Here is a 144179-nt window from a genome sequence, read left to right as displayed (position 1 = left end):
TTGATCAGAAATCAAGGGGGATCTGATATTGAAGGTAGAAGATTCTCACTAAATTGACTTAATGGATCCCTGCTAAAATTGTGCTACACAAAGATGAAAAAGGAAGTCCAAAGGTCAAGACCTGGTTGGGAAGAGAGTTCAGAAGAGCCTGACTAAAATTTAGTCAAAGAGAAATTCTGTGTCAACCCAATCCTATCCTTTGAAATACCTGGCACAGCCCTTGTCCATGGGGCTGTGAGACATTCCTTCTTTGTTGAGGACAAGAGCTTTGGCCCTGTGCTAATTGGAAAGCCTTCAGTGGAGCGTCAGAATAAAATAACAACAACAAAATTATCTGTAGGTGACAGAGACTTAAAATAGCTGTGTTTAATTGGCTGCTAATAACTTTTAAAAGTGAAAGATCTGACAAGAATTCATAACAAGAATGACACAAATGACAAATAAATTTGTTTATTTCTGTGGCATGAAAAACAAGATAATAAAGCCAATCCAAAAAGTTTTAGATAAAATGTCTGTAAGCATAAAATTAAAACTACTTTCAAAGAAAAGAAGGAACATCACATCTGATTTATAAAAATAGATAAACATATTTTTGCAGAGAAAAACATCTTCAGCCATAATATAACACTGGGGCATAGAACACAATACCCCACAATATGGCACCTTAGTATGCTGAGTACTTCGAACTGGCAGATTAGAAGTCCTCAGAAGTAAAGTCTCTCTCTGACCTCCTCCTGCCCTCCTGTCTCATCCTTCTTTCTCTCCCAAAGCAAGTCATAGAAACCAGAATTCCTCTTCCTCATGGCGAGTCATAGAAACTATGACTCCTCTTCTGCAAAGCAAGCTATAAAACTTGGAAAGATCACTCTCTAGTCTTCTCCCTTCTCCCCTGAAGACCCTCACTTCAGAAAGATCCTGCCCCATACCTAGGAGGAAGGAATGCTACACAGAGATGCCAAGGAGAATCTGAACAGACAGGACTTGTTGGGTTTCTCCCTCAGTTTATTACCATCGGATCACACCCTTTTGTCCAATCCCATTTCCATATACCTGCCCATTCTTCATCAAACCTAAGCACAAAAATAATCATTTGACCTGGGCCTTTGGGTCTTCATTTCTGAAGGCTCCCGTGTCACATAAAACTTTGATTAAATAAATTTGTTATGCTTTTCTCTTGCTAACCTTTCACTTGTTATAGGGGTGTTGGCCATGACTCTAATGCTGGGTAAGGAAAGGCACCACACCTTTCTATCCATAGAATAATATAATACAATATTAATATAATACAATGATAATATAATGTAATATAATAAAACACAAGATATCATTAATATACCAAGCATATATTAAGAATATACCAAGAATAACAAGTAAAGAGACTTCATGGAGTAGGTCCTAGACATCTGTATTTTTATTAAATTCCATAAGTAAATCAATTGAAAATCACTGGACTAGATTCAAAAGGGCTGTGGCAAAGTAAGCATTTTTAAATTACAATCTAAATTGCATCTGATAACACTATGCTGTTTTTGTTGTTACTGTTGCCTAATATCATCACACAAAGCAACATCAGGGCTCTGGTAAATAGAATCATATTCTAAAGAGCAAGGGCATTGACAAATTTCTAGGAACTTCCCAAGCAGCAACCAATTTCTGAAATATTTTTATTGAACACATTTTACCTATGAAAATTTAATCTAGGGAAAGCTAAGCATCTTTTCTGATTTGACAGCTCTTCCAATCCAACTCATCAGTCGTAACTTATCAAATAAACCTAATTATTTTGAACATATCTTTTTTGTAGGGTGAAAGAGCAAATCTTTGTAATTTTCCTAGAGCTCTCTAGGAAATCTCAAAGATCATTTTATGTGTAAAAAGACATTCTGAAAGTTTTATTTTATTTTATTAGATTTGGTTTAGAGAAGGCAAAAATCAAAAAAGTTTTTTTAGAGATTTGGACATGATTTGGATGGGATAACGGGTAACTGAGAAACCATACCTCATTACCCATTTAACCAAAGTGAGAACAAAACATTTTCTAAATATATAGATTTTAGCAAGGCTGTAAAAAATTTTGGCTCTTTAATACGTGAGGAAGATTTTGTTCATTTTCTTAAGTGCTCAAAAGCACAAAATGTCAACATCCAACATAGAAAACTGTCATTTAGGCAAATTACAGAGAAAAGGAGCAGTTCACACTATAGGCAAACAGTAAACTAAAGCCATAAGCCCATCATAACTGAGCAAACTTTGCTAAGATTTTAACAAATATCATAGCTTTTCAGACGCAAGTACTATAAATTAAACCAAGGTAATTAAAATTCACTTTCCAAGTTTTGTCCTTTGTTAGGATTGCTTATATTCTGGAATAAGCTGACACTTCAGGGAAGATCTCTTGCAAGGTTAGAACTAATTTAAAAACAATACTGGCCAGGCACAGTGGCTCACGCCTATAATCCCAGCACTTTGGGAGGCTGAGGCAGGCGGATCATGAGGTCAGGAGATCGAGACCATCCTGGCTAACACGGTGAAACCCCATCTCTACTAACAACACAGAAAATTAGCTGGGCGTGGTGGCGCGCGCCTGTAGTCCCAGCTACTCGCAGGCTGAGGCAGGAGAATTGCTTGAACCCGGGAGGCAGAGGTTGCAGTGAGCCGAGATGGCGCCACTGCACTCCAGCCTGGGTAACAGAGCAAGACTCCGTCTCAAAAAAAAAAAAAACTAAGATGTCGTTAATATGCAACATGTTCATCAATGTTGTCTTCAAATGAATCTGTAAGTATTTATACATTTAAACAATTTCAAACTTTCAATTTCCAACATGATAAGTATCAATAGTTATGACACTCAGGAAAACAACAGCAAACAACCTCTTTGGGGTCCTCAATAATCACATGAACCAATTCCTTATTTTATATATATATATATATATATATCTTTCTCTCTCTCTCCTTTCCCCTTTCCCTCTCCATCTGTCACTTTCTTTATATATCCTATTGGTTCTGTTTCTCTGGAGAACCCTGATTAATATAAGGTCTTAATCCATTGCAGTCAAAATACCTTACTTTTTCAAATTTTACAAAAATATAAAGCCATATGAGTACATTACTAGGACCTTAGAAAGTGTCCATGCATATGAGGGTCCCCGGAGCTTAAGATTCATTAGCTTCATAGTAAATCTACCTCTACTTCTACTCATCTTTCAAACTCTGACCTTCAAAGAAGCTTTTCTGACTCCCCGACGTCCCTTTCCTACTCCCAGATAAAAATGATTATTCACTCCTGTGTTACTTCTATACATGTACATTTGTAATATTGTGTTTGTTACCCTGGTTTACCTTAATAGTTTGTAAGCTTCTTAAGAGGAGGTGCAGTGTCTTGTCTATTTCTATATTCCCAGTGCCTTACAAAGTAGGGCCTCAAAAAACATGAATGAATGAAGAATGAATGATGAATGAATACCAAACATGGCTTATTTTGCTAGCCATTCAGAGCTCTCCAGCTGCAAAATCCCTCAGCGCACTACATCCCATCACACCTCCACTACCCGAACATAGTCCATTCATTTTCCTTCCTTTTCCCCTGCCCCAGTCACCACAAAAATACACTCATCTGTTGCAGTTATCTATTGCTGCATAACAAACTATCTCAAATTTAATGGTGCAGAACAGCAACAATCAAATTGGTCTCTCCCTGTCTGACGGTTAGCTTAGCTTAGTTTGGTGGTTTCTCATTTAGAGTCTTCAATGTAGTTGCACTCAGCAGCTGGAGGTGAGGCCATTCCCAAAGCCTCCTGACTAACAGATCTGTACCTGGACTGGAAAGACTCAAACAGTTGGAGCCCAGAACAGTTGGGGATCCTCAAATATCTCTGTCTCTAAGTGGCCAATCCAACATGGTGGCTTCAGGGTAGCTGAACTTCTTACATTATGGCTCAGAGATCCAAAGGTGTATGCCCTAAAGGAGAAAGAACCAAACAGGAACTGTATACAATTTTGTGACTTAGACTGAAAAGTAATACTGCAACCTATTCCTTAGAAGCAAGTCATTAACACCAGCCTAAATTCTAGGGGAAGGCAGTTAGACTTTACCTCTTGATGGGAGGAGGGTTAAAGAATTTGTAGACATATTTTCTAACTACCACACTATCCCGTTGCACAGTCTTATGCAGACCTCACTCCCTCATAGGTGGCAGCAAGCTAATCAAATCTGACTGCTGAGAACATCTTGGAATTTCTTTTCTTTGAAATGCTGAATATAGGACCCCAGTCTCTTTTGGTTTGTAGGGTTTCTCCTAACAGGTCTGCTGCTAGCCTGATGGACAACACTTTTTTGGATATGACCCGGAAAGCACAGGCAACAAAAGCAAAAATAGACAAATGGGATTGCCTCAAACTAAAAAACTTCTACACAGCTAATGAAACCATCAACAGAGTAAAGAGGCAACCTATGGTATGGGAGAATATATTTGCAAACCATACATCTGATAAGGTGTAATATCCAAAATTATAAGGAACTCAAAAATCTCAATAGCAAGAAACAAATAACCCATTAACAAATGGGTAAAAGACTTGAACAGATATTTCCCAAAAGATGACATAGGAATGGCCAATAAATGTACAAAAAAAAAAAAGCTCAACATCACTAGTCATCAGGGAAATACAAATTAAAATCACAATGAGATATCACTTCACACCTGTGTGAATGGCTATTATCAAAAAGATGAAACATAAATGTTTGTGAGGATGTGAAGAAAATGAAACCCTGGTACACTGTGGGTTGTAATATAGATTAGTACAGCCAATTGGAAAACACTATAGAGGTTTCTTAAAAGTCAAAAAAGACAATTACCATATGATCCAGCAATCCCACTTCTAGGTATATATCAAAAGGAAAAAAAATTAGTATCTCAAACAGATATCTGCACTCTCACGTTTATTGCAACATTATTCACAATAGCCATGATATGGAATCAATCTAGGTGTTGATCAATGGATCAATGAATAGAGAAAATGTGGCATACACAATGGAATACTATACAGCTTTTAAAAAGAAGGCGATTCTCTAATTTGCATCAACATGAATGAAACCAGAGCACATTATGCTAAGTTAAATAAGCCAGGCACAGAAACAAATTACTGTATGATCTCACTTATATGTGGACCGCAAAAAAGTTAAACTCATAGAAGCAGAGAGTAAAATGATGGTTACCAGGGTGGGAGTTAGGGGCTTGGGAAGATGATGGTCAAAAGCTACAAAATTCTAGGTTACACAGGAGGAATAAGCTCAAGAGATCTTTTGTACAACATGGGGAATATAATTGACAATATATTGCATTCTTAAAAATTGCTAAGAGAGTATACACACACCTAGACAATGAAAAATTATTCAGCTTTTCAACAAGAAGAAAATTCTTCCATTAACAACAACATGAATGAACTTAGAAGACATTATGCTAAGTGAAATAAACCAGGCATGGAATGTCAAATTACTGCATGATCTCATTTATATGTAGAATCTAAAAATGTCAGACTTGTGAAAGCAGAGAGTAAAATGGTGGTTGCCAAGGGCTGGAGAGTCAGGGAAAAGGGATGTTGGTCAAAGGGTATAATTTTTAGTTCTGCAGGATGAATAAGTTCTGGAGATCTAATGTAGCCTGGGGACTATAGTTCATAACACTGTATTGTATACCTGAAATTTGCTTAGACAGTAGATCTTAAATGTTCTCACCACACACAAAAAATGGTAACTACGTGAGGTGATGGATATGTTAATTAGCTTAAGAGTGGTAATCATTTCACAATGTCCACGTATGTCAAAACATTACATTAAAAAACAATCCTAAAATTTATATGGAGCAACAAGAGACCTAGTATACCCAAAGCTATCCGAAGAAAAAAGAACAACACTGAAGGAATCACATTACCTAACTTCAAATTATACTACACAGCTATTGTAACCAAAACAGCATGGTAGTTACATAAAAATATATACACAGACCAATAAAACAGAAGAGACAATCCAGAAGAAAGTCCACACACCTACAGAAAATCCATTTTCTACAAAGGTGCCAAGAACATACAATGGGGAAGAGACAGTCTCTGATAAATGCTGGGAAACCTGGATATCCAGATGCAGAGGAATGAAACTAGACCCCCATCTCTCACCATATACAAAAATCAAATCAAAATGGATTAAAGACTTAAATCTAAGACCCCACATTATAAAGCTACTACAAGAAAACTTTTGGGAAACTCTCCAGCACAGCACAGGCAACCAAAGCACAACTGGACACATGGGACCACATCAAGTTAAAAAGCTTCTGCACAGCAAGGGAAACAATCAACAAAGTGAAGAGCCAACCCACAGAATGGGAGAGAAAATGTTTGCAAACTACCCCTCTGACAAAAGGTTAATAACCAGAGTTATAAGGAGCTCAAACAACTCTATAGAAAAAAAAATCTAATAATCCAATCAAAAACTGGGCAAAAGATATGAATAGACATTTTTCAAAAGGAGACATACAAATGGCAAACAGGCATAAGAAAAGGTGCTCAACATCATTGATCATCAGAGAAATGCAGGTCAAAACTACAATGAGATGTCATCTCACCTCAGTTAGAATGCCTTATTGGCTTGTATCCAAAAGACAGGCAATTGCAAATACTGGTGAGGATGTGGCGAAAAGGGAACGTTTGTTCACTGTCAGTGGAAATATAAATTAGTACAACCACTATAGAAAACAATCTGGAGGTTCCTGAAAAAAACTAAAAGTAGAAGTAACGTATGGTCCAGCAATCCCACTGCTCAGTATACACCCAAAAGAAAGGAAATCAGTATATCGAAGAGGTATCTGCACTCACATGTTTGTTGCAGCACTGCTCACAACAGCCAAGATTTAGAAGCAACATAAGTGTCCATCAACAGATGTATGAATAAAGAAGATGTGGTACTTATACACAATGGAGTACTATTCAGCCACAAAAAAGAATGAGATCCTGTCATTTGCAACAACATAGATGGGACTGGAGGTCACTATGCTAAGTGAAATGAGCCAGGCACAGAAAGACAAACATCACATGTTCTCACTTATTTGTGGGAGCTATAAATCAATGCAATTCAACTCATGGAGACAGAGAGCAGAATGATGGTTCCCAGAGGCTAGAAAAAGCAGTGGGGTGGTGGGGAGAGGGGGTTATGGTTAATGGGTGTGAAATATAGAAAGATTGAAGAAGACCTAGTATTTGATAGCATAGCAGGGTTACTATCATCAATAATAATTTAATTGTAGATTTAAAAAAAACTAAAAAAGTATAATTGGATTGTTTGTAACACAAAAGATAAATGCATGAGGTAATGGATACTCCAATTACTCTCATGTGATGATTATACATTGTATGTCTGTATCAAAATATCTCATATACCCCATAAATATATATACACCTCCTATGTACCCACAAAAATAGAATTAAAACTTTTTTTTAAAAAAAGGGCATTACATTGGACATTTTAAATATATATATTTTTTATCCATCAATTATATCTCAATATAGCTGGAAAATAATCAAAATTTTGTTAAAGATGGCAGGATTCATTCAGAGAATTATCAAGGAAGGATTATAATTATTTTCTTGTACTTTATATCCTCCCATTCCTAATCCACAGAACCCCAAATTTAAGAAATATAAACTCCAAAAGTAACCATAATATTCCTCTCCATCACTGACCACCTTTTAAGCAAAACTTTTAAAAGAAAGGTCTCTCTCTGTAGCCAGCTGTCTTAGACCAGTTTATCCTAAAGCAGACACTGAGATGAGAATTTGTGTCCAAGTGACTTACCAAGGAAGTGCTCCCAGAAGAAGCCATTAAGGGAATAGAGGAAACAGGGTGAGAAAAGGGGGGAAATCAGTCAAGGGTATAATTTCATGTGATATTCCAGACTCAGCCTGAGGTCTGGTGGGTAAATTACATGTCAGAATTTGTTTTGCCTGGAGACAAGGAAGCTGGGTCTTGTATTCCCACCCCAGTCTGTCATCGGCTACTCAGCAAGGGGCAGGAGTGGGGATGTCAATTCCAGGCATTTCCAAACAATAGTGTGCTAGAGCCAGTTTGTACTGGCTTTCCAAAGGTAATTATTCCCAACTCTGAATTCAATAAAGTCTCATTGGTAGGTTTAAATCAGTCATAGTACGCATATTTATGCCATGAAAAATGATCAATACTACAAACCAGGATGTCAGGGGGTTTTTTAGAGAGAGAGAAATAGTTGTTAAACATTTACCAGCACACCACTGCTTCCAACTCTGTACAGCTGAGGTGATATTTGTGCCTAGGGACAATCCTTTGAAGGTCACAGGTGCCAGCCATTAGCTGCAAAGCCTGCAGAAGCTGGAGGATGGACACACAGCGTTAGTAAAAGGAATAGAGGGGGTCTGGGTGGGGTGCCAGTAGTGTCTACTACACCAGCACAAATCTACTCTGCTTAAATATGGACCCACCATAAAGAACTCAAAGATGAGTTCTTTCATCTTTGAGGAAAAAAAACAGCTGAACATGCAAGACTTGATGTGAACCTGGGGAGTTCCTCCATCACTTACTTGGAAGATAGGAGAACTGGATAAACTATACCTGCCACTCAGGTCTGTGCCCACAGATGCATTTACTCACAGGCTGGGTGGCAATGAGGAAGAAGAAGGTCCTTCTTCTGAAAGCCAGTGCATTCTTCCCTGCTTGGCCCCATTCATAACTCAGTGTCTGACCAGGGAGTCTTCACAATGACAGCACCTTGTTATTAACAAAGAGGACAAATAGGAATCAAGGTGTTTCTTCCATGGAGAAGAGAACAAAGAACAATATCCAACCATTACAGCCATTGACCTACTGGCTGGTGACTAGCTCCATTTCCATGGAAACAGAAAGCAGAACAGGAAAAAGAAAGGCCTTTCAGAATTATTTTTTGTGTTTTGAGTTGCTTTTTATAAAATAAAGCCAGCAAGGCGCCTCCGTTTTCTCAGCCCTGACCCCTACATTGCTCTCCAGAGCAACCAGTAGGCAGTAGAACAGAATGGCAAGAGGGTACCTGCCCACCCACTAAGCCTCCCCACCAGCCAAGGCAGCCTGACCTGGCGGGGCACCACACAATGGCAGCCACCCTGAAGAGCGGGAGACTTCGGAAGAAAACAAGAACAGTTACTTCCAAGGAGAACAAAGCCTTATGCAAAGAACTAGCTGCTTTTTACATGTCTTTTTGACTTAAAAAAAAAAAAAGTATGTATGGGCCTTAGAGAAAAAACTACATCCTTCAGTGAGGCAACATTTTGAAATTATGGTAAAGCTTCACAGGTTGAAGTGCTGCAAATGTACTAGCCCTCCATCACCCCCTATCCTGGGCACTTTGGGAGAGATGGTCAGAGCAAACTGACCCTTGGGGCACTGGGTTCTGTTTTACATCTTGGCTGCACTCTGGAAATCAAAAGCGTCTGTGGGCGCTCTGCCCCTTGGCATCTAGCCTGGGAACATGGAGCTCAGCCTCTTGACCAAGCCAAGGGGAAGCCGAGAAACAGTATCTCTGATAACATGCCTGATTTGCTTTGTGCAAGCTTCATGGAAAGCAACCATTTTAAGAGAAGCAAAGAACCCTAGAGCCCACACACAACTGCCATAGAGAGAAAAAGTAGAATTGAGGGGAAAAAAAGACACCAAAAGAAGCGACCAGTGCCAATCTCTCTTTTCAGAAAGTCAAGTTTGCCTTGGTAACCATAACTCATAGTTGCCATAGTGATGAGTACGGTTGCACAGGAAATCTGATTTTATAGACAGAGACTAAAAAAAAAAAAGTTCTGCGGGGCTCTTAAGTTTGGGGCCTTAAGTTCTACTGAGTAGTGGGTTTTTTCCAGGAGCAGCCTCTGGAATGAAGATTTGGGTACAAGTGATCTATGAAAGACGTGCTCCCAGAGAAAGTGATAAGGGAGTGGGGAAAAAACCAAGCAGGGGTGTGAGTTTAGGTGATATCCCAACATCAGCTGATCCTGCAGGGAGCTCTAAGGAAAAAAATTGCTCTTCAGAGTTTGGTAGGTCTGAAGGCAAGTGAACTCGAATTTTATAATTCTGTACCTGTTGGCTAAGGGTCACGCCAGGAATGTAAACCTTCAGCCACTTCTGGTACCAGTATCCCCAGGGGAAACCTCTGCAGAGGAACTACAGGTACAGGCCATTAGCAACAAAGCCCACAGGAGGTGGGAAGAGACATAATGCACTAATAAAGGAGGTCCAAGGGAATTCAAGGGGGCATCACAGTGTCCTTTTTAAATATGGCCAAGCTACTTGCTAAACAACATGAAAACTACCATTTGACCATCCACCCTCTCAAAGACATCAATTTCCTTAAGGTCTTTCTCAGGTAGCAGGGCCAGGACCAGAGTGAGGCAAGGAAGACGCTCACCTCTTGCACAAAATTTAAGGGAGCACCAAAAATCTCAGGAATTAAGACAAATAATATTGTAATTAATTACTTTTTAAAATAAAATTACAGAAAAAAATTCATGATGAAAAAATATCAATATTTTAAATAAAGAAAGGGCCCTCCTCTGCCCCATTCAGCTCACCCTAATCCTGGCCCAGCCTGGTCCTTTAGTGACAAAAACAGGAAGCTGGCCTGTGGGCTGCAGTTTGCCACTTTGATTTTTTTAATAGTGCTTTAAAATATTATGTGTCTTAATTGCTAAGAATTTTGGTGCTCCCATAAATTTTTCACTAGCGGCAAGTTCCTCACTCACTTCACCTTAGTCCCAGCCCTGCTCAGGGGAGTAACAACTTCCTGAGAAGTGGGCAGCATGCAAGGATTTCTTTCCTGTGACAACTACCCCCTCAACATACACACAGATACATCCTTAAATCCCTTTCCTTTCCCAATCTCCAACCCCAATTGTCAATCATTAGAGATTAAGATTTTTTTTTTTTTGAGACAGAGTCTTGCTCTGTTGCCCAGGCTGGAGTGCAGTGGCAAGATCCTGGCTCACTACAACCTCCGCTTCCCGGGTTCCAGCAATTCTCCTGCCTCAGCCTCCCGAGTAGCTGGGATTACAGGTACACGCCACCATGCCTGGCTAATTTTTGTATTTTTTAGTAGTGATGGGGTTTCACCATGTTGGCCAGGCTGGTCTTGAACTACTGACCTCAGGTGATCCACCCGCCTCAGCCTCCCAAAGTGCTGGGATTACAGGCATGAGCCACCACGCCCAGCCAAGACGTTTTTTTTTTTTTTTTTTTTTTTTAAATTTTATTATTATTATACTTTAAGTTTTAGGGTACATGTGCACAATGTGCAGGTTAGTTACATATGTATACATGTGCCATGCTGGTGTGCTGCACCCATTAACTCGTCATTTAGCATTAGGTATATCTCCTAAAGCTATCCCTCACCCCTCCCCCCACCCCACAACAGTCCCCAGAGTGTGATGCTCCCCTTCCTGTGTCCATGTGTTCTCATTGTTCAATTCCCACCTATGAGTGAGAATATGTGGTGTTTGGTTTTTTGTTCTTGCGATAGTTTACTGAGAATGATGATTTCCAATTTCATCCATGTCCCTACAAAGGACATGAACTCATCATTCTTTATGGCTGCATAGTATTCCATGGTGTATATGTGCCACATTTTCTTAATCCAGTCTATCATTGTTGGACATTTGGGTTGGTTCCAAGTCTTTGCTATTGTGAATAGTGCTGCAATAAACATACGTGTGCATGTGTCTTTATAGCAGCATGATTATAGTCCTTTGGGTATATACCCAGTAATGGGATGCCAGCCAAGATGTTTTTTAAAAGTTGTTTTCCATTAACCAAATAAATACGTTTTTGTACATCTTAAAATCTTCTAGCTCCCAGGAAGACCCACCTGCTACACTGATCATGCCTTCAATTAAAGTGACCAAATCATCTCTGCTTGCCTCAAACTTTCCTGATTTTAACACTGAAAGCCACACATCCCCGGAAACCTCTCAGTTCTAGCCAACCAGGATAGTTGGTCAACCTACTTGTAATGCTGCTTCTCTAGAAGAGGACTGTGCCATTTCTTTGGATTCTGGACCCCAGGGCAGTGTCCCTATTCCAGTCACTATGGCTGCATAGCAAACCTCTCCAAAATGGTGACGTAAAACAACCACCATTTAATATGTCCTTGGAATTGATGGGTCAGGAATTTATGCAGAAGATATCTGGACTCTCAGCTGGGAAGACTCAAAGGCTAGGGTGACTTGGCTGTTGGTTGGAACCTCAGCTGGGCTATCAGCCAGAATACCTCTCCATGGTCTTTCCATGTGATCTGTCTGCATGAGCTAGTTAGGGTTTCCTAAGAGCATGACAGCTGGTTCCAAAAGCGAGCATCTCAAGAGACTAAGATGGAAGTGTAGAGCATCTATGATCTAGCCTCAGAAGTCATTGATATGGTTTGGATGCTTTGTCCCCTTCAAGTCTCATGTTGAAATGTGACCTCCAGTGTTGGAGATGGAGTCTAGTGGGAGGTGTTTGGGTCACAGGGGCAGGTCCCTCATGAATAGCTTGATGCTGTCCTCAGGGTAATGAATGAGTTCTCACTCTATGAGTTCACATGAGAGCTGATTGTTTAAAAGATCTTAGTACCTCCTCCCCTGTCTCTTGCTCTCTTCTCTCTGTTGCTCCCTCTTGCCATGTGACCTGCTGGCTCCCACTTTGCCTTCCACTATGATTGTAAGCTTCCTGAGGCCTAATCAAAAGCTGAGCAGATGCTGGTGCCATGCTTGTACAGCCTGCAGAACTGTGAGCCAAATAAATCTCTTTTCTTTAAAAATTGTCCAGCCTCAGGTATTCCATTATAGCAATGCAAACAGACTAATACAAGCATACGCCATCACTTTGTCCATATTCTGTTGTTTGAGGCAGTCAGAAAGGCCCACCAGGTTCAAGGCAAAGGGACTGAGACTGTACCTCTTAATGGTGACTGACACAGGTGTAGAAGAGCATGTGGAATGAAGATCTTGTTTCAGGCATCTTTGGAAAGTGTGGTCTGCCACAGTCACACAAGCAACAGGATGTCTCCAGAGGAGGTGAGAAGAAATTTGGAGAACCTCCCATGCCTCAGTATGATCTCCAGCCCCCTCAAGATTCCTAGGTGCTTGCCCTGTGATGCTGTGAAGAGGCACGGGGATAGAAATTCTGGGCAAGAAGAGGGACCCAAGTCCTGAGGGCCCTTGGGATGATCTTGGGCACCTGAACAACGACTGGACAATGGGGACCAGAAACAAGCTGTTGTTCTATGGAGTGAGGATTTTCATCCCCCAGGAGATCTGATTCCTCCCTACCTCCTTCCCCGATCAACACTTCTGTTATAGACTGAATGTTTATGTCCTCCCAAAATTCACATATTGAAGCCCTAACCCCAGTGGGATGGTATTTAGAGGTGGGGCCTTTGGGAGGTGACTAGATTTAGATGAGGTCATGAGGGTGGGGCCCTCATGATGGGAATAGCATCCTTTTAAGAAAAGGAAGAGGTTTGCCCTCCTCTCACCATGTGAAGACACAGTGAGAAGGTGGCCACCTACAAGCCAGGAAGAGGGCCCTCACCAGAATTCAACTATACTGGCACTTTGATCTTGAACTTCCAGCCTCCAGAAGTATGAGAAAATAAGTGTTTGTTATTTAAAGCCATCCAGTCTGTGTAGTATTTTGTTATGGCAGCCTGAACAGACTAAGACAACTTCTCCCATAGAGATCACGCCCAAAGGAAAGAAGTAAAAGTATTTGTGAATCCCCTCACCTAGTGCCCACAGCAGTGCTTGCACTGGGAGGGAGTGCCTTCCCTCTGATCACTATCTAAGGTGGCCACCAATCCCTGGGAAGGACTCCAGAGCCTCCAGTTACTGGCCACAGAAACTTCAGGTTTGTTTGCCCAGATCCCTGGTGAAGCATTCCCTCCTAGGGTGCTTTTGTCTTGGAAGGGGCAGAGGCCAAGAGCTCTTTCTCTGTCAAGGCCCTAAATGCACCTGACTTCCAAATGTGTATGAGAGCTAGCCCACATGCCATTGTACAAACATAATTTGCAAGAAGAAAAGCAATCAGAGGCTTTAAATACAAAATTGGAAGATATATTTTTAAAGTTCAGTGACAGTAAAAGCATCAAAATCCCTTTGTGTGGGGGTTTTCAAGGCCAAATTAAGATCCCTGAGGGAAATTTAGAGATATGAAACTCTTTCTCTTTTAAAACTTAAATACTCAGGGGACAGCACACACCTGTGTGACTTTGATTCTTTTGTTAAAGCCGTGGGAAAAAAAAAAAAGAAGAAAGCCACCTTTTTGCTCTGTATTTCAAGCCTGAGTAGTGAGCGGAGAGAACAACCCACAATATAGTATAAGAATAGCAACTAAAAGAGAAAGATACGAAACTGACAAATAGGCCTTATTAATGGTTTCCACAAAGTAGGCAAGTCAGAAAAGGTTAAAAGAGTTCCAGGGTGGTTTGCGGGTACATCTGCCAGTCAATTTTCAAGCAAAATTTTTATTTTCATGTTTTTTCCTATATTCAAAACTAAATCAATGGTGGTGTGCATACATTTTGTTATTGTTGTCATCATCATCAGGCTATCTGTTTAGGCCTCCTAATAATGAGCTGTTTGCTCTTCTTATATTTGATTCAGACTTCCTTAAAATGACTAAGTTTTCATGAAGAAATAAATGAACACCCAACCCTACAATGGATTAGAATCCAATTTAAAGGTTACACCAGTTGCTATTGATTTTTGTTTCCTATAATGGGGTCCAGCGAGTCAATAACATATTGTGTAGATTAGAAAGAGGACTACAAATTTTTCCCCTCTCAGTATCCATGCCACTGAAAGCTGCATTGCAGATTTTGTATCCAGAAGTGGGGTTTATTTTTTTCATCTGTTGAATCTGAGTTAGCCATGTAACTTCTTTTGGCCAATGAGACGTTAGTATTACGACACAAGGAGAGATTTCCAAAATATTTGAACACTGGAGCTTCTCTTGAAAACTTACTTGCAATTGTGTTGAACAATCCCAGGCCTGAGAGACATGTGACTCAATCACGCCTGTCACCACAGCCACCAACAGCACCAGCCAACCCTTAGAAGCAGAACCACTAACTGATGGGAACCCAACTGCAGATGAATGAGTGACCCAAGCTGAGACCAACAGAAGAACTATTCAACTGAGCCCAGCCAAAGTTCCCAACCCACAGGCTGGTGAACTAAGTAAATGGTCGATATGTTAAGCCATTATATTTTGGAGTGGTTTGTTATGCAGCAGTGGTTAACTAACACACGTGGACTCACAGGTGTTTATTTCCCTGATGAATTTCTTAATAAAAGGGGTAACAAAGGGCACATGTATCAAATAATATCAGTGTCCATTTAATCTCATGATACTTGGAATTGTATCATTTTTAATTTTTTTTCTTTATTTTCCTCCCTCTGGAAAGAGAATTTTTTATTTTTAAAACATATTTCCTCTTGCATCTCCCCATGGCAACAGTGTGAGTTGGTAGGGTTTAGGTTAAATTAAGGGTGTGGCCGGCAGTTGAAGGGCAGAACGTGAAGCTGGGTACTTTCAGCCTCTGTTTTTGACCCAACACTGGAGGGCACAGCAGCCAAGTGGCCAAAGCTCCCTGCCCTCAGCCATTGGCCCTGAAGACTTCAAGGCTCCTTTCTGTGTCCTCAGTCCTCGGGGTGCAATTTGCACTCCCTGCCCCCATGGGCCTCTTTCCATAAGGGTTTATTACAGGAACAGAAGTACAGCAGCCAATTGCCATGCAATCAGTGCAGTTGTACAGGGCCTCACATTTAGACAGAAAGGCCCCTGTGGTGGAAAGAGTTAACACAGCCAGCCTGACTGCTTAGCCTTGAAAAGATCTGCTTACAAGGTTGGTCGTTGGCTGATGTCTGGGAAGTTGGATTTTAGGAGGGTTCCCACCCTTCCCTAACTGATAAGACGGTTCATTGCCCCTATATTGTTTATACAAATAATGAGGTTTATGCTGAACAGCAGCTTTTCTCCTGGGAATCTGGAATTTGGGTACGTGCCAAGCAAGGGGTGCCTATGTGACCAGCCCCCAATCAAAATCCCAGGCACTGAATCTGTAATGAGTATTCCACAGTTGGCAACATTTCACATGTGTTGTCACAACTTGATTGTGACTTCACGGGGAGAGGACTCTTAGAAAACTGCACCTGGCCTCCCCTGGACTTTGTCCCATGAGTCTTTTGCCTCTGCTGACTTTGTTTTGTGTCCTTTCGTTGTAATAGCCATGAGTGTGACTATATGCTGAGTCCTGTGAGCCCTCGTAGTGAATCATCGAACCCACAGCTGGTCTTGGGGATCCAGACCCAGACCCACATTTGGAGTTTAATGCTCTGCAGTCACCATTTTTACATTCTTCATTTTTATCTTTGAATTAGTGCTTCCTAAGTGAAGTCATCTGTTGAATCTGGGTTGGCCATGCAACTTCCTTTGGCCAATGGTACATTAGTATTATGAACAACAGAGCTCGCTCCAGAGACTTTAAATCTTTCACCCTCACCTCTCCCCATCTCCCAGGAATGATTCCCGCCCCCATACCACCTCACCCCCCAGGATTGCTGCTGCACTCTGCCACCAGCATGTCCCTAGGCAAAAACATGGGGTTGAGCACGTTTGCCCTGAGGATCTCTGGGTGGGGCATGGTGGCCACGGCCCTTGCCAAGGCTAGCAACTCCATTGTGCGTTCTTAGATTCAATTCAGTCTTCCTTAAAATGACGAAGTTGGGTTGGTCGCGGTGGCTCACGCCTGTAATCCTGGCACTTTGGGAGGCCGTGGCGGGCCGATTGCCTGAGCTCAGGAGTTTGCGACCAGCTTGGGCAACACGGTGAAACCCCGTCTCTACTAAAATACAAAAAATTAGCTGGCTGTGGCGACGTGTGCCTGTAATCCCAGCTACTCAGGAGGCTGAGGCAGGAGAATTGCTTGAACCTGGGAGGCGAAGGTTGCAGTGAGCCAGGATCATGCCACTGCACTCCAGTCTGGGCGACAGAGCGAGACTCCGTCTCAAAAAAAAAAAAAAAAAAAAAAAGACTAAGTTTTCATAAAGGAATAAATGAACACCCAACCCTACAATGGATTAGAATCCAATTTAAAAGTTATACCAGTTGCTACTGATTTTTGTTTCTTATAATGGGGTCCAGTGAGTCAATAGCATATTGTGTAGATTAGAAAGATTAGACACTGGGGTGACTTGGCAGAGGCCAAGGCTCTTGTCCACCTCCATCCATGTACTCAGCAGGTCCAGGTACAGAGGTTGCAGTGCCTTTTGCGGGTGGGGGCCCTTTTTCATCTGCTGTGGTTTGAGGCAGTGGGCCCACTGGAAGGAGAGATGCCTGAAGGCTTCCCTGTCCCTGTCACATTGCGTATCAGTCTGGCAGCTGGTAGGATCCCAGTGTCAGGACAGAGCCCCCAGGTGCCTGTGAGGGTCTGCATTTAACACACAGGATATATGCCCAATGAACCACAGCATTAAACAGCAGGTAAAAATAACATGACAGACAGGTGGAGAGAGAGATTATCTGTGAAAGAAAAGAACAAGCTTTATATTTTGGTACATTTAATGGCACTTTTTTCCTGCTTTTTGAACAAGGGGCTCCCACATTTTCTGTTTGAACTGAGCCTGGAAAATTCTGTAGCCAACCCTGACAACAGCTGAATATGTTGAGCTCTTGGCATGTTCCCTGCATCATCTCATTTCATCCTCACAACTATTTCCCATGCTTTTGGACTGATATCTTTGAATTGCGTTTTTCAACTTTTTCAACCATGACTTTGAGTAACAAATCTATTTTACATCATGGCTCCTACATATAAATTAAACAACTGTTTCACTAAATAATACCACTGTAACATATGATAAAGTAAAAACATAAAGTTAATAGCACGTGTGATTTTATGAAAACTTAAATACAATATTAAAAACTCCCCAATAAATAATATAAAAAACAAAACTTGGAAGAAAATATTTTTGATGAAGCTCGACAGCCTAGATCATAAAGGAGCAAGGATACATGTATAGCTGGAACACTGTTGAGCCTGTTTTTAGACTAGTTTTTTCTTTTAAGCTGATCACAGCCTAAACTGATTTCACAATACTCAATTAATGGGTCACTTTCTATTATTTGAAATACAATCTTCTGGAGTAATGCTCCCCTACCTCTGCCCCTAATATCATGCAAAATGTGATTAAGTGTTCCACAGAGAAAGGGTTCCACAGGGAATAAATGTAGCAAATGCTGCATATGCATTACCTTCGTAGATATTCACAATGCACATTACCATATTACTATCTCTGAGAAACCCTATAGTGGAAAGAAATAGATTATCCAATCTTTATCAGCCATTAGCATATAATCCTTCCTAGGTATTTATTGGGTCAAGAGAAAATACACCCCTGATATGTGGATATTTTAAAAGAGTAAAAAAAACAAAACTGTATCTTTGATTTTACAAAATGGGGTCAAAATTACTCTCAGATAAAAAGCCATAGCTTTAATAGATTTTATTGTTTTAAAACATAAATTTTAAAATATTAATTAAAGAGTCTATTCAAGACATGTATCAGAAGATAATAAAACAAATCAAGGAAAATCAGGGCGATAGAAATAATGGAAAATCATACATAAATTTAAAAAAGGAAAATAAAATTTTTCTTTAAAAATTGAATTTTGTCAAATACAATTTTAAAGAGAGAAAAAAACACAAATAAATAGACATAATGGGTAAAAGAGAGCAAACAGATGTGTGGGTTTGACCATCTTGATAACATAAAGAATTTTCTGGAAAATATAATGAAGAAGGAGAAAACTCAAACAGATCAATAACAATAAAAAAAGAAAAGCATTTGCAAGGAAGTACCTTCAAAGGAAGGCTGGAGGACCAAATAGTCTTACCAGTGAGTCTTTTCAAACTTTCAGTAAGCTAATTTCTAATGTTCCATAAATTGCTCCAGAAAAAAAAAAAACCCAGAAACCTACTAAGTTTGTCATATTTAACCAAAATAAGTTTGACACTAAATCTGAAAAGTACAGCTAAAATTCTGTAGACATAGACCATTAGTGCTTATAAAATAAAATAGCTAGAATGCATTAAAAACACATAAAATCAAATGCAACAGAATAGTACAATAATAACCTACCACATCCACACCTAATCGGAGTTGATTCCAAGTCTTGCAAGATTTAATTTATAGTAGGAAATCTATAAATAGCATAAGTCACATCAATAGATTAAATAAAAAACTCATCACCACTAAGAATGCTTTAAGAGCATTTTAATTAAATTCAAACCTAACTCATGATTTAAAATATCAAAACTCTTTTAAATTAAGAATAAAAGGATATTTCCTTGATATTAAAAGTTATTAACTATGGGTTTTAGGAGTCCATGGATAATAGTTAGGGGGGCTGTGATCCCATGAAATTGTATGAAAAATTGAGTATGTGTGTCAGCAAGTGTTTTCTAGAAATAAAATGAATAAAACTGTCATCAGATTCTCAAAGGAGTCTATCATCCAAAAAATCTAATAGCCTTCACTCTGTAGGATAAATGCTTTTTACCTTAACCTAATTAACTTTATACTCAACTGAAAAAATAGGAAACATTCCTATAAATAGGAGAAATAAGACAATGATAGTCCCTGTCTATTGTTAACTTTAACATGACTCTAGAAGTTCTGACCAAGGCAATAATATGTAAAACAGAAATAAGAGCTATAGCCAGGTGTGGTGGCTCATGCCTATAATCCCGGCAACTTAAAGGCTGAGGCAGGAGGATTGCTTGAGGCCAGGAGTTCAAGACCAGCCTGGGCAACATAGCAAGACCTTGTCGCTACAAAAATAAATAAATAAATAATTTTTAAAAAGAAAAAAGCTTCTGCAGTCCCAGCTACTTGAGAGGCTAAGGCAGGAGCATCACTTGAGCCCAGGGGTTCGAGGTTATGGTGAGCTATGATTGTACCACTGCACTCCAGCCTGGGCAACAGAGTGAGACCCTGTCTCAATTTAAAAAAAAAAAGAGCTATAACTACTAGAAAGCAGTAGATCAATTTATCACAATATGGTGGTATAGCTGGAAACTCTAAGAAATCAATAAAATATACTGTTCAAACTAATCAACAAATTATGCAGCATAGCCCATTACAAAAAATATATATACAGTTATAAATTTCACATACAATAGGAAATCCGAAAATAATCATTAAAACTTAAAATAATTAGGAATAAACAACATAAATCCATAAAATTCTATGAAAAATTTCAAAACATTGCTGAAATAGTATTTTTATGGCCAGAAAAACATACCATTTTCTTTTTTTTTTTTAGAAAAATATTTGATTGGATATTTTGAAACATAATACAAAGTTATTACTCCATTTTACTCCTTCAATATGTTCCTATCTCGAAAATTCTTTTTTTTTTAATTTTACTTTAAATTCTGGGATACATGTGCAGAATGTGCAGGTTTGTTACATAGGTATACGTGTGCCATGGTGGTTTGCTGCACCTATCAACCCATCATCTAGGTTTTAAGCCCCGCATGCATTAGGTATTTGTCCTAATGCTATCCCTCCCCCCTCCCCCCACCCCACAACAGGCCCTGGTGTGTGATGTTCCCCTCCCTGTGTCCATGTGTTCTCATTGTTCAACTCCCACTTATGAGTGAGAACATGCGGTGTTTGAAAACATACTATTTTCTTATACAACAATACTTTTATAGAATATAGATAACAATTTTATCCCAATTATTTCAAAGGTTAAAAAAACTCCAATTAAAGTCCCAACGGGATTTACTTTCAAATTTTTCCAAAAGATTATTAAAGAACATCTAAGAGAATAAACACCAAGAAAAATATATAAAAACCATTGGGGAAAATGTAAAAAAGACTTTAAAAAGCTAATAAAAAACTTAGAGAAAAGTAATGATGGGTTGCTTACACTTCCAGATATTAAAACATATTGTGAAACTCTAATAATTAGAACAGTGTTATAGTGATGCAAGTATAGACACGCTTATCACCAAAAATATACAGCTGATCCAAAAACTTCCTAGTATAAAATCCATGATGCAGCTGGGCACAGTGGTTCATGCCTGTAATCCTAGCACTTTGCAGGGGGCAAGGCAGGTGGATCACTTGAGATCAGGAGTTCAAGACCAGCCTGGGCAACATGGTGAAACCCCATCTCTACTAAAAATACAAAAATTAGCCAGACATGGTAGTGAGTGCCTGTCATCCCAGCTACTCAGGAGGCTGAGGCAAGAGAATCGCTTGAACCCTGGAGGCATAGGTTGCATGAGCTGAGATTGTGCCACTACACTCCAGCCTAAATGACAGGGCCAGATTCTGTTTCAAGAAAAAAAAAAAAAAAGATCCACGACGAGGGTAGGATCACATATCAGTGAGGAAGGGACTATTTATTGAAGAACACAACAAATTATCTAGTTATTTTGAAATAATCACAATTTTGTTACCACTTATGGAATGCTTACACTATGCTAGGCCCTGTGATAAGTATTTTACACACATTTATGACTTAACCCTTACAAAATTCTTATCAAGTAGATATTGTTATTCTCATTTTATTGTTTATGAAATTGAGGCACATAGAGGTTAAGATATTAGACTAAGTTACACCTCTAGTCAATGGTCAAGTGAAGTTTCAAATCCATGTTGGTCTAACTCCAATGCAAGTCCAAATAAATTTTATAGGCATTAAAGACTTTTATTATTACCTTTAAAACCAGAGGCACTTCCATGTTCAGGACAATGAAGTGGACACCCTTTTCCCTATTTTCCTGCTATGTAAACTGAAAACCCCTGGACATGACATACATTTTAAAAAGAAGTTCAAGATGGCTGAATAGATGCATTTCATACTCACCTCCTCCACTAAGAAGAACAAAAATAGTGAATAGATCATCACACTCTGAATAGATCACCCAAGAAAGAACACGAGAATGCAACAGAAAAGTGACAGGAAACACCTAAAGCAAAGGAGAGGGAAGTGAAGCAGCCTGCTCAGCCAGGATTGGCTGAGATCCAAGAGAGACTTCCCAATGTGGAGAAAATGGAAGTGAGAGACCCCCAGTGGTCCACATTTCCACTGTGGCCTCTTGTAATCCTAACAACAGGAGAGCTTCTCGACCCTTGCAGGGCCAGAGACTAACAAAGGGAGGTGCCACAAGAGACTGTGTACCGGCACTACTCCGTCACACAAGGAGGGAGCTCATGCTTGGTCCCACATGCTCGCTGAGAACTAAACAGGTTCAGAAAGGTACCATTTTAGAGACCCACCCCCAAAAGAAAATGCACCATCCTGGGGCCCAGCAGCACTGAGGCTGAAGCATAAGAGAAGCACTGGCTGCTACTTATGGGGCCAAGGCCTGAGAAATGCACACCTCTGGGGCTGAGGTGTAAGTAGTTCATGCACTCTCCACCCGCTGGCACTGCCCTCCCCCTTGTTATCCCATGGCAAAGAACTTGGCTGCATAGTGTCCATGCCCTAGGATTTTGTGGAAAGCCAAACTTAATAACCTAGGGTATCTGGCAGAAGAAATTTCTAGACAGCAAAGCATTTGATAAGAGAAGTTTGATCATCTTGGCTGTTTTTAACAGCTTACAATCAGATACAGTGGCAAAGGAATGACATAAAGCTGGAATTTATAATCAAAAGGGAAGCAGAGCATAAAAATTCAGAAAATTTGCAGCCTGACCATGTGGCAGAGGAGGAAAGGGCATTTTCAGGAGAGGAATCTAGGGGTGCTAATAGAGAAACCACTTGCTAAAGAGATTAGCAAGACTAAAAGGAAGCCAGGTGCTAATAATCAAGCCAATGGGAAAATGTCCCCAAAGGCATTCTAGATATCTTGGAGGGCACCCCTGCCATCACAGGCTCAGAGGCCTAGGAGTACAGAATTACTTGAGGGACTGGCCCAGGTCACCACTATCTTGAGACTCCTGGAGATGCTGCTCCTCACATTCTGGTTGTTCAGGCTCCATTCATGGCTCAAACAGCCTCAGGTACTGCTCAGGCCCCCACTCCAGAGACCTCAAGAAATTAGCCTTGGTGACTTCCATGTGGTGTTAAGTCTGTAGGCATTGAGAACTCAAAAATAGTGGAGGTTTGGCAGCTTCCATTTAAATTTCAGAGAATATGGGAAAGTTTGCATGCCCAGGCAGAAGCTTGCTACAAGAGTTGAGTCACCACAGACAACCTCTACTAGGGAAGTATCCAGTGGAGCTGTGGGAGCAGGACCACTTCCCTCTAGATCCCAGAATCATAGAGCCACTGGCAGCATGCAACTCAGCCTGGAAAAGCTGCAGGCATCAGATTCCAACTCGTGAGAGCAGTCACATGGGCTTCACCCAGCCACACCTGAGGGCAGGGTTGCCTGAGACCTCAAGAGCCCATCCCTTGCACCACTGTGCCCAGGATGTTGGACATGGAGTCAAGGGAGATTACTTTGGAGCTTTAAGATTTAATGTCATTCCTGCTGTGTTTTAGGCTTGCATGGGGCCTCTTACCCTTTCTTTGGGCCAATTTCTCCCTTTTGGAATGAAAATGTTTACCAAATGCCTGTACAACCATTGTGTCTTGAAAGTAAATAACTTGTTTTTTATTTTACAGGCTCATTGCTGCAAGGAACTTGCTTTCAGTCTCAGATGAGACTTTGGACTTTGGACATTTGAATTGATGCTAGAACAAGTTAAGACTTTTGCGGACTATTGAGAAGGGATGATTGTATTTTGCTATGTGGAAAAAACACAAGATTCAGGGGCCATGGACAGAACATTATAGCTTGGATGCTTGTCCACTCCAAATTTCATGTTGTAATTTTATCCCCAATGTTGGAGGTGGAGCCTAATGGGAGGTGTTTGGGACATCAGGGGCAGATCCCTCATAAATAGATTAATGCTTGGGTGGGGAGGGAGTGAGTGAATTATCACTTTATCAGTTCCCACGAAACCTGGTTGTTAAAAACAGCCTTGCACCTCTCCCCTCTCTCTGGATTTCTCTCTTTCTCTCTCTGTTTTTCTTTTGCTTCCTCTCTCTCTCTCGCTTCCTCTATCACCATGTTATCTCTGCAGACAAGCTCCCTTTCACCTTCCACCATGAGTGGAAGCAGCCTGAAGCCCTCATCAGAAGCAGATACTGGCAGCATGCTTGTTGTACAGCCTGCAGAACCATGAGCCAAACAGACATCTTTTTTTTTTTTTATAAACTACTCAGCTTCAGGTATTCCTTTATAGCAGCATTAAACACACTAAGACAGTATAAATCTAAGAAAACACGTACAGGACTTGGTTGCTGAAAACTACAAAATGCTTTTGAAATAAATCAAAGATAAAATAAATGGAGAGACATACTGTGTTTATGGATTGGAAGACAATACATAATAAAAAGGTCAATTCTCCCCCAAATTAATATGCAGATTTATTTATTTATTTATTTATTTATTTATTTATTATTATTATACTTTAGGTTTTATGGTACATATGCGCAATGTGCAGCTTAGTTACATATGTATACATGTGCCATGCTGGTGCGCTGCACCCACCAACTCGTCATCTAGCATTAGGTATGTCTCCCAATGCTATCCCTCCCCCCTCCCTCCACCCCACAGCAGTACCCAAAGTGTGATGTTCCCCTTCCTGTGTCCATGTGTTCTCATTGTTCAATTCCCACCTATGAGTGAGAATATGCGGTGTTTGGTTTTTTGTTCTTGCGATAGTTTACTGAGAATGATGATTTCCAATTTCATCCATGTCCCTACGAAGGACATGAACTCATCACTTTTTATGGCTGCATAGTATTCCATGGTGTATATGTGCCACATTTTCTTAATCCAGTCTATCATTGTTGGACATTTGGGTTGGTTCCAAGTCTTTGCTATTGTGAATAATGCTGCAATAAACATACGTGTGCATGTGTCTTTATAGCAGCATAATTTATAGTCCTTTGGGTATATACCCAGTAATGGGATGGCTGGGTCAAATGGAATTTCTAGTTCTAGATCCCTGAGGAATGGCCACACTGACTTCCACAAGGGTTGAACTAGTTTACAGTCCCACCAACAGTGTAAAAGTGTTCCTATTTCTCCACATCCTCTCCAGCACCTGTTGTTTCCTGACTTTTTAATGATTGCCATTCTAACTGGTGTGAGATGGTATCTCATTGTGGTTTTGATTTGCATTTCTCTGATGGCCAGTGATGGTGAGCATTTTTTCATGTGTTTTTTGGCTGCATAAATGTCTTCTTTTGAGAAGTGTCTGTTCATGTCCTTCGCCCACTTTTGGATGGGGTTGTTTGTTTTTTTCTTGTAAATTTGTTGGAGTTCATTGTAGATTCTGGATATTAGCCCTTTGTCAGATGAGTAGGTTGAGAAAATTTTCTCCCATTTTGTAGGTTGCCTGTTCACTCTGATGGTAGTTTCTTTTGCTGTGCAGAAGCTCTTGAGTTTAATTAGATCCCATTTTTCAATTTTGGCTTTTGTTGCCATTGCTTTTGGTGTTTTAGACATGAAGTCCTTGCCCATGCCTATGTCCTGAATGGTAATGCCTAGGTTTTCTTCTAGGGTTTTTATGGTTTTAGGTCTAACGTTTAAGTCTTTAATCCATCTTGAATTGATTTTTGTATAAGGTGTAAGGAAGGAATCCAGTTTCAGCTTTCTACATATGGCTAGCCAGTTTTCCCAGCACCATTTATTAAATAGGGAATCCTTTCCCTATTGCTTGTTTTTCTCAGGTTTGTCAAAGATCAGATAGTTGTAGATATGTGGCGTTATTTCTGACGGCTCTGTTCTGTTCCATTGATCTATATCTCTGTTTTGGTACCGGTACCATACTGTTTTGGTTACTGTAGCCTTGTAGTACAGTTTGAAGTCAGGTAGCATGATGCCTCCAGCTTTGTTCTTTTGGCTTAGGATTGACTTGGCGATGCAGGCTCTTTTTTGGTTCCATATGAACTTTAAAGTAGTTTTTTCCAATTCTGTGAAGAAAGTCATTGGTAGCTTGATGGGGATGGCATTGAATCTGTAAATTACCTTGGGCAGTATGGCCATTTTCACGATATTGATTCTTCCTACCCATGAGCATGGAATGTTCTTCCATTTGTTTGTATCCTCTTTTATTTCATTGAGCAGTGGTTTGTAGTTCTCCTTGAAGAGGTCCTTCACATCCCTTGTAAGTTGGATTCCTAGGTATTTTATTCTCTTTGAAGCAATTGTGAATGGGAGTTCACTCATGATTTGGCTCTCTGTTTGTCTGTTATGGGTGTATAAGAATGCTTGTGATTTTTGTACATTGATTTTTTATCCTGAGACTTTGCTGAAGTTGCTTATCAGCTTAAGGAGATTTTGGGCTGAGACAATGGGGTTTTCTGGATATACAATCATGTCGTCTGCAAACAGGGACAATTTGACTTCCTCTTTTCCTAATTGAATACCCTTTATTTCCTTCTCCTGCCTAATTACCCTGGCCAGAACTTCCAACACTATGTTGAATAGAAGTGGTGAGAGAGGGCATCCCCGTCTTGTGCCAGTTTTCAAAGGGAATGCTTCCAGTTTTTGCCCATTCAGTATGATATTGGCTGTGGGTTTGTCATAGATAGCTCTTATTATTTTGAGATATGTCCCATCAATACCTAATTTATTGAGAGTTTTTAGCATGAAGCGTTGTTGAATTTTGTCAAAGGCCTTTTCTGCATCTATTGAGATAATCGTGGTTTTTGTCTTTGGTTCTGTTTATATGCTGGATTACATTTATTGATTTGCATATATTGAACCAGCCTTGCATCCCAGGGATGAAGCCCACTTGATCATGGTGGATAAGCTTTTTAATGTGCTGCTGGATTCTGTTTGCCAGTATTTTATTGAGGATTTTTGCATCAATGTTCATCAAGGATATTGGTCTAAAATTCTCTTTTTTGGTTGTGTCTCTGCCCGGTTTTGGTATCAGGATGATGCTGGCCTCATAAAATGAGTTAGGGAGGATTCCCTCTTTTTCTATTGATTGGAATAGTTTCATAAGGAATGGTACCAGTTCCTCCTTGTACCTCTGGTGGAATTCGGCTGTGAACCTGTCTGGTCCTGGACTTTTTTTGGTTGGTAAGCTATTGATTATTGCCACAATTTCAGCTCCTGTTATTGGTCTATTCAGAGATTCAACTTCTTCCTGGTTTAGTCTTGGGAGGGTGTATGTGTTGAGGAATTTATCCATTTCTTCTAGATTTTCTAGTTTATTTGCATAGAGGTGTTTGTAGTACTCTCTGATGGTAGTTTGTATTTCTGTGGGATTGGTGGTGATATACCCTTTATCATTTTTTATTGCATCTATTTGATTCTTCTCTCTTTTTTTCTTTATTAATCTTGCTAGCAGTCTATCAATTTTGTTGATCCTTTCAAAAAACCAGCTCCTGGATTCATTCATTTTTTGAAGGGTTTTTTGTGTCTCTATTTCCTTCAGTTCTCCTCTGATTTTAGTTATTTCTTGCCTTCTGCTAGCTTTTGAATGTGTTTGCTCTTGCTTTTCTAGTTGTTTTAATTGTGATGTTAGGGTGTCAATTTTGGATCTTTCCTGCTTTCTCTTATGGGCACTTAGTGCTATAAATTTCCCTCTACACACTGCTTTGAATGCATCCCAGAGATTCTGGTATGTTGTGTCTTGGTTCTCGTTGGTTTCAAAGAACATCTTTATTTCTGCCTTCATTTCGTTATGTACCCAGTAGTCATTCAGGAGCAGGTTGTTCAGTTTCCATGTAGTTGAGCGGTTTTGAGTGAGATTCTTAATCCTGAGTTCTAGCTTGATTGCACTGATCTGAGAGATAGTTTGTTATAATTTCTGTTCTTTTACATTTACTGAGGAGAGCTTTACTTCCAAGTATGTGGTCAATTTTGGAATAGGTGTGGTGTGGTGCTGAAAAAAATGTATACTCTGTTGATTTGGGGTGGAGAGTTCTGTAGATGTCTATTAGGTCCACTTGGTGCAGAGCTGAGTTCAATTCCTGGGTATCCTTGTTGACTTTCTGTCTCATTGATCTGTCTAATGTTGACAGTGGGGTGTTAAAGTCTCCCATTATTAATGTGTGGGAGTCTAAGCCTCTTTGTAGGTCACTCAGGACTTGCCTTATGAATCTGGGTGCTCCTGTATTGGGTGCATATATATTTAGGATAGTTAGCTCTTCTTGTTGAATTAATCCCTTTACCATTATGTAATGGCCTTCTTTGTCTCTTTTGATCTTTGTTGGTTTAAAGTCTGTTTTATCAGAGACTAGGATTGCAACCCCTGCCTTTTTTTGTTTTCCATTTGCTTGGTAGATCTTCCTCCATCCTTTTATTTTGAGCCTATGTGTGTCTCTGCACATGAGATGGGTTTCCTGAATACAGCACACTGATGGGTCTTGAGTCTTTATCCAATTTGCCAGTCTGTGTCTTTTAATTGGAGCATTTAGTCAATTTACATTTAAAGTTAATATTGTTATGTGTGAATGTGTGAATTTGATCCTGTCATTATGATGTTAGCTGGTTATTTTGCTCGTTAGTTGATGCCGTCTCTTCCTAGTCTTGATGGTCTTTACATTTTGGCATGATTTTGCAGTGGCTGGTACCGGTTGTGCCTTTCCATGTTTAGCGCTTCCTTCAGGAGCTCTTTTAGGGCAGGCCTGGTGGTGACAAAATCTCTCAGCATTTGCTTGCCTGTAAAGTATTTTATTTCTCCTTCACTTATGAAGCTTAGCTTGGCTGGATATGAAATTCTGGGTTGAAAATTCTTTTCTTTAAGAATGTTGAATATTGGCCCCCACTCTCTTCTGGCTTGTAGAGTTTCTGCCGAGAGATCTGCTGTTAGTCTGATGGGCTTCCCTTTGAGGGTAACCCGACCTTTCTCTCTGGCTGCCCTTAACATTTTTTCCTTCATTTCAACTTTGGTGAATCTGACAATTATGTGTCTTGGAGTTGTTCTTCTCGAGGAGTATCTTTGTGGCGTTCTCTGTATTTCCTGAATTTGAATGTTGGCCTGCCTTGCTAGATTGGGGAAGTTCTCCTGGATAATATCCTGCAGAGTGTTTTCCAACTTGGTTCCATTCTCCCTGTCACTTTCAGGTACACCAATCAGACGTAGATTTGGTCTTTTCACATAGTCCCACATTTGTTGGAGGCTTTGCTCATTTCTTTTTATTCTTTTTTCTCTAAACTTCCCTTCTCACTTCATTTCATTCATTTCATCTTCCATGGCTGATACCCTTTCTTCCATTTGATCGCATCGGCTCCTGAGGCTTCTGCATTCTTCACGTAGTTCTCGAGCCTTGGTTTTCAGCTCCATCAGCTCCTTTAAGCACTTCTCTGTATTGGTTATTCTAGTTATACATTCCTCTAAATTTTTTTCAAAGTTTTCAACTTCTTTGCCTTTGGTTTGAATATCCTCCCATAGCTCGGAGTAATTTGATCGTCTGAAGCCTTCTTCTCTCAGCTCGTCAAAGTCATTCTCCGTCCAGCTTTGTTCCGTTGCTGGTGAGGAACTGTGTTCCTTTGGAGGAGGAGAGGCACTCTGCTTTTTAGAGTTTCCAGTTTTTCTGCTCTGTTTTTTCCCCATCTTTGTGGTTTTATCTACTTTTGGTCTTTGATGATGGTGATGTACAGATGGGTTTTTGGTGTGGATGTCCTTTCTGTTTGTTAGTTTTCCTTCTAACAGAGAGGACCCTCAGCTGCAGGTCTGTTGGAGTACCTGGCTGGCCGTGTGAAGTGTCAGTCTGCCCCTGCTGGGGGGTGCCTCCCAGTTAGGCTGCTCAGGGGTCGGGGGTCAGGGGTCAGGGACCCACTTGAGGAGGCAGTCTGCCCGTTCACAGATCTCCAGCTGCATGCTGGGAGAACCACTGCTCTCCTCAAAGCTGTCAGACAGGGACATTTAAGTCTGCAGAGGTTACTGCTGTCTTTTTGTTTGCCTGTGCCCTGCCCCCAGAGGTGGAGCCTACAGAGGCAGGCAGGCCTCCTTGAGCTGTGGTGGGCTCCACCCAGTTCAAGCTTCCTGGCTGCTCTGTTTACCTAATCGAGCCTGGGCAATGGTGGGCGCCCCTCCCCCAGCCTCGCTGCCGCCTTGCTGTTTGATCTCAGGCTGCTGTGCTAGCAATCAGCGAGACTCTGTGGGCGTAGGACCCTCTGAGCCAGGTGCAGGCTATAATCTCCTGGTGCACCGTTTCCTAAGCCCGTCGGAAAAGCACAGTATTTGGGTGGGAGTGGCCCGATTTTCCAGGTGCCGTCTGTCACCCCTGGAAAGGGAACTCCCTGACCCCTTGCGCTTCCCGAGTGAGGCAATGCCTCGCCCCTGCTTCGGCTGGGGCACGGTGCACTCACCCACTGACCTGCGCCCACTGTCTGGCACTCCCTAGTGAGATGAACACAGTACCTCAGATGGAAATGCAGAAATCACCCGTCTTCTGCGTCACTCATGCTGGGAGCTGTAGACCGGAGCTGTTCCTATTCGGCCATCTTGGCTCGCTTAATATGCAGATTTAATGTAATTTCTGTCAAATTCCCAACAAGGTTTTATAGATATAGATAATAGTCTAAAATTTATATGGAAATACAAAGGATATAGAATAGCTTAAGACAACTTTGAAAAAGAAGAATAAAATGGAAGGAATTACTCTACCTAGTTGTCATACATATTATAGAGCTACAATAAAGTCTTGTGTGGTATTGGCAGAGGGATTGACATATAGATCAATGGAACGAAAGAGAGAACTCAGCCAAATACAAGTACAGACAACTGATTTTTGACAGAGATGCAAAAGCAATTCAAGGAAGGAAGGATAGTCCTGTCAACAAATAATGCTGGAGCAATTGGATATTCACAGGCAAAAACACATACATTTCCTAAACCTCACATTTTATACAAAAGTAAACTCATTAAATGTAAACCACAAACTATAAAATTTTTAAAAGACAACATAAGAGAAAATCTTCAGAACCTGAAACTTGATGAAGAATTTTTAGACATAACACCAAGAGTATGATTCATAAAAGAAAAAAAATTGATAAGTTAGATTTCATCAAAATTAAAAATGTTTGCTCTTTGAAAGACCTTGTTAAGAAGATTAAAAGACAAGATACAGCCTCTAAGGAAATATTTGCAAACCACATATCTGACAAAGAACTCACATGTAGAATATATAAGGAATTCTCAAAGCTCTCAAAAAAGAAAAAACAAATCTTATTTAAAATGGGCAGAAGGCATGAAGGGAAAGTTCACTGAAGAGCATATACAGATGGCAAATAGGCACGTGAAAAGATGTTCAACATTACTATCCATTTGCTAAATGCAAATTTATACCAAAATGAGATGTTACTACATACCAATCAGAACATCTAAAATAAAAAATAATGAAAATACCAAATGTTGGCAAGAATATAGAGAAACTGAATCTCTCACACATTGCTAATGGGAATGCAAAATGGTACAGCCTCTCTGGAAAACAGTTTGGCAATTTCTTAAAAGAAACAAAAATCCTGATACGCAATTACAGTATAACCCAGGAATTGCACTCGAGGGCATTTATCCTAGAGATGAATGAAATGAAAATTGTATTCACACAAAAACCTGTACACAAAGGTTTACAGCCATTTTATTCACAAAGCCAAAAACTGTAAATAACCCAAATACATCCTTCAACAGGGAGTGGTTAAACAAAACCCAAATATCCTTCAACAGGGAGTGGTTAAACAAACTGTAGTACATCTACACCATGGAACACTACTCAGCAATAAAAAGGAACAAACTATGGATACACACAACTACTTGGCTAGATATCAGAGCTTTGTGCTGAGTGTGAAAAAAGTCAGTCTCAAAAAGTCCCATACTGTATGATTTCATTTATATTACATTCTCAAAATGAAAGACTTCTAGAGAAACAAATAAGTAGTTACCAGGGTTTAAGGATGGTGGTGTAACTATAAAAGGGTAGGAAGAGGGAGATCTTTTTGGTGATGGGACAGTTCTGTATCTTGATTATGATGGTAGTAACACAAATCTACACATATAATGAAATCCCATAGATTTCTACACATAGCTTGTGCCATGCCAATTTCCTGGTTTTGATATTGTACTATAGTTATGTAAAATGTAATTATTGTGGGAAACTGGGTGAAGGGTACACAGGACCTCTCTATACCCTCTTTGTAACTTCTTGTGAACCTATAATTAATTTAAAATATGTAAAAATGTTCTAAATAGAGCAGGTAGAGCAAGATGGTGGGGGGAAAAAAAAGCTCCACAAATCATCCCCTCACCCCAATAAAGACACCAAGTTAACAACTTCCTATAAACACACACACAAAAATACTTCCATAAGAACCAAAAATCGGGTGAGCCCTCGTAATACCTGTTTTAACTTCATATTGCTGAAAGAGGCACTGAAGAGATAGAAAAAACAGTCATGAATCGTGGATGCCATCCCTTTCCCATCCCTGGCAGTGGTGGCATGGTGGAGAGAGTATCTCTGGGTGCTAGGGGAGGCAGAACACAGCAATTGTGAGGCACTGAACTCAGTGCTGTTCTGTTAGAGCAGAAAGGAAAAGCAGATCAAATTCAGCTGATGCCTGTCCACAGAGGGAGAATTTAAAGCAGCCCTAGCCAGAGGGGAATCTCCAATCCCAGTAGTCCAAACTCGAGTGTCTAAAAAACTCATCACTGAGGGCCAAAGTGCCCTAGGTCTTTAAGTAAGCTTGAAAAGCAGTCTAGGCCACAAGGACTGCAACTCTTAGGAGAGTCTTAGGGCTGAACTAGGCCCAGAGATAGTGGACTGGGTTGGGGGGTCGCCACTTGACATACTGAGACACCAGCTGGGGAAACCAGGGGATTGCTGGCATCACCCCTCCTCTAACCCCAGGCTGCACAGCTCATGGCTCCAAAAGAGACCCCTTTTTTCTGCTTGAGGAAAGGAGAGGGAAGAGTGGGGAGGATGTTTTCTTGGATCTTGGACACCAGCTCAGCCACAGCAGGATAGGGCACCAGTCAGAATAGTGAGGCTGCCATTCCAGGCCCTAGCTCCTAGATGACATTTCTAGACACAACCTGGGCCAGGAGAGAACCTGCTGCCTTGAAGGAAAGCACCCAGGCCTGCCAGCATTCATCACCTGTTAACTGAAGAGTCCTACAAGCAGCAATACCCAGGTACTATGTCAAGGGCCTTGGTGAGCCTCTGAGACTTGCTGGCTTCAGGTGAGACTCAGCACATTACCAGCTGAGGTGGCTATGGGGCAACACTCCCTCTATAATAATTGAGAAAAGCAGAGGGAAAAGTAAAGGGGATGTTGTCTTGCACCTTAGGTACCAACACTGTCACAAAAGGGTAGAGCACCCAGTGGGCTCTTAGGGTCCTGATCCCAGGACTTGACTCTTGAATGGCATTTCTGGACCTGCCCTAGGCCAAAGAGGAGTCCACTGCCCTGAAGGGTTACTCCCAGGCCAGAGAGCATTCACCATAAGTTGACTTAAGAGACCTTGTGCCTTAAGGGAATATCAGTGGTACTCTGGCAATACTACTCATGGCCAGGGGTGGTGGTGGCTATGAGATGAGGCTTCTCTGCCTTTGGAAAGGGGAAGGAAGAGTGGGAAGGAATGCATCTTGTGGTTTGAGTGCCAGCTCAGTCACAATACAATAGAATACAAGGTAGACTTTCTAAGGTTTTTGACTCTAGTCCCTGATTCCCAGATGGCACTTCTGGAACCACTCAGGGCCTAGAGAACCTCACTGCCGTGATAGGAAGGACATAGGCCTGGCTAACTTTGCCACCTTCTGATTGCAGGACCCCAGAACATTGAGCGAACACAGCAGTAGCCAGGGAGTGGTTACATCAAGCCTTAGGCGAGACTCACTACTGTGCTGGCTCCAGGTCGGACACAGTGCAGTCATAATGGTGGTGGCCACCGGAGTGCTTTTGTCATTCCACCCCCAGCTTTAGGTGGCTCAGAATAGAGAGAGAGTCTCTGTATGTTTGAAAGAAAGTAAGGGAAGAGAACAACAGTCTCTGCCTGGTAATCCAAATAATTCTCCTGTATCTTCTTCAAGACCATCAAGGTGGTACCTCTAAGAGTCTACAAGAGCCATGGCATTACTGGGCTTGGAGTGCCCTCTAAAGCAGAAATAGCTTAGAATACAACACCCGAATCCTTTAAAATATCTGAAAAGTCTTCCCAAGAAGGATGGCTACAAATAAGCCCGGAAAGTGAAGATTACAATAAATACCTGACTCTTCAATGCCCAGACACTGAAGAACATCTACTAATATCAGCACCATCTGGGAAAACATGACTTCACCAAATGATCTAAATAAGGCAGCAAAGGTAGTACTAAGAGGGAAGTTATAGCTATCAATGCCTACATCAAAAAAGAAGAACAATTTCAAATGAACAATCTAATGATGTATCTTAAAGAACTAGGAAAGCAAGAGCAAACCAAATCCAATATTAGTAAAATAAAATAAATAATAAAGATCAGAGCAGAAATAAATGAAATTTAAATACAAAAAATACAAAAGATCAATGAAACAAAAAGTTGGTTTTTTGAAAAGTTAAATGAAACAAACAAACATTTAGCCAAACTAAGACAAAAGGAAAGATCCAAATTTTAAAAATCAGAAATAAAGGAGACATTACAACTGATACTGCAGAAATTAAAAGGATCAGTAGTGGCTACTATGAGCAACAATATGCCAATAAAATGGAAAATCTAGAAGAAATGGACAAATTCCTAGATACATCCAACCTACCAAGATTGAACCAAGAAGAGGTCCAAAACCTGAACAGACCAATAATAAGTAACAAGATCAAAGCTGTAATAAAAACTCTCCCAGTAAAGAAAAGCCCAGGACTTGGCGGCTTCACCGCTGAATTCTACCAAATGGTTAAAAAGAACTAACACCAATTTTACTCAAACTATTCCAAAAAATAGGGGAAAAGGAAATACTTCCAAATTCTTTCTACAAGGCCAGTATTACCCTGATACCAAAACCAGAAAAAGGCGCATCAAAAAAAGAAAACTACAGACCAACGTCTCTAATGAATACTGATGCAAAAACCCTTAACAAAACACTAGCAAACTGAATTCAATAATACATTAGAAAGACCATTCATCGTGGCCAAGTCAGATTCATCCCTGGGATGCAAGGATGGTTCAAGATATTCAAATCAATCAGTGTGATTCATCAAATCAACAGGCCAGAAACCATATGGTCATTTCAATTGGTGCTGAAAAAGCATTTGATAAAATTCAACATCCCTTCATGACAAAAACCCTCAAAAAACTGGGTATTGAAGAAACATACCTCAACATAATAAAAGCCATATATGACAGACCCACAGCTAGTATCACACTGAATGGGGAAAAACTGAAAGACTTTTCTCTAAGATCTGGAAGATGACAAGGATGCCCACTGTCACTACAGTTATTCCACATAGTAATGGAAGTTCTAGCTAAAGCAATCAGATAAGAGAAAGATATAAAGGGCATCCAAATGAAAAGAAATAAGTCAAATTATCCTTGTGTGTAGATTATATGACCTTATATTTGGAAAAACCTAAAGACTCCACCAGAAAACTATCAGAACTGATAAACAAATTCAGTAATGTCATAGGACAAAATCAACATACAAAATCAGTAGCATTTCTATATGCCAATAGTGAACAATGTGAAAAAGTAATTAAAAAGTAAGCCCATTTACAACAGCCACACATAAAATTAAATACCTAGGAATTAACCAAAGAAGTGAAAGAGCTCTGTAGTGAAAACTATAAAACACTGATGAACAAAATTGAAGAGGACATCCAGAAAATGGAAGAATATTCTATGTTCGTGCATTGGAAGAATCAATATTGTGAAAATGTCCATACTGCTCAAAGCAATCTACAGATTCATTATAATCCCTACCAAAATACCAATGACATTCTTCACAGAAATAAAAAAAAATCATAAAATTTGTATGGAACCGGAAAAGACCCAGAATAGCCAAAGCTATCCCAAGCAAAAGGAACAAAACTAGAGGAATCACATTACCTGACTGAAAATAATGTCACCCAGCTATCATAACCAAAACAGCATGGTACTGGCATAAAAACAGACACATAGACCAATGGAACAAAATAGACAATCCAGAAACAAATCCACACATCTACAGTGAACCCATTTTAGACAAAGGTGCCAAGAACATACACTGGGGAAAAGACAGTCTCTTCAGTAGATGCCGGGAAAACTGGATATCCATATGCAGAAGAATGGAACTAGACCTCTATCTCTCATCATATACAAAAACCAAATCAAAATGGATTAAATACTTAAATCGAAGACCTCAAACCGTGAAACTACGACAAGAAAACGTTGGAGAAAATCTCCAGGACATTGGTCTGAGCGAAAATTTCTTGAGTAATACCCTACAAGCACAGGCAAAGCAGAAATGGATAAAGGGGATCACATCAGGTTAAAAAGCTTCTGCACAGCAAAGGATGCAATCAACAAAGTAAAATGACAACCCACAGAATGAGATAAATATTTGCAAACTATTTATCTGACAAGGGATTAATAACCAGAATATATAAGGAGCTCAAACAACTCTATAGGAAAAAATCTAATAATCCAATAAAAAGATGGGCAAAAGATTTGAATAGACATTTCTCAAAAGAAGACACACAAATGGCAAACAAGCATATGAAAAGGTGCTCAACATCGTTGATCATCAGAGAAATGCAGAAATGCAAAAACTACAATGAGATATCATCTGACCCCAGTTAAAATGGCTTATATCCAAAAGACAGACAATAAATGCTGGCAAGGATGTGGAGAAAAGGGAACACTTGTACACTGTTGGTAGGAAAGTAAATTAGTACAACCACTATGGAGAACAGTTTGAAGGTTCCTCAAAAATTAAAAATAGAGCTACGATATTATCCAGCAATCCCATTGCCGGGCATATACCCAATAGAAAGGAAATCAGTATATCAAATAGATACCTGCACTCCCATGTTTGTTGCAGCACTATTTACAATAGCTAAGATTTGGAAGCAAACTACGTGTCTAACAACACATGAATGGATAAAGAAAATGTGGTACATGCACACAATGGAGTACTATTCAGCCATTAAAAAGAAAGAGATCCAGTCATTTGCAGCAACATGAATGGAAATGGAGATCATTATGTTAAGTGAAATAAGCCAGGCACAGAAAGACAAACATTGCATTTTCTCACTTATTTGTGGGATCTAAAAATTAAAACAATTGAACTCATGGAGATAGAAAGTAGAATGATGTTTACCAGAGGCTGGGAAGGGTGGTGGGGGGCTGGGAGGAAGTGGGGGTGGTTAATGGGTACGAAAATAATAGAAAGAATAAATAAGACCTACTATTTGATATCACAATAGGGAGACTATAGTCAATAGTAATTTAACTGTACATTTTAAAATAACTTAACGAAGGTAATTGGATTGTTCACAACTCAAAGGATAAATGCTTGATGGAATGGATACTCCATTCTTCATGATGTGATTGTTATTCATTGCATGCCTGTATCAAAACATTACACGTACCCCATAAATATATACACCTACTATGTACCCACAAAATTTTTTTTAAAAAACGGTTCTAACATGGACACAGGGAGAACAACACACACCAGGGACTGTTGGGGGTGGTGTGGGGCAAGGGGTGGAAGAGCATTAGGACAAATACCTAATGCATGCAGGGCTTAAAATCTACATGATGGGTTGATAGGTGCAGCAAACCACCATGGCACATAAATACCTATGTAACAAACCTGCACGTTCTGTACATGTATCCCAGAACTTAAAGTAAAATTAAATTAAATTAAAAAATTAAAAGGTTCTAAAAAACACTTGGAAATCATTAAAAAAAACTGTGGTATATCCATATAATGGAATACTACTCAGTAATAAAACAGAATGAACTGATGCACACAACGATATGGATGAATCTCAAAAACATCATGCTAGCCATAAAAAATAGATCATGTCCTTTACAGGAACATGGATGGAACTGGAGGCTATTATCCTTAGCAAGATAATACAGGAACAGAAAACCAAATACCACCTCTTCACACACATGGCAGCTAAATAATGAGAACTCATGGACACATAGAGGGAAACAACACACTGGGGCCTACTGGAGGATGGAGGATGGGAGGAAGGAGAGGATCAGAAAAAATAACTAATGGGTACTAGGCTTAATATAAGGGTGATGAAATAAGCTGTACAACAAACCCCGATGACATGAGTTTACCTATAAAACAAACCTGCAAAAGTACCTCTGAACTTAAAATAAAAGTTAAGTTTAATAAAGAATATGTATTAACAATTAAACTAATAAATAACAATATGCAAAACCCGAAGTGTATATCTTAATTTCATTCATCTTGGCCCAGAAATTTTTGTAAATAATTTTATATCTCTCCTCTTGCTATCTTCTTATGCTTTTTTAATTTACAAAAGATGATAAACAGTTAAAGTAATTGTATTAAAACATCATGCTAAATAAAATTAATTTTACATGAAAGAATATATACTGCTTGATTCCATGTAAATGAAGTCTAAAATAGAAAAAACTAATTCATAAAGAAAACAATCAGAAGAGGTTTTGGAGAGTGGGGATTAACTGGGAAGAGACATGAGAAAGCTTTCTGGAGTTATAATATTCTGTATTTTGATAGGGGTTAGGGTTATATAGGTGTATGGAGTAAGGATTCAATAAATGATACTGGGATAATCTGTTATTCTTATAAAAGACAGAAATAGATGCCAATGCAAACATTAATTCCTAATAGATTAAATGCCTAAATATGAAAAATGAATCTTTTAACTTTTAGAAGAGAATATATTTATAACTTTGGAGCAAGGAAGGCATTCTTAATAATAATGTAAAAAGGAGAAACCAGAAAGAAAAAAATTATAAAAGTCACCATAAATGCAGTGAAAATATAAGCCCCAGCTTGGTAGAAGATATTTGCAGCTCACGTATCTAACAAAGGATTGGTACCCAGAATATATATAAAGAACTCCTAAACCAACCAACCAGTCAAATAGAAAAATGGGCGCAGGCTATAAATACAGAATTCTAAGAAGAAGAAGGTCAAATGGCCAAAAAACATTTTAAAAGATTCCCAAGACAATAGTCTTGAAGACAATGAAAGTTAAAAAGAATAAGGAGACAGCGTTTTGCACTCATCAGATTGGAAAAATCAGTCGCTGATAACACCAAGCGTTGTGAGGATTTCGGGGGAAGGGAGAACACAGTACTGGTGGTAGGGTAAATTGGACCAATCACTTTGGAAAACAGTCTGGCACTGCCTATTAAAACTGAAGATGCTCCTACCCCATCACCATTAATTTCTCTTCCAGATATCTACACTAGAGAAACTGTCACACATGTACATGAAAACAGAGAAACGAGAATGTTCACTGCACCAATGTTTGAAATAATGAAAAATGAAAACCATCTGTTGCAGCATTTGACACAACCAATCACTCCCTCTTTCTGGAAACATTTTCCCCATTTGACTCTAGATAGCCCACCTCCTGTCCTTCCTCTTACCTCACTAGCTGCTCCTCTTAATTGCTGGATTCTCCTCCTCTTCCTGGTCTTTACATTTTGGAGTGTCCTAGCAGTCATTCTACATCTGTTCCCTAGTTGATCTCATAAATAATCTTGGCTTTAAATACCATCAGCAGTCACCAGCCTGGACTCCCTTCCTGAACTTGACTAGGATATCCAACTGCTTATTTGACATAACCAGTTGGATATCAAATTGATAGCGCAATGTGCTAACATGTCCAGAGCCAAAGCTTTAATTTCCCTCCAAAGCCCAGTCCTCCCTAAGGCTTTCCCATCTTAGTACACGGCATCGCCATTCACCCAGCTGCTCAGGATAACCTGAGTCCTCTCTTTTGCACACATTCTTGCTATATTTCTTTCCTTTGAATTCTCCATTGCATCCTGATCCAGGCCATGATCACTTCTTATCTGGACTGCTATGATTGTCTCCTTTCTATCTCCCAATTTCTACTCTAGCCCTCCTACAGTCTGCCTTCCTCCAGCAAACACAGTGATCTCAGAAACATGTATGTACTCTGAGGCCAGAGTAGACCTATGACTTCCTACATTTCTTACAAAACCCAAACTCCTCTGACCACTGATAACACTCTGGGTTCATCTTCTATATAACTCCCTACCCAGGGTCACTATGCTCCAACCACACTGGCTTTCTTGCTGTTTCTTGAAAGCATCAAGATTATTACTCCCTCAGGGTCTTTGCATTTGATATTCCTTTTGCCACAGGTATGGGTAAATGTGACTGACTCCATAGTATCCTTCCAGATGACCTGGAAGAATCCTCACTGTGTGTCTCATACAAACTGGGAGGTCCCAATGGAAATAGGATTTGGAGCACCCCGCAATGTTCCAAATTGTTGTATCGAGAATACTTCTTGACTTAAAGAAACGTACCATTGCATACTACCATGTCCTAGAGAGCACATGATGGGGCCAGAGGATGAATTTAAAGACCAGATCAACCTCTGGCAGGGCCTCTGTGAAGGAGATGAAGATTCATACAGTGTACTTCTGAAAAAAAAGCTTTCCTTTCAGAAGGGCAGATCTAAGAATAGGGAAGCATGGTCAGGAAGTGGAATACGCCCCTGAGGGTACAAGGCCAGGAATCAGGGTATCTCCCTACTTGAAAGGTATATTAATCTGCTAAAGCTGCCATAACAAAATACCACAGACTGAGTGGCTTCAACAACAGAAATATATTTTCTCACAGTTCTGAAGGCCAGAAATTTGAGATCCAGGTGTCAACAGGGTTTTGTCTGAGGCCTCTCTCCTTGGTTTGTAGATGGCCATATTCTTCCTGTGTGCTCATGTGGTCTTCCCTCTGTGCCTGTCTGTGTCCTCACCTCTTCTTCTTATATGGACACTAGTCATACTGAATTAGGACCCCTCAATAATGACCTCATTTTACCTTAATAGCCTCTATAAAGGCCCTATCTCCAAATACAGTCACATTCTCAGATACTGAGGGTTACGGCTTCAATATATGAATTTTTAAGAGACAAAATTCAGCCCGTAACGAAAGAGTTAATGTATTTATTTTTATTTTTATTTTTATTACTATACTTTAAGTTTTAGGGTACATGTGCACAATGTGCAGGTTAGCTACATATGAGTTAATGTATTTTTCTTTGAAGCACAAGGACAGATACTTGAAATGTTTCTGTTCTTATTTTTCTTCTTTACCCCTGAGCCTTCAGAAAGGTCTAATTAACATTGGTATTGTTGAAAAAGAACTGTGGGCTGGGCGCGGTGGTTCACGCCTGTAATCCCAGCATCTTGGAAGGCCGAGGTGGGCGGATCACCTGAGGTCAGGAGTTCGAGACCAGCCTGACCAACATGATGAAACCTCATCTCTACTAAAAATACAATTAATTAGCCAGGCGTAGTGGCACACGCCTGTAATCCCAGCCATGCAGGAGGCTGAGGCAGAATTGCTTGAACTCAGGAGGCAGAGGTTGCAGTGAGCCAAGATCATGTCACTGCACTTCAGCCTCAGTGACAGAGTGAGATTCTGTCTCATAAAAAAAAAAAGAAGAAAAGAAAAGAAAAAGAAGTATGATTTTTACCACATTCACCCTTTTGCTGACTCTGAGTAGCAGAAAAGTAGCAGATTATAAAGGAGACCATGTTGAAGAGCCAGTGCTTGGACCAGCGCAGTTGGACAAAGAGATCCTCCCTTGGAAGGGCTGACAGCCATAGTAGGCAGAGGCAGGACTGCCAGAGCAGCACGCTCAACCACATAACCCAAGCCCCCTCCCCACTATGTGCACGCAAGGAAATGAGAAAGGAAGGGGTTCAAGTGATCCAGATTCATGTATTTGTTTTGTCAAAAATATTTATTGAACACCTGTCATGTGTAAGACAGTGTACTCGGTTATGGGGATATTTAAGAAACAAAACAGACAAGGTCCCTGCCCTACATTGCAGTAGAAGGGAGAGACAATGATGAAATTAATATACGTATAATTGTAAGTCATCAAATACCAAAGTAAAAAAAAAAACAAATAAAGGGGAAATAGAGTAAAGAAGGGGTAATATTTAAAACAGAATGGTGAGAGGAAGCTTCTCTGAGGAGGTGACTTTGAGAGAAATCTGAATGAAGTGAGGGAGGGAGCCATGTAACGGCCATAGGAAAGCATCCTAGCACATGGAGAGAGAGAGAGAGAGAAAGCCAAAAGATCGCTATTCATTCTTAGAGTAAATATGTTGGGTTATGTGTCAGATACAGGAATGTGACTCTCAGACCCTCCCTCTAGAAAGAACTTGCTATCCAACTATGAGGAGTACGGTTAAGTGGCAGCTTCCACCTATTAGCTTTGTCAGGGTTCACTCAGCTTTCAAGCTGAGGTCATATCTTTCTCAAGGTATGACAGTCATTGTGCCTGGCCAATGACTGAGTAAGGAGGTGATAGCTGAGGACACACTCTTCTTGGGGCAGCTTCCAGAAACAGACTGAGCAAAGCAGTGCTAAAAGGGCTTGGCCATCTCCACACAACGCAGGACTCCTTGAGTGTGCAATCTCTGCCCCAGAGTTCCCCCCTGAACTGGTAGAGGTCTCATCACAATCTGATGGCTCCCCCTGCCCCGTTCTGTTTCCTCTCTTTTCCTGTCACAGCTGCTACTCCTCAATGGAACCTCTTCACTCCTACCTCTGTCTCAGCATCTGCTTCCTGGAGAAAGCAAATTGCAACAGTTTTAGAGAAGAAAATATTTCCCCCAAGTTCAAAATAATCTACCAGAGCAGGATGTTAAATGGAAATGTCTTCCAAGACCATAAGGTGATAGATATCACACTCAAAGTGAATTGTGAGATTTCAAGATAGATTCTGAAAACCAATTAGATGACTCACCTTTATTGAGTGAGTGCATAAGAGAAGAAGGAATTTATACAGAATTATTCTAGAGATAACTATATTCTGCATAGCCCCTCCCTGAACTTTGCCCCCAAAAGAGATGGTAAGGGTTCCTGTTTCTCACCTCAAGCCTATGAAAGGCTTTTAATATGTCCACTTGGAGTATGTTCCCTGGAACCTGGGGGAGAAAACAATGGCCCAGTGTCCAATTCATTCCAAAGAATTTTCATACGAGAGAAATTTGCTAGCTGGAAGAGCTTGCTGTGTTGAGGTAGTCCACACTCCCAGAGTTTGTAGGAACAGAGGATGGTGTTGGAGATACAATTGACCTGAAATCATTTAAATCCTGCCCAAGAGGATCCCCAAGAGAGGGAATAAAACCTCCTCAGGGAGAATCTGAGCTGACTGGATTGGGAGTGGAGGAGAACATAGGAACTTAGGAAAATGTATTGCCCGCTTATTAAATGTCCTCATAGGGCCTCTGAAGACCCCTATTCCCCCACCCCACTGCACCCAGAAGGAGTCTGCTTAAAACTCATCAGCTGAGTTTGGAGAATTTTGGTTAAAAGTTCCAGTAATTTCGAGAGGGACCAGACAGAAGGGATTTTTACTTGCTTTTCTCATTTGCTGCCTATCCCACACTCTGCTTTAGTTGGTATGCTTTTCATTAGGTTCTCACCAGCATAAAACATTTGCATTTAATCCACTTATTAGAAAAAAGCACACTTTCAAAGGACTATTGGAGGTTGTCTGGGACTCATCCTGTTTTATAAACACCTTTAAAAGGTAGGTAGAGGAGTCAGAGAGACAAAAAACACAGACCATCTCCAGGTGCCATGGAAATCACTGCTGTTTATCCTCCAAAGCCTCATCGGTCAAGTCAATGAGTCTCTAGACAATTCTAAATCTGAAAAATTACTACTCCTTGATGAAACCTACCTGCATTTTAATCCTGCAGGTGTGTGAAGTGTATCTTATTTCTTCCTAAAGACACATATTCCCCTCTCATTGACCACAGTTGCTTTGGGGAAAACTTTAAGAGCCTGTTCGTTCCTGGCCCCCAAAGTACTTCCTTTTCAAAAAACCATTTGGTTCTCCTTCTTCATCCTACATTGTTTTAATGTGAGCCAAGGATGTCTGACCTTGGGCTTGTTACCAATGGGATCTGATGTTTTACGTCAAGAACTAATGGCTGCCTTGTGAAATGCTGCATTTCCTTCTCTCACATAGTAGAATCTTTGCCAAGTTCATGGACCATGACTAATGGAAATGCCATAAGGTGTAAAAGGTTTTCCAATTACAATATTGGTCAAATTTACAGGTGATAATAGACCATATTGGGAATGTGTACTTGTGACCATTTGCCAGGAGACCCTCACTTTGTTTATGTATCTCATAGTTTGGGCCTATGAGGAGCTGGCTGAGACGGCCTAATTCACTCAACTCTTCCTCTTCCAACAAAGGGTCAAGGCACAGAAGCCAGCTTTGCTCCTCCACAACAAAAAGATGCCTCCCTTGACTACTTCACAAGCAAGGAAAGGAAATTGCAGTTTAAAAAATGCTTTGGGAATGAGAAGACTTCTAAAGAAAGCACTGAGGGTGTTCATCTGAGTCTGACAACCTGCCACTAAGGACCACATTTCAACCATCCTTGGCAACTCTGCAGGGAGTGTGCCTGTTGGCTCTCATCTATGGCCAGCAAAGAGCCTTGCAAATAGAAGGGATTAATTGATCAATCTCACGTAGACCACAGAAGCCTTTTCTAAGGGAAGACACTTAGGAAACATAACTAAAAAGAAGCCAGAAGAGTCTTCCCCAGTATTCAGATCTCAGGGGCTACTGACATTTATTTTACTGGTTCAAACACAACCTGTGTAGCTCATCTGATTGCACATTTTGCCTGGTTCAAGTCAACTGGTTTTGATCACAAGGTAAGAAGAATAAGTGACTATAACTGGATTGACACACACCCTCAACCATTCCTGGGAAACTAAGCAAAAACATTCTCTATGATAGCATCAATAATATTATGCCCCTATGGGAAAGATGGCACAATCCAAGCCTCAATTCCTTATTCAGGGCTTTTTCTACTACAAGATGAAATCAAGCAACCTAAAATGTTCACAGGAAGACTGTTGTCTTAGTCCATTGTGCTGCTATAACAAAATACTCAAGACTGGGTAATTTATAAACAATAGAAATGTATTTCTTATAGTTCTTGAGGCTGAGAAGTCCACTATGAAGGGGCTGGCAGGTACAGTGTCTGGTGAGGGCTGCTCTCTGCTTCAGGATGGTACCCTACTGCTGCATCCTATGGAGGGGATGAATGCTGTGTCCTCACATGACTGAAGTACGGAAGAGAGAAAATCCAACCCCTTGAGCCCTTTCATAAGGGTCCTAATCCCATCCATGAGGGCAAAGCCCTCCTGATAACATAATCACCTCTTAAAGTCCCTGCCTCTTAATACTGTTGTACTGGGTATTAAGTTTTGGCATACGAATTTTGGAGGACATATTCAGACCATGAGAACTGGTCAGGTAAAGACCACATTAACATTTGTAAGGGGTGAGGTGGTATGAGAAATACTAGCCTGTGGGAGTTTCTGCTAGAAAGTGTTCCTTGTTCAAAAAATTGTGGAAAATACTGCATACTATTCCCCTTCTTGGAATTTGGTAGAATATTTTGACATTCCAAGGATTCTAAAAAGCTCATCAGTTACACACAATAACAAAAACCATAACTTATGCAACCATGAAAGGCTTTATTGTAAGACCTATGCACATTCTTGCAGATTTGTTTTTCCATAGAACACATTTTAAGGAATACTGAAACTCCTCTACATGTATCTTCCCACTAAATAGCGTAGATCTAGATGCCGAGTCAATCTGGAGGGCAATACTCCCAAAAGAGCAAGGTGGCTCCAGGCCCACTCATATGAGCCTGGTGTTGACACCAGCCATGAGGAGAGTAATGAAAGTTCTTCCCTGGGAAGAGTCAGCCTGATGTCGTGCAGTGCTCACTAGGTCCAGATCAGGAATTTCACAAGAAGCCCAAAGCCCTAAAAACATTAAATGTTCCATCATATATATATGATATATATAGATATATGTGATATATATAGATATATATATATCACATATATCTATATATCATATATATGATATATATCATATACATCTATATATCATATATCTATATATCATATATATGATATATATATCATATATATCTATATATCATATATATCATATATAGATCTATATATCATATATATCATATATAGATCATATATATGATATATATATATCATATATATCTATATATATCATATATATATTTGTGTATATATATATATGTAAAATAATTCCAAATAAATTCAACTCTAATTTGTAAAATAAATGTAAGCAAGCTTAACAGAATTCTGAATGGTTCCATAATGACAGCTTCAACATTTAAATATCAAATTATTTCCAAAAAATTAATACACCTGCTTTGCTGGTGCCCTAAGCACGTTTAGTCTGTGTTAGGTTACTAATATTGCCATTATTTCTATCCCAGCATCTGCTATTCATTGACCCCAAGCTTATCAATTCACTTTTTTTGGCCTCAGTTAAAATGGCATAGATTAAACTAGGCTAGATAATTATTGATATGATTTCCAGCTCTAAAGTTCTGTGATTCCTCCCGTTGCATTAACTAGTCCTTGGTATTCAACATGACATTGGAGGACTTCCCACGTGCCGACTGTAGTACACACTGTCGGCTTCTCACCTAAGCAGGCACTGTGGATGCCCACCCACATACCGTTGGCACTTCCTTCATTCCCATACTTTCCACCTAACTGATGGCTTCCAACTTCAGACACTGCAACACTTTGTCTGAAGTCTTCTTCTGACCATCAGAACTCACTCAGCCTAGGTGGAGCAGCCTGGAACTGCCCCAGAATTCATAGTCTTTAGTACTACCCTCAACCAATGACTGGTGACAGTTGGTCTTTAAATACCCCAGCTACCTACCCCTCAGTCAGGATAACTCTGAGGTGTGTGCTCCACACTGTCTCCAAAAATTCCCCAGAAGGATAGAACCCTAGTTGTCTGCAGTGGTAGTTGGCTTGATAATGCATCTTTGTTGGTTTCTTTTACTACCCTATCTCAGCTGTCCTCTCCCCTACTGGTATTTCTGGGATCATCGCCCAAATAATCTACTTGCACTCAAATTCTTGTTTCAGATTTTGTTTCCAGGGAACCCAAACCAACATACTAGCCAGTATTCATTCCTCCACCTGACCCTCCTCACTTTCTTCCTCTGCATCCACATCTTGTTCTGGTTTAGCTACCCACCCTGCAAAAATATATAATTATATCCCTAACTCTAAGGACAGAGCCAAGCCAACCACAGTAATCTTAGTCCTCTTCCCAGTGATGGGGTAGGATTTGCTCCAATTCTAGCCAATGAAACCTGAAGGGAGAATTCTGGGAAATAGTTCCTTGCTCCAAAATAAGAAACACAAAGACAGAGACACCCCCTATTCTTCCACTGGAAGTTGACATGTCTCAATATAACGCCCAGAACGGCAGCTACTAACTTGTGCCTAGGGAAGCCATCTTAGAGGAAAAAGTGACTCATGTTAGGCCATTCTTGCATTGCCATAAAGAAATAACTGAGAGTAGGTAGTTTATGAGAAAGGTGGTTTAAATGGCTCATGGTTCTGTGGGCTGTACGGGAAGCATAACACCTGCATCTGCTTCTGGGGAGGCCTCAGGAAGCTTACAATCATGGTGGAAGGCAAAGGAGGAGCAAGTGTCCCACATGGTAGAAACAGGAACAAGAGGTGGTCAGCAGGTAGGGGTATCACACCACTTTTAAATGACCAGATCTCGTGAGAACTCACTCACTATCAGGAGGACAGCACCAAGTGATGACGGATCCACTCCCATGATCCAATCACCTCCCAGCAGGTCCCACCTCTAACACTGGGGATTACAATTCAACATGAGATTTGAGTGGGACAAATATTCAGGGCAGAATTAAGATAGCCATTTACCTTGCTACTCAAGAGTTATGGACAATGTGAGAAGGCTTCCAACAACCTAACGTACATATCTATGTTTGTCTTCCTGCCCAAGACACTCACCATTGGGAATGCTGTAGGTACCAGCTGGTCTCCTGGCATCAGGAGAGGTGGCAGGGGTTGAGGAATCTTATGTGAGCTAACTTACTGGAAAGAAAGTAGAGATTTTTTTTGCAGGATGGACGAAAACTATCCAAAAGTAAAGCCAGAATCAGGGAGTAGAGAGCAATTAAAACAAAGGTCGTGAGGGTTGAATGGAAAAAAATAATCCACAGTTAAAAAGGAGGGGAAATAGTACCAAGAAGCCAGATCTCTGGCTGCCTCTGAAGGGTGAGACTGGACATTTGAAGTTTCTGACACACGGCAATATAGAAGTCTTTGTAGGCACCAGTAGCTCATACAGTGATCTCTGCTAGGTAGAGTAGAGAGGGCACAGGTCAGCCTTATGTGGCCATTTCAGAAGTATGCTGTCTTCTTGGATGTGTTGCCAGAATACGTGGAAAGCCTTCTGAGAGCCCAATGTCACTTCTGCGCATCTGAGAATTCAAATTCCACCAGAACCCCTTGGAGTAGATGGTGCTGGCAGGGAGAAAGTTGAATCCTATTGGATTGCCATCTTTTACTTCAAGGAGAATAATTTTCAAATATTAAAGAGTACGACCAATATTGTTGGGAAAGAATTAAAGCCCAAGCAATCTGAGAGAGCTACATGAGACCTCTGCCTTGGGATTCCATGCTTAACAAATTATTTTTGAGTCCCTGAAAAAACTTAGACATTTGATCCCGAGACCAATGTCAGAAGAGCATAAAAGAATAATGCTTGTGTTTGTTGGGTCTTCCAGGAAGCAGACACTGTGATGCAGTTAAAAGTGCAAGAGGTTTATTGGTAGGAGATGCCTGTGAAAGATAAAGGGGAAGGAAGCAGTCTGGCGCAGGGACAGCATCAAACCACATGCAGATCTGACAAAGCCTCAGCCAAGCCAGGCAGCTCTGAAGCAAAGATTACCCATTAAAGGAATCCCATGTTGGGGAGAGATGGCCAAACCTTAACACCTCCATCATGCTCAGTCATTGGCTGGGGAATGCCTAGGAAAAGTGTGTTCTCAGCTCAAAAGCCAAGATGGATTCTGAAGTGCTAACAGTTGGAGACCATCAGCTAACTGTACTTCTCATGGTTGACCTGAGGTTCTTTCTTGACCTGCATAGAGTGCACCTCCATGACTGCCACAATGTGGAATAAGGGAGGTGCCAGGAGTCTGAAGATGTTCAGACATGCTGTGGATTTTTTCAAGTGGCCTCTAGAAAGTCTAGACTGGATTATTGAATGGACTGCTTGTGAGCTCTTACAACAGGCACTGAAGATCACCAGGGACCAGGAAGGGTTCACCAAGAAAATGCCATGATGGCTCATCTCACTTCCTGTTTTTAGCATTACCAATTGGCACACCAAAAAAAGGCAGATGATACAGTATAATTGGATTTCAGTAAGATATTTATCAAAATCATTATCATCAAGATGAAAACATTGGAGCCGGGTAACAGTTAATTGGGAAAATTTTTATATTCTTGGGCAATCATATTTATGAAGACTAATTAATAAGATCTATATTAGTAGCTAAAGTCTTCTCCCCCTACAAGCTTCTCTTCCTCGTTTTAGCTTCAGGCAATGGTACTATATTTTCCTAGACATCTAGATTTGAAAGCTCTAAGGTTCATGGATTCTTGTTTCTCCTTTATTCCCTTTGTTGACTTGAGTCAGGCATAGTAGACTTCTTATTAACCTCTCATGTTCATTCCTTCACTTTTATTCCCACTGCCATGTCTCTGGCCCTAGGCACCATTCTTCCAAACTGACCCCATGCATGGTCTGTCAAATGCTCTTAATACATTAGTCTATCCCACGCTCTGTTCACATTGGTCTTCTCTGCCTCTCCAAATAATCAGCATGCTAGCCAAGGGCCCCACAATGGGGCCCTCCATTTATGCACCCCGACCACCATTTTCCCAGATGCTCCACCCCTGGGATCAGACAAATCAAAATGCTGCCCTCACTGTGCCTCTTCCTGGCTGTTGGCTGCACTGCAGATTTCCTCCATGCTGAGACACATATTTTTAGAATCTTCCAATGTTTCTGAAATTAGGAAGTACTTTATGATCAAGGTCAGAAGAAAACTGTTAGTCTCAGGACTGAAGAAGTTATAAAAGGGTCCTTGCTATCTGTGACTATAAAAATTTTGTAATGTTTGGAAGGAATCAGTTCATCCAATTGTCGTTAAAGCTGTATATTAACTTTGAATCCTTAATTTTTACTTAAAATGAGGCAGCATATGCTAGAAACTGCTCTGGATGCTTGAAGCAAAGCAGACATAAATCCCTGCCCTGGTGGAGTATATATCATGAAGAACCGTTGCCAGGTTCTGAAAAATCTATCTGTCACAGGATCTGGTTGACTGTTAAGAGAAACTCTTTAACTTCTAGTGACAAGTAATTCAATAAGGGGGAAAAAATGAAACTGTGGTTCCAACCATATAGACATGCAGATAAAACCTGTTATACTTTGTGTGGCAGAAAAACATTTGGAGACAATAACCTGTGCATTAGTTACTTCTGTATTTCTTCTTTCTGTCACCCCATACCCCACCACCAATTCAAGCAAAGAGTTGTTCCCTTTCTCACTTCCTCCAGGGAAGAATGTGGCAAGTCAGAAAATAGCTACAAACTTAGAGAGAGGGGATCTAGGCCCTATGTCTTGGCCATAAGAGGAACACAGGGGGAAGGAAGTGGCAGGACCCCCCAGAAAAGAAAAGGTACTTAGGTACATCTAAAGACATGGAAAGCCAAAGCCTGTGTCCCAAGTGGAGCTCAAAGGGATTTAGGAGTAACTTGAAACTGGACATGACAGGGCACGTGGAAGGGGCACAGTAGGGTTTCCTCCCTGAGCACCTTTATGCAGCAAGGACTCAGATATCAAACAGCCCTACCCAGTGGCTGAAAGTTGAGTAAATCCCCCCAGAACCTCAATAAAATTCCTTCAGAGAAGGAACTCAAGAAAAAGCCATGCTAGTATTGCAGACCAATCCAAAATAGGAGGCTTAAAATGGAAATTCAGTTATAAACTGTAAAGTTGTATGTCTTACGCATCTGAACTTGCACACTGAAAAATCTGCTATATTTGCCATGTCATGAAATTAAAGTCGTCAAAGAGGTCAAGCATCATGATTATGGCAGCAGCAGGCCATCTGGAGTGGCTTCTGCCATCACGCCGGCTGCAGCAGGAAGGCCCTTCCAGGGCCGCATGCTCCATGGAGCTGGTGGGAGCTGGGGACAACCTGCCCCTTCCAAGTTGAGGTGGGAGCTCCCAGAGTGCCACTGCAGCCACCCAAACCACAGCTGCGGACCTGGGCATCCCTGTGCTCGTGGGCTGGGAGTGGGTGGGAGCCTGGCCCTCCCAGGCACAGCTGAAGCCACCCAAGTCACAGCTGAGAACCTGGGCCACTGCTCCACTAAGGAGCCTTGCCCTCCTGCACAGAGTTGCAGCCACCCAAGTCATGGCTGCAGATCCGTGCCTCCCACTCCACAGAGCAGGCAGGAGCCCTGCCCTACCAGGTGCAGTTACAGCTGTCCAGAGTCATGGCTGGGACCCAGGCCTCCCTGTGCTTTTGGGGTACTGGGAGCAGGCAGGATCCTCACACTCCTAAGTGCAGCTGCAACCACCCAAGTCACGGCTGCAGACGTGGGCCTCCTGCTCCATGGAGCAGGCAGGAGCCCAGCCCTCCTGGGTGCAGCTACAGCCACCCAAGCCACAGCTGCAGAGCCAGGCATCTCTGCACTCTCGGGGACCCGGGATGGCTCTCTCTGACCCCACAAGCTCAGAGGTGTCCACTCCCACTGCCTGGCCCCTTCCCGCTCCTGGCACCCACTCTAATCTTGGTTGGAGTGATCCCAGGTGCTGCCACAGCCTGGCCAGGTGTGTGCAGGCTCAAGGCAGTGCTGACATGCCAGGTCCCTGCCACCTTGGCCCCTTCTGGACTTTGGGCACTGATGAGCATAGGAGAGAAGCCAAGAGGGTGTTGAGGGCAGCTTGGTGCTGACCTGAAGGCACCCCTTGGCACAAACATCCTGGGTGCCATGAACGGCAGTGGAAGGCAGACAGGCTTCTGGGTGGAAGCGGGTGGGTCCCCAGTGAGGCCCCACCCTCAAGTCAGAGAGGGCCTGAAGGCTGGGGGTTGGAGCTGCTAGTCCCATGGACAAAGTGGGAACTTGTGGAGCCTTTTTCAGGCCCCCCAATGGCTGCCCATGAGCCAACTGGCACACACGCTTCCTCTCCTCTAAGGCCCCATAAAAGCCCCGGGCTCAGCTGGAGCTGAACAGATGATGAGGCAACCAGCTGCAGAGAGGAGCTACCCTCTGGCTGAGAGCTGGAACAGATGATGGGATGACAAGCTGCAGAGAGGAGCTACCCTCTCTGCTAGGAGCTGAACACTCGATGGGACACCCTGGCTGCAGAAATGAGCTGCCCCCTGTGGGAGACTGAGCTGTTCTATCACTCAATAAAGCTCCACTTCATCTTGCTCACCCTTCACTTGTCTGCATACCTCATTCTTCACAGTCACAGGACAAGAACTCAGGACCTGCCAAATGATGAGGCTAAAAGAGCTGTAACACAAACAGGGCTGAAACATGCCCCTTGCTTGACATGTTGCAGGTGAAGAGAACGAGAGAATAGCTGTGGCCCTTCGGGGATCCCAGACCTGGGAGCTCCCTGAGCCAGGGCTGTGACTTCCTCTTTGGGGCCCTGCAGTTTCCGGCGTCTCCAAGCTTCCAGGCACCACTGCATTCCCTGGTGCCAGCCAGGGAAGCTGCTTGCAGTGCGCCTGGTCCACCCACACAGCCTTGCAGAGAACTGGCACCCATGCCGGTATGTGGAGCTGCCCACCCTGCTGCAACAGCTGGTGTGTCTGACTGCACAGTGGCCAGAACTCACGCTCACTCACACACCCCTTGCCACTCCACGCCTGAATCACAGTCTCTTGTGAAGGCGTGGGATCTATGCCAGTAGCATGAGCTGAGTGCAAGCTGCCAGGCTGAGTGGGCAGAAGAAGCCCAGTGGGCCCAAGCAAAACTTGGGCAAATGTGCCACTGCCACAGGTTTCCAGCCAGAAAAGTGACACCCCAAAGATCCTGTAACAATGAGAACATTATGGAAAGCAGCAAGTCACTTGGAATGTTTGAGGAGAAAAGCAATTCAGGAAAATATTAAGAGTCTACGAAAAAAATTCAAAATTTGGTCATGATTCTAAAAGGGAAAGCAGTCTATTTAAAATCATATGAATAAATTTATGCTGTCACTTTTAAATGTATATTTGATACAGAGTTTCTTATACTTTCTCCTTAAAAGCTTTTATTTAAATTAATGGTGCATCTTACAATTGGTAGCATTTTAGAACTGAGTAAAAATGCTGGTTTTCATCATTGTCAGGACTTTCAGCTGTCAAAATCTTACCCATCAGCAACCAAAATGTTCAACGATAAGGGATTTATTAAATAAATTGTGCTACATCTATATAATGGAGTATACTACTTATAAATGGACCTATAGAACAATGTTTAATGACATAAGAAAATGCTAAAGTTAACTAAATTTAAAAGAAAACGTGTGTGTGTTGTGCGTGTGTGTATGTGTAAACGTGCATGTGTGTAATCTACAGATCTGCCTCCAAGGTGTCTCCCAAGCTGTCTAACCTCAAAGATTGTTCTTTCATCTAATCGCCAAATGGCACACCTGAGGTCCCATCTCATACACTTCATACAGAAGGTCCACCAATGCTAGAGTGATCAACCAGTCAGGTTTTCCTGGGATGCATGATCTTCAAGGCTAAAACATGAATAGTCCTGGGCAAATTGGGACAGTTATTCATCCTAGCCGGTGCCCTGTCCAATGTATCATATACTGAGTCAGTCCTTGCTGCTTTCCCTGAGCCCTTGGCTCCTCTGCTGCAGAGTCGACCTTCAGGGCCTAAAACAAAGCCTTAAAGTCATAGTAAGTACCAATACGTATTTTATTACACCACATTGAACCTGGAGCACCATTTCCAGCACTTTGCCTGGGGCTCTGAACTTGGCCCTGTACCTTTTCAGTACTTTTGTTCTTTTTATCAATGACTCAAAAAAAAAGACATGCCTGTAAGAGTCACAGATGCCAGAAATTAGAATTAACAGACTCAAAACTCCAAAATATCTCCAACAGTTGAAACTAAAGCCAAACACAAGATATAATTAAACAGGGAAAAATATCAAGATCACAAGTTAAGGCTTTCTTTAAAAAAATCAATAATACATGTATAGGCTAAGGATACCTGATGAAGCCATTCATATGGAAAATGACCTGGGATTTTAATTGCTGAAAGCTCATATGAAACAAGATGATCTGCAGCTGTCAAGAAAAGGAAATACAATCTTTCAATACATCAATAGAAATATAGTGCCTGAATTAGGAGTAAAATCCAGACCACATTTACTCCCTAAGATAGGAATCAATGAGTTATGTCTTTGGTTCTCATTATGCATCACAATCATCCAGAAGACTTGTTAAATCACAGATTGCTGGGCCCCACCAGTTTCTGATTCAGTAGATCGGGGTGAGGCCCAGGAATGTGTATTTCTAACAAGTTCTCAGTGAAAATAGCCCGGGGACCACACTTTGAGAACCACTAAGAATGTTGTCAGAAAAAACACCATACAATGGTAAATGTTCTAGAAGCCGTGATAGGAGGAAATTTTAAAAGATCTGTATATATTTATCTTGAATAAGAATTACATGGTAACTTCACACTCATATTTGAAGACTTCTGTGGCAAAACAAATGGGCTTTGTAGTGCTAGAGGCAAAATTAAAGCCAATGATTGGAAATTACAAAGCGGCAAAATTGAACTCAGCATAAGGACACACTTTCTGTTAAAACCACTCAAAAACAGAATAGGTTATGTAAAAAAATCAATTATAAACTTGTATTTATGGTGTAATACCTTTTTTAAAAGGATATGTTGGCCGGGTATGGTGGTTCACACCTGTAATCTCAGCACTTTGGGAGGCTGAGGCAGGAGGATTGCTTGAAGCCAGGAGTCTGAAACCAGCCTGAGCAACATAATGAGATCCCATCCCTACAAAAAAAATTATTTTAATTAACCAGGTGTGATGGTGTGTGCCTGTAGTCCTAGATACTCAGGAGATTGAAGCAGAAGGATCACTTGAGCCTAGGAGTTTGAGGCTACAGTGAGCCATGGTCACACCACTACACTCCAGCCTGGGTGACAGAGAGAGATTCAACTCTTAAAAAAAAAAGAAAAGGCTATATTTTTTAAAAATCTAGAATCATAATAGATACCAGAAGTTCAGTGGTGGTTATCTTTTGGTGGTAATGGTAAGGCGGATTTTTTCTGTGCTATCTGATTTTACTAAAATAAATATAGATTATTTATACAATAAAATACTGAGAGCAAAAAAATGAAACGGGCTGCCTTGCAGGATAGGTGGGTTTTTCCTGTCACCTGAAGTAATCAAACACAAGCTAGAAAAAAAGGCTTAGTAAATTGCTTAGAGATGTGATTCTCAAACTTTAGTGTGCATTTGAATTCCCTGGAGGGCTTGTTAAAAACACATAGTGCTGGTCCTAGCCCCAGAGTTTCTGATTCAGTGGGTCTGAAGTGAGACCCAAGGATTTGCATTTCTAACAAGTTTCAAGTGATGCTGATGCTGCTGAACCAGGGGTCACAATTTGAGTAGTTCTGGTGTGGTAGGCATATTTCTAAAATGGCTCCCAGTGATTCTCACCTCCTGATATTCATGCCCTTATATAACCCTGTTCTCTTGTGTGTGAGTTGGACCTATTGACTTGCTTCTAGCAAATAAAATGCAACAAAAGTGATGGGATGTTGCTACTAAGATTGGGCTGTAAAAGACTGTGAGGGACTTCTGCTTGCAGAAAGATGAAGTAGAAGTACTTTAAAGATGAAGTAGAAGTACTTTTTCCTATTCTTTCTGCTAAGTACAACTAAAAATCCTAGACATTACAGTCAACTCTCAGTATCTACTAAGACCCCCACAGGTACCAAAATATGCAGATGCTAAAGTTCCCTATATAAAATGTCATAGTATTTGCATGAAACCTACAGACATCCTGCAGTATGTCTTAAATTATCTCTAGATTATTTATAATACCTAATATAATGTAAATGCTATGTAAATGGTTATTATACTGTATTTTTTATTTGTATTATTTTTTATTTTGTGTTGTTTTTAGTTTTTTCTTTAATTTTTTTTATTTTTTTAAAATTTATTTATTTATTTATTTATTTATTTATTTATTATTATTATACTTTAGGTTTTAGAGTACATGTGCACAATGTGCAGGTTAGTTACATATGTATACATGTGCCATCCTGGTGTGCTGCACCCACTAACTCATCATCTAGCATTAGGTATATCTCCCAGTGCTATCCCTCCTCCCTCCCCCCACCCCACAACAGTCCCCAGAGTGTGATGTTCCCCTTCCTGTGTCCATGTGTTCTCATTGTTCAATTCCCACCCATGAGTGAGAATATGCGGTTTTTGGTTTTTTGTTCTTGCGATAGTTTACTGAGAATGATGATTTCCAATTTCATCCATGTCCCTACAAAGGACATGAACTCATCATTTTTTATGGCTGCATAGTATTCCATGGTGTATATGTGCCACATTTTCTTAATCCAGTCTATCATTGTTGGACATTTGGGTTGGTTCCAAGTCTTTGCTATTGTGAATAATGTCGCAATAAACATACGTGTGCATGTGTCTTTATAGCAGCATGATTTGTAGTCCTTTGGGTATATACACAGTAATGGGATGGCTGGGTCAAATGGAATTTCAACAAAGCTGGAGGCATCACACTACCTGACTTCAAACTATACTACAAGGCTACAGTAAACAAAACAGCATGGTACTGGTACCAAAACAGAGATATAGATCAACGGAACAGAACAGAGCCCTCAGAAATAACGCCATATATCTACAACTATCTGATCTTTGTCAAACCTGACAAAAACAAGCAATGGGGAAAGGATTCCCTATTTAATAAATGGTGCTGGGAAAACTGGCTAGCCATATGGAGAAAGCTGAAACTGGATCCCTTCCTTACACTTTATACAAAAATCAATTCAAGATGGATTAAAGACTTAAACGTTAGACCTAAAACCATAAAAACCCTAGAAGAAAACCCAGGCATTACCATTCAGGACATAGGCATGGGCAAGGACTTCATGTCTAAAACACCAAAAGCAATGGCAACAAAAGCCAAAATTGACAAATGGGATCTAATTAAACTCAAGAGCTTCTGCACAGCAAAAGAAACTACCATCAGAGTGAACAGGCAACCTACAAAATGGGAGAAAATTTTCTCAACCTACTCATCTGACAAAGGGCTAATATCCAGAATCTACAATGAACTCCAACAAATTTACAAGAAAAAAACAAACAACCCCATCCAAAAGTGGGCGAAGGACATGAACAGACACTTCTCAAAAGAAGACATTTATGCAGCCAAAAAACACATGAAAAAATGCTCACCATCACTGGCCATCAGAGACATGCAAATCCAAACCACAATGGGATATCATCTCACACCAGTTAGAATGGCAATCATTAAAAAGTCAGGAAACAACAGGTGCTGGAGAGGATGTGGAGAAATAGGAACACTTTTACACTGTTGGTGGGACTGTAAATTTTTTAATTTTTTTATTCCTCTTACTGATCCCTAATTTTTTTTCCAAATGTTTTTGATCTGAGTTTGGTTGAATCCGAGGATACAGAACTCATGGGTACGGAGGGATGACTGTATATATAAACCAAACATAAGCAGATACTGGAGGTTGATTAGTGGGTACAAATATACAGTTAAATAGAAGGAATGAGTTCTAACGTTCAATAGTAGAGTGGGGTGACTACAGTTAACAATATATTGCATATGTCAAAATAGTTAGAAGAAAGGACTTGAAGGCTAGGCATGGTGGCTCATGCCTATAATTCCATCGCTTTTAGGAGGTTGAGGCAGGCAGATTGCTTGAGTCCAGGAGTTCAAGACCAGCCTGGGCAACATGGTGAGACCCCCCCATCTCTACAAAAATTAAAAAATTAGCCAGAAGTGGTGGAGCATGCCTATAGTCTCAGTTACTCGGAGGCTGAGGTGAGAGGATCATATGAGCCCAGGAATTCGAGGCTGCAGTGAGCTATAATCACGCCATTGCACTTTAGCCTGGGCAATAGAGTGACACTGTCTCAAATTTTAAAAAGGGGGGACTTAAAATGGTCCCAACACATAAAAATGATAAATACTCAAGGCAATGGACACCCTGAATACCCTGATTTGATCATTGTAATAAAATATCACATGTTCCCGATAAATATATACAAATATTATGTATCAATAATTTTTTTTAAAAAAAGGAAGACACTGAAAAGTGAAAATAGGACAGATGGGCTAGGGACCTTGGGATCCAAGGAATGACATGATTGTGAGTTCCTTGTTTTCTTTTTGTCTCATATATCCAAGACTTGGAGAGTCTTGAATAAGTGCTGGAGAAGCTGGCAACTTGGAAATGCCAATGGATGGAAATTTTTTTAAAACCACAACAAAGGCCATATCTCTCTTGCCAAAGGACTAGGAAAGGGCATATCACCTAGAAGGACAGAAAAAACTGTGGCCTTACTCACACCAGCAAGGCCAAGAGGAGGGCCCAGATTTCCATTTTTGCCAGGCCATAACGAGGCACCCCAACCTCCCCGCAACCCCCCACCCACTGGGGTGGTGTCAGAGAGGTTACTGGGAAGCTAAGATCTTCTTTGCCCCGAAGGCAGTAGCAAGGAATACCATTCTTCCCACATCATTAGTGGAGTCCATGTAGGGAGCCTGGACTTCAGCCTCCACCCAGTGATAATGGAGTGCTCACTCTATCTCCCTGCTAGGGTTGTATCAGAGTAGGCTTAGTGAAGAGTCAGAACTTTCATTACTGCCCAGTAGTAACAAGATCACCATCCCCTTGCAGTGTCGGTGACCTCCACTGATACTGCTGGGGAATGGTAGAAAAGGATACCCTTCACTTGGAAAAAAGGAGAGGGAAGTGAGCACTGGACTTTGCCTTGGACCCCAACACTGGGTCTGCCTCAATAAAGCCCAGTGCTGGGCAGGCCCCAATAGTCCCACACTGTATGCCAGTACCCACAGACTGAGCCACCAGCTCACTCCACCACCAAGCTAACACCAATGGCCCTGACGCTTCAGGCCAACCCCAGAACTAGGCTGGTCCCCACAGCTCTAGTCATTAGGCCACCACTCATGGACTCAGCCTCCAAACTGGCCCTTGTTATACAGACTTCAGCCCTCCTGGCATAAAAACAGATACATAGATCAGTGGAACTCAATAGAGAGCCCTGAAATAAATTAACACATTTATGGTCAATTGATTTTTGACAAAGGTGCTAAGAGCACACAATCAAGAAAGGACAGTGTCTTCAATAAATGGCATTGAGGCAACAGTGGTGTTGATATCCACATGCAGAAGAATGAGACTTAAATGTAAGACCTGAAACTATAAAACTACTGGAGGAAAACATTGGGAAAAACTCTATGACATTGGTCTGGTCAATATTTTTTTAATATGACCCCAAAAGCACAGGCAACAAGTGCAAAAATAGGCAAGTGGGATTGCATCAAACTAAAAAGCCTCTGCACAGCAAAGTAAAGAGACAATCTATGGTATGGGAGAATATATTTGCAACCATACATCTGATAAGGGGTAATATCCAAAATATATAAGGAACTCAAACAACAAGAGCAAGAAATCAAATAACTCAATTAACAAGTGGGCAAAGGACCTGAAAAACATTTCTTAAAAGAAGGCATATGAGTAGCCAACAGGTATATGTTAAAATGTTCAACATCTCTAATCACAGGGGGAAATGTAAATTAAACTATGATGAAGATTTGGGGCAGAGCAAGATGGAGCAATAGAAGACTCCTCTGATCATCCCCCTCAAAAGGACTCCAATTTAACAACTACACAAAAAAGCACCTTTATAAGAACCAAAAATTAGATGAACACTCATAGTACATGGTAGTAACTTCAAGCAAACACACCTTAGATCACAATGTCCAAGTCCTTTTGGATATCTGGAAAGCCTTCACAAGAAGAACAGGTACAGACAAGCCCAGACTGAGAAGACTACAATAAATACTTAAATTTTCACTGCCCAGACACCGAAGAACATCTACAAGCACCAACGTGATCCAGGAAAACACGACTTCAACAAACTAAATAAATAAAGCACCAGAGACCCATCCTGGAGAAAGAGAGATATGTGACCTTTCAGACAGAGATTTCAAAATAGCTGTGTTGAGGAAACTCAAAGAAGTTCAAGAGAACACAGAAAAGGAAGTCAGAATTCTATCAGATAAATTCAACAAAAAGACTGAAATAATTTTTTAAAATCAAGCAGAAATTCTGGAGCTGAAAAATGCAATTGGCATACCGAAGAATGCATCAGAGTCTCTCAACAGCATAAGTGATCTAGCAGAACAAAGAACTAGTGATCTTGAAGACAGGCTATTTGAAAATACACAGTCAGAGGAGACAACAGAAAAAAAATTTTTTTAAGCCTACAAATCTAGAAAATAGCCTCCAAAGGGCAAATCTAAGAGATATTGTCCTTAAAGAGAAAGTACAGAGAGGGATGGGCATAGAAAAATTATTCAAAGAGATAATAACAGACAACTTCCCAAGCCTAGAGAAATATATCAATATTAAAATACCAAAAAAAATACAGAATACCAAGCAGATTTAACACTAAAAAGACTACCTCAAGGCATTCAATAATCAGTCTCCCAAAAGTCATGGATAAAGAAAGGATCCTAAAAGCAGTAAGAAAAAAAAACAAATAACATTTAGTGCAACTCCAATACATCTTATGTAAACCATAAATATGTACACCTACTATGTACCCAGAAAAAGTAAAAATTAAAATTTAAAAAAAACCTATGATGAGATAATAGCTTGCACCTGTTAGAATGGCTATTATCAAAAAACCTAAAGATAACAAGTATTGGTGAGAATGTGGAGAAAATGGAACCCTGGTACACTGCTAGTGGGAATGTAGATTGGAATGGCCATTTCAAAAACCATATAGTGGTTCTTCAAAAATCTAAAAGCAGAATTACTGTTTGAGGCAGTAATCCCACTTCTGGGTATATGTGCAAAGGAAATGAAATCAATATGTCAAAAAGATATCTGCCCTCCCATGTGGCAATCTAATTGTCCATCAATGGATGCATGGATAAAGAAAAGTTAGTGAATATACACAAGGAAATACTACATAGCCTTTAAAAAGAAGGAAATTCTGTCATTTGCATCAACATGGATGAACCTTGATGTCACTGCTAACTTAAATAAACCAGGCACAGAAAGACAAATACTACATTATCTCACTTATATGTGGAATCTTAAAAAGTTGAACTCATAAAAGCAGAGTAAAATGGTAGTTACCAGGGGTTGTGGGTGGTGGTAAGGGTATTGGAGAGAGAAAGAATAAAAAATTTCAGTTAAATGAAAGGAATAAGTTCAAGGAATCTATTGCACAACACAGTAACTATTGTTAATAAAAATGTATTCTTGAAAATTGCTAGGAGAGATTTTAAGTGTTCTCACCACAAAAATGATAAGTATATGAGATAATGCATATAACAATTAGCTTTATTTAGCCATTTCACAATGTATACATATTTCAAAACATCATGTTTTATGTGATAAATGTATAATTTTATTTGTCAGTTTAAATAGGTAAATAGATTTTTAACTTTTATTTTAAGTTTAGGGGTACAAGTGCAGGTTTGTTACACAGGTAAGCTTATGTCATGGAGCTTTGTTGTACAGATCATTTCATCACTCAGGTATTAAGCCTAGTACCCATTAGATGTTTTTCCTGATCCTCTCCCTCCTCCCACACTCCATCCTCTGAAAGGCACCAGTGTGTCTTGTTCCCCTCTTTGCGTCCATGTGTTCTCGTCATTTAGCTCCCACTTATAAGTGAGAACATGTGGTATTTGGTTTTCTGTTCTGTTAGTTTGCTAAGGAAAATGGCCTCTAGCTCCACCCATGTTCCTGCAAAGGACATGATCTCATTCTTTCTTATGGCTGTACATATATATCATATTTCTGTGGTGTACATATATATCATATTTTCTTTATCCGATCTATCATTGATGGACATTTAGGTTAATTCTATGTCTTTGATATTGTGAATAGTGCTGCAATGAACATACATATGCGTGTGTCTTTATAACAGAATGATTTCTATTCCTCCCAGTAATGGAATTGCTGGGTCAAATCATATTTCTGTCTTTAGGTCTTTGAGGAATCACCACACTGTCCTCCCACAATGGCTGAACTAATTTATACTCCCACCAACAGTGTATAAACATTTCTTTTTTTCCACAATCTTGCCAGCATCTGTTTTTTTTAACTTCTTAATAGTAGCCATTCCTGACTGGTGTTAGATGGTATCTCATTGTGGTTTTGGTTTGCATTTCTCTAATGATCAATGATGTTAAGCTTTTTTTTCATATGCTTGTTGGCCACATGTGTCTGCTTTTGAAAAGTGTTCATGTCTTTTGCCCACTTTTTAATGGGGATGTTTTTTCTTGTAAATTTGTTTAAGTTCCTTATAGATGCTGAATATTAGACCTTTGTTGGATGCATAGTTTGTAAAAATGTTCTCACATTCTATAGGTTGTCTGTTTATTCTGTTGATAGTTTCTTTTGCTGTGCAGAAGCTCTTAAGTTTAATTAAATCCCATTTGTCAATTTTTGCTTTTGTTGCAATTGCTTTCAGCATCTTCATCATGAAATCTTTGCCTGTGCCAGAATCCTGAATGGTATTGCCTAGGTTGTCTTCCAGGGTTTTTATACTTTTGGGTTTCACATTTAAGTCTTTAATCCATCTTAAGTTAATTTTTGTATATGGTATAAGGAAGGGGTCCAGTTTCAATCATACAGCTAGCCAGTTATCCCAGCACCATTTATTGAATAGGGGATCCTTTCCCCATTACTTGTTTTTATCGGGTTTGTTGAAGATCAGATTGTTGTAGGTGTACAGTCTTATTTCTGGGTTCTCTATTCTATTCCATTAGTCTATATGTCTGTTCTTGTACCAGTACCATGCTTTGGTTACTGCAGCCTTGTAGTACAGCTTGAAGTCAAATAGGGTGATGCCTCCAGTTTTGTTCTTTTTGCTTAGGATTGCCTTGGCTATTCAGGCTCTTTTTGCTTCCATATGAATTTTAAAATAATTTTTTCTAATTCTGTGAAGAATGTCAATGGTAGATTAGTGAGAATAGCATTGAATCTATAAATTGCTTTGGGCAGTATGGCCATTTTAATGATGTTGATTCTTCGTGTCCATGAGCATGGAATGTTTTTCCATTTACTTGTGTCCTCTCTGATTTCTTTAAGCAGTGTTTTGCAGTTCTCCTTGTAGAGATCTTTCACCTCCCTAGTTAGATGTATTTTTAGGTATTTTATTCTTTTTGTGACAATTGTGAATGGGAGTTCATTCATGATTTGGCTCTTGGCTTGACTGTTGTTGATGTATAGGAATGCTAGTGATTTTTGCACATTGATTTTGTATCCTGAGACTTTGCTGAAGTTGCTTATCAGCTTAAAAAGTTTTTAGGCTGAGACTATGGGTTTTCCTAGATACAGGATTATGTCATGTGCATAATTTGACTTCCTCTCTTCCTATTTGAATGCACTTTGTTTCTTTCTCTTGCCTGATTGTCCTGGCCAGAACTTCCAATACTATGTTGAATAACAGTGGTGAGACAGAACACACTTCTCTTGTGCCAGTATTTCAAGGAAAATGCTTCCAGCTTTGCCCATTCAGTATGTTGTTGGCCGTAGGTTTGTCATATATGACTTCTATTATTTAGGGGTATGTTCCTTTAATACCTAGTTTATTGAAAGTTTTTAACATAAAGCAGTGTTGAATTTTATTGAAAGCCTTTTCTGCATCTATTGAGATAATCATGTGGTTTTCGTCTTTAGTTCTGTTTATGTGATGAATCACATTTATTGATTTGCATATGTTGAACCAAACTTGCATCCTGAGGATGAAGCCTACTTGATTGTAGTGGATAAGCTTTTGGATGTGCTACTGGATTCGGTTTGCCAGTATTTCCTTGAGGATTTTTGTATCGATGTTCATCAAGGGTATTGGTCTGAAGTTTATTTGTTGTATCTCTGCCAGGTTTTGGTATCAGGATGATGCTGGCCTCATAGAATGAGTTAGGGAGGAGTCTCTCCCTTTCAATTTTTTTGAGTAGTTTCGGTAGGAATGGTACCAACTCTTTTTTGTCCATCTGGTAGAATTCAGCTGTGAATCTGTCTGGTCCTGAGCCTTTTTTGCTTTGTAGCCTATTTGTTACTGCCTCAATTTCAGGACTCATTATTGGTCTGTTCAGGGATTTAATTTCTTCCTGGTTCAGTCTTGGGAGGGCGTATGTGTCCAGGAATCTTTCCATTTCTTCTAGATTTTCTAGTTTATGTGCATAGAGATGTTTATAGTATTCTCTGATAGTTGTTTGTATTTCTGTGGGGTCAGTGGTAAACTCTCCCATATTGTTTCTGATTGTGTTTACTTGAATCTTCTCTTTTTTCTTCCTTATTAGTCTAGCTCATGGTCTATTTTATTGGTTTTATTTAAAAAAAAAACTGCTTCTGGATTTGTTGATCTTTTGAATTTTTTTTGTGTCTCTATCTCCTTCATTTCAGCTCTGATTTTGGTTATTTTTTGTCTTCTGCTGGCTTTGGGATTTGTTTGTTCTTGGTTCTCTAGTTCTTTTAGTTGTGATGTTAAGTTGTTAACTTGAGGTCTTTCTAACTTTTTGATGTGGGCATTTAGTGCTATAAATTTCCCTCTTAAAAATACCTTAGCTGTGTTCCAGAGATTCTGGTATATTGTATGTTTGTTCTCATTAGTTTCAAAGAACTTCTTGATTTCTGCCTTAATTTCATTATTTACCCAAAAGTCATTCAGGAGCAGGTTATTCAATTTTCATGTAATTGTGTGGTTTTGAGTGAATTTTTTAGTCTTGATTTGTAATTTGATCGTGCTGTGGTCCAAGAGACTGTTTGTTATGATTTCAGTTCTTTTGCATTTTCTGAGGAGTGTTTTACTTCCAATTATGTGATCAATTTTAGAATAAGTGCCATGTGGTGATGAGAAGAATGTATATTCTGTTGCTTTGGAGTGAAGAGTTTTGTAGCTATCAATCAGGTCCATTTGATACAGTGCTGAGTTCAAATCCTGAATATCTTCATTAATTTTCTGTCTCAATGATCTGTCTAATATTGTCAGTGGAGTTTTAAAGTCTCCAGCTACTATTGTGTGGGGTCTAAGTCTTTTTGAAGGTCTCTAAGAACTTGCTTTATGAATCTGGGTGCTCCTGTGTTGGGTGCATATATATTTAGGACAGTTAGATCTTCTTGTTGAATCGAACCCCTTTACCATTATGTAAAAATGTCCTTGTCTTTTTTGACCTTTGTTGGTTTAAAGTCTATTTTTTCAGAGCCTATAATTGCAACCCCTGTTTTCTTTTTTTTTCCGTTTTCTAGTGCTTGGTAGATTTTCCTCCACTCCTTTATTTCTAGCTTATGTATGTCATTGCATGTGAGATGGGTCTCTTGAGACAGCATACCAATAGGTCTTGGTTCTTTATCCAGCTTTCCACTCTGTGTCTTTTAATTGGGAGCTTTAGCCCATTTACATTTAAGGTTAGTATTGATATGTGTGGATTTGATCCTGTCATCATGATGTTAGCTGGCTATTTTGCAGACTTCTATATGTGGTTGCTTTATAGTGTCACTTATCTGTGTTCTTCAGTGTGTTTTTGTAGTGGCTGGTAACAGTCTTTCCTTTCCATATTTAGTGCTTCTTTCAGGAGCTCTTGCAAGGCAGGTCTGATGGTAATGAATTCCCTCAGCATTTGCTTGTCTAAAAAAGATCTTATTTCTCCTTCACTTATGAAGCTTAGTTTGACCAGATATGAAATTCTGGGTTGGAATTTCTTCTCTTTAAGAATGTTGAATATTGGCCCTCAATCTCTTCTGGCTTTTACGGTTTCCACTGAGAGATCTACTGTTAGTCTGATGGGTTTCCCTTTGTAGGTGACCTGGCCTTTCTCTCTAGCTACCCTTAAAATTTTTTCTTTCATTTCAACCTTGGTGAAACTGATGATTATGTGTCTTGGGAATGATATTCTCATGGAGTATCTTACTGAGGTTCTCTGCATTTCCTGAATTTGAATGTTGGCCTGTCTAGCTATGTTGGGGAAGTTCTCATGGATGATATCCTGAAATATGTTTTTAAAATTTGTTCCATTCTCCCCATCTCTTTCAGGTACACCAATCAGTCATAGACAGTCTCTTTACATAATCCCACATTTCTCAGAGGTTTTGTTCATTCCTTTTCAATATTTCTTCTCTATTCATGTCTGCTTGTCTTCAAGATCTCAGATTCTTTCCTCCACTTGGTCTATTCTGCTATTAATACTTGTGATTGCATTATGCAATACTTGTGGTGTGTTTTTCAGCTCTATCAGGTTGGTTACATTCTTCTCTATACTGGCTATTTTGTCTGTCAGCTCTTTTAATGTTTTATCAAGATTTTTAGCTTACTTGCATTGGGTTATAATGTACTCCTTTAGCTCAGTGAAGTTTGTTTTTATCTATATGCTAAATTTTACTTCTGTCATTTCAGCCATCTCAGCTTCAGCCCAGTTCCAAATCCTTGCTGGAGAGGAGATGTGGTCATTTGGAGGAAAGAGTGCACTCTAGCTTTTTGAGTTTTCAGTGTTCTTATGCTGATTCTTTCTCATCTTTGTGGGCTTATCTACCTTCAATCTTTGAGGTTGCTTTGGATGGATTTTTTTTTTTAAGTCTCATCACTTTTCCACAGGGCTGCTGTAGTTTGCTGGGGGTCCACTCCAGTCCCTAGTCACCTCAGATTTTCCATGACCTGGAGGTACCACCAGTAAAGACTTCAAAACAGCAAAGATGGTAGCCTGCCCTTTCCTCTGGGAGCTCTGTCCCAGGAAGGTAAGGACCTGTTGCTGGCCTGAATGCACCTGTAGGAGGTGGCTGGAGACCCCAATTGAGAGTTCTCATCCAGCAGGAGGAACAGGATCAGGCATCTGCCTAAAGAACCAACCTGGGCTGGGTGCGGTGGCTCATGCCCACACTTTGGGAGGCCAAGGCAGGTGGATCACCTGAGATCAGGAGTTTGAGACCAGCCTGGCCAACATGGTGCAACCCCATCTCTACTAACACAAAAATTAGCCAAGCATGGTGGGACATGCCTCTAATCCCAGCTACCAGGGAGGCTGAGGCAGGAGAATCACTTGAACCTGGGAGGTGGAGTTTGCAGTAAGCCAAGATCACACCATTGCACTCCAGCCTGGGTGACAAGAGTGAAACTCTGCCTCCAAAATAAATAAATAAATAAGTAATCTGGCCACACTTTTGTTGAGTAGCTGTGCTGTGCTGGGGCACCACTTCCATCCCAAGTTGGCTTGGGCTTTCTAAAGCCTGGAGGTTGAAACAGCTAAGTCACTCAAGTAGCAAAGATGGTGGGCTGCCCCTCCCTCTGGGAGCTCTGTCCCAGGAAGTTTTCAAATCTCTGTCAGCCAAAAAACACCTGTGGGGGTGACTGGAGGCCCCAGATGGGAGGAACAGATTGGGCACACACTTACCAAAGCAGTCTGGCCATATTTTGGTGGAGCAACTGTGCTATGCTGGGAGACCCCTTCTGCCTTCAGTCTGTTTGGACTCTCCAAAGCCCACAGGCTGGAATGGCTGAGTCATCCAAGCAGCAAAGATGGTGGCCTGCCCCTCCCCTCTGGAAACTCCATCCCAGGTAGGCACAACACTGTTGCTGGTGGCTGGAATTGCAAGCCAGTGAGTCTTATCCTGTGAGGTGCCATGGAAGTGAGGCCCATAGACCATCGCTGCTCAGCCCTTTGGATTCACCTTATTTCCTAGGGGTATGTGTGGAGATCTAACCTTCTGCTCCATTGGAGTTGCAGTTACTTTTGCTGGGAAGCCCAGAGCTGGAGTATGAAAAGCTCCTGGGTTTCTGTGTGTGCCTGAGTGGCTGCTCTGCCAAGACTCTATGTAGCTCTGTGTGTCAGACTGACAGCCCTGGTGGAGTGGGTTTACAAGGGGATCTCTTGACCTAAGGATTACAAAGATCCATGGGAAAAGTGTGGTTTCCCAAGGTTACACATTCACTCACTGCTTCCCTGGGTGGGAAAGGTTCCCTTGGCTCCATGTTGCTCCTGAGTGGGTTGTTGTATTGCCTTACTTTTCTCCATTCTCTATGGGTCAAGTTTTCCTTTATTAGTCCCAGTGTGAGTACCTGGATGTTTCAGTCAAAGGTGTTGTATTTACTCACCCCTTTCACTCCTCTCCATGACAGCCAGGCACCCTAGCTATTTCTAGTCAGCCATCTTGGCCAGTCCCACCAAATAATTTTTTTTCAGTACAATTATTTATAGGATTTGGATGCTGAAAGCTACAAATAACTGATGGAAAAAAATAAAAGAAGATATAAGATGAGAGACAAAAGGTGTTCATGGATTTGAAGACTCAACATAATAAAGATGTCAATTCTTCCCAAACTGATACACAGATTTATCTGAATTCCTGTAAAAATTCCAGAAGATTTTCTACAGATATATACAAGATTATTCTAAAATGTATATATGGAAAGTCAAATAAACTAGAAGAGCTAATATAATCTTGAAAAAGAAGAATAAAGTGAAATAAATCACTCTACCCAATTTTAAGATTTCATATAGCTACTGTAATCAAGATTGTGTGGTATTGACAGAGGAGTAGACACATAGATCAATGGAATAGAGTAGAGAACCTAGAGAACCCAGACATAGCAACATACAAGTACAGATAGGTAATTTTTGACAAAGATGCAAAAGCATTTCAATGGATGAATACCCTTTTCAAAAAATGGTGCTGGAGCAATTAGACATCTATCAGCAAATATATAAACCCTGACTTAACCTTATACCTGATACAAAAATTGACTCAAAATGGATCATAGATTTAAATGTGAAACTTTAAACTATAAAAATTTCATAAGAAATCATAGGAGAAAATCTTTGGGACCTAGGGTTAGGTGAAGAGTTCTTACACTTGTTAAATATTTCTAATTGGGAGACCATTAGACTGGGTCTAATTAGGAGACCATTAGACTATGGCTTTGGCACTTTAAATTTTTACATGAACAAACCAAGGTCCAAGGTACAGAGTAAATTAAAACTAGAAATTGTACCAATCAGAAATCACCAACTAACCTCTAACTAGGGATTTTCACTCTAACCAATCAAAATTGTTTATTTGTCTTGCTTCTGCAAATAAGCAGGTGAAAAATCAGAGATTCAGAGTATACAGAGGGGAATAGAGAGAAAGATCTATCTTTCTGTTCTCAAACTGTACAACCTATGTGCCAATAGAGGCTTCTAAGGTATCTATCTTCCTCTCTATTCTCAAACTTTATAGAAGTTTCCCCTCTTGCCCCTCCTGGCAGAGTGCTAGCTGTTTGCAGTCTGATGCTGCTCCAATTCATGAATCACTGAATGCTCACATAAACTTTTTAAAATGGAAATGTACCAAAGTTTTCCTTTTATTAGATCTGGTGTCAGAAGTTGGATCCCAGGGAGACTGCCTGATGATGATCTCTAGGAGGAACAAGCAAACAGATATAGGTACCCCACTGAACTCCTGGGGCTCATTGCCTCTTGCTTTGTAGTTGGAGGTCATCACCAGTAAGACCTCTCAGATGCACTAGCTCTACAACTTGTGTCAAGTTCACAGAGTTTATTTGAGCATTTTTTTATCCAGATTGGTTTCAGAAGTCATGATAGAAACTAGACTGTGTCCTGTAGAGAGGCTTCAGGTGTCTGATTGGGTCAAACAGAAACTGAGTTGGGTTTAGTAAAGGACGCTGGTAGGAAAGGTTCCAAGAAGACAGAAAATAATGAATTTATTTAAATACAGAGAGTCTGAGACTTCATCTCAGAACTTGTGCCTTTCTAGAGAAATGGGTGAATATTATCAAAAATAATTTAGAATTTTGATGGCTGCAGTGTGGAAGTTTTAACCTAAACAAAATTGCTTATCTACTGGGCACAAAAAAAGGGGGAGAGATCCTGAATACCTCAGAAACAACTGAATGTATTTTGAATTGGCACATAGAGGCTTCTAAGGTGTCTTTCTCTCTGTTCTCCTCTGTGTACTCTGAATCCCCCGACTTTTTTACTTGGTTACCTACACACCCTTCATAAAAAAAAAAAAAAAAAAAACCTAGGTAAGCACTTACAAAAGTTAGAACAACCAGATACGCTTTTTAACCACTCTTATTCCTTGGACAGAATCTTAAGCTCAGAACAATAATGAAATGTATCCCTGTTCAACATAGAAAATGCTTTGCCTAGAAAAACAACAACGACAAATAATAGAGAAGGAAGCTACAGGTTTAGCTAAATTAGCTGAACATTTCAAAGGAAAAGATATGAAACAAAAGGCTTTCAAATTAATTGCCTTGCAATAACAATAACAACTCCAGGTCAACCAGCAGCCTAGAATGAGCTTTGGACTTCTCCTAATAAGCGACTTTTAAATTGGCTGCTTATCTGCTTCTGTTCATATGTTTATATATGTCTTTGTATGAATGTATGTATGTCTGAACACTACATATATGTGCTATTTTATGTTATTACTAAACTATTTTGTAAAATCTTTTAAGGGAGTTCCATTCAAATTGGCTGGGGCATAAATGAGGGCTCATGTAAGTTAACTGTTTCAAAAATCTCAGAAATATAAAACTAACCCAAATGTATTTTTTTCTAAGTTCACATGATTTAGGTAGATCAATGGTAAATAAAGCTTGTTTTAAAATTGTTGATAAAGTAAAAATAGGAAGGTTTTCAAAATTGTTTGTTTTTCCTGGGTTGCTGGTCAGACAGGTTTGTGTCTGCTAGATGTTTAAGGCCACAAAACCATAAATCCACACTAAGAGCAAAACATGCAGTAAAAATGAATGCACATCAATCACAAACATAAAAAATTTTAAAAAGAGGGAACAGTGATGTTTAACTTTTTAAGTTTCTTCGCTTCTGTGATATTTTTCATACTTGCCTGATTTGTCAACAAAAAATATAATAAATAAGATGATAGTGTAGAGGAGAGAAGACTTTTTCCTCTGAGGCTTTGATAACTGACAGCAGGCAAATTAACAGAAGAAAAGGTATACAGATTTATTGGGATGGGGGTGGCAGTTATCACAGGAAAGAAAACAAATCCACCCACCCCGCACCAAAAAGCAGTGAGATTTAGGAGCTTGTATGTCCTCTTCATAGGGAGGAGACGAGGGAGAATATAGACAATTTAGGGGAGATTAAATGATTTGAGGGAAAGATAAATAGGCCCAAAGAGGAATAGATGATGGTTTGCGATAGTTTGTCTGGATATAGTAGTGTCAACTTCTAGTTTTCTCTCCTTTGATAGGAGTTGGTCTTCTCTGGTTGGTGGATCTCTATTTAGGCAGATAAGGGGAATCCAGAGAAAGGCTCTCCCTGCATTTGCTATTTTTTAAGTACCTTCAGCCTGAAGTGATTATATACCAAAGTGGCATATTTCGCGGTGGCCTTCGTTGAAGTCCTTCAGTGGCTAGCTTTGTTTAATGTCTCATGAAATCTTTCATGAGCAATTCAAGCATAATTGTTAAGAACAATTGATAAGGAGGAGGTGGAGCAAGGTGGCCAAATGGAAGCCTCCATCAATCATCCTCCCCACAGTAACACCAAATCTGACAACTATGTACACAAAAAAGTACCTTCATAAGAGCAAAAAATCAGGTGTATGATCAAAGTACCTGGTTTTAACTTCATATTGCTGAAAGAGGCACTGAAGGGGGTAGGAAAACCTGTCTTGAATTGCTGACACCACCACCCCTATCCCCGTGGCAGCAGCCACATGGTGTGGAGAGAGAATCTGTGTGCTTAGGGGAGGGAAAATCAGTGACTGTGGGACTTTGCATTGGAACTCAGTCCTGCCAACATCAGGCAGAACTCAGCCAATGCCCACAGAGGAAACATTTAGATCAGCTGCATGCAGAGGGGAACCACCCATCCTAATGTTCAAAATACGAATTTTGGCAAGCCTCACCACCGTGGGCTAAAGTGCTACGGGATCCTAAATAAACTTGAAATGCTATCCAGGCCACAAGAACTGTAACTCTTAGGCAAATCCTAGTGCTGTGCTGGGCTCGAAGCCAGTGAATGTGGGGGGCATGCAACCTGATGAGACACAGGTTGAGGTGGCTAAGGGAGTGCTTTCATCACCCCTCCTCCACCTCAAGGCAGTGCAGCTTGTAGTTCCAAAAGAGACCTCTTCCTTCCACTTGAGGAGAGGATAGGGAAAAGTAAATGAGACTTTGCTTTGCAACTTGGATACCACCTCAGCCACAGTAGAATAGAGCACCAAGCAGAGTTGTGAGACTCATTCCAGACCCTAGCTCCCAGATATTTCTGTACACACCCCGGGCCAGAAAGGAACCCACTGCCTTGAAAGGAAGAACCCAGTCCAGGCAAGATTCATCACCATATGACTAGAGAGCCCTTGGTCTCGGAATAATCAGTAGTGGTAACCAGGTAGTATATGCCGTGGCCCTTGGGTGAGACTCTCAGACGTGCTGGCTTCAGGTGAGACTTAGCACATTCTCAGCTGAGTTGGTTAAGGGGCAAAACTCCTTCTGTTTGAGAAAAGTGGAGAGAAAAGTAAGGAGACTTTGTCTTGCATCTTAGGAACCAGCTCAGCCACAGAGAAGTAGAGCACCAAGCAGGCTTCTTAGGGTCCCTAATCCAGGTCTTGGCTCTTAGATGGTACGTCTGGACTGACCCTGGACAAGAGAGAAGCCCACTGCCATGAAGGGTGAGTCCCAGGCCAGGCAGCATTCAGCACAAGCTGACTGAAGAGCCCTTGGCCTTAACTGAACATCAGTGGTACCCTGGCAGTACTTTCTGTGGGCCTGTGATAGCGGTGGACATAGGGATAGACTCATCTGCCTTAGGAAAGGGGAAGAAAGAGTGGGAAGGACTTCATCTTGTGGTTTTTGGTGCCAGTTTAGCTGCAGTATAGTAGAGCACCAGGTAGATTTTTAAGGTTTCTGACTCTGACTCCAGCATCTCTGGATCTTCCTAGGGCCCTGGGAAACTTGCCACCGTGAAGGAAAGGACACAAGACTGAATGGCTTCATGAACTGCTCATTGTAGAGGCCTAGGACCTTGAGCAAATATAGATGGTAACCAGGTAGTGGTTATAGCAGGCCTTGGGCAAGACCCAGTGCTGAGCTGGCTTCAGGTCTGACCCAGCACAGTCCCAGTTGTATAGTCACAAGAGTGCTTTTGTTACACATCCCTCAGCTCCAGGCAGCTCAGCACGGAGAGAGAAACTCTGTTTGGGAGAAAGTAAGGAAAAAGGACAAGAGTCTCTGGTAATCTAGAGAATTCATCCAGATCTTATCCAAGACCACCAAGGCAGTAACTCTATGAGTCCACAAGAACTACAGCATTACTGGGCTTGGGGTGCCCCCTAATGCAGATATGGCTGCAGTGACCAAAAACTTAGATCACAACACCCAAGTCCCTTCAAAAACCTGGAAAACCTTCCCAAGAACTTCAGGTAAAAATAAGCCCAGACTGTGAAGACTACAATAAATACCTAACTCTTCAATTTCCAGATACCAAAGAACATCTATAAGCACCAGTACCATTCAGGAAAACATTACCTCATCAAGTGAACTAAATTAGGCGCCAGGGGCCAATTTGGGAGAGACAGAGATATGTGACCTTTTAGACAAAGAATTCAAAATAGCTGTGTTGAGGAAACTCAAAGAAATTCAAGATAACATTCTTGAACATTTCTTTTCAAAGTACCTGGTTTTAACTTCATTTGCTGAAAGAGGCACTGAAGGGGGTAGGAAAACCAGCCTTGAATCGCTTACACCACCACCCCTATCCCCATGGCAGCAGCCACATCGTGTGGAGAGAGAATCTGTGTCCTTGGGGGAGGGAACATTTCTTTTTAGGGAAGGAAATCAGAATCCTATCAGATAAACTCAACAAACAAACTGAAATAATTAAAAAAGAATCACGCAGGTATTCTAGAGTTGAAAAGTGAAATTGACATGCTGAAGAATGCATCAGAGTCTCTCAACAGCAGACTTGATCAAGCAGAACAAAGAATTAGTGAGCCTGAAGTCAGGCTATTTGAAGATACACAGTCAGAGGAGACAACAGAAAAAAAGAATTTAAAAAAAGCATGACTACAGATATAGAAATTAGCCTCAAAAGAGCACATCTAAGAGATATTGCCCTTAAAGGGGAAGTAGAAAGAAAGATGGAAATAGAAAGTTTATTCAAACAGATAATAACAGAGAACTTCCCAAACCTAGAGAAATACATCAATATTCAAATACAAGAAGCTTATAGAACACCAAGAAATTTTAATACAAAGAAGACTACCTCAAGGCATTCAATAATTAAACTCTCAAAGGTCAAGGATAAAGAAAGGATCCTAAAAGCAGCAAAGGAAAAGCAACAAATGACATACAATGGAACTCTAATACATCTGGAAGCAGACTTTTCAGTGGAAACCTTGCAGGCCAGAAGGGAGTGGCATGACATATTTAAAGTGCTGAAGGAAAAAACTTTTATCCTAGAATAGTAACATCCGGTGAAAACGTCCTTCAAACATAAAGGAGAAATAAAGATTTTCCCAGACAAACAAAAGCTAAAAGATTTCATCAACACCAAGCCTGTCCTACAAGAAATGCTAAAGGGAGTTCTTCAAGCAAAAGAAAAGAACATTAATGAGCAATAAGAAATCATCTGAAGGTATGAAACTCACTGGTAATAATAAGTACATAGAAAAACACAGAATATTATAACACTGTAATTGTGGTGTGTAAACTACTCATATTTTAAGTAGAAAGGCAAAAACATAAACTGATCAAAAATAATAACTACAACAATTTTTCAAGTTGTAGTACAATAAGATATAAATTGAAACAACAAAAAGTTAAACAGGGAGACAGAGTTATATAGAGTTTATTAGTTTTGTTTTTGTTTGTTTATGCTATCAGTGTTAAGTTGTCATTGGTTTAAAATAATGGGTTATAAGATACTCTTTGCAACCCTCATGGTAACCCCAAACCAAAAAACATACAACAAATACACAAAAAATAAAAAGCAAGAAATTAAAACATACCACCAGAGAAAATCACCTTCACTAAAAGGAAGACAGGGAGGAAAGAAAGAAGGAAGAGAAGACCACAAAACAATCAGAAAAAAATTAATAAAATGACAGGAGTAAGTCCTTACTTATCAATAATAACACTGAATGTAAATAGTGTAAACTCTCCAATCAAAAGTTATAGAGCAGGTGAATGAATAGAAAAACAAGGCCCAATGATCTATTGCCCACAAGAAACACACTTCACCTATAAAGACACACATAGACTGAAAATAAAGGGATGGAAACGATATTCCATTCAAATGGAAAACAAACAAGAGCAAGAGTACCTATACTTATATCAGACAAAGTAGATTTCAGGACAAACACAATGAGAAAAGACAAAGAAGGTCATTATATAATGATAAAGGGGTCAATTTAGCAATTTTAAATATATGTGCACCCAACACTAGAGCACCTAGATATAGAAAGCAAATAATAGCCAGAGCTATCCTAGGCAAAAAGAATAAAACCGGAGGAATCATATTACCTGACTTCAAATTATACTACAGAGCTATGGTAACCAGAACAGAATGGTACCGGCATAAAAACAGACACATAGAACAATGGAACACAATAGACAATGCAGAAACAAATCCTACATCTACAGTAAGCTCACTTTAGACAAAGGTGCCAAAAACATACATTGGAGAAAGGACAGTCTCTTCAATAAATGGTGCTGTGAAAATTGGATATCCATATGCAGAAGAATGAAACTAGACCCCTATCTCTCACTGTATGTCAAAATCAAATCAAAATGGATTAAAGACTTAAATCTAAGACCTCAAACCATGAAGCTACTACAAGAAAACATTGGGGAAAATCTCCAGGACACTGGACTGGGCAAAGATTTCTTGTATAATACAAGCACAGGCAACCAAAGCAAAAAATGGGCAAATGGGATCACATCAAGTTAAAAAGCTTTTGCACAGCAAAGGAAACTATTAACAAAGTGAAGAGACAACCCACAGAATGGGAGAAAATATTTGCAAACTATCTATCTGACAAAGAATTAATAATCAGAATATATAAGGAGTTCAAACAACTCTATAGGAAAAAATTCTAATAATCTGATTGCTTAAACGGGCAAAAGATTTGAGCAGACATTTCTCAAAAAAAAATGTAGAGATGGAAAACAGGTTTTTGAAAAGGTGCTCAACTACAGTGAGATATTATCTCACCCCAGTAAAATGGCTTTTATCCAAAAGTCAGGCAATAACAAATGCTAGAGAAAATGTGGAGAAAAGGCAACCCACATACACCGTTGGTGTGAAGGTAAATTAGTACAACCACTATGGAGAACAGTTTGGAGGTTCCTCAAAAAACTAAAAATTGAGTTACCATGTGGTTCAGCAATTGCACTATATACCCTAACAGGGTATATACTCAAAAGAAAGGAAATCAGTATATCAGAGAGGTATCTGTACTCTCAGGTCTACTGTAGCACTATTCACAATAGCCAAGATTTGGAAGCAATCTAAGTGTCCATCAACAGACAAATGGATAAAGAAAATGTGGTACATGCACACAGTGGAGTACTATTTAGCCATTAAAAATAATGAGATCCTGTCATTTGCATCAACACAGATGGAACTGGAGATCATTATGTTAAGTGAAATAAGCCAGGCATAGAAAGACAAAATTCATTTGTTCTCACTTATTTGTGGGAATCTAAAAATAAAATCAGTTGAATTCATGGAGATAGAGAGTAGAAGGATGGTTATCAGAGGATGGAAAGGGTAGTGAGGGTGTCGGGGGAGGGGAAGTGGGGATGGTTAATGGGTACAAAAAATAGTTACAAAGAATGAATAAGATCTAGTATTTGGTAGCACAACAGGGTGACTACAGTCAATAATAATGTAATTGTACATTTTTAAATAATTGAAAAAGTATAATTAGATTGTAACACAAAGAATACATGCTTGAAGGGATGGATACCCCATTTACCCTTATATGATTATTACACATTATATGCCTATATCAAAATATCCCATATACCCCATAAATATATATACCTACTATGTGCCCACAAAAATTAAAAATTAAAAAAAGAACAATGAATTGGGTAAATGTAAATGAAATAAAAGTCTATAAACTTCAAAAATAATTATGTTTTGTGAAATATGTCTACTAAAAATTGTTTCAAAAATCTTTTTTTGTAACTTGAAATCTTTTTATTTTATTTTATTTTTTTATTTTGAGATGGAGTCTTGCTCTGTCTCCCAGGCTGGAGTGCAGTGGCGTGACCTCAGCTCACTGCAACCTCCACCGCCTCTGGGGTTCAAGCAATTCTCCCGTCTCAGCCTCCTAAGTAGATGAGACTACAGGCGCATGCCACCATGCCTGGCTAATTTTTGCATTTTTAGTAGAGACAGGGTTTCACCGTAATGGGCTGGTCTCAAACTCCTGACCTCAGGTGAGCCACCTGCCTCAGCTTCCCAAAGTGCTGAGATTACAGGCATGAGCCACCACACCCAGCCGGTAACTTGAAATCTTAAAGTTATGTTATGTTCAATTAAGTAATAAATATTCAATAAATATTGAAGCCATTTCTGAGTAAGTTAAAACATTAATTGCTGAACATAAGATTAAAGTATATATACTTTCATGTCTTGTTTTTATATAGAGTATATAGTATACAGTATAGAGAAGCTAAATATATTTGGGTATGCTAATAAACATGAAATATTATATATGACATGATGTTTATTTACAAAATGCTGATATGAAACTGTTTATAACGCTTACTAGTTTTCACTAGAAATTAAGGTTACTAAGAATTTAAAATTCTAATTAATATATGTAATTAAAACTTCTAGAAATAATAAGGGCAACAACTTACATGTGAAGGAAGTAAGGCATGTTTTATCATGGAAGTTTAAGTATAAGTGTGTATTTTTGTTAAGAGAAAAAAAAAGAATAATTTTTGTCCTAAATTAGAGTGATTAATTGTTCCACAGTGGGAGACAGGAAGAGTATAGGACAAACTAAATTGATATAAGAAAGGTATAGACAGTTTAAAATTTGAAAAAGGAATTTCATGTGTTGTCAAGCTCGCTAAAATTGAATGAATTTATTAGAAGGGTTTTTAAAAATTAGCTTTAATATCAAAAGTACATTGATACAAAGCTAGACACTGGCTTGTTTTCTGTTGAAAGAACAAAGTTTTCTTGGTGAAAGGTTTTTCTTATCTGTTAAATGATCTACCTTACAAAGATTTGTGTTTTATCAGGATAATTTCTTGTGCTTCGTGTTGTCTTTTACTAGGTCTTTGTTTATATAATATATATATATATAAAATGATTCTTTTCAATATTAAAAGAGCTAAGTTTTTTTTACAGCTATATAACCTTTCTGTATTTGCCTCTCATTGTTTCATAATGACCAATGATCCTATTTAATCAAGTGTTTTAGAACTTTTGATATTTTTTACAAACTTCCCAAAATAAGCTTCTAAATTAAGTCTTTTTGACCTAGAACTAACTTTGGGACATCCCAGAGGACCCCTGTAATGTCTGAAAAGATCTGTGCATAATTTTTGATAGTAGATTGTAGCCATATTTGTTGTTTTTGAGTTTTATTGTCTATTTGTAGACTGGACTGAATTCTGAATTCATCTTTATTCCTCCAATCCAATTTTTTCCCATTTTTCAGACTTGAAATCACTCAGAACAAGACATGCTCTGTTCCCGAAACCCTCCCAGGCAGTTATAGACAACTTGATGTGACTTCTGAGGACAACCCTTATGCCTGATATGTGGACCACTCAGGGAGATCATTGAAACCCTCAGTACCATAACCAGAGACATTCAAACTGCAAACCAGAAAAATATGTTTCAAGCTCAAATCTAGCAATCTTGTTAACTAAATTTCCTCTGGACTCAGACTGAATTTATAGTTTGCTCTAGTCATTGACCTTTGGTTTTCTTTTGTTTCTCTAGAAATGTTAGTTGGGTTGGTTTGTGAGGACCTTGGCTAAGGAACATACTGCAGTCTTTCAGTATTATCCTCCTGGTAGTCATCATAGTCTCCCGGTGAACTATATTCACTTGAGGGTCTTAAATGTGTGTTCACAGTCATCAACGGTATGCCAGATGGTCTCACTGTAATTAGAGCAGCAAAAATGAGATGAACAACAAAAGGAATCTTTCCTCAATGAGCTTGATGTTGTGACTTATGAGTTTCACACTGAGACAAGGACAACTTAGCCATGATGGTCACAGCGAGTGGAGCTTATGCCCAAGTTTTAGTCACTATCTCTTAAATGAGAGGCTGATCAAAAAGGATGAATTATGTTTTAAAACTCTAATTGGAAGGCCATTAGACTGAGGTGGCTCTGGCACTTTAAATTCCTGTGTGAACAAACCAAAGCCCAATGTAAATAGTAAATTTAAACTAGAAAATGTACCAATCAAAAAAATCACCAATTAGTCTCTAACTAGGGACTTTCCACTCTAACCAATAAAAATTGTTTTCCTTGTCCTGCTTCTGCAAACACTATAAAAGTTTCCTTTCTTGCCCCTCCCAGCAGAATGTTTGCAGTCTGATACTGCCCTGATTCATGAATCACTGAATATTCAAATAAACTCTTTAAAATTTAAATGTGCTTAAGTTTTTCTTTTATCACACCTGACGCCGAAAGCATGATTCAAAAAGAAAAAATTAACAAATTGGACTTCAAAATCAAAACTTTCACTCTGCAAAAGACTCTGTTAAAAGAATAAAAGACAAGTTAGCCCCGGGGAGAAAATATTTGCAAGCCACATATCCAACAGAGGACTCGGATCTAGAATATATAAACAAGTGTCAAAACTCACCAATAAAAAGCAAACATGACCAGACATTTTACTGAGGCTATACAACTGCTAATAAGCACGTGCTTCATCATCAGAAAATTGCCTTTACCTGCTCTTCCCACCAATCTTTAGCAAAACTTGTCAATTGTCCAGAGGCAATCCCCACTCCCTCTTACCTCCCTTTTTCTCACCCCCAGCCCCATCTTCCTATGCACTTTCTCATATTTTCAAACTGCGCCCCGCTCCCCACCTCCACCCTCTCACAGAATGTGAGGCAACCTGACTTCCCTGATTTGGTTCTCAGAGGTTTTCTGTATTCCCAAATAAGCACTCCCATCTACTCCATGCTGTGGATACCAAGATAAGGTACCCTGGGGCCGTGAAATCCTACCAAATCCGGCCAAGCCACCGAAAAGTGAAGCAAGTTGGTAAAGGAAGAGAAGCTTTCAGGTCTGTGGGAGAGGGATAGACACAGCTGTGTGCAGTCAGAGGGCTCTTTCTGGTGCTCCCCTCATCATGCCACAAAGGCCACCGGGTTCTTTCCCGTCTCTTGCTCTCAGACCAGCAAGAGAAGATGGACTAACCTGAGGTTTTCTCTTCCCTAAGCAGCAAAAAGCTTTCGAATCAGTGCTAAATGTGCCAGTTAACGGCAAGCAAGCTAACCTCTAGTTATTTCACAGGCAAATATGGTAAAAGTGGGGGAAGGAGGGCTGATTAAGGGGCAGGACAAATGACCTAGCACAGAGGGGTCAAAAATTGGGGTGCACGTGTAATCCATAGGGACAGATAAACCTGGAATTAAAACAGTGGAGGGTGGAGGCTTTCAGGATCCTTTGAAACTCCCAGGTGGAACGCAGGTTGGACACACATCCTGCATGGACCTTTCCTGCCCTGCCGGGATATCCTGTGTTTGTCAAAAGGACCACACAGGGAAGCCCTGACAATTGTCCTTCCCGAAATCTGCCAGTGAGCCCCTCCCCAGCCTGAAGCAGCCGCCCCCGGCAAAGGAAGAGTAACTCTGGAAACAGCGTTATCAGCATCCTCCACTGACTTCCTCACCTCCTCCCCAGCCTCATTAGCCCCAAGCTCCTCAGCATCCTCAAAGAGAAACCTGGGAGGCTGGGATGGGGTCAGCACCCAGAAGCCAGCCCCCTCTGACAGCTTCCTCTTCGGCCAAGCCCTGCCTCTGTACAGCCTCGAGTGGGCAGCCAGAGGCTGCAGCTGGAGCCCAGAGCCCAAGATGGAGCCCCAGCTGGGGCCTGAGGCTGCCGCCCTCCGCCCTGGCTGGCTGGCCCTGCTGCTGTGGGTCTCAGCCCTGAGCTGTTCTTTCTCCTTGCCAGCTTCTTCCCTTTCTTCTCTGGTGCCCCAAGTCAGAACCAGCTACAATTTTGGAAGGACTTTCCTCGGTCTTGATAAATGCAATGCCTGCATCGGGACATCTATTTGCAAGAAGTTCTTTAAAGAAGAAATAAGGTCAGAATACCAATCAGATAACTCTGAATCACAGAATTCTGTTCCCTTCTTGTGAAGATGTCCAGGAATTTGTTGAAAAGGAATCAGGATGTAATATGGGTGGGAGCTGAAACAAATCCATTTAATCAGAGTGGTAATGGTCTGAAGTTGGGGTGGGTAGGAGGGCAAGATGTGAAGCCAAATTCCAGCCCTAAATGCTAAATCCAACATTTCCTTTTGAAGTGAAAGCTTGAAGTTTTCTTTCCTACGAATGGAGTAGCCTGGGACTGTTGAGTTTATCAAGTTCATTTCTCACAGTGGGCGGGAAATAAAATTTATAGAAAGCCTACAATGTGACACCTATTTTAAACCATTGTGAGAGTTAATGGTGTTCCCCCATTATTGAGGTGGTAAGCTGAGATATAGCCAGATAAAGTGACTTCAGTGGGGGGAAATGGGTAACTCTGTGAGATGATGGGACCCATTTCACTATATATATGCATCTTACAACATCGTGTTGTATGCTTTAAATATACACAATAAAATTTATTTTTTAAAAAAGATTAAGTAACTTGCACAAGGTCACCACCTAGTAAGTGGCAGATATGGAATTCAAACCAGGACAGTTTGCTCCAAAGTTTCTGAGCCAGCTTTCTGTTGTGAGAGATTGCCTTGATCAGAGGAAAACTGGAGTTTAGTAAATTGCAATGCACATGGCTCTCAGCAAAGAATGGCATCACACTTGGAATTTAAGCCTATCAACACACAGTCCATGAGCCTTTACCACAGCCAAACTCTAGCAGGTACTGGGGTGACAGCAACTATAACTCTGGTCATTGCCTTCCTGGGGGTCAGGACAAGGGAGTCATGTTATAAATAATAATAATAAGGCTTGGTCTGATGCAGGGCAGTGTAAAGGACCTCCAGGAGCTCCATTAATTCCAAGTGGGAACTGGAGAAGGGCTTCCCCAGGAGAAGGTATTCTGAGCAAAGCCTTTTAAAGGATGAGCTGAAAAGTAATGGGAAGTGAAGGGCTTAAGGTGGAAGTAACATCTTATGCAAAGGTGCGGGAAGAAGTGAGAGGTGCTTAGCTAGAGCATGGGGTGTATGTGGAGGCATGACAGAGGAGGAGATTGAAGGGATATATGGAGCAGGGGGTCTTTAATTGCCATGCCAAGGAATTGGGGCCTTAATCCTGTGGACCAGTGGTTTCCAGTCTTTTTAGTACCAAAGACCCTTTGTCATATATATGCCCTTTCTCCTCCATCTTCCTCAAAGGACCTAACTTATGCTTTTAAGATTTGGTGACCAAACAAAAGGCATTAATTAACAATGATTTTATTTGCAATCTGTATTAATCAAAGACATCTTTGCTTACTCAACCAAATTACTAAATAGAAATAATAGACAGAAAATACCAATCAAAAATGTTAAACTTCTTTTGTGAGGTATTTTATGGAGTTGGTGTGGACTTTTCCTATTAAGCCTTTTTAAAGGCATATTAAGCGTTTTTAAAGGCATTTTTGAAAGACCACTGATTGAGGAATCTCTATTGCAGGCCATGGTGAGAGTGTTAGGCTGGGGAGGGGCAACGTGAGACCTGTGATTTGGGAAGAGCTCATGCAAAGTGGACAGGACAGACTAGTGGTGTTGGCAGGGGCTGTGAGACCAGTTGCCATAGTCCAGGACACAAGTCACTGGGAACAAAGTAGAACAGGAAGGATACAGGTCAGTTCAGCTATAGAGTCATTCTGTTGACCAACACCATGCGAGAGGAAATAAATATGCAGATGTTGGATGTGAACTCAAGGTTTTCCGCCTAGGAAATGAGATAAAGAGGACCAAGAACACAGGTGAAGCGGTGCTGATTCCTTGGAGACAGGCAATAAGAAGACAGACATATTTTTTAAAAGGAGGGAGAGAAATTTAAGGATTCAACTGAGGAAGAGCTCTAGGATGACTGCATATTCACCAAAGGGCAATAAATGAAGTTTTTCTTACTAGCATTTGGCAGATGCTGGCCAAAATCAGAAAGCATTTCCCTAAATAGATTTGCATTCCGTTAGAGTCCAGGATATTACTTCATCTCCCTTAGAATTCATTTTCCATGTGCCCGTGAAAGGGAAGTGTGCAGATACAAGCAGGAAAACACCAGGCAGGGCAGATTGGGGTTTATAGCTCTGCACGTTGAGAATGGTCATCCTCAGCACAAAGAGGCAGAGAGAGGCAGTCAGTGGGTCTGGGGAGGTGGTCCTGTTTAGAGTCCTTTTCTCTACAATATAAATACCTTTTTTCTTATTATCAAAGTTGTGCCTGTTTATTTTAGTATTTTCAGGAAAGGTTGATTAAAGAAAGCACAAAATAAAATCACATCTAATTCTTCCACCAAGAGATCACCCCTTAGTCAACATTTTGTTGCATTTCCTTGCCACCCTTTTTCTAAGTGTGAATTAAGAATTTTTTTGACAAAAATGTGAACATGCTATGTATACTTTTTGGAAACTACTATTTAACAATATATCAGGAACATCTTTCCACATTATTAAATGATCTTCCACACACTTTGATTTTTAACAGCTTCATGGTATTCAATTGCATCAATCAACCATAATTTATTTAACTATTTAAGCATAACTTATTTAATTATTTAACTATAATTTATTAAAACTACCATTGTGAAACTAGAGTTTATTATTTCATTTTTTGGTATTATAAACAGTTCTATGTCAAACATCCCTGTAGCTATATTTTGTGCACATGAGTGATGAATTCCTTATGACAAACTCCTAAAAGTGAAATTTCTGGGTCAAAAAGACAAAATGGAAGGAGATATATATATATATATCTAAATGGAGGCTTCTACTTATAAAGCTCACTTCTTGCACACTTACAAATATTTAATACTTTTTTTTAGTTTGAATTTCTTCTGAGTTGAACCCTTTTTCACATTTATTGACCATTTGTATTTCTTCTTTGCTAAATTGTCTACAGGTTCACATCCTTTGCCTCTCTTTCTAATGGTGTATTTGTTCATTGTCTTCTTTTTGATCTCCAAACATTTTCCCACTTTAAAAAAGTGATTACCGGCCGGGCAAGGTAGCTCACACCTGTAATCTCAGCACTTTGGGAGGCCGAGGCGGGCAAATCACGAGGTCGGGAGATTAAGACCATCCTGGCCAACAATGTGAAACCCCGTCTCTACTAAAAATACAAAAATTAGCCGGGCATGGCAGCACACGCCTATAGTCCCAGCTACTCGGGAAGCTGAGGCAGGAGAATTGCTTGAACCCGGGAGGCAGAGGCTGCAGTGAGTCGAGATCACGCCACTGTACTCCAGCCTGGGTGAAAGAGCAAGATTCTGTCTCAAAAAAAAAAAAAAAGTGATTACCATGACATCTTAGGGGAAAGCCCATCCAAAACTCTCAGCTGTTTGGTTGAAATGCTACAGCTAGGTCCTAGTCCTCACTAAGGATTGGACAATGCTTGCATCTGTTCAGCAACAAATCGTAGATGGGTTTCCCAGGCTGGCTGGATATGCTGAACACACATGATTAGCAGATGGACATCACCTGTCCTCTTTTCCTTTATCTTTCCTTTGGCAAGAATGCTAAGGATGAATCACATACTTCCCATACTCAACCACTGACCTTTAAAATTATGAATGTTTTCAGTACTAATTTTCCCATGTATTCCATGTTGACTTTTAAATCCTGAATGAAAAAGTTAAGGGAAGCTAAGAAAATGAGTAAGTCTGATTGCCATACTCTTCCTACTGACAATATACATATATACGAAACCCTGAGAAGTCACATCAATTGGTAAGATTCTCCCATGATCTGATTGGTCAGTATTGTGCGTGCAGGGTGTGGGGGTGGGGAGTAAATAGTGGCAATACCTCTAATCACAATAATTCCTAGGAGTTCCTAGGCTCTTACCAGGGCTAATGCTTTAATCTCACCTTCCTTACTATACACACTTGGTCTTATGTACCACCTCCACTATCAAAGTCTAAAAAAAAATGTTTAAACACTTCCAACTGAGCAGTGGAGGGCTCTCAATAGAATAACTAAATTGTCAGGCCTGATTTTGCCTTCCCTTCTCCCTTGTCTCTTGTCCGTCTCCTTGCCCTCAGAAGTTGACAATAATTACTGTCTTAACTCACTTCTTCACATCAGCTCAGGGGCCTTGGGAAATACAGGGCTCAAGAGCTTATGGCAAAAGCATCCATCTACACGTTCAGTCAGCCTTATGTGAATCCATGCACCCATCCATCCACCATCCATCCACCCATTCATCCAGGTGGCCCTCCATGCATTCTTCCACCCAACCATCACACTGTGCATCCCACCATCCGGCCCTCCATGCATCTCTCTACTCACTTAACTATCTATACATCTAAATACCCATCCATCCATCCACCTGTAAAGTATCGAGCACTAACTTGGTACTCTGCTGAACACTGAGTTACAAAGTTAAAAGAGGTCAAATCTTTGCTCTGAAGGAGTTTGCTTTCTATTAGGAAGACAAAGAAGTAAATCAGTGGTTAAAACAGAGTATAGGAAATATTTTTAAATGTCTTACACAGGGTATCATGGGAGTGTGTGGGAAGGTCCCAACTGGGGGATGAGGCAGTGAGTTCCAAAGAGGTGATATTCATCTGGATTTTAAAGGGCTACATTGGGATTTTCCAGACAAGAAAGAGGAAGAAACTGTCTCAGACAAAGGTGTCAGCATATGACAGGTGATTGGAACCTCAGAGGCCTGAAAGAATGTGGCTTATCCAAGGATAGTCAGTGGTTTGGTGAGACCAAAGCAAACTTGTAAGAAGAGCAGCAGGCACTGCAGCAGGCAGAGCATTGTGAACCAAGCTCTAAGCTTAACTAAGGAGCTCTAAGCTTAACTAAGGAGCTCTAAGCTTAACAACTAAGGAGCTCTAAGCTTAGCTAAGTTTAAGGTCTAAGTTAAACTAAGGAGCTCTAAGCTTAACTAAGTTTAAGCTCTAAGTTAAACTAAGGAGCATGAACTGTAGCCTGAGAGCTTTGGAAAGGTACTAAATGGGTTAAGGGTTCAGTGCAGAGCTATGGGACGAAGAAGAGGGAAGGGAGGAAAAACTATTTAGAAAGGCATATCTACAGACTTTATGTTTGACCGGATGCAAGCATGAGAAGAATGCACGAGAAGAGGGCATTTTATTCTAATTCCAAAGCTGTCGCTCTCCCCTACACCCCCACCCCATGTTGAGGGACTTGGGGGGACTGGACCACATGGCCTTGTTGCTTTTTTCCAGCTCTGAGAAACTGTAATTCTGCTTGTCCATCTTTCAACACAATCAGGAACTTGGCCAGCCTCACTTCAGTCAGGCCCATGATCTCAATTTAGAAGGAAGATGAGAATGCTGTCTCTGCTTTGTGGTTGTCCAAATTCCAGGATAGTAACATTTTAGTGAATAAAAAGCACTGACATTTTCTCACTGACATTCTTCTATTCAATAAAGTAGGTAGTCAACGCTGTAAGAATATACATTTTTCCCATTCAATGCAATAAATTGGTTACCGTTTTGAATAACGGGAGAAGTGCAGCCTGCAATCTTGTTTGTCTCAATTAGTCCTTATGGAATGCCTCAAGCCATCAGTGAACCTGCCCAGGCACTCATTACAAGTCATCTGCCAAGGCAGTGCTGTCATCTCAGCGGAGCCTCCTTAGGAGGTGGGGACAGAAAGAAAGGACAATGAACTTGTCTCACAGGGCAAGAAATCTCTTCCCACACCACCCCCACCAACTGGGAGAACAGGAGCCCTGAGACCTGCCCTCCTCTACCACTAATTGTCTGTGAGTCTTCAGAAAGGTCACATATATATATTCTGCTTTCAATTTTCTCTTTTCAATTTTCTCATCCTTTTCAATTCTCTTTTCAATTTTCTCATCCTCAAAACAAGATGGGGAAGGGACAAGATGGGGGAGGGACAAAATAATCTTCAAGGATCCTGCCACCTATAACCCCTAATAATGTTACCAATCTGTTTCTATGAGCTAATTCATAAAATGGGTGATAAAGGAATAAGCAACCACAAAGTGGTGAGGGAAACAAAATTAAAATTAGTGGGGCCAAGTGCGGTGGCTCACGCCTGTAATCCCAGCACTTTGGGAGGCTGAGGTGGGTGGATCACTTGAAGACAGCAGTTTGAGTTCAGCCTGGCCAACATGGTGAAACCCCGTCTCTACTAAAAATACAAAAATTAGCCATCCATGGTGGCATGTGCCTGTAATCCCAGCTACTCAGGAGGCTGAGGCAGAAGAATCGCTTAAACCCAGGAGGTGGAGGTTGCAGTGAACCAAGATTGCGCCACTGCACTCTAGTCTGAGTGACAGAGCAAGACTCTGTCTCAAAAAAAAAAAAAATTAATGGGGTTCCTTGGGGTTGGGTATTGAGGTCCAGTGGTGTCCCCACTGCAAGCCCTGGAGCCTTGAATGCCACTTCCTCCAATTATTGGTCATGTGACCTTGGGCAAATGACATAATCACTCTGTGCCTCAGTTTCCTCATCTGTATGTTAACAATAGTATCAGCCTCATAGCTTTATTGAAACGATTAAATGAATGTGTACATATAAAGTGTTTAGTAAAGTGACTGGCACACTTAAGTGTTTCACAAATGCGTGTTACTCTTATCATTATCTAAAAGAGCAACCTAGTGATAACTTTCCAGCTCCGGTCCCTTTAGTGGCCGGGGGGTGGGGGTGGGGAGTAGGGGTGGGTTTGAAACTCCATGAGCAGGAGCAGCTGCAGGATACAGGCAGACAGGCCTGTCTCTGGGTCCTGGGCCCTTCCTTATCCACCTAGAGGGGAGGATCTTTTCCCATAGTTGTCCTGAAACTTCCAGTAAAATGGACTCATTACAAGGTTACACTGTTTCATCTTTTTAAATACATTGATGCCAGTGTTCTTGTACAGAATCCTTTGTGCCTACTTCCATTGCAATTTGCATTGTCCTGGATTGCAGAAGTTGCTCACTGACAGTTTCCACTGGAGCACCTTCCCAGATGTGAGGGGCTGGAGCTCTAGTGCATAACTCAGGGATTCAGAGGCCTGGGCTGTCCAGCTTCCTGGACAGGTCCCTTGACCTCTTTGCCCTTGTAATTTTTTTGTGTGACTTTCTTTGCCATCAAAACAGTAGGAAAAGCTTGCAGTGTCTTAGGGTAAAGTTATGTCAGGTAAGAGAAAAAAACAACACAATCTACGGTTTGGGTCTAATCAAAATGCTAATTCTTCCAAAACGCATTATCCAAAACTCATTATCATGGGGTGGCCCAATAATGCCCAATAATAAGAATTTAAATATTCTTATTTAAATTAAATATATAACATGTCGTATGCTGCCTGATTTTCATTTGCAGTATGACCTTCAATTGTTAATAATAATGAAGGTAAACTTTTTCTGAGTAATTTTTCATACATAAATCAAAAAGAGATTTAGCATTCTTCCCTAACAGAAATATCAGCACACAGCTGGATAAATGACTATGGAGAAAACATAATTGTGGGGCCTAGGAAAGTGGCAGGTGATAATAGGCCAATGCCTGCCAGGCATAGTGGCTCACGCCTGTAATCCCAACACTTTGGGAGGCAGAGGTGGGCAGATCACCTGAGGCCGGGAGTTCAAGACCAGCCTGGCCAACATGGTAAAACGTTGTCTGTACTAAAAATACAAAAATTAGCTGGGCGTGGTGGCACACTCCTCTAATCCCAGCTACTGGGGAGGCTGAGGCAGGAGAATTGCTTGAATCCAGGAGACAGAGGTTCCAGTGAGCTGAGATCGAGCCATAGCACTCCAGCCTGGGCAACAGAGTGAGTCTCCATCTCAAAAATAAATAAATAAATAAATAAGCCAATGCCTCTCCCCCAGGAGGATTAAGGACTGGCCAGGCCATCATGTAGAATCACACACCTCCTGGAGCCCAGGTAGCTTCCAAGTTGACGACCATTTAGTAGTCACTCTTGCCTGAGACTTTGTTGGTGCTGAAGACTTAAATTTTTAGACTAACGGGGCTGCTTGGGGTTGGGTATGGAGGTAGAGTGGTCTCCCTAGTGCAGGCCCAAGAGCCTCTTCAAGAACCTCTGTGGTTCCAAGACCCAGCCATTGGTCAGAGGGTAAGCAGTTTGGGGAATCAGTGTAGGGAAAGGGAGAGATACTGGGGTTTGCTGACTGACAGCCCGGGGTCCGCACCTCTGATTGGCAACATATTGTCTGACCTCGGCCAAGGTACTTAAGCTCTATAAGCCTGAGTTTCCATCCTTGTAAAGTGGAAATCGGGGATTAGGGGAATCAAAAATGTCAGTGTGTGTAAAGCTGCTATCTTTACAGGGAGTAAAAGTTCAGAGAGCTATGGCTAGTCTTTCTGTGCCAGTTGTATGAAGAGGATAATGTTTGTGCGTGACGCACACCTCCCTCACCTTTTCTGATATGACATATACACTGCCGTAAGTTTGAAGAAGCAAAAATAGTCCTTTCACAAAAAGAATTTCGAACACCTCAAAGTAGGAGAAATGGATCAGTTGGGCTATTGTCCCCTGTCTCCCTGTCCCTGGGCTCTGTGAGCCTCCAGCTCACAGGCCAATCCTCAAAGGGCTATTCTTCCAACAGGTCTGACAACTGGCTGGCTTCCCACCTTGGACTGCCTCCCGACTTCTTGCTTTCTTATCCTGCAAATTACTCAGATGATTCCAAAATCTGGCGCCCTGTGGAGATCTTTAGACTGGTCAGCAAATATCAAAACGAGATCTCAGACAGGAGAATCTGTGCCTCTGCATCAGCCCCAAAGACCTGCAGCATTGAGCGTGTCCTGCGGAAAACAGAGAGGTTCCAGAAATGGCTGCAGGCCAAGCGCCTCACGCCAGACCTGGTGCAGGTGAGTGTGAAGGCCGTGGGAAGGGGGTGTGAAGGGCATGATGAGAAAGAGAGAGAGAGAGAGATTCATTCCCATCTCATATCTCAGTTTGAGAAAAACGAGAAGCTGTGGTCTGTCTGAAGTGTGACAAAACACTGTCATAAAACAGAGTGGCTTACGGTAAGACAGGAACTAAACAAGGTTTACTTATAAGGTTCCATCCCATTGTCATTTCTCATTCTCTCTGATGTGATCCTCAGTGACGATTCGAGAAAGTTCCTAGCTGCGACCTCTGGCCTGAAGATCTGACAGGATGACCCTTGCCAGTCCACCCCCCCTGCCAGGGCTCATCTCACCTGCATCATTCTCTGACAGCTCTTTGCCAGCCCCCAGGCTAGCTGAGTTTTCTCTCTTAGAAGCTCCCATATATATCCTGTTTCAAAATACAGAGAGACAACTGTGAAAGTCAGATTCCTCTTCTATCTCCCACTGTAAAGAATAACCAAACCTCAGCCATTACAGAAGCCAACTTTGATAATACAGCATCCTCTTCCCGCCTGACAGCCTCCCACCCACTCCCATGGGCATGCTGTGCTGGGAACTTCAGCACCTTGCTGGTGCCATCATCATATTCTGCATTGGTTCCCTCCTGTACTATCATCTCAAGTATAATCCTTCTTCATTCGAACCAGCACAGCCATGGCCCTCCACACACATCTAGCTGAGCCCCTTTGTGTAGAAGATGCCACCTCAGAGGACTGAGGGGTGAGCCACCGTGCCCGGCCAGGAAGGAATTTTCTGGTGTGCAAGATACACTTGAGATTCCACCTGAGGTAGCTAGATTGGCACTGGGCTTTGAACTGAGGAAAATGTCCTCTTTCTCTCACCTTCTAGATACTTCCATAATAACAGTACAGTAGAGATTATCCCAGGGGGCCTAACAAGTCCAAAGCAACCTGCCAGGTACATCTTTTGCAGTCTGTACTCTATGAGTACATCTTGTGTCACCTACCTTGATGAATGTAGACACTAGGGTATAGGGAAAAGATTCCCGGAGCCTGGAAATTATGGTTGAGTTTTGTATCTGCCACTAAAAGCTATGGCAAAGTGAGAAGAAGGAGCGGAGACACAGTAATAACACAGAGCTTCCATTCCTGTTCATCCATCCAAGTTTCATCAACTGTGCTACAACATCCTGGGTATTCAAAGATGAATCAGACACAAGCTCCGCCCCCAGAAGCGTATGGCTCAGTGGTAGAGACAGGCAAGAGCACAAATCACCACCCAGCATTATAGTTGATATGCTGACACTCTGTACTGAGACAAAGGACATACTACTGACTTGGGTCCTTCACTCCCTGACCAATTGACCTTGGATTTAAGCCCAAAATTTCCCCAATCTGCTCTGACATTCCTTCTCCAAAACTGGGGTGGGAAGAGGGCTTCTGGATGATCTCAAAGACCCTCCAAGCTCTGATATTCTTTAACTTGATATGACTCTGCTTCATTTATTTAGCAAATACTGACCGAATACCTACTATTCATCAGGAGCTGTGCTGGGTGCCTTGATTTTCTTATTTCTCAAATGACAGAAAATAGTACCTGCTCTGTCTGATTCATTTATCCTGATGAGCTTGTAGACAAGAATATGCTTTAGAAGTCCATCACTATAGAAATGCACAGCAGTATTCTCGTAATAAGTGAATCCCTTTCTTCAATTTGTTATGCTAAAATTTTCTCTACCAATTTTGTCATCTTGCATTACATGCAGCTAAACAAGCTTTTCTTCTTTCTGCCAAAACAGCATCTATTAACAACATGCTGGTAAGACACAGCCAAAACCAGAAAAATTTTTACTTTACTTTGGCCCTCCCCTAACCCACCTTTTCATTTCCACCATAGATTTTCCCCTTCCTTATAAAAAAGGAAATATTAGCAGCCATTTTATAAATTCTGCACCAACCCATTCTTCTCCTATCCATTAAGCTCAAGGTCATTACTATCTTATTTTGGCGCCATCTTCTCTATCTCTCCTCACCTCCTTTCCAGAGACCCTTTGCCCTTAGGATTCCACAGCGGGCCCAGGGTGTTCTGCCACACTCTTTCCCACTTTCATGCCTCATCCAGGCTGCACCCAAACACATGCTTTGTTTGTTTGTTTGTTTGTTTGTTTGTTTGTCGAGACAGAGTTTCACTCTCGTCACCCAGGCTGGAGTGCAGTGGTGCCATCTCGGCTCAGTGCAACCTCTGCCTCCCAGGTTCAAGTGACTCTTCTGTCTCAGCCTCCTGAGTAGCTGGGATTACAGGTGCCGCCACCACGCCCGGGTAATTTTTGTATTTTTAGTAGAGACAGAGTTTCACCATATTGGCCAGGCTGGTCTCAAACTCCTGACCTCAGGTGATCCGCCCACCTCGGCCTCCCAAGGTGCTGGGATTACAGGCGTGAGCCACCGCGCCCGGCCACACCTGCTCTTTTCTTTGTAGCAAAACTCACCTATCAGTTTCAAATGGGTCTGTCTTCACCAAAGGTGGCCAAAAAATACCCTCACCTATTCACCCAAGAGAATTGAAAACAAGTGTTCAAACAAAAACTTCTACGTGGGCTGGACATAGTGGCTCACACCCATAATCCAAGCACTTTGGGAGGCTGAGGCAGGAGCATTGCTTGAGGCCAGGGGTTCAAGACCAGCCTGGGTACCATGGTGAGACAAAATCTATTTAAAAAAAAAAACTTGTACATGAATGCTCATAGCAGAACTATTCATAATAGCCAAAAGGTAGAAACAACCCAAATGTTGTTATCAACCAGTGAATGGATAAACAAAATATATTCTATCCATACAGTGGAATATTATTCAGCCATAAAAAGGAATTAAGTGCTGATACATGCTACAACATGGGTAAACCTTGAAAACATTGTGCTCAGTGAAAAAAAAAGCCAAACACAAAAAGCCACATATTATATGATTCAATTTATAGGCAATGTCCAGAATAGGCAAATCCATAGAGACAGAGAGGAAATCAGTGGTTGCCAAGGGCTGAGGGGAGGGGAGAACTGGGACTGACTGTTTAATGGGTACAGGATTTCTTTCTGGAGTGATGAAATGATTCTGGAATTAGGTAGTGGTGATGGTTGCACAGTCTTCTGAATGTATGAAAAGCCACTGAATTGTATAATTTAAAATGGTTTAAATGGTTAATTTTATGTTATATGAATTTTACTTCAATTTTAAAAAGGAAGAATAAGCCATAGAAACAACCTCCCCTATTCTGTGACCCATTCACTTAGAGCCTTGTGATGGGCAGCTAATGTCATAATTTAATTTGTGCCGGGAAGTTAACAGCTAATGGCATTTCACTGTTAGCCCTCTAAGAAGCCATTTGCATGTAAAGCCAATATTGCGATGCTTTCACTAGTTCACGCATGCCTATCTCAGGTCTTCCTAATATATTCTTGCATTCTTCCCCTACTAAACCCAGATGTGGCCCCAGAATCTTTCTCAATAGTGTTCTAAGTTAGCAGCCTCTGTCTTTGATCTCAGCTGGAATAAGAGATGAAACCTCTGAGTGATCATTCATCCCAGCTTTGGCCAAACAGCTCCACCCTGTTTTTCTGATAACCCATCAGACATGAGTCCCAATTTCTTGTTTGGAAATCATGATCTTTCTGTATTTATATGGGAGTTTCAAGAGCCAACTGGGGAGCTATTATAGGATGCGTGGTTGGGAGATTTGCCTCATCCTTCAACTCACACCAAATGGGCCAGTGTCGGCTCAGCCTACCTGTCAGGCCAGCCTCCTGGGATTCTCTGTGTGTGTGACTTAAGTGGCTTTTCTCTGATTTATTTCCTCAAGAGCCATTTTCCAACTGGGATCTAAGCCAGAGCCTTCAATTGTGCATATCTGCTTGTGTGTGTGTTGCTGTGTGTTTAGGGGAAGAAAAAGATGCCACAAGGAGCTCACAGGCTCTGCTCAGAGAACTGACAAGGCAGAGATGAGAGGAGAAAAAAAATCAAAGAAATAAAAGTAAACGAAAGGGAGGAGGGATCTGGCCAGTTCAGGGGCCTCAGAACTTTGACTGTCAGCCCTGCTTATGAATAAATAAAGTCAAGTTGGATGAAAAGCTCCAGCAGTCATCATCAGAGGCTGAGCCAGGGAGTCCCGGGCTCCCCTCCTGCAGGGCCAAATGCAGCTTTGTATTTAAGGACACGGCATCTTGAGCCACAGTGCAGTACAGCTACGGCAGGGCTGCTAAGGAAGACGACAGGACCAAGAATTAGGAAGAAAGTGAAACGATGCAGTGTGTGTGTGAGTGTGTGTGTGTGTGTGTGTGTGTGTGTGTGTGCGCGCGCGCGCGTGCGCGCTCGCGCATGTGTAGCATTTATGCTAATAACATCGTGACTTTTCTCCTCTAAAAGCTGCATTGTTCTGATGGGAATATCCCACAGCCTAAATTACTAGCCCACAAACAGAACCACAGCCAAGAACACCGCTCAGAGTTTATCATAAGGTGCTTGTTCACAAAACCACAAAGAAGGCTTCCTCTGCTTTTATGCCAAGGGCAAAGAGGCAACCACCCTAGGCAGCTCGAGGCTAATCAGGGGAAAACACATATCCTCCACTGTGTCCCGCTCCCATCCCCTCAACTACGATCCGATCTGACATTGTTCTAAACAGTGTGTTCCTCCAAACCGGAATACACTACATAGCCGCAGAGCCTTTTTCCCCACTAGATGGCAGTACAGAGCGTTCAGTCAGCTTTGTTTAAATGAGGATGGTTGGCTATTTTACTTCGTATGTCTCCATTATTTTTTAAAATGCATAGAATAAGGGAAATCAGCAAATTAACCAAAATGCATGTTCATTATATAATCTAAATGTGGGTTCCGATGAACTAATAAACAAGTGAAATTCACTTTTGTTTAAATGTAACTCAAAAATATGTAAGGGATGGTTATAGGACCTGTGCTAGGCGCTAGGAGGGCATAAGGGTATCAAGACAAGGTCCTTGCACTCTGGGAGAGGATACCCCAGTGAGGGAGATAGACCATATTCAATTCGTTCTGATACAAGACACCCTGTGATAAAGTGTTTTAATGAAGATGAAAATTTTATATTGGATTCACAGCTGGTTTTCAGACTGTAAATATTTTAATACCTCACGGGCTACTAGGTCAAGGATGCTTCAAAAAAGTTCCATTTGTCTGTTTTTTTGTTTTAAAAAAGAACATGACTATATTGGTGCTGAAAAAGAAAAAATAGGCTGACTGGTGGCTGTATTATTTTCACACACATCTAACATTGGAGTCAAAGATGAAATGCCATTAGTGGAAAAGGAAATTTAAGCAACTGGGAATGCCTCCACAGTATCACACAGGGCAATATTCCCTGGGTATCAGCGCACATCCTCTGGCTGAATGGTCTTGAAGGAACAGAGCCCCTTCAGAGGTACATCAACACTGAAATCATGAGACCCCGTTCCTGTGACCCTTGGGAGGTATTCAGAGTGCTGTGTTTGTTGCCCTTGGGAGTTTGGGGAACCAACTGGAGAGATATTATGGAATAGATAAGTCCCCTCTCAGCCCATTTTCTCCTTCCAGTCATGGAATTGGAAATGTTCAGAGTTGAAACGAGTAAGATTTTGAATCATCTAATTTATTTAAGATTACAACCATGAAAACTTTGCTATCTCAACATTTGTGGCAAAGAGGTTATTTGGAATGGGTCAGAGACTAACCTGCTCATTTCCAAATTCCATTGTGTCACAGTCTCATAGAAAAGGGACTAATAATCACCAGTGTGCCCACTCAAATTACCCCTAAATTATTCTTGATGGAGCTCACGAATGAAAATGAGACAGTTGGCCGGGCGCGGTGGCTCACGCCTGTAATCCCAGCACTTTGGGAGGCCGAGGCGGGTGGATCACGAGGTCAGGAGATCGAGACCATCCTGGCTAACATGGTGAAACCCCGTCTCTACCAAAAATACAAAAAATTAGCCAGGGGTGGTGGCAGGCGCCTGTAGGCTCAGCTACTCGGGAGGCTGAGGCAGGAGAATGGTGTGAACCCAGGAGGCGGAGGTTGCAGTGAGCTGAGACTGCACCACTGCACTCCAGCCTGGGCAACAGAGTGAGACTCCATCTCAAAAAAAAAAAAAAAGAAAAGAAAAGAAAAGAAAAGAAAGAAAATGAGACAGTGGAAGCCTTCCCAAGTCCTGACACAGACAAGTTGAGAAAGAAAAAGGAGGCAAGAGAAGACTAGGGGAAAGATAGACATGAGACAAGTCACCAGTGGCTCATTCCAGATGATGCTCAAATACAGAATACAGGCAGCCCCCAGCCAAAACGTAACCGAAGCCTGAATAATCATCAGAACAGACAATACAAAGCAAGCTTTGCTTTTACAGGGCTTTAAGCTTTCCCTAAACTTAGATGTTACCAATCAAGCCCCTTTTTTAAAAAATCAAGGCACCCTTTGTTCTATACAATTCTTCGTTTGATATCTCATTACCCCTATTCTGATGTACTCAGAAAAAAAATGCTTTTGCCGTTAAGTGTGACTTGGCCCAGAGGCCTCTGGATTGGCTGTCCCTCTATGCATGTCCACATGCTATGAAGTAAAAAAGGTTAAACTATATAATATATAGTATATATCTATAAAGAAAGTCACTTGGAAGACATCAATTAATACAGTGATTGTGTTCTAACACAATATTTGTGGCCTAATAAGCAGAACATAATCACTGTATCAATTGATTGTGATATCGTGATTGTGTTCTGTGTATTAAGCCACAAAACCCCTCAATACATTTTTTAAAGTAGAAATATTAAAGATCATTTTATCTAATCAAAAGGGAATCACATCAGACATTAACTATAATAGGAAAAAAAAACCTACCAAACCAGAAATGTAAAAACATTATCTTTTGAGCCACAGAGCAAATAATTGAAATTATAATAATATCAGGATAATAACAATGATGAAAACTCTATATTTCCCCAATCTATGATTTAGCCTTTGCCAAATCACCGCTCAGAGGAAAATTGAAAATCAGTCCAGGGTTCTGTTAGGCTGCTGTCGACACAAGTTCGGTCATTAATGTGGAGAAATAATACAAAAATATATTAAAAATGCATATTAATTTGTTCCTAACTCAAGGCCACTTATGGCAGTAATAATTTTTACAATAGTGTTAGCGCTTCTCTCTTAGGTTTATCAAGAGGTCTGTGGAAGGCATAATTTGTAAACCTTTTGTGTGGGTTAAGCAGGGAATAAATATATTTATTCCTGGTTTATATATGAGAGCAAACCACAGAGTGATATATCAATTTGTTAAAGATCAAAATCTATTTCTACTTACTGAATTACACATATGTCATAGACTCTTGGGGTTGAAATAAATTTGAAAGCTCAGCAATTGGAACTCTAACATATTTGCATCCTTTCTGGAAGGAAAAGGGTCAATCTACCGTATCATACAGTGACAGGAAACTCACTACCTTCAGCTTATGCCTTCTTTGGACAGAACAGATACTTGGAAAGTTCATCTCAAATCTGTCTTCTTGTAGCTCTCACTTGTGTAAATTATTTCTACGCCTTGGAGTCATACAGATTATACATGACATATGCCCTCCCATACACGCAGCTCCTAAATCCTGGCTTCCCCATTATAAACATCCCCAATTCTCTTTTTCATCTCGGCATTCCTCTCACATTGAAGCTTCTTAAATGTTATGTCAACTGAAACCCCTTCTGTAGCTAGATTTTAGTTCACAAGGACAGAACCTTTTGTTTATCCTGTTATATATGATCTTCTTATATTAAATCCATTATTCTAGCCTGTCAACTTGATTCTGATACTTATCATACCCAGTATCACCCCAAGTACGTATTATTCTCAGTTTTGATGAACACAATTTTTATCTATGTCTTAGTCTTCTATAAAAATGTTAAACAGAACAGGGCCAAATAAAAAGCTTTCTTTCTCAATAGGGGTTAATCCGTTAGTTGTTAGGTAAACTCAGTTAACCAATTACTAATCATCTTAATTTTTCTATGCAGCCCAAGTCTTGTTTCCCCTTTTCTTTTATAGGGGTCTCATGAGAATCACTGTTGAATGCTTCACTAAAGCTCATATATTCTGTCTATTGAATTTCTCTGATTAAAAATCAAATTACCAGGTCAAAGAAAAAAAAAGTTGTTAGTCTGGAATGATTTGATTAAAAGAATCCTCAGTGACTCCTTAAGATCATCATTTCCCCATCTGGAGGCTCACAAATTATCCTATGAATAACCTGTTTTAGAATATTTCCTGTGATCCAGGATCAGCCCACTAATCACTAATTTGTGAAACCTACCCTCTTGCTCCTTTTAAATATCAGAAATGGATTTTCATGTCTTTTCTGTTCTCTGCATTCACTGCCCATGGTTCAGTAATATCATTTGCCAGGTCTCTGTGAATCTCTCAGGCTGGGAAACTCACTCAGAACAATGAAGGCTTCCTTTATTCATTCTGGCTTTTCATTCCTGTTTACCACATTTTGCTTCACATTTTTCCAATCAAAGTCCCAATACCTGAAAGAGAAAACAAGCAAACACTAGAAATGAAAATCGGGCCTTCATTTTGTTATCCACCAAAATTCTCCTAATGGCCCTATTGTCTTTGCTTTCTTCATACTCTGTGCTTTGTAACACATAGCTATTTTTAAAGATTTTCAATTAAAGTATAAACTGCATACATAAACACATATATCTTAAGTGCATAGCTGGATAAATTTTCACTCGTGTATTTACTCATGGCCACCATCCATATCAAGATACTGAACATTTCTGGCCCCTCAAAAGGCTCCTTCATGTGCCTTCCCAAAAAAGACCACATTCTAGGGTGACTAACCATCCCAGTTTGCTTGGGACTATCCTGGTTTTCACACTGAAACCTCTCAGTTGCAGGACAACCTGAACAGTTGGTTACCCTGCCCCTTCCCAAAGGTAGCCGCTATTCTGACCTAACTCACCATGGATTAGTTTTACCTGTTTTTGAACTTCATTTAAATGGAATCATACAATATGTACACAACACATCATGCTATTTATCCATGTTGTTGCATGAATCCGTGGTTGGTGTTCTTTTTCACTGCAGTGTGTGAAACAACACCGCTCTGTGATGGTTTCACACTGTATGCATTCTGCTGTTGATGAACATTTGGGCTGTATTTAGTTTGCACTATTGTGAATTAAAGTTGCTACAGACGTTATTGTACATATCTATTGGTGAACATAAGCACACAAAAGTGGAATTGTTGAGTCATAGCATGTACATATGGAAAGATTTAGTTGATTCTGCTAAGTAGTTTTCCAAAGTAGTTGTGCTGATTTCCTCGTATTAGCAATGGGAGAAAGAGTTCCATTTTTTCATATCTTCATCAACACTTACTATTGTTAGTTTTTAATTTTAGTTATTTTGGTGGGAGTTTGGCAGTATATCATTGTATGGTTTGAATTTGCATTTTTCTAATACTAATGATATAGAATCCTTCTTCATATATTTACTGGCTTTTTTGATCTCATCTTTGGTAAAGTACTGGGTTTAGTTTGTCCATTTTTACTGGATTATCTTTCTTATTAATTAGTACAAGTTATATAAGTTATATTTATATTCTGGATACAAGCTCTTTGTGAGCTGTGTATTACAAATATCTTCATCCAGGCTAAGGCTTGCCTTTTCACCCTCCTAATGGTATTTTTTTTTTTTTTTTTTTTGAGACAGGGTGTCTCTGTCACCAGACTGGAGTGCAGTGGCATGATCATAGCTCACTATAACCTCAGACTCCTGGGGTCAAGCAATCCTCCTGCCTTCAGCCTCCCAAGTAGCTGGGACTACAGGTGTACACCGTGCTCAGCTACTTTTATTTTTTTGTAGAGACAGGATCTCAGTGTATTGTCCAGGCTGCCATAATTGTTTCTTTTGATGAATTGGAATTCTTAATTTTAATGAAGCCCAGTTTTTAAATATTTTATTTTATGGTTAGCGCTTTTAATGTTCTGTTTATTCTGTGGTCATGAAGATATTCTTTCGTTTACTTCTAGAATCTTTAATATTTTATCTCTCATATAGAGGTCTATAATACGTCCCAAATTACTTTTTATGAGTGATGTACAGTAGGGGTTCAGTGTTTTTTCCCCATATGAATATGGGGAAAATTGACCAAGCACCATATTTTAGAAAAACAATTCTTTCCTCACTGAATTTCAGTAGAGTGTTTGTGAGAAATCAGATGACTATATATGAGTGAATCTGTTTCTGGAATCTCTGTTGCATTCCCTTGGTGTATTATCTAGCTTTGTGCCAATATGAAACTGTATTAATTACTGTAGATGTATAGTGAGCCTTGATATCCTGTAGCGTACGCCTCTCAGATTTATCCTTCTTCAATATTGCATTAGAATTCTAGCATTTCCAAATAAATTTTAGTACCATTTTGTCAGTTTCCACAAAACCTGCTGTAATTTTGATTCATTAAATATAGAGAGCAATTTGAAGAAAAGTGACACCTTAACATTATTGAGACTCCCAATCCATGAACATGGACTAGGTCTTTATTTCCTTAGGTCTTCTTTAATTTATCTCACTGTTTCATGGTTTTCAGCATAGCTATTTTGCACATGTTTTGCTAGCTATCTTGGACATTTGATGTTTTTTGATGTTACTGTAAATGATATTGTTAGGTACACTGGATATTTGATATTTTTGCTGTTACTATAATTTGCATGGCTTCAAATTTTATTCTCCTAGTCTCTGTTGCTAATATGTAGAAATATAGTAGTTCCTCCTTTATCCCTGGTTTTACTTTCCACAGTTTCAGTCACCCATGGTCAACTGTAGTCTGAAAATAGGTGAGTATAATACAATAAGACATTTTGAGAGAAAGAGACCACATTCACATAACTTTTATTACAGTATATTGTTATAATTGCTTTGTTTCATTATTAGTTACTATTGTTAATCTCCTACTGTGCTTAATTTTTAAATTAAACTTTATCATAAGTATGTATGAATAGGAAAAAAACATAGCATATATAGGGTCTGGTACTTATCTGTGGCTTCAGGCATCCACTGGAGGTCTTGCAATGTATGCCCCATGGATAAGAGGGAACTACTGTACAAATGATTTTTGTGTATTTATCCTATATCCAACAATCTTGTTAAATTTACCTATTATTTCTAATAGCTTGCTATAGATTTTTTTTAAATTTTTCCATGTATACCATTATATCATTCCATCTTCAAATAATTGTAGTTTTCTTTTTTTCTCACGTTAAGATATGTTCTATTTCTTGCCTCATTGTACTGGCTAGGGCTTCCAATACATTGATAAATAACAGTGGTGATAGTAGCATAATCATTTTGTTCTAAACTTTAGAGAAAAAGAATTCTGTATTTGAGACTCATCAAGAAAGAATCCACTGGTGACCTATCTCATGTCTAGTATTCCCCAGTCCTCTTTTGCCTTCATCTTTTATTCTCAACTTATCTGCTTCAAGGCTGGGTGAGCCTTTTCTGGAATCCTTTTCATTAATGAGATCTATGAATTATAATTAGATATCTATTTTAGCAGACAAACCAAATGATTTGTTGTTCCCCCCTTTTTAAATAATCCTATAATATGATGAAGACCTGGAAATTGATAGGTTATTCTTTGTCCCATTAAAAACAACCCCCTTAACACAAATGCTGATGAGGTGATGTTCCAGTGGTTCCAACACTGAGTTATTCCATCATTTAAAGGAAAAAGATGAGCTGTGTGGGGACTTGCTCACACACTCTTTCTGGGCAATGAACAAGCACTGTGATTAAATTCACAGGTATCACAGGAATGTTAGCTATAAGTTTTTTAATACACCCTCAGTATGATTAAAGACGTTTCCTTCTACTCTAGTTTATTGAGAATTTTTTTCATAAATTTTATAAAATGCTTTTTCTCCATGTATTAAGATGATCATGTATTTTCTCTCCTTTATTCTATTAATGTGGTAAATTACATTGATTTATTTCCAAATATTAAACCAACCTTGAATTCTAGTATTTTTTCAATCATTTTTTCTCTGTGTTCTTAGTTTGGACATTCTCTGTTGTTGGATTTATTTTGTTTTGCCTTGTTTTAGCTCACTAATATGTTCTGCTGTGCCCAGTTTTCTGTTAAACCCAGTAAAGAAGTTCTTAATTTCAGATATTGCATTTTGCATTTCTAGAATGTCTATTTAATTTTTTATAGATTCCAACTCTCTTGAAATTTTCCCTTTTTCATTCGTTTTGTCTCTTTTCCTCTATTTTCTTAAAATCTTAACCAGACTTACTTTTAATTCCTTGTTTGTACTATAATATCTGGATTATCTCTGTTTGTGTTGATAGTTTTCCTTTTTTTTGCTTCTTCACACTTTAGGGGTAATTTTTAATGGGGTAATTTTTTATTGTATGCCAAATTTTAACTGTAATGCTTTATAAAGTTTCTGAATTATGTCATCTTCCTGTAAAAATTGTTGAGTTTTGTTCTAGTAGCCAACTAAATTGCTCTCAAATCACTTAAAGCCTGGATTTTGCAATCTCAAGACTATTGACATTTTGAGCTGGATCATTCTTTGTTGGGGGAAGGAGGCTGGCTTATACCTTGTAGAATGTTTAGCAGCATCCCTGGCCTCTACCCACAACCCCCCAGTTGTGACAACCAAAAATGTTTCCAGGTGTTGTCAAAAATACCACCTGGGGAGAAAAATTTCTTCCAGTTGAGAGCCACCGCCTTAATTCTGTTGAGAATGGATTTTAGGCTTTGTTTGTGTAGTTTTCTTCATCTTGCCCTTACTCCTAAGACATGGTCCCTGCTGGTAAGGCATGATCCTTACTACTAGAATGTGGACTTTCTGAGGTCCAATTGAAAGCCCAGGATATTCACTAAGATGTCTAGCCAAACTTCAACCTTCATCTCTCCAGCACCATGCAGCCTCTGAAATCTCTGCTTAGCAATACATTCTTTTAATGTGGTTCTCTGATAGGTCTCTAGAGGCCTACCCTACTCACATGCTGCTTAGGAGCTGGTCAAGGACCTGAGGGAAATTTTTACAAAGTTATGGGGGCTCCTTCTCTGTGAATTTCAGGACTATGTCTCCCAAATCCCAGCCATTTTGGCAGCCCTAAATGCTGATCTCTGTTTCCTTTACCTAGCACAAACCTGCACTGCAGCTTGGAAAATGCTCTCCGGGAAAAAGATAGTGTGAATATGGGGCTTACCTCGTGTGTATCCTTTCTCACAAGGATCATTGTGCTATGTTGGTTATGGTTCAATACCTGCAAACAGTTGTTTTATATTTTGCCCAGATTTTAGAGCTATTTACAGCAGAAGGGTAAGTCTGATACCAGGTATATTCTGTCATGGCCAGAACCAAAAATCCCAGAATTATCTACTCTCCAGGAAAGAAAGAAAAAAAAATACTACTGCATGCATATATCAAAATCCTAAATATAGCTATTAAAGCCATCTTTCTTAATTTTGAGAATCCAGCTTTATTCTAAAACGCTTTGGCATTTTGGATACTATTTCAAGGCTGAAGAATGTGTGAGGAACTCCTGGGGTTTTTCAGCCCAGCATATACCAAGGGAACTGAGGCCTTCCTTGCTTTGGCCAGGACTCAGCTGGGCATGGGATCCAGAGGAGAATCTGACTTAAATAACACACTTACAGCAGATGAGAAAAGCACTTTATATAGAGTACACGATGGCTTTCTTTCTGTTTTTGCCTCTCCACAATCATATAGGCAGCTCCTTGAGGACAGGGATTGGATCTTTTATCAGTGTCTTTTCTCACACATGTCTGACATAAAGTAAACACTTCATAAATATTTGGGAAATAAAGAAAAGAATAAATGAATGGATATGACATCATTCACTATTCACTATTCATAACTTAAAGGTGACCCTTGATCCATACCTGTTCTAACTCCTGATAGAGCCAACTCTATACAGTTTCACTGGAGACCTTCTGATTTTAGAGTCCCTGAAATTTTTGTCTTTCCCCAAGTGAGAATTTTTACTGGCTTATCTTAGGCATTAACAAGCGGAAAACCCCTGTATTAGTCCATCTTTCATTGCTACGAAGGAATACCTGAGGCTGGGTACTTTATAAAGAAAAGAGGTTTATTTTGGTTCACAGTTCTGCGAGCTATAGAAGCATGGTGCCAGCATCTGCTTCTGGTGGGGCCTCAGGAAGCTTCCACTCATGGTGGAAGGGGAAGCAGTAGCAGGGATCACATGGTGAGAGAGGGAGCAAGAGAGAGGGAGGGAGGAGGTGGCAGGCTCTTTTGAATAACCAGCTCTCGTGGAAACTAATAGAGTGAGAATTCACTCACTGCTGAGGGAGAGCATTAATCTATTCATGAGGGATCCACCTCCATGACCCAAACACCTCCCACGAGTCCCCACCTCCAACAGAGGAAACCACATTTCTTTTCCTTTTTACTTTTTTTTTTTTTTTTTTTGAGACAGAGTCTTGCTCTGTCATCCAGGATGAAGTGCAGTGGCACAATCACAGCTCACTGCAGCTTCGACCTCCTAGACTCAAGAGATACTCCCACCTCAGCACCTCAGCCTCCCAAGTAGCTGGGACTACAGGTGTGCACCACCATGCCTGGCTAATTTTTGTACTTTTTTGTAGAGACAGGGTCTCACCATGTTGCCCAGGCTCATCTCGAACTCCTGATGAGATCAAGCAATCCTCCCACCTCGGCCTCCCAAAATGCTGGGATTACTGCACTTGGCAGGGATCACATTTTAACATGAGATTTGGAGGGACAGATATCCAAACCATATCAGTCCCACAGTTCATACTCCGTGGAATATGACTCTTGATACCAGAAATGTCTACCCAATTTGGGCAAGAAGGGATGGTGGCACAATGATCCATTAGCATTCTTCAAAGATTGATCTCTCCATAGTTATCTTGGAGAAGAGACAACTGAGGTATTTTGACCAAGGGCAGGAGATGAAGTTGATGGGTAGCCTCTTGCTCAGGAGGACAAAGGGTGATTTCTGCAGGGGGTTGCCTAGTAAGCTGGCCCAAGTGCTTCTGAGGATTGTGCTCCAAAGGCAAGGTAAGACACCAAAAGGAAAGGCAAGGGGCAAATACTGATTTCCCTTCCAACATTGTTTCTCTAGGATCAAAACTGTCTCCCCACCAACAACTTTCTCAGAAGGCTTACCCTGCATCTAGAGCCCCAACATGTGCTAACTATGGTGGAGACTTTCTTCATACCATCATGTTTTTAGATTCAGCAGGTAGTCATTTACCTGTGGCACTTGCCAATTCTAGGGACAAGACAGTGGACACTATGTATGCCAGGGTTGGGGAAGGGACTCTAGAATATAAATGACTCTCTAATTAACCAACAAATATAACTACCTTATAGCATATTGAGATTGATGCTTTCTTTTCATCCTAAAACTATAGTCCTTTCCTCAGGGTTCTGGATCTAAAGAATTCTCTATATGGCCAGGAGGGCTGCAGTAATATGTGGAAACTCTTGAGGCTCACTTCATTCTTGACGTTCATCTTTCTTGGATCCATCTGATCTCTCTGGCCTCCCTGAGGTCCTGTGCATAGCCCAGTGGTGAAAAATTTATGTCCCCTACCTTTTTGTTGTCTGTTTTACCTTAATACTTCAATCTCTCTCACAGCTCAGGGGGCCATCAGATTGTCTAAGCATATTTTCCTGCAAGAGGTCCCCATTACAGTCCCCCTTCCTTCTGCATAGACCTCCTGGCTATGTACAGAGAATTCTTCCAACAAAGTGCTCCTCCCCTACAGCACCCTCAGAATCACCCCATTCATTGTGAGGTGGAAAAGCACCACTTCAGGCCTGCTTCAAAGAGCAATGTGACCCATCTCCTTGCTTCTCACCTTTCCTTTCTCAAATACATGCTTAACCTGGCCACCTGCTACTCTCCCAAAAACTGGATCGTTCCCCCTTCCAGTTCAAAAACTTTCTTTTCTTCAATTTTTTACTTTTATTTGTTATTATTAAAGTGATATAGACTCATTGTAAAAATGTATAAAGTATACATACATATATGTGTGTGTATATATATATTTAAACATATATGTATATATTTAAACACATATATACATATATATTTAAACATATATGTATATATTTAAACACATATATACATATATATATTTAAACACAAAAAATAGGGGGGAAAAATCACATATAACTCACCACTGGGTTGCCACAGAGGCAACCACTGTTAACACGTTGGTGTTTTTTCTTCTAGTCTTTTTTCTAGCCATATTTAACATGGTTAAAAGTAAATTGTATATGTAATATTGCATATTCTTCTATGGCTTAATATTGTATCTCATAATAGCCTCCATATCGTTAAAACTCTTCACATACGTCATTTCCTCACTTGTATGGACCATAGTTTTATTCACTATTGTTGACTGTTTACATTTTTTATTTTTATTACCATAAATAATGCTATGATGAACATCTTTTTGCAGAGTCTTTGTCTGAATTTCATGTTAGGTCTTTGAGACAGATTTCCTTTTAAAAACTACCACATACCTGCTACCTTCTATGGACCAGGCATGCTTCACATACATTTGTCACAGTTAATATTCAAACCCTCTAAGATATTCTTCTTCCCATTTTACAGATGGGGAATCTGAGGCTTAGAGAGATTTATATATGTTGCCCAAGGTTACCAAGCTAGTAAATTTTGGAATTGAGATTTGAACACAGGCCTGTCTCCTGACTGCAGAAGTCACACCCTTAAATACTATGCTTTGTGGCTTCCCTACTTCCCTGTAGTGGGACCACTGGGTCAAGGGGTATTAATGTTTTTACACCTTTGAATACATATTGCCATACTGAATTTAACTCCCTCCAAAGAGTTTTTTGGGGGGATACCCATGGCATCTTCATGAACAATCATCTTTGCCTACAACATTATGCGTATTATCTACAGAATAAAATCTAAATTCCTACATGTGGTGTTCAAGAGCCCCACAGTTTTCTCCCAACCTACTTTTCCAATCTTCTCCCCTGATGAACCCATGTCTGTATCCCATAGACCAGACATGGCCTTTAACTCTGCTCCTTGCCTTTGCTGAATTCTGATCCTTCAGTTAAAATGCATTGATATTAGATCTCCACCTGCCAAAATCCTACTCATTCTTCAAGGCCATGCTCATACCACCTCTTCTGTGAAGCCTACCTGGATTTCTCTACTGCTTTCTCTTCTGTATTCCCATAGCACCTTGTTTATATCTCTTATAGCATTTGTCATATTCTGCCCCGTATTGAACTTTGTGGTATATATGTCACTCTGCCCCACGAGGGTACCAGTTTCTTTGGTGTAGGGGCCTTCTCTTATTTATCTTTGTGACCTCAGTAGGTCCTACTTTATATAAGGCCCAACACCTTATACAAAGTAGAGCACTGATAAACTTTTGTTGAATAAATCACTTACAACAACCTCAGACAGGAGCTGTTACAAGTTTCCTAACACACATGCATGGTTATAGCAGTATATTTGGTTAGAGGGAAGAGTCCCCAAATTCTTTTTGTGTCTCCCTGCAATGCAGTCCCGAAGGACCATTGAGCCTAGTGACAGACCTGGGTTGGAGCTGCCAGCACCTCCTTCTCAGCTCAGGCCCTTTCGGGCTTTGTGGCCTCTCTCTCTAGGGCCTCTGTGGCTACTTTCTCACACCCAGCCTCTAGGAAGTTTCCTGCTTTTCTTTCTCCCCAGACCCTTCCTTCTACCACAGAAAGGACCTGGTAGACAGTACCTTGTGAAGGCACCCAGGGTGCAGCGGAATGAGGGCAGTGAAGAGGGGGAAATAGGGGTTGGGATGGGAGATAGAAAGGAGGTTCAGGCCCAGCACAGTGGCTCACACCTGTTATCCCAGCACTTTGGGAGGCCGAGGCGGGAAGATCGCTTGAGCTCAGGAGTTCGAGACCAGCCTGGGCAACATAGCAAGACCCTGTCTCTACAAAAATTCAAAAATTTAGCTGGGTGTGGTAGTGTATGCCTGTAGTGCCAGCTACTTAGAGAAGGCTGAGGGAGAGGATCATTTGAGCCCACACCACTGCACTCCAGCCCACGTGACAAGATGATGAGACCCTGTCTCCCCTCCACCAAAAAAAACAAAGAAAGAGAGAGAAAAAGAAAGAAAGAAAGAAAGAATGAAAGAAGAAAGAAAAAAGAAAGAAAGAGGAAAGAAAGAAAGAAAGAAAGAAAGAAAGAAAGAAAGAAAGAAAGAAAAAGAAAGAAAGAAAGAAAGAAAGAAAGAAAGAAGGAAAGAAAGAAAGAAAGAAGGAAAGAAAGAAAAAGGATGTGCAGTGTACCAGGAGCTTCTCTCAGGTACCCAGAGAATGCATCACCGGCTCCTCCATGAGCTCTGTCTGTACTATGTCCATCTGCTGGAGAGCTCCTCACCCAATACCTGGCCCAGAAGCTGCCTACCCAGGCCTGCTCCTCTATCCAGCCTTTTCTCAGGAGAGTAAACCTCCATATCCCAAATATAGACTCAGGGCAGTTAGGCTCCAGTGAGCTAGCTCAGTCTAGTTGAAGAAAAAGTCACCATGGGATATGCAAAGAAAGCCAAAGGTGACGTGACAGCTTTGTAATGTGTCAACTTGGCCAGGTTGAACTACGTTTCCCAGAATTCCCTTCCCTATATACTTCTAATTAGGGTGGGCCACAGATAGATTCTGTCGGGAGTCTTGGAGGGTGGAAGTGAAACGGCGGTTCTTTGGTAATTCACACACATTGTCCCTTACCTGCCAGCTCACCTTGCTGGTGTAAAGCATGGCCAGGCCTGCAGCTGCTCTACCTTTCCCCATCCACTTCTTTAGTTTCAACGTCTCCTGAGCCAGGTTTAGCTCCATACTACAGGACTCCAGCCTCTGCAGGCCACCACACCACCAAGGTCAAGGCAACAAGAACTGACATGGTTTCAGTCAGTCCTCGTGGGCTCCAGCTTGCACTTATGGGTTCATTCTTGTCCTTGGCCTTCCCCCACTTTGCATCTATCTTCCCTTCCCAACTGTCTGCCCGGTGGACTTCAAGCCCCAGCATCAGATGGGAGGACAGCAGCCCTACAGAGACTGCTTAGCCAGCTCCCACGACTGTATAAAGTCAAAACCCTATAAAACGGAAACAATCTCCTGGTGCTTCTGCCTCTGATTGAACCCTGACTCATACAGGTGATGCAATCTCAACAGAAGGGCTGGGGGGAACTAGAAGCCTGGCAGCGCCTGCTCTCAGGCAAGTGTGAGGGTTTTCCTGACAATCAGAACTCTGCCTGAGCCTCCTGGGCCAACAGGAGCTTTGCACAGCAGAAGCCACTGAGCTCCTATGGATATTTCTGCAAGCTTGGATGCACGAATGAGTTGTCAGAAGCACTTGGTTTCCTGTCTTTTGATTTAAGAAAGAAGAAGAAAAAAGAAAACCAACAGCCCATATAAAAAGAAATGGCCCAGTGGAGAATTATGACGAGCTTTAGCACACCTGAATCGAAATGACAGACCATGAAATAATGTGTTTTACTCTGCGTCAGCTGCCCTGCTCGCCCCAACTATTAGCTGAATTGCCTGCCAGAATGATTATTTCATCTGCCACAGTGAAAATCTTTGAGCAACCCACAAATGCTTCAGTGACAAGGTTCCAGGGGCCCTGGAATGGAGGAAGATTGTGGACAAAGTGGGAGGCGACAGGAAAGAAAGAGTCTTTAATAGGAAGGGAAAGTTAGCTACACCTCCACCAGAGGGGTCATCCAAGGTGTGGGCTACCCAGTGGAAGAGGAGGCCATAATCACTACTAAGTGAGCCTCCGGCTGCCACAGGTTTGACAGCAAGGGGCACAGGTAGGCAAGGGAAGTAGACTTGACCACGGCTACTGCTACGTAGATACCATGCATGATACTGTGTGGTATTCAGCTAAGATGGTCACTTACTTAACCAAGACAACACAAGTCCCCCAGAGCAACCATTTGCTTGTATCTTAATGAGGGAGCAGTAGTTGCAAGGATCAGAAACCTCCTCAGAAATTAAAGTGAAAAAGGGGTTTACTGTGCCAGAAGTACATCCATCCAGACCTCCTGGTAAGAAAAAAATTGTAAGCTCCTCTCTGGCTCCGTCCGGCCTTGCTTCTCATCTCTGCTGCCTTTTGGGTGTTGGCTCCATTATCTCTCAGCAGACTGGATCTCTCTGTTAGTCATGCTCCCTGCTCCTCCAACATTACCTCATGTACTGTTCCTGGACTGACCACCAGCTGCCTAAGTCAGCCTCTCAGGAATTGTGGGTTGGGGTGCACACTCCAAGTAAGTCCCCTGCAGCACACCAATCAGTGTGTGGACAAGATTTGCTTATTAAGGATCTCTTTGGTACCCACCCACTACTATTTGCTGAGGCAGAGGTATGATTACCAAGGCATGATTATTCAAAGTTGCTGTGCACCGAACAGCTAAGGAGAGACCCGATGTGCATAGCATGAGGCCTATGTAGCACAGGATGCAAAAGAAGGAAGAAAATGAGAGCTAGAAGGGCCAGGAAAGCGGCCTGGAGGGAGGGTGGCCTAAACTGGGAGAGGAAGGATGGGACAGGGAAATGTCAATGACGGATCTTCCACAGGCAGGGCAAAGACGTGGAAGTGAGAATAAGGAGTGACTGTGGGAAGCAGAGCAAGTGTCATGGCCCTCCATTAGAGTGTCAGAGAGCAGTGGGTAGGGCGAGGGCTGGGGGTGGGGAGCTAAACTTCATTCTGTAGGACAGTGGTTCTCAAACTTGAGCAGGAACCAGAATCCCCAGTAAGGCGTATTGGCACACTCGCCCTAGAGGTTCTAATTCAGCAGGTCTGGGGCAGGGTCCGAGAATCTGCATTTCTAAAGAAAAATGACTCGAAGACAGTGGATCTCTTCAGAAATGGGTCTAAACATGGTATACAGGGACCGGCAAGAGTTCAGAGTGGGGTCAGGGAAATGGTGTTGAATCTTCATGGCAAAAGTAGGGCAGGGTCACGCTCACACAGGCTACCGGAGAAAGAGGGAAAGGGAGGGCACGTCCAAGACTCGTGACACCTGCCATAAGCCAGATGATGTCCAGGGTTCCTGGAAAGAGGACAGCACATGAGATCTGCTTCCTGCGCTTGAGGCACAGACCACCTGACAGTGCCAGGGAGAGAAGACCCAACAAGGAGGCTGCAGGTTCAACGCCCCAGAAGACAGTATGGCCTGGGCTGGGACTCAGGCAGACCTGGGTTCAAATCCTGGCTCCACCCCTATGTACAAAGACATGGATGTATTGCTCAACTTCCAGGCACACAGAATTCTCATTGCAGGCGAGCACAGCGCCTGCTCTCATGGAAGTGTGAGAACTAAGCAAGGCACCACATGCAAGGCACAGAGCACTGGGCCTGAAACAGAGCAGGCAAGCATGCAATAATGTTAGCAACTGGTTTTCAACTGTCATCATTTCAAAGGTTGTACTATGCAATAACACATGGGTGCGTCACTAGAAAAGCCACCCTTTCTGTTGGCTCCCAAAGGGTGTCTCAGGCTGGCATTTACCCTGGTAAATTCACCACAGTCCAGAGTTGGGGTTTCAATATTCCTCCTCTGATTTAACAACACTGTATTGAGTATGAACTTTCTACAAGGTTCATAGTAGAAGTGAGCAAGACAGACAAAGTTCCTGCTCTCTTGGAGTTCACATTTGGTGGTCTTACCAGCACACCCTAAAAGAAGCCAATTCACACTGGCCAAGTCACAGAACCAGCAACTGAAATGGTATTTACAAAGCATCACCCTCCCATAGAGTGGAATGCACCTCTCTCTGCACGAAGGCAAGCTTCTGAGTAGTCAGAAGGCTGGTGAGTGGGTGCTGATCTAAGACAGGAGTCGGTGGGTGAGTGCCAGTGGCCTGGCCACCTGTCCCTGGGCCACAGTGCTGGAGGCCATGGGCTGGGGCATCCTCTTTCTGGATCCCAAGGCCAACTCCTTTTTTTTTTTTTTTTTTTTTTTGAGACGGAGTCTTGCTCTGTTGCCCAGGCTGGAGTGCAGTGGTGCAATCTTGGCTCACTGCAACCTCTGCCTCCCAGGTTCAAGTGATTCTCCTGCCTCAGCCTCCTGAGTAGCTAGGATTACAGGCGCCTGCCACCATGTCCGGCTGATTTTTGTATTTTTAGTAGAGACAGGGTTTTGCCATGTTGACCAGGCTGGTTTCAAACTCCTGACCTCAAGTGATCTGCCCGCCTCAGCTTCCCAAAGTTCTGGGATTACAGACGTGAGCCACTGCGCCCGGCCTCCCAAGGCCAACTTCTGACCCTTGGGTTTTCCTGTCTGAATGTCCAGTCTGATTAATGCTTTGTGTCCATTTGGCCTCTTCAAATGGCTGAGAAGTTGATAACACTCACTCCCCAGCCCTTCTGCCTGAAATGATTTCCTGACTAGGGTTTCCCAAATATTTTTCCCACATTTCAAGACTGTCCTGTGTCAGTTATAGTCATGGTGTGGATGTTGTTTGTTTGGCCCTCCACAGTACCTTTTGTGTTCACAAAGCACTCCACAGCCTGTGAAGCACAGTGACATGTTTATCATGCATTCAGGAAGGAAGTAACAGTGTCTATGATGTCCAGAGACCATGCCAGAGCCTGGCAATTGGGGTGTCCTTGGTGGCAAATACCATCGTCCCCACCTGAGAGATGAGGGAACAGGGGCTCAGGAAGGGAAAGAACCAGCCTGGGCCAGCTGGAGGAGAGGTGACTAAGGTCACAAGTGAACATGACACAATGCATATGTTACAGGTCACAATGATGATGCTGCAAACTGATATGGGGGGGGCCAAAGATCCAAGAGATCAGCCAATAAGATAAGGAAGTCAAAAATAGCTTCAGATATTCTAACCTGGAAGACTGGGAGAATGGTGGGGTCACTTACAGAAATGGAAAAATTAGAAAAGAGTGTTGCGTTTGGGACAAATGATAATAGAAAATGCTTCCAGAGCCCTTCCCATGTACCAGACACTGTTCTCACAACCTTGACCCTCTCAACACCCTCATGAGGTGGGTACCGTAATTATGAGGATAACCATCTTTTTAGGTTTGCCTGAGACAGTCCCACAAAATGCCTGTTGTCCTGATTTAATTCTTAAAACCAGCCGCATTCACTCTCAAAAATATCCTGGCTCAGAACATGAGTCCTATGGGTCCCCTTAATTATTATCCATCAGTTATAGGTGAGGAAACTGAGGCATAGCTAAATTAAAGAACTTGCCTCAGGTCGTGCAATTGTTAAGTGACAGAACTGGGATTTGAACCCGGGCAGCTTGACTTTCAGTGACATGGTTGTAACTACTTGATTGGACTGCCTCCCAAAGGGGATGTTGAATCTAATTTTTCACCTTTGAAGTTTGGGGTGAAGGCTGTCCATCCATCCAGCAGAGACCCCTCCGCAGGCCGATGGGAATACAACACAGAACGAAGGGACGCAGGCAGTTGGCCTGAAGAGGGGAGACACGGAGAAGACATGCCAGGAGGCGCTGGGAAACAGAAGAGTGGATAAAGCCACATATGGGACTCCTCTCCTGGAAACCCTCCCCAGGGAATGAAACAGAACTTCTCTCAAGCCTTCTGCTCCTGAGAGAACATTCCATCAGGGCTCAACCTAGAACCTCTGCAGAATACCAAGAATCTAAGCAAAAAGAAGCTCCGCCCAAGGAAAGGATGTCACCTGGAGTTAGGAGACCTGTCTTCCATAGAAACTGTAGGCCTACGAGACAGGCTTTCTGTTGCAAGGGAAACATTTCATATCCCTGGCCCCACCCCACCAACTCTGTTTTATGTGGTTTTAACATCTATTCAACCCTCCTGGATATGTTATTCACTCTTCGATGATCCAAGGAAAACTCCAAAACACCTGACTTTCTTCCTTTAGTGACTGAGTTTCAGAGAACCTGAACTGATCAGCCTAGGCCAACGATAACAGAGAGAAACTTCCTAAAGGGAGGAAGCGACCTATCATAAACCTGCCATATTTTAGGGATTTCAAAGCAACATTGAAAAGATTTGGGAGCTATCTACTTAACAGATTTTCCTCCCTCTTTCAGTACCTGGGACAGTGAGCTAAGAGGGTAAGCTTTGCCTATAAACATGACTGAGAGTTATGAGGTGTCAACTTTTTAAATCATCCAAGTGGCTTCCCAAAAATAATCACTCGGGGCCGGGCACAGTGGCTCACACCTATAATCCCAGCAGTTTGGGAGGCCAAGGCAGGCGGATCACCTGAGGTCAGGAGTTCAAGACCAGCCTGGCCAAAGTGGCAAAACCCCGACTCTACTAAAAATACAAAACTTAGCCAGGCGTGGTGGCACACACCTGTAATCCTAGCTAGTCGGGAGGCTGAGGCAGGAGAATCACTTGAACCCAGGAGGCGGAGTTTGCAGTGAACCAAGATCACCCCACTGCACTCCAGCCTGGGTGACTAAGTGAGACTCCATCTCAAAAAAAAGAAAAAAAAAAAAAGAAAGAATCACTCTGGTGGCCAGACACTTGTAGAATCCAAAGTTAACACACCAAAAAGCTTTGTGCTGTGTCTGGGTTTCAGTGGAAAAAATAATCGGAAAGACCTTTAGTAAAAGAAAAAAAAAACTCATCTACTGTAGTAGGAAAAATTGTGAGATGTTTCCCTTTTTTTTTTTTTTTTTTTGAGACAGTCTTGTTTTGTTGCCCAGGCTGGAGTGCCATGCATGGCATAATCACAGCTCAGCGCAGCCTCAACCTCCCAGGCTCAAGCGATCCTCTCACCTCAGCCTCTCAAGTAGCTGGGACTACAGGTGTGGCACCACCATGCCCAGCTAATTTTTCATTTTTTTGTAGAGACATGGTCTCCCTATGTTGCTCAGACTGGTCTGGAACTCCTGGGCTGATGCAATCCTCCCATCTCGACCTCCCAAAGTGCTGGGAATATAGGCATGAGCCACTGCACCCAGCCAAGATGTTTCTCTTAATGACACAAACCAAAAAAGAGTTTTCATTATTTTGAATACAATACAGCTTGGAGAAATGTTCAGTAACTTTTGGTTTAGTTATCCACAGCTGAGACAGTTATTGAATCAACATTGTTTTAATTATAAAGCATTGATTAACTTATGATGCATGATTAACCTAAGTCCCATTTCACATGCATATTTAACAACTAAATCATGTGAAAGGTGTTCAGGTGTGTAACCAGAAAGGAAACTCATAGGTTTATTAGCATTAGCACGTTCTCTTCTTCTCCCTGGGTGAGCTTGAGAACAATAAGTCTACTCAAAGTAAAAATTCATTTGTTCAAGATTTCCCTCAGCCTTCCAAATGTAGCTGGCAAGGAAAACCTTCTTACTGAGACAGGCTGAACTTTTAATCTTGGAAAAGCCACATTTCTGGTCTTAGATTTTCTTTCTAAGAGGAGTTCATGTTCTTTTTTTCACACACTTGTTTCTATCTGAGCAAATATTCGAATATGTTCAGTAGTGGCAAATCTTTGTCTTTTGAGAAACATTTGCTTTTGGAAACTGCCAGAAGTCAGGCAGAAGCAAGTTGGACAGTTAAGATGGAAGATGGGCTTGAGGATAATATGGTTATACCGGGGCACAGGATGGTGAATGCTATAACAAGGTTCGCCCACATTATCTTCCATGCCATTCCCATGAGGTTTCAGAAAAGACACTGTCATCCCCCCTCTTACAGAGACGGAAATTGAGTCTCAGTAGGCCCAGGACTTCCAATCCTAACCCGCTGCCCTTCCCTCATGCCTCAATAAACCCCATTTCTCTGAGTTGGTGGGCTGCCTGGCTCTACTGGAGACAAAGAGCAAAGATTCCATGAGCCCACTCTCTGGAAAAGGTGTTTGTGGTAAGGCCATCCCTGGCCCAGAACTTGGCATGGAAGCTTTTAAGACCCGAAGCAGCCCTGGCATCCAGCGACCATGCATCTGGTGCTTTGTTCACTGTTTCATGGGCTCCCAATCACCCTCACTCATGGCATCTCTGCGTCTTTCCATAGCATTTCCCCATCCTCTCTTTCTCAGATAGATCCCAAATCAAAATCCCAAAAGGGAATCAGAATAATTGGCTTAACTCTTTACCAACAGCTCATTAGGTAGAGCCTTTCACACCAGGTACCCCCTATCCATCAAAGATGGCCTTGCCCTGCTGCCCTAAGCAAGTGGCCATGGAAGGGGAAGCTTCAGCTATAAGGGGTCGTAGGGCATGGAGAGTACCATGGCTCTTTACGGAAGGCACGTCTAGCACATGGCAGTGACAATGATATGTACTAATGTACTGAATGCAGAGGATGTGCCTGTCACCAGGCCAAGGCTTTTGCATGCGTGTTCTGTGAGGCTTGGAAACCGAGTTTGTGCCGAAATTCCAAAGAGAGAGTTGGAGAAGCAGCAGTAGAGAACTCCAACAGTGTCTCTGGTTCTTTTTACCATGCTAAAACGAACTGTTTTAGCGTGGTAAATAGCTATGTATTGTCACACAATGGATAGCTTGACAGTATCTTCACTGACCCAATATAGGACGTCTAAAAATGGAGGTGTCTAGGATGCCAGCTCTCCTTTGGTTCTTGTCACCCCAAGTTGCAGCATGGGGCTAGTGGCCAGTTGGAGTCAGTACATAGCCCTTAGACAGTCAATTACTTTCCAACTGCCACCTGGCACTCCTGATTCTTCTTTCTGCTCAATCCCTCCTTGGAGTAGGCTCCGAGATGTGATGTGATGTGAGGAGTCAGCAACCCCCATCTCTCCTTCAAGCAGCTATGATTTCCTCCTGAGAGATTCATTCGAGTGGTTTTGAAGATTGTCTGGTTTTCTGGAGCACCCCTATTACAGTGTGCACATCCCTTTTTAAAGGTTAACTGTGGGCTTTTACCAGCCAAACCCTTCTGGGGAAAGATGATAGCCATCTGAGGAGTGATGGGGAAGCCATTACCAACTGTCTTTACCATCAAGAATGCACAGTCATTTTTATTTGTGTCTAAACTGAAGAAACAAGTCTGCCCAGGGACTTCTTCCAAAGCTCCTGAGATGGAAATGCTGAATTGCATCTCAGTTTCTTATGTCCCTTGCTCCCCTTCTGTTCCCTAGGCTTGGCTGATAACAAGAACAGCCCATGATATCTGTCTAAATCCAGAGTTCTAAGCCTCCATCAGACCTACCTTTCCAGAATTTCTAGGTGGGGACCTAGGAATCTGTATGTTTATAGCATTCTGAAGGCCAGGATTGTCAGCCAAGTTTGGGACACACTGCGCTATTCTGAAATCACGGGCTTTTCCCCCCATCTTTCTCCCCATTAAATCAATGTAATACCCTACTGGAATCTGGGTATGAAAGCAAGCTTGGACACCAATAAGGAGCATTGGAATGACCATGGCTCACTGCAGTCTTGAACTCCTGGGCTCAAGTGACCGTTCTGTCCCAGTCTCCCAAGTAGCTGGGACTACAGGCATGTGCCACTACACCCAGCTAACTTTTAATTTTTTTTCTGTTATTGTTATACTTTGAGTTCTGGGGTACATGTGCAGAAAGTGCAGTTTTGTTACATAGGTATACGCGTGCCATGTTGGTTTGCTGCACCCATCAACCCATCACCTACATTAGGTATTTCTCCTAATGCTATTCCTCCCCGAGCCCCCCAACACCCGACAGGCCCCTGGCCCCTGTGCGTGATGTTCCCCTCCCTGTGTCCATGTATTCTCATTGTTCAACTCCCACTTATGAGTGAGAACATGTGGTGTTTGGTTTTTTGTTCTTGTGTTAGTTTGCTGAGAATTATGGTTTCCAGCTTCATCCATGTGAGCTTACCACACCTGGCCAGGAGCATGATCTTTAACAAGCCACTTCCTTCTTGGTCCTTATTCCCATCTGGAACATGGGAGTATTTTACTAGATCACTGGATAATGCTATCTGCCATTTGCATTTACCAGCCAGAGCTGCGAAAATTAATGTCACATTTTCCACAAATCTTTTGAAGCCTTTTTGTAATCAATCATTTTAAATTTTCAGGACTGTCACCAGGGCCAGAGAGAACTAAAGTTCCTGTGTATGCTGAGATAACACCAGTGAAAAAGCCTGGCATAGGGCCCAGCACTGAGAACTTCCAGAAAGTGTTAGCCTTCTCCCAACTGTGTTATACCAACCACATTTTCAAATAGTAATCACTAAAGAGGCTTCTGCATCAAACCTTCACACGCAGCTCCCATGCCACCCTCCAGAATTCACCAACACACAGGCCCACCAGCAACAGGCTACCTTTGCACAATATTCTCTGATGACAACTCCAAAGCCCCCGCTCTTTCCACCACACTGTGGTCCCCTAGATGGGGCTGTCGCTGAGCCCACCCCAATCCAGATGTGATCCCCCTGTGATCTACTTCTGGCGAGATTCTCAGTCTGGACAGGTCTTCCCCATGAGATAGAACCTGATAAGGAGCTAGGGCAATTCTGACAACATTACCAAAGGTCCACATAACTTCTAAATTTTGGTCTGGTCTGAAGGAAAATCTGTTCTTGCCCTAGTGATGGATGAACTCTCTTATCTGTAGCTTCTAGAGGGAAAAGAAAAGCATACCTCTTTTACTTTTTAAGTACCTCCATCAGAGTCATGAAATCACCGGTCAAGACTATTTATCTTTTATGTTTCCATTCTGGTAAGAACCCTTTAAATGAGGACACTGCTGATTGCTGGTGATGTTTTTTGAGCAAACACTCGGGGGTATGGATGAAAGCCAATCGCAGGTCAAATGACTCCTTGGGGAAGTTACTTCTCCTCTATTCAGATTTCACTAAAAGCTTCCAAGATGAAAGCAAACCTAGATTTCGGTCTTCGTTGCTGTCCATTTTTGTAATGAACGAGTGTTTTTCCTTTAGCTAGTGTATCAGGCAGAGTTCTACCGGAGAAACAGAACCAGTAGGAGATACATATACATGTCCAGATTTATTTCAATGGATTGATTTACATGATTGCAGGGATTGGCAAGTCCAAAATCCATATGGTAGGCCTGCAATCTGTAAACCTTTGGGCAGGATCTGATGCTGTAGTTTGCAGATAGAATTCCTTGTTCCTTAAAAAAATCTCTTTTGTTCTTAAGGGCTTTGAATGATTGCATCAGGCCCACCCAGATTACCTAGATAATCTCTTTTACTTAAAGTAAACTGATTGTAGGTGCTAATCACATCTATGAAATGCCTTCACAGCAACACCTAGATTAGCATTCAATTGAATAACTGGGGAATACAGCCTAGCCAAGTTGACACATAAAATTAACCATCACAGCAACATGTCTGCTAAATTTTATCGACCGTCTTCAGACTGTTAAAGATTGTGGTAGAGAATTGTGACAGCCACTCTCAGTATCACCCTGAACCAAAGGCCCCTATCAAGTAACAATATAGCCAAGCAAAATTCCAGTCAATGGAGACATTGACTGGTTGGCTGGCTTCCCAAGGGATAGCACCAGACAAGAAATGCAAGGATGAGGAAACCAGGCACGGGAGGGAGAGGGGCAACAGAGGTCCAGGGTTTGGTTATCTTTTTATTTTTCACTGGGAGGTGGTAAGTTAGCCCTGTTGCCCATGTATGCAGATGGGAGAAGTGATTTAGAAACTCCAAAGCAATTGGTAATCCCCAAAATGGGTGTATCTGGTTTGAAATGAAACCTTATTTTATCGGAAATGGTTGGTTTCCCAATTCTGTTTGCCATTGGCCAATATAATTGTGGGTTTGCACATGGCCAGCACATGCCAAACAGAAGTAGACAAAGGTCTCACTCTGTAAGTGGGACCTTGGGGAGGAGCTGCCTCCATCATAAAGGGAGGGGTTAATACAAATTGTCTCTTAAGCCTGTTCCTGCTGTAGTTATAGAGGTGGCTCAGAACCTTCTCAGCAAATATAGCAGTTATCTATTGTTGTGTATTAAACCATTTCAACACATAGTGGCTTAAAACAGCAATCATTTATTTTGCTCATGAATATGCAACTTGAGCAGGGCTTGGTGGGAAAGGCTCACCTAGCTCCACGTGGCATCAGCTGGGGTGGTTCTATAGGGCATAGAGGTTCCACTTCCGAGATGGCTCAATCACATGGCTGGCAAATTGGGGCTGGCTGTCAGGAACCCAGCTGTGGTGAGTGGGGGATCTTGGTTTTTCTCTCCACGTATGGCTCTCCATGTGGCCTGGGCTTCCTTACAGCATGGTGGCTAGGTACAAAAGCAAGCATCCAAAGACAGAATTAAGTAGAAGCTGTATCACCTTTTAAGACCTAGGCTTAATGTTTTTGCATCTTCACTCTTGCACCGTCCTATCCACCAAAAGTGAGTCACCAAAGCCAGTCCATATTCCAGGGGAGGGAAATGAGACTCTATCCCTTGGTGGGAGAAGTGACAAAGAGTTTGCAAACATGTTTTAAAATCACCTCAGCAAACAATATTCCTGTTGTCCACTCTCACGTTGAGTACTATCTCTGACACCTCCTTTCTTCTCACCAACAGCCCCCAACCATTCAGCTTATCACCAAGACTTGTATATTCCGCTACCAACAAATATCTTCAAATCTTTGCATTCTCTCATCTCACACTCAATCACTGCGTCTTCCTAACTGGCCTTCCTGCCTCCACTCTTTCTTCCTGTGATATTTAGAATTAAGTTCAGTTGCATGTGACAACAAATCCAAGTAACAGTGGCTTAAGCAAGATCAAAGTACACTTTTATTCTTTGCAACAGGGTCTCACCCTGTTGCCCAGGCTGCAGTACAGTGACACGATCATGGCTCACTGCAACCTCCACCTTCTGTTCTCAAGTGATCCTCCTACCTCAGCCTCCTAAGTAGCTGGGACTACATGCATGCACCACCACGTCTGGCTAGTTTTTGTATTTTCTGTAGAGGCAGGCTTTTGCCATGTCACACAGGCTGGTCTCGAACTCCTGTACTCAAGGGATCTGCCTACCTCAACCTCCTAAAGTGCTGACATAACAGGCATGGGCAACCGTGCCTGGCCAAAATACGCTTTTTAAAAAACATAAAAGAAACTGATACATAGCTGTTGAAGGTCAATATAGTGGCTCCATGATTGTCAGGGATCCAGGCTACTTTTATTCTGCTGCTTCACAGCCGTTAGTGTGCCCTGGTCCAAGATGGCTGCCTGAGCACCACCCATCACATCCATATTCCAGTCAGGAAGAAAAGAGTGAAGAAAGCTACATCCTCTCCCTTTAAGGACTCTTCCCAGAAATTTTTACTTATATCTCATTGACTGGTACCTAGTCACATTATCACACCTAGCTGCAAAGGAAGCTGGGAATGAAATCTTTATTTGAGGTGGTCATATGCCTACCTAAAATGCAGGGGCTGATAACTAGCAGTATTGGCCACACTCCTCTGAATCTATTGTCCACATAACAACCCAGAATCACTTTCCTAAAATGTATAGCTGAGCATAAAATGTGTATCTGCTTAAAGCCTTCAGTTGTCCCCTATCCCTTCTAGATAAAATCAAAATTCCTTAAAATGACTTCATCTGTCTTCCATTCTTGGATTCCTCTCTGTTCACTCTCACTTCTAGCTTCAAAAAGCCCTAACCCCCTGTAGTTTCTAGCACATTCTCTCTCCTCTCAAGATTTTTGCATGTACTGTTCCCTCTGCATAAAATACTCTTCCACCCTCTTTGCAGGTTCAGGCTTCAGCTTAAACCTCACTATCTTTCAAGAAATCTTTTAGGGTCTGTATTAGTCTATTCTCACACTGCTGTAAAGAACTACCTGAGGCTCATGCCTGTAATCCCAGCACTTTGGGAGGCTGAGGTGGGTGGTTCACCTGAGGTCAGGAGTTCAAAACCAGTCTGGCCAAGATGGTGAAATCCAGTCTCTACTAAAAATACAAAAAAATTAGCCGGGCATGGTGGTGCATGCCTGTAATCCCAGCTACTTGGGAGGCTGAGGCAAGAGAATGGCTTGAACCTGGGAGCCGGAGGTTGCAGTGAGCTGATATTGCACCATTACATTCCAGCCTGGGGGACAAGAGTGAAACTTTGTCTCAAAAAAAAAAAAAAGAACTACCTGAGACTGGGTAATTTATAAAGAAAAGAGGTTTAATTGGCTCACAGTTCTTCAGGTTGTACAGGAAGCATGGCTGGGGAGGCCTCAGGAAACTTACAATCATGGCAGAAGGTGAAGAGGGAGGATGAAAACTCACTCCTTATCACAAGAACAATAAGCGGGAAGTCTGCTCCCATGATCCAATCACCTCACACCAGGCCCCGCCTCCAACACTGGGGATTATAATTCCACATGAGATTTGGGCAGGGACAGAGATCCAAACCATATCAGGGTCCCACAAAAATGTTTTGATTTCTTTCAAAATCAGAAGAAAAAAGCAAACTTTTAATTCCAAGAAAATGTTTGAATGTATAACTTTAATATATTTGTCTTCATATCAATGCAGCTGTAAAATATAATTTGTAATATTTTTCATGGAGGAAGGGGCCTGTGAAAGCAAGGGTACTAAGGTCCCATGAAAGTTGTAATGTGGCCCTCCTCCTGTTGGCTCCAATAGCTCATTGCAGTCGTAGCCCTTCCTGCACCACATCTTAACTGCTGGGCACCTGATGGTCTCTCCCAGCTGAGAGGCACCCCGGAGGGCAGGGCCTGTTTTGTTCCCTTTGTGTCCACAAATACAGTCTGAATACAGCCTGGTGCTAACTGCGGGGTTATATGATGTGATCCTCTCATTCCCAGTAAAGATAAGGGTGCAGGTCCTGCCTGGTTCCCTTATCTTTATTTACCTTTATCTATCCTTACCTACCTCTCACCCAGTGTACCATCTTGGTTCCAGTGCTAGGTATATGTGACTTGGAGCAACTGACTTAATCTCTCTAAATCTCAGTATTACCATCTGAAAAGTGGAGCAATAATAAGTTCTTGTGAAGTAAACGAAAGAATACACCACCTATGAAGGGCTTAGAGCAGCTCCTGTTGTGTACTAAGCACTCAATAATTATTACGTATTATTGTTGTTGCTCTGGTCACTTAGCGTCCTATCTCTCCCAGAGATACCTTCATTTAAGAACTGGCTCTTGGAGAAGAGAAAAAATTACTTATCCCCACCCCCGCCCCCTGCTCCCCAGTGATCATCTCTAATGGTGGAATTTCAGGCTGTGTAGCAGAAGATGATCAGAAGCAAAGAGGGCAGGGCCTATTACGGGGAAAAGACACAGATATTAGAGTCTAACCCATTGGGTTCAAATCCTGAATCCAACTTTTCCAACCATTGCCTACACTCTGCATTCCAATTCCTTGGCTGCACAATGAGGTTCATAATAGCACCTACTTTGTGGAGGGTCTGAGAGGATTCAATGAGGTACCAAATGTGAATTAACATCTATTAATTTACTTGATCCTCATGACCGCTTAGTGTCCTCCTCACTTTAAACTGGAACCGGAGGTACAGAGAGACTAAGTAACTTGTCCAAGGTCACACAGTTGGTAGTTGTGGAAGCGGGTAAAATTCTGGCAGGCTGGCCCCAGGGCCTTGTTCTTAACTCTATTTCTTTTTATCAGGAGGTTCATTCTGTTCTTTGTTCAGCATGGGGAAAAAGGTGTAGGGGCTGGCTAGAAAGTCATGAGGAAAAAAAAAAAAAAGCCTAGGTTCGTATCTCCAAGTCTTATCCCAAGAACACAGTGGTGCATATAAAGACGCTCAAGTGTAGCCTCATAGTTGTGATATCGAAGTCAGATGGCAGAAGGAATCAAAAGAGCCCATGGCAGGGAATGAATTCAGCCTGGGATCAGCCTTCTTTGCAAGGGCAGGGTGGGGGTGCAATGGTGGGTAGAGACACAGGCAATGCAAAACTCAGATGGACAGCTGAGGGATGGGGAAAGGTGGAGTCCGCCTTCTCTCCCCCTTCCTCTCCCCTGCCCTGCCCTCAGCCTGCCCAGTGCCCTCCTGCCGTGCTGCCCAAGAGAGCTCATTCCCTTCTCTGTTCCCTGGATCTCTGTGGCCCCGCCCCCAGTACAGCCTGTGGTGGGGTAGGGGGCCTCCCACCCCGCCCCCTAAAAGCGCTCTGGCCCCTCTCCCCAGCCACAGGGGTCTGCCCCCTCCTCCGCCTGGGTAGAGCTACCCAACACCTCCCACCCCCCAATCCCCACTCCTGTAGGTCTTTTCCCCACGCCCCACCTGGCACCCCAACCTCAAGGTCTCCCTCACCCCCAACAGCAGGATCTGCCCATTCCCCCTCCTGCTAACCCCCCACAAGAGCTTAGCGCCACGCCCCCGTCTTCTCCCGCCTCTCTCCCACCTGCGCGTAGGGCCTGGCCAGCCCGCTCCTGCGCTGCCCTTCGCAGCGACTCCTGGATCGCGTGGTCAGGCGCTATGCAGAGGTGGCCGACGCCGGCAGCATCTTCATGGACCACTTCACCGACCGTGACAAGCTGCGCCTGCTCTACACGCTGGCTGTCAACTCGCACCCCATCCTTCTACAGGTACGCAGCGACCTGGCAAGCCCTCTAGGTTGGGGGTCAATCTTGGACTCCCAGAAGCCGCCCTGGATTGAGCCCTCTCCCTCCTTTTACTGCTTGTCTTGGGCCACTAGCCCGTGTTAGGACCTTTCTGGCATGTGTTGGCTTCTGCAGTGTGAAAGTGCTGTGGCTGCTGTAGAGGAAACAGGTGTGGGAGCCCAGAGCTGGGAGGGGGATGGGGATAGGAGGGAACAGTAGCCACCTTCACTGCCTGAGCAGCCCTGAAGGGCTTTGTGAAGGAGGCCAACTTTGACCTGTGCCTCAAAGATTAGTCAGATGGGACCGAGCTCAGGAAGTGGAGAAATAGCCAAAGAATGACCCACCCAGAGATGTACCTTGCATCTATGCTTGGAAAGGAGGGGAAAACAAAGGAAGTAACTCCTAAATGTCCATACACAGGGGAATGGTTAAATAAATGAAGATGCATTAAGGGCCCGGAGATACACTGGTCAACAAGACAAGTATGGTGTCTCCTGCCTTCATGCAGCTTCCAGTCCAGTGGTAGAGACAGACACTTAACGTGGAAACAAACACCCATAAAATATGTGGAGCCCAATCACTCCGACTGATCCCTGACTTCAAGGGTAAGGACACAGGGGTCACATAAAGGACACAAAGGGAACTAGAAAGTAGGAGAGAGGAGCTGGAAAAGGAGGGAGAGTAGAGTGAGAAAGAGGGAAGAAGAGGAAGGCGAGGAGGAGAAGGAGGAAGAAGAGGACTAAGAAAAGGAAGAGGAAGGAAGGCGGGAGAGGAGGAGAGGGAAAGGAAGGAGGAGAAGCGAAAGAATAGGAGGGAGAAAAGGTGCAGGTAGAGGAGGAAGAAGCCACAGCAAAGACAGTTAATAAACACCGGCCAAAGGCATGATGATTGAATACATAATAACAGCTGTCATTCACTGAGCACCTGCTATGTGCCTGGCATTTGGCTGAAGGTTTGATATTATGTCATTTAATGCTCACAGCCACCCCCGAGAATATTATTATTGTCCCGTTTTCCAGATGAGATTCAGTGGGGTTCTGAGATGTGAAGGGACTTGGCCCAAGTCACTTTTAGCCAACATCAGCAATAGAACCCAAATGCAGAGCCATCTGCCTGCCCTCAAAGGCCACACTCTTCCTGCTAAAACCTGCCTGGCGACATTGGCCTTTGAAATACTACAGGAGGAAAAGGAATTGCGGGTTGTCCTGCACTCTCACAGATCTTTTCTCCCAGAAAAGATCTTGGCTACTTCTAGGCCTGGCTCCTGAGAGGCGTGGGATGAGAGCATGGGGCTGGGACTCAGCCCTGGGCTCTGCCCAGGAGGGGCAAGGCATGGAACCCGGGAATGGCTGTGTGGCCGCACCTGTAGACAACGACAGTAGGCCCAGGACTACCCTCTGCGGTACACAGTAAGAAAGGTCCCCTCTGGGCCAGGTGCTGTGGCTCACACCTGTAATCCCAACACTTTGGGAGGCTGAGGTGGGCGGGTCACCTGAGGTCAGGAGTTCGAGACCAGCCTGGCCAACATGATGAAGCCCAGTCTCTACTAAAAAATACAAAAAAAAATTAGCCAGGCACAGTGGGACGCACCTGTAATCTCAGCTACTCAGGAGGCTGAGGCAGGAGAATCACTTGAACCCGGGAGGTGGACATTGCAGTGAGCCAAGATCACACCACTGCACTCCAGCCTGGGCAAGAGAGCAAGACTCTGTTTAAAAAAAAAAAAAGACGTCCCCTCTAGGCAGGGGAAACTCAAATGGGCACGGGTTCTTCATAATGCAGTATGTGGGTTAAAATGGACAGAGGACTGCAGAAAACCATCAGAGATGAGGATGACTTTATTTTTTAAAGAAGGAAAACGAGGAATAAAGTGCTGATATAGCCATTCTAGATATAGCTGCTTTAAGAAATAGTCAAGAAAAGGTTAGCCAGGATTCCTCCCCACTTTTCATCTACAAATCCACAGGTTTGGACCTCTTACAAGCAGGCAGAGGAGACAGGTCCGAGCTTCATGCTTCCCTAGGCCAGTTTTAGGCTGTCTGGAAGGTTCCAGTTAGTTGGGGAACATCTGTACGATGTATGTAGCTACCCCAGCCAGACAGATTCACCCACGGCTGGCAGGAGACAGGCTTAAGGCCAGTACAGTAGTTCCCAAAACTTCAGTCACCCACAGACCACCTTTATGATTTTTGCCCTGTCCCAGAACAAGGTACCCGTACTGTTTTATATATATATATATTTTTTTTTTTTTGAGACAGAGTCACGCTCTGTCACCCAGGCTGGAATGCAGTGGCACGATCTCGGCTCACTGCAGCCTCCACCTCCTGGGTTCAAGCGATTCTCCTGCCTCAGCCTCCAGAGTAGCTGGGATTACAGGCATGCGCCATCACTCCTGGCTGATCTTTATACTTTTAGTAGAGACAAGGTTATGCCATGTTGGCCAGGCTGGCTTCAAACTGCTGTCCTCAAGTGATCCACCTGCGTCGGCCTCCCAAAGTGCTGGGATTACAGGCGTGAGCCACTGTACCCAGCCACTGTTATTTTTAAAAATATTTTTCTTTAGTAGTCAGGAATGGTGGCACGTGCCTGAAGTCCTAGCTACTCAGGAGACTGAGGTGAGAGAATTGCTTGAGCCTAGGAGTTTGAGGCTGCAGTGAACTATGATCATGCCACTGCACTCCAGGTTGGGCGGCAGAGCAAAACCTTGTCTCTTAAAAAAAAAAAAAGTTTTGCTTTAAATCAGACTTAAGTTGATCCTCTATTTTTTTTCCCATAGCCTCTTCCTAAGCAGTGATATCTGTGAAATCTCAAATAATCCTATTTCTTTCAACTATGCAACTCTTAAACATATTTCCCTGAATCCCCGATACTATCTAAAATTGTGGCAAGTCCATTAACATTCTCATACCCTGCTTGGAGGAACTCTGTTGAAATGCACTCTACTACAAAGAAATGACAACAGCCTCCTTTTCTGAATCTTCCCATCAGTAATATAATCAAAAAATGGGGAAGGGGAGGGACGGGGCATTGCCATGTTCCAAGAGGTATAAAAAAGATTGAGAGACACTTTGCTGACGTGTTTTGAGATGCTGATCTTTCTGTACTTGCAGTGAGGGACAGAGACAGATAGATGATAGATAGATAGATGATAGATAGATAGATAGATAGATAGATAGATAGATAGATAGAGGTAGATAGAGACAGATAGAGATAGATAGAGATAGATAGATGATAGAGATAGATAGACGATAGATGATAGATAGATAGATAGATAGATAGATAGATAGATAGATAGATAGATAGATAGATATAATAGACAGATAGAGAGCTGTCACCAGATTTTTCTCTCTAATCCTCCTCCTTCTGGCTTGGCAGATCTTCCCTGGGGCTGAGGGATGGCCGCTGCCCAAGTACCTGGGCTCCTGTGGCAGATTCCTCGTCAGCACCAGCACCAGACCGCTGCAGGAATTCTATGATGCACCCCCAGATCAGGCAGCCGACCTTGCCTACCAGCTCCTGGGTGTCCTGGAGTCTTTGAGGAGCAACGATTTGAACTATTTCTTCTACTTCACCCACATTGATGCAGGCATGTTCGGCGTCTTTAACAACGGGCATCTGTTCATCCGGGATGCCAGTGCAGTGGGCGTCATCGACAAGCAGGAAGGTACTCAGCATGGGCCTGGCTGAGCAGCTGTCAGAGGGAAAGTCAGGGTGACAGGAGCTAGGGAGGGGTGGCCAGGGGTCACGGTATTGGGCCTTTCCCATCTCTGCATGTCATAGTGAGAGCCACTCAAGTTCGGAGAATGTTAGATTTCATGTAAAATGTCCCTCACTCCTATTTGAATTTCTACTCTAACTCCATCTCCAAAGGGGAAGTGGATTTGACCTTGTCCATGAGAAGCATTGTGCATAGTGGCACAGCCCCAGCCGCACCCTCCCAGGGCAGTGCTGTTGTGCAATTGGGTCTGTGTGGCCCAGGGACCTGCCTTGCCCCTCCTTTCTCTCTCTCTCTCTCTCTTTCTAACTCTCTCTCTCTTTCTTTCTCTCTCTCTCTCCTCTCTCTCTCTCTCTCTCTCTCTCTCTCTCACACACACACACACACACACACACACACACACAACTTTGGGTCCATCTCCCACTCAGAGTCTTTCTCATCAGATGCTTTTACCCTTTTTGTAAAACTTAAATATCAGGCTGATTCACTGGTATATTTTGCAATCCATTTTGGCACAATTGCTCTTTATAAAGTTTTCAAAGTAAAAAAGCATGGAACCGAATGAGGTAGATGACTGAATCGTGTTTCTCACTATGTGTAAAGTTTCATTCAGGGTTCTAGAACCCTTCGAACACCCTAATCTCTAATGCTGACCAAATTTTCTGAGCCCAATAAGAGGACAAAGGATTTTATTTTACAATTTCTGATTTTGTTTGCATGCAAAAGCCTACAAAAATAGACAAATTAAACCACACTTATTTATTTCCTGATTTGCCTTTATTAAGAAGAATCAAATTAGAAGAAATGAGGCTGATTCCAGAATATTCTGGATATGTAAATCATGAAACGTCGGTCACACTACAACTCATTGAATACATATTCGGGATTACTTGTTTTTTCTCCTAACCTTGCATTTTATTTTGTTTTTCATTTTTGTTTTTGTTTTTGAGACAGAGTCTCACTCTGTCACCCAGGCTGCAGTGCAGTGGTGCAATCTTGGCTCACTGCAACCTGCGCCTCCTGGGTTCAAGCGATTCTCCTGCCTCAGCCCCATGAGTAGCTGGAATTACAGGCGCCTGTCACCACACCCAGCTAATTTTTGTATTTTTAGTACAGACGGGGTTTCGCCATGTTGGCCAGGCTGGTCTCGAACTCCTGACCTCAGGAGATCCGCCCATCTCAGCCTCCCAAAGGGCTGGGATTACAGGTGTGAGTCGCCGCGTCCGGCCCTCACTTTGCATTTTAAAGGCGCAAATGAAACCAGTCCTAATAATTTCCTGAGTTCCCTAATTTAGTAATAATGAGAGTCTAACAATATGGATGTGATCTCTACAATTATCAGCTTAACTTCTGGTAGGGGTAAGTGGGTTTTCCATGCCCAGGCCTCACTCTATTGTAGCAGAGTGGATTCTTTCCACGTGGTCCCTGAGTCCTAAATCTCCTGGTGACAGGGAAATGCTAGGAGACTATACTAGTTCACCCAGTAATTTTTTTTTTTTTTTTTTTTTTTTTTAGACAGCGTTTCGCTCTGTTGCCCAGGCTGGAGTGCAGTGGTGCAATCTTGGCTCCCTGCAACCTCTGCCTCCCAGGTTCAAGCGATTCTCCAGCCTCAGCCTCCTGAGTAGCTGGGATTACAGATGCACACCACCACACCCGGCTAATTTTTGTATTTTTAGTAGAGATGAAGTTTCACCGTATTGGCCAGGCTGGTCTGGAACTCCTGACCTCAAGTGATCTGCCCGCCTCAGCCTCCCAAAGTGCTGGGATTACAGGCGTGAGCCACCGCACCCGGCTCCACCCAGCAATTCTAATTAGTGGTGCCCTCCCTCAAGGAGCACAGGTGGCAGGGTGTGTAATATTTCCCATTTCTTTTCTAGGCAGCCAAGAAGCCACCAGGGCAGGAGAGAATAAAGACATTTTTAGCTGCCTGGTTTCCGGCTGCCAGGCCCAGCTGCCCTCCTGCGAAAGCATCTCTGAGAAGCAGAGCCTGGTGCTGGTGTGTCAGAAGTTGCTGCCTCGACTTCTCCAGGGGAGGTTCCCCTCCCCACTGCAAGATGACATAGACTCCGTCCTTGCTCAGTGTGGGGACAGCATCCGCCCAGACCCAGAAGTCCTTGGGGCTGCCAGCCAGCTGAAAGACATCTTGAGGCCCCTGAGAACGTGTGACTCCAGATTTGCCTATCGTTACCCAGATTGCAAATATAACGATAAGTTCTGAAGGGCTGGTGTCTAGCTGGCCTTGGGGACAACACGCTTGGCTCTCCATTCTCCCAGTCGGGTTGCTGCAAGGTAGAAAGAAGCAGCTCTTTTTTAAAGATGAGAAGAAAGGCACACTCATTTCTTAGGGACTAAGAGGGGAGTTGTGAGATACCATGTGGCTGTCTCTGCTGGCTGGGACGTCCTGGCAAAGCCCGGGGTGGGTATCAGGAGACCTGGGTATGGATGCTCACTCAATGTCTTTGAGCCTCAGTTTCCTCTATTCTCTACCAGACTCTCCTGAGGTCTTGGGACACATGCTCACCACCTCCATCCCAGGTGGTTACAAAGTGTGTTCTGGAAAAGCACAGAGGCGGGGAGCATGAGAAAGAGCCACTCAGGTCAGGAGGATGGAGTGGAGGGAAGGCAGGGAAAGGACAGGCTCCCTGTCACTACCACTTTAGACTCGGACAAGAGGGGCCCCCTTCCTGTTCCCTGTGGCCCTGCATCACTCCCTACACCATCGCGGGATGAGGAGACTGCAGGCCAAGGGGACATGCCTGCCACCACCTAGAGCCTGGTACCTGAGGCTCCATACACCTGCGCATGGGGCTTCTCGTGGTGTGGGAAGAAGCCAGGGGTAAGAAGATAAGGGGGGCCGGCGGGGGACCAATGTGTTAGCCCAAGTGCTCCAAGAATATGTGTCAAGATAGAGTGAATGGAACAAAGATTTGTTAGGGGAAATGCTTGTGTGTAAGGAAAGAAGGAGGGAGCCGGAGAAGATTGGGAGGACCAGTAAGTCGAGCTGCAAGCTGAGCCCCGGTGAAGGAGAGAATGTCCGGCAGGAGCTTGCTAAGCTCAAAATCAAAGAAAGGTTCAGTAAGGCTGTCAGGGTGTCCTCAAGGCAAAGGCAGCCATCAGAAGAGCCCCGTGTCTCCCACAAATAGACCCCGTTAGCATCCCTGCTGCACTCAGTGGTTGGCGGAAACAGCAAAGATAGATTTCAGCGCACAGCAGCAGGGGTCCCTGGACAGCCCCGCTCCCTAGAGCAGGAGATCTTGAGTGGGAGAACATTCTTGTTGTGGCCACAGCTGAGGCCCTGGACCAGCTCTCTCTACACCGCATGCTCTGAGTTGGGACTCTAAGGAGTCTAGGAAATTTCATTCAAACTTGGCCTTACAGGTCAACTCATCAGAAAAATATTTTTTTCAAGGTCAACCAATAGAACATACTTTATTCAACAGTTTGTTAATTTGCTTTTTAAATATTTAGCCACATGGTATGTGGGCTTCCATGTACACTCTTGCCCTGGCCCCTGAAACATAAGCAGGGGGCTCTTCTGTACATTTGCCCAGCTTCCCTGCCAGCCTTTAACCCCAGGAACCTCTCAGTCTACCTCCTCTTTTCTACCTCTGAATCCCTACCTTTAAAGTCAGAACAGGCCAGGCACGGTGGCTCACACCTGTAATCCCAGCACTTTGGGAGGCTGAGGTGGGTGGATCACTTGACATCAGTAGTTCAAGATGAGCCTGGCCAACATGGTGAAACCCCATCTCTACTAAAAATACAAAAATTAGCCAGGCGTGGTGGTGGGCGCCTGTAATCCCAGCTACTCGGGAGGCTGAGGCAGGAGAATCGCTTGAACCCAGGAGGCAGAGTTTGCAGTCAGCCAAGATCATGCCACTGTACTCCAGCCTGGATGACAGAGTGAGACTCCGTCTCAAAATAAATAAATGAAAATAAAGTCAGAACACCTGGCTTAACAGGCCTCACTGTGCAGATGAGGAAACTGAGGCCCAGGGAGGAAGAGCGATCTGCGGAGATATTTCCAGAACCCCTGCAAGCTGAGCCCCAGTGAAGGAGAGAAGGTCCAGTAGGAGCTTGCTAAGCTCAAAATCGAAGAAAGGTTCAGCAAGGCTGTCAGGGTGTCCTCAAAGCAAAGGCAGCCATCAGAGGAGCCCCGTTGCTATTAGGAGGCTCCTATTGCCCTCCCCTTCAGCCTCTGACTTTCACCTGTGCTACCCAATTCTGGTACCCTTCACTCCCATTCAAAAATGGACCCCAGAAAAGCCTTATTTTGTGGAGTACCTGGTTCCCTTTTGGGTTTGTCTCTTGACTGCTACAGGCACTGCCCCAGGGCAACCATGACAGTGAAGACGACTGGCCAAGCTTGTGGACTGGCCAGCAAGCTTGGGCTGCCTGAGACGCTTTGAAATGGCTGCCTTCTGGCTTGGTCTGGAGGGTGAAGACTGACCACCCTTCCCACCTGCACAGTCACAGTCCCTCTCCTGCTGCCCTGACTGCAGCTGTCCTCCCAGCTGGCCACCTGACCAGAGACCAGGAGAGAGGCCACAGCCTCCAGACCCTCCAGAGTCCCACGGAGGAAGAAGACTTACCAGAGAGACCCTCTGATGTATGAGCCAGGCCCCAGCCCTTCTCCCTGCGTCCAGGTGTGTTTCCCCCGCAAAATGCCTCCACACAATGAGTGACTTTGGCCCTGCGTGGGCCATCATGTGATCTGAGGTAACCCTCGAATCCCTCCACCACACATCTGTCCACCTGCACGGGTTCAAGGTGAGCACTTGCCCCCTTCTCTCCTCCAGACCAGTCGCCTGAAACTCTGAGCAACATTCCTTCAAAACCATCATGTAACCCTTGGTGATGCTGAGTCCAGACAGGAAATGCAGACTTGGGACCCACCTGTATCAGCAGAAAGAGACCTTGTGCCCCATTTGTCCGAGTCCCAGAACGGAGCAAATGAGAAAACCGGCAAGCTGTCCCCCGAGGAGCTGTAGGGAGATTGGTTTTTAGTATAAATTACAACAAAATTTTGTGTATGTGTACAGCTGTGTTCACATCCACAGTGTAAGCTGTGATATGGTTTGGATGTTTGTCCCCTCCAAATCTCATGTTGAAATGTGATCCCCAGCATTGGAGGTAGGGCCTGGTGGGAGGTGACTGGGTGATGGGGGAAGTTGCCTCATGAATGACTTGGTGCCCTCCTGGAAGTGATGAGTGAGTTCTCGCTGAGCTCACTCAAGAGCTGGTTGTTTAAAAGAGTGTGGCACGTCCCTCCCCCAACTCTCCCTCTGACTCCTGCTCTCACCATGAGACACACCTGCTCCCCCTTCGCCTTCCACCATGATTGGAAGCTTCCTGAGGCCCTTACCAGAAGCAGATTCCAGCCCCACACTTCCTGTACCACCTGCAGAACCATAAACCAAAATAAAGCTCTTTTCTTTATCCATTACCCAGCCTCAAGTATTTCTTTATAGTAATACAAAATGGCTTAATGCAAGCTGAGTGCTAAGGAGAGCAGGGCAGATGTCAGGCAGGCCCTACATACGCTTAGGAGTGGCCTAGAAATAATCCCCCAGCTAGTGGCTTTTCCTAGGTTCAGGAGATCACAGAGTCCTTTTCTCATACACCTTCACGACAGAGCAGATGTTCTTGTCAACATGCCTGAAGACCACAGGCCCCACTCAGCTGCCTTCAGGGAACATTTCCCCCCTCCCCCCAGCCACCTGCTAACCCTCCCCCACCCACCGTGTGGTGGACACAGAGCTGAGCCACCCAGCTCTCTCTTCAAGAAACAATGCTCTTCCCAGCGTGGCGTGGTTGGCACACAGCATTAAGCCATCAGGTCCCTCGGGCTCTGCCTCAGCCACACAGAGTGGCTTCACTCGAGGTCACACCCTTCCTAGGGCATATCTAGACCCAGTGACTAGGCATGGAGAGGTGTGAAGGCCCAGCAATTTTGGCCCATTGAGCAACAACTCTAACAGGCAATTCTCCTTCCAGAACTCCCCACCAAGCTGATCAAGACTCATGAGCCTGCCTCACAGTTTAACGTCCCTCTGCCCATCCTGCTTCCTCTGCATTCTTCCTTTCTTTCTTTCTTTTCTTTTTTCTTTTTCTTTTTCTTTTTTTTTTTTTTTTTTGTGAGACAGGATCTCACTCTGTTGCTAAGGCTGGAGTGCAGTGGCGTGATCTCGGCTCATAGTAGCCTCTGCCTCCTAGGTTCAAAAGATTCTCATGCCTCAGCCTCCTGAGTAGCTGGGGTTACAGGTATGTGCCACCACTCCCAGCTGATTTTTGTTTTTGTGTTTTTTGTTTTTTGTTTTAAGTAGAGATGGGGTTTCAACATGTTGGCCAGGCTGGTCTCAAACTCCTGGCCTCAAGTGTTCCCCATAGCAACCAGAGCAGATGCTGGGAAATTTCTTGCTGAGGATAATGACTGAGTTCTTTAGCCGTTTTCACTTGGAGTACTTCATACACCATACTGGCCTTACATGGGATAGAACCACTTCCTCAGGAACTGTGCCTTCCCTTCAATAGCCAGGAGACAGGAGAATCAACACTCCAGTGACTTCAGGTAGAACGAAATTATGTGTTGTGTATTCTCAGTCCCCTGGAATTTGATTCGAGGCGTTAGGGTATTTTTCTGAATTATGTCAGCCATTGTCTTTAAGCCCGCAGGAAAGGCTACATTGGCACCTGGTGCAAAATGAAAGCGTGAGGTCCCTTGTCCAACAATTATTAAGAATCGCAAGACAAGATAGCAGAACATTAAACCAAGCTCAAGCCGCCTGTGAATGCATTGGTTGCAGGTCCGCGAAGCTGACCCTGGGTGCCTGTAAATACTAATTCTCCCTACTCTTGGCGTAGAGTGTTCTCAGCATTTGCTGGGGTCTCATTTGACCTCCACATCCCAGGGGAGTAGGTGTGGGACTAGCAGCAATATATAAAATATTTAGGCCGGGCATGGTGGCTCACGCCTGTAATCCCAGCATTTTGGGAGGCTGAGGCAGGAGGATCACCTGAGGTCCGGAGTTCATGACCAGGCTGGCCAACATGGTGAAGCCCTGCCTCTACTAAAAATACAAAAATTAGCCAGGCTTGGTGGCACCTGCCTGTAATCCCAGCTACTCAGGAGGCTGAGACATGAGCATCGCTTGAACCCGGGAGGCGGAGGCTGTGGTGAGATCGCGCCACTGCACTCCAGCCTGGGCGACAGAGTGAGACTTCATCTCAAAAAAAAAAAATTAAAATAAAATAAAAATAACCACCATGGGGCAAAGGAACTGACCTTTGAAAACAGACTCCACCAGCCGCAGCCATCAGGAGAGCCAAACCACAGCCCTGCAGGCAAGATCTCCTTTTCAAACAAGGAAAGTGATTTCAGTGATTTGCACGAAATGACAATTTTTAGGTCTCCTGCTTTCCCAGTCCTCCCCTGTAGCATCTGACTTCTGCCTATAAGTGATTCCATGAGCCTGAACATTTCTTCTGGAGTTAAAATAAATACTTTGTTAGATGTGTGTTCTTTTTTGGAAAGATCTAGAGCTCTGGAATCAGACAGACCTAGTATCAAATCATGACTTTGCTGGTTACTGTGTAATTTTGGGCAGGTTACTTAGTCTTTCTGAGCCTCCATTTACCCATCCGTAAAACGTGGAGAAAAAGATTTATCCTTTCTGAGTCATTATCCTGTGTAAATAATATAATGTCCCTCAAGAGCCCGGCACACATGGGAGGTCGATATTTGAAGGCAAATGTAGGGAAAGAGCAGAGGGTCTCCCCCGGCAGAAAGGGTTCCTGGCCCAGCCAAGGCAAGCGCAGCAGCATCTTGGGAGGGACTCTGGTCCCCACCCCAAGCCTCTGCTTCTGCTCAGAGGAGCCACCAGGAAGCCTCAGGCTGCTAGACAGTCTGACTGGGGCCATTTTTCTTCCTCCCTCAGCCAGATTCTGGGTGGATCATGAATGGCAGCAGAGCAGCCACTAACCTTAGCTCCCCAGCCCAGCCCTCAGCCAGGCTCAGAAGGGGATCCTCTTTAAGCAGGTAATGTTGGGGGCCTGAAGAAGTCCATCCATGCTCAGTACATGAAGAGAAACGAGGAATGCAGTTTGGCCCGCTGAAAACCACAGCCTCACTGCCAGTTCATGATGATGTGACTTTTCTGCCCACCTTGGGGCCTGTTGCTCACATATATTGGCACAGATGAGCTCACATGCTCACAGGCACACAAGTATACTCTCTGCTCTGTCCACACTCTTTTTTTTTTTTTGGCGACAGGGCTTTGTCCAAGCTGGAGTGCAGTGGTGGCACCATGCCTGGCTAATTTTTAAAAATTTTTTTGTAGAGGCAACAGGGTCTCACTCTATTGCCCAGGCTGGTCTCAAATTCTTTGGCTGAAGCAATCTTCTTGCCTTGGCCTCCCTAAGTATTGGAATTACAGACGTGAGCCATAGCACCCGGCCATGTCTGCCTCTCTTTATGACATTGTTGAAAGACGGTCGTGGGCTGTGTGGGAGGGTCAACACACAGGAAGGGGCCATGGCATTTGCAGATATAATGACCCTTCAAAAAGGCAACTTAGGTGCAGCAAACCACCATGGCACATGTATACCTATGTAACAAACCTGCACATTCTGCACATGTATCCCAGAACTTAAAGTATAATTTAAAAAAAAAAAAGGCAACTTAGGCCAGGCATGGTGGCTCACACCCATAATCCTAGCACTTTGGGAGGCCACGGCGGGAGAATCACTTGAGCCCAGAGTTCGAGACTAGCCTGGGTACTATAGTGAGACCCTATCTCTACCAAAAAAAAAAAAAAAAAAATTAGCAAGGCGTGGTGGTGCATGTGCCTGAAATCCCAGCTCCTCAGGAGGCTGAAGCAGGAGGATCCCTTGAGCCTGGGAGGTTGACACTGCAATGAGCTGTGATTGCACCACTGCACTCCAGCCTGGAGCCTGGGTGACAGAACAAGACCTTGTCTCTAAAAATAAAAAATGAAAAAAAGGTAACAAAGTAATCGACTGGCAAAGGTAGGCTAGGCAGCCTGTGCAAGTGGCCCACCCATTACAGCTCTTTTAGAATCAAATAAGGAGACAGGAACACTCCTGTCCCAGTCAAGTGACCAGGGAATAGTGTCAGTCCTGGACAATGACTCTAGAGGGAGTGTGCCATTGCAGAGGGAGCATTGGCTCTGGAAGCAGACACGTGTGCCTTCAGATCCCGCACCGGTCCCTCTTCAAAAGTCAGTGCTTCAAAGTTGTTTATTGCTATGGTGTTCATTGCAATTGAGTAATGAATAAGCAAATATTTGCAATGAATAAGCAAAGTTATTCCTTGTAACTGCAAAATATTGGGACCAACCTATATGCCTGTACATAGGAGAGTGGTTGAAAAAACTACAGTTCATCTACACAATGGAGGGCTGTGCAGCTGTACAAATGAATGAGGAAAAGCTCTATGACCTGATAGGAAATGAATTGCAGGATACAGTGCTAAGTGAGGGGGAGAAAAGCAAAACGCAAAAGCATATTTACAGGATGTTACCTTTCATATAAAAAAGAAGGGGATATAAGAAATCATTTAGGCCAGGCACAGTGGCTCACACCTGTAATCCCAGCACTTTGGGAGGCCGAGGCAGGTGGATCACTTGAGGTTAGGAGTTCGAGACCAGGCTGCCCAATAAGACGAAACCCCATCTCTACTAAAAATACAAAAAGTACCCAGGCATGGTGGCTCCAGCCTGTAATCCCAGCTACTCGGGAGGCTGAGGCAGGAGAATTGTTTGAACCCAGGAGGCAGAGGTTGCAGTGAGCCAAGATCGTGCCACTGCACTCCAGCCTGGGTGACAGTGAGACCCCGTCTCAAAAAATAAATAAATAAATAAATCATTTATATATCTGCTCATTTGTAATGCTCTGGATTGGATGCTGTCAGGGAGTGGGGGTAATTCTATGCTTGAATATATCAATAAATCTTATCTATAGGACAGGAGAAATGAAGCATGGCTAAAGCTCTAATTAGTACAGTCACAGCAGTCATTCCTATTCTCATACTAACCAGGATAAGGGGATGTTTCGGTAATTTCTGTTTGAACAATGTTCACATTGTTGTTTGTGTTCAGACAAGAGTACAGAGTGGCCTTGTTTTGTCTTGATCTATCTTGGTCACAGAGCAGCTTTGTTTGATGGCGTTCTGAGAAATTGTTTATGTTCAAAGAGACCACAAAGGCCAAGCTACAAGGGCCAAGCCAGCTCTGAGTGACACCGAGGGTAAGGCCTAACTGATAATGCCAAGCCAGTTCCCAGCTGGCATGAGCTGCTTTTCTCTTTCTCAGTGGGACAACTGGTGAAATTTGAATAAAGTCTATAAGATTAGTAAATAGCATTTTATCAGTGTTAATTTCTTAGTTTCAATCATTGTACTATGATTATGTAAGGTGTTAAGATGAAGGGAAGTTGGCCGGGAGCAGTGGCTCATGCCTGTAATCCCAACATTTTGAGAGGCCGAGGCAGGAGGATCCCCTGAGCCCAGAAATGCAAGACCAGCCTGGACAGCATAACAAAACTCCATCTCTATTTGAATTAAAAAAAAAAAAAAAGAGGAGAAGTTGGGTGAAAGGTATAAAGGAACTCTGTATACTATTCTGGAACTTTTTTGTAAGTCTAAAATTCTTCCAAAATAAAAATTAAAAAAAAAACTCAGTGCATGAAGTGGAAGAGGTTGACTTTTATATCCGGGCCATGCTGTATAAAACCAAATGCATATCTCAAAACACTAAAGCATTACCTGTGTGACAAGATGGTCCCGACAACACATAGAAATTGAGTAGGATTAAAAGGAAGATTCCAGGCTCCCATTTAGGTCTTATTCTAGGGTAATTCTCCTTGAGTAGATTCATCACTGCCTCGTTTTCACTGTTATTGCTCTTTCTCTGCCTTTCTTTTATTTAATTTGCCCAAGTGAATATGCCCATGCTAGAACCAGGACTACCCCTATCACCCTGGAAAGCAACAGAGACCTGGGGCTTCCACACGCTCACTTCCAATTCCTTCCCTTCTACACACAGACTACAGTGCCTCTTGTAGACAGGACATCGAGAATGAGTTGAAACTCACCCCACACCCCACCTCGGCCCATTTAGCTGAATCTGACTTTCTGCCTCCTGCCCATACCTGTAGCTTCTCTCTGAAAAAATCATCCTTTAAAGAGACTTGTGCCAAGCTGAGTTTATATTCCTCTTGTCAAAATAACAAATATTTTAATATTTCATTTGTGCAAGGGATCCTATGCAAGGCAGGCAAAAATTCAGGAAAAGAGGCAAGTCATGGAAACTTGGTGAGAATATAATCCTATTGAAAAGCAATTTGGCAAAGTTCATCAAGAGCCTCAAAAAGGATGGCACACTCTACCCAGTAATTCCACTTCTGGGATGCTATCCAAAGGAAGTCATCAAGAATGCAGAGAGATTTATGCACAGACTGGCTGCTAAAAATCATGGATTGAACACTTGTAACCCCTACTAAAATGAAAGTAAGTGGAATTTTTAATAGGCATAAACTACAAGACAGGGGAAAATGAGAGAGGAGAAAAATAGAAACACAATTTTGAAAGCTGGAAAGCAAATAACTTAGCAGGACCAAAAAAACTAAATCCTAAACTGGCAGCAAAGAATGCTGAGAACCAACCTGATTTATACCACAAAATCCCTCAAAAGGTTAAGGAATTGATGGCACTAGATCCCTCAGGAAATGAGGGGGAAGAGGTAGCTGAAATATGGATGAAGTTTAAAAGGCTGTTCTAAGCAGTTGGATCCGGTTTGATCTCCCTACTCCTCCTAGCCAGGTAATGGTCCTCCAAGACCAACAAAAGATTAGAGGCTCCTTTCCTAGAGAGAGTCAATCAAAGGTCTTTAGGGATAATAAGGAGATATCAGGGTGGCAAGTCACACTGCAAACTAGGGGATCAAGGACTTGTGTGCACATTGGCTGTGGGCTCCCCATCTTCACCTGCACTGGCAGCCGGGCCTTCACCTCCAGGCAGGAGAACGGAAGAGAGAGCCCCCAGGGTAAAGAGCAAAAGAAGCCCCTCATCAGAAGCCCCTCAACCACCCCTCATACCCAGCCAGGTCCTCACGGGGAAGGTCACAGCTAGCAAACCCCACTGGCTGTCCAGAACATTCAGTCATCTTTTTAATTTCCCACTCCTTTTATTTTCTGGGGTTTTTCCCCCCTCTAACATTATTTCGAAATAATTTCAGGCCTTTAGAAAAGTTGAAGGAAAAATACAAATCCATATTCCCAATTGTTTGCTTCTTTCTTGTGTTTGCTTTATCATTCCCTCCCCTCCTCCATCTCTCTCTCCCTCCACGTATGTTCCTCCTCATGCTCTCACCCAACCACCCTGCCCAACTCCCACCCATTTTTTTCTGAGCCATTTTAAAGAAGTGACAGACGTGCGCCTAAATACTTCAGAGTATATATCCTAAAAACCAAATATAGTCTTACCTAACCAGTATGATTATCAGAATTAGGAAATGAATATTGATACAATGCTATTATCTAACTACAACCTGTTGAAAGATAAATTTTAGACAAATTAAATTTCATAGAGTTTAACTGAGCAAACAACAATTTGAGAATCAGGCAGCACCAGAACCAGAATAGGTTCAGAGCAACTCCAGAGTTGCCATATGGTTGGATAACATTTATGGATAGAAAAAGGAAAGTGTGGTAGAGAAAACGGAAGTGAGATACAGAAACAACTAGATTGGTTACAGCTCGGTGTTTGCCTTATTTGCATAGGCTTAAACAGTTGGCCACCTGTGATTGGCTGAAACTCAGCTGCTGTGATTGGTTGAGACTCGGGCTACTTGTTACAAGAGTACAGTCTGTTTACACATCCAGTTAGGTTACAGTTCACTGTGTACAGAGAAACCTTTAGGCAAAACCTAAATTGCTGGGTGTGGTGGCTCATGCCTGTAATCCCAGTACTTTGGGAGGCCGAGGCAGGCAGATCAGTTGAGGCCAGGAGTTTGAGACCAGCTTGGCCAGCAGGGCAAAACCCCATCTCTACTAAAAATACAAAAATTAGCCGGGTGTGGCAGCACATGCCTGTAGTCCCAGCTACTTGGGAGGCTGAGGCAGGAGGATGGCTTCATCCCTGGAGGTGGAAGTTGCAGTGAGCCGAGATTGTGCCACTGCACTCCAGCCTGGGTGACAGAGTGAACATAAACTACGTAAGGAGGCAGCTTTAGACTAAACTTAATTTAACAAGCCCTTATTTAAATTTGGGCAATTTCACCAATAGTTTCCTTCATAGAAATTGTTTTTTCCTGGCCCAGGATCACACATTGCATTTAATTATTGTGTCTCTCTAGTCTCTCTCTCTTTAATCTAGAATAGTTTCTCAGTCCTAACAGAAGACATTTGAGGTCAGTTTGTCCCATTTTTGGTGATGTTCACTTGGTTAAGCTGAGGTCTGCTAGGTTTCTCCACTTAAAGTTAATACATAACTGAAGAGAAAATACTTTGAGACTCTGTAAATATCCTGTATTCATCAAACTTCCACCCATTCATTTTAACGTCATTGATGATTCTTGCCTGAATCAATTATTACTATGATGTCGCAAAATGGTGCTTTTCTATTACTCCTTCTACATTTATTAGTTGACATTCTTTTGTTAAAAAAAAAACTTTTCCTTTCTCCTACTTAGTTATTTATTAATACATTTATATAAGTATGGAGTAGCGGATTCTTATTTTACTTGATGGATTATAATATATTCTTACCATTTATTTAGATGCTCCAAATTTTCCCATGTTTGACCAGTGGTAAAACTCCCAGAAAGTAGAGCAAAAAGTCAGTCTAAAAGCAAGAGGAAAAAAAATAATTACAGAATTAGTCCAAATAGTAGGAGCTCCAAACACACACACACAGTGACAAACACACACAGACACAGATGTGTACATGAACACAGACACCACAAAGTGACAGAGGCACACACACAAAGACACATAAACATCAAAGACACGCACAGACACACATAAACACAGAGATACAAATGTACAGACACACACACAGAAGGAAATAATCAACAAGAAAATTTGATTTACTATAATTAAAGGCCATTAGTGTTTCCATTGGAAGGACTTTTGGAATGCCCATCACAATAAATATGGCGGGGACTGGAGGGGTGTCAAAAACACCAGAAGCCAGAAGACAATGACTTCAAAATTCTGAAGGAAAATTATTTTCAACCTTGAATTTACTTTTCCAAGCAAACTATCAATCAATTTTATATCTATGCTAACTATCAATTTCAGACGTCTAAGTTCGCAAATACTTTTGTTTTCAAGCATCCTGTCTTAGGAAGGATTGATAAGGATATTGGAAGATATGCTCTATCAAAAGAGTGCAGTAGGCCAGGTGCGGTGGCTCATGCCTGTAATCCCAACACTTTGGGAGGCCGAGGCAGGCGGATCACCTGAGGTTGGGAGTTCGACACCAACCTGACCAACATGGAGAAACCCCATCTCTACGAAAAATACAAAATTAGCTGGGCGTGGTGGTGCATGCCTGTAATCCCACCTACTCAGGAGGCTGAGGCAAGGCAATCACTTGAACTCGGGAGGGGGAGGTTGCAGTGAGCCGAGATCATGCCGTTACACTCCAGCATAGGCAACAAGAGTGAAACTCTGTCTCAAAATAAAAAAAATTAAAAAAAAAAAGTGTGCAGTAGACCAAGATAAAGGACACCCGAGTTGTAGGAAACAAGGGCTCCAACACAGGAGAGGGGAATGGGATCCTAGGAGACAGCTGTGTACCAAGCATGGGCCCACCCCGTCCACAGGGGAGCAGGTCAGAAGGCTTCAAGAACCATTCCTTCAGAAAGATGAAACCGTTAAAAACCCAATATATCTGAATGCTTGTTTATTTTTTTGTTGGTTTGCTATAGAGACAGGGTCTAGTCTAGCTCTGTCTCCCATGCTAAAGTACAGTGGTGTGATCATAGCTCACTGTAACCTCAAACTCTTAGGCTCAAAGGATCCTCCTGCCTCAGTCTCCTGAGTAGCTGGGACTACAGGCACACACCATCAGGCCCAACTAATTTTTTAATTTTTCATAGAGATGTAGTCTTGCTCTGTTGCCCAGGCTGGCCTCAAGCAATCCTCCCACACCAGCCTTCCAAAGTGCTGTGATTATAGGCGTGAACTATGC

The 144179-nt window shown here is 42.0% G+C and overlaps 1 protein-coding gene across 5 annotated transcripts; it reads left to right on the top strand.

Annotated features, from left to right (window-relative positions):
- The first annotated feature begins 81472 nt into the window (after positions 1-81472).
- DIPK2B (divergent protein kinase domain 2B) lies at positions 81473-134401 on the top strand. Of its 5 annotated transcripts, XR_008497194.1 has the most exons (6): positions 81473-81810; positions 90430-90694; positions 125062-125235; positions 128626-128914; positions 130843-133611; positions 133765-134401. XR_008497194.1 is itself a non-coding variant. In XM_054472972.1 (5 exons), exons 1-5 carry the CDS (start codon positions 81578-81580, stop codon positions 131181-131183), a joined length of 1302 nt encoding a protein of 433 aa, XP_054328947.1. In that variant the 5' UTR covers positions 81473-81577; the 3' UTR covers positions 131184-134401. The 5 variants fall into 5 exon arrangements, 4 of the variants coding, with proteins under 4 accessions (XP_054328947.1, XP_054328948.1, XP_054328949.1 ...); XM_054472972.1 differs by having other exon boundaries at positions 130843-134401; XM_054472973.1 differs by lacking the exon at positions 133765-134401 and having other exon boundaries at positions 130847-131150.
- Positions 134402-144179: the final 9778 nt, after the last annotated feature.

Source organism: Pongo pygmaeus, chromosome X (genome assembly GCF_028885625.2).
Source record: "Pongo pygmaeus isolate AG05252 chromosome X, NHGRI_mPonPyg2-v2.0_pri, whole genome shotgun sequence".
In the NCBI taxonomy this organism is placed as follows: domain Eukaryota; kingdom Metazoa; phylum Chordata; class Mammalia; order Primates; family Hominidae; genus Pongo; species Pongo pygmaeus.
The sequence above is the reverse complement of the archived record's forward strand: the minus strand, read 5'-3'. Positions and strand labels throughout refer to the sequence as shown.

Excerpts from the sequence above, each read along its gene's own strand:
- DIPK2B (XM_054472972.1), top strand. The coding sequence starts at position 81,578 with ATGGAGCCCCAGCTGGGGCCTGAGGCTGCCGCCCTCCGCCCTGGCTGG. Across the intron at positions 81,811-90,429 it reads TTCTTTAAAGAAGAAATAAG|GTCTGACAACTGGCTGGCTT; the intron begins GTCAGAATACCA and ends TTCTTCCAACAG. Across the intron at positions 125,236-128,625 it reads CGCACCCCATCCTTCTACAG|ATCTTCCCTGGGGCTGAGGG; the intron begins GTACGCAGCGAC and ends CTGGCTTGGCAG.